The 124,573-nt window shown below is 51.9% G+C and overlaps 3 protein-coding genes across 3 annotated transcripts; 2 read left to right on the top strand and 1 right to left on the bottom strand.

Moving 5' to 3' along the window:
- Positions 1-21,934: 21,934 nt before the first annotated feature.
- Col16a1 (collagen type XVI alpha 1 chain) lies at positions 21,935-77,336 on the top strand. Its single transcript, XM_042685197.1, has 72 exons — positions 21,935-21,971; positions 23,489-23,595; positions 25,607-25,681; positions 25,786-25,903; positions 26,912-27,035; positions 27,356-27,622; positions 28,414-28,494; positions 28,629-28,754; positions 29,401-29,454; positions 30,155-30,181; positions 30,863-30,898; positions 31,917-31,943; positions 32,890-32,952; positions 33,161-33,202; positions 33,288-33,332; positions 33,432-33,467; positions 33,792-33,854; positions 34,167-34,211; positions 34,290-34,385; positions 34,535-34,573; positions 34,930-34,974; positions 35,145-35,180; positions 35,651-35,761; positions 36,197-36,232; positions 37,038-37,073; positions 37,150-37,260; positions 37,415-37,459; positions 39,957-39,992; positions 40,125-40,169; positions 40,433-40,564; positions 41,250-41,285; positions 41,492-41,599; positions 41,862-41,984; positions 42,099-42,152; positions 42,375-42,416; positions 42,931-42,966; positions 43,054-43,107; positions 43,751-43,819; positions 46,224-46,277; positions 46,368-46,394; positions 47,169-47,228; positions 47,416-47,463; positions 47,592-47,645; positions 51,280-51,333; positions 51,615-51,647; positions 54,622-54,738; positions 54,903-54,944; positions 55,040-55,126; positions 55,979-56,023; positions 57,103-57,147; positions 58,756-58,809; positions 59,191-59,244; positions 59,782-59,835; positions 61,165-61,209; positions 61,329-61,382; positions 61,616-61,651; positions 61,936-61,998; positions 63,691-63,762; positions 63,928-63,981; positions 64,777-64,821; positions 64,968-65,012; positions 65,260-65,313; positions 65,927-65,980; positions 68,563-68,613; positions 68,848-68,937; positions 70,153-70,188; positions 71,354-71,398; positions 73,703-73,891; positions 74,224-74,290; positions 75,546-75,722; positions 75,877-75,954; positions 76,953-77,336. The coding sequence occupies exons 2-72, from the start codon at positions 23,523-23,525 to the stop codon at positions 77,153-77,155; spliced, it is 4,878 nt and encodes a 1,625-aa protein (XP_042541131.1). The 5' UTR covers positions 21,935-21,971; positions 23,489-23,522; the 3' UTR covers positions 77,156-77,336.
- An 8,445-nt stretch (positions 77,337-85,781) lies between these two features.
- On the top strand, positions 85,782-102,689 carry Pef1 (penta-EF-hand domain containing 1). The gene is made up of 5 exons (XM_042683970.1): positions 85,782-85,863; positions 95,297-95,591; positions 98,984-99,139; positions 99,629-99,772; positions 101,686-102,689. Exons 1-5 carry the CDS (start codon positions 85,840-85,842, stop codon positions 101,913-101,915), a joined length of 849 nt encoding a protein of 282 aa, XP_042539904.1. The 5' UTR covers positions 85,782-85,839; the 3' UTR covers positions 101,916-102,689.
- A 2,727-nt stretch (positions 102,690-105,416) lies between these two features.
- Positions 105,417-111,562, bottom strand: Hcrtr1 (hypocretin receptor 1). Its single transcript, XM_042681512.1, has 7 exons — positions 111,283-111,562; positions 110,897-111,075; positions 109,691-109,934; positions 109,294-109,409; positions 108,047-108,273; positions 107,148-107,269; positions 105,417-105,633 (listed from the first exon to the last, which is right to left on the bottom strand). Exons 1-7 carry the CDS (start codon positions 111,479-111,481, stop codon positions 105,443-105,445), a joined length of 1,278 nt encoding a protein of 425 aa, XP_042537446.1. The 5' UTR covers positions 111,482-111,562; the 3' UTR covers positions 105,417-105,442.
- Between the last annotated feature and the right edge of the window lie 13,011 nt (positions 111,563-124,573).

The following is a 124,573-nucleotide window of genomic DNA, read 5'->3' as shown; positions in this document are numbered from 1 at the left end:
GTGTGTGTGTGTGCGCGCGCGCGCGCGCGCACGCGCGTGCAGGGAGGAAAGGATCATCATTCTTTTAGGCAGGCATCCTTATCCCCCTGCCTACCAGGCATTCCCCTCCCAGCTCCCATCACTCTTGTCTCTAGAGAGGAATAATCTTTTCTCTCTTGAATTCCAAGTAGAAAACCTCCATGGAAGGAAAGGCTCTGATTAGTCCCATGCACTGTGATTGGCAGCCCTTTCAGGAGCCTGGGAGGAAAAGGGGGAGCAGGTCTGCAAATCAGGGAGCTTGTTCCTAAAAGGCTGTGATAGATTTGCACAAACAACATTCCAGTTCCTGGTTTTGTGCCAGCAGATCCCATTCCATATCCTGGCCAGGCCTTTCTCTGTGCCACCATCTAACAGAATTCGTGCCTTTCCCTGGGCTCCTGTCTGCCCAGCCCTAGCCTCCACTGGCTAGGACTCTCTAGGGTAGAGTGTTGATTCACATTTCCCTCCCCTCTTATAGTTTCTTGCTTTATGTCCACTTGGTTGATGCTGCTCCATCAGTGGACACGGCTTCCAGTAGAGGCCCCTGACAGCTTTGAGACCTGCCACTTCTGTGTTCCAGGACTTTGCTGGGGCTGTGACCCCCACCTGCCCTCAGTCCCTGCTTTCCTCCTAGTCACTGATTGCTGTGTGTCTTTTTGAGTTTCCTTATTCTTGGCCTGATAGCCCTCCCATTTAGGCCGATTTCTAACAACCTGCTATTTTGTTCCTGAGCTCGCATCTCTTACTTCACTGATCCCTTTATTTACTCACCTCAGACCTTCAGGCACATGGCCCAAATGAGGTCTTCTGAAAACCTTATGGGGGTGCTTCTGGCCCAGGATGCCCAGGGTCCTAGAATTAGTCTAGAAGTCATAGTCATTGGCAGTGTAGCCCTTGTGTACCTTTCTATTCCTCTCTCCTCTGTGCCTGTGCCTGTACCTTTCCTTCTAACATGAGCAAACTCAGTTCCTGTGCAACTGGCAGTCCTTCATCCTTTTAGACTCAGTTCAGAAATCCCCAACTCCCCCGTGATGCTGTACCTGATCTCCCGGCCCCACAGCTGCTACTTCCTGGGGCCCTTACAGCCTAGGCACACACTGTCACTGTAGCACTGACCACAGAATGGCTACTACTGTGTATGGCCATTTGGATGGGTGTGTGCTCTCAGCCAGGCCTCAGCAAGTTGGCCTTGGGACTTCTGCAGAATGAGAGGATGGAATGCACAGAACTTGTCCTTGGTCCTCTCATCTGCAAAATGGACATGGAGACAATCCTTACCCAGCCTTCTTCACTGGATATCCTGAGCATAACTTTTTCTGAGGGGTTGGGATCAAATCCAGGGCTTGTGCATTCTAGGCAAGCCCTCCCCCAGCCAAAGCTCAGTGGTGGAGTGTTTACCTAGCGTGTGTGAGGCTTTAGATTCAATCTCCAAAATGCAGGGAGTATTTTATAGAGATGATTTTCTCCAGCAAGTTATTCCTCCTTTGGTTTCAGTGCCAACTCTGGGCCCCAACTACTCTTGACCCCAACTTGGCTGCTATCCAGGGTGCTCAACAGGATTTGTTCCCCTCCCCCAAAAGACAAAGATAAGAGGCAAGACCAAGGCCCAGTCAAGCTCAGTTGCAGCCTCTCATTGCCTTGCAGACTGATGGGGCCTGGGTAGAGGGACCATACTACCTTCAGGAGAGCAGGTACTGGGAGCATCCACAAAAGTACAATGCAGAATGATATATCTAATTTTCTAATAGCCATTTTTAAGTTTGAAATTAATTTTAGTAATTAATCCAATACATTACAAATATTATAACATATAATCAATATAAACATTACCAAAATAGCTGGCTTTTTTTTTTTTGTCGGTCATGGGGCTTGAACTCTGGGCCTGAGCGCTGTCCCTCAGCTCTTCAGCTCAAGGCTAGTGCTCTACCACTTGAGCTACAGCGCCACTTCCAGTTTTTTGGTGGTTTATTGGAGATAAGAGTTTCACAGACTTTCCTGCCCGGTCCGGCTTTGACCACAATCCTCAGATCTCAGCCTCCTGAATAGCTAGGATTACAGGTGTGAGCCACCAGTGCCCGGGTGTTGGCATTTTTTAACTCAGTTCTTGACATTGCTTATGCATGTCTCTGTCTCTGTCTCTCTCTCTCTCTCTCACACACACACACACACAAACACACAATCTCAATGCCTTCTGAGCACACCAGACAGTATAGCTCCAGGCCAAGCACTGGCAGTGCCTGGGAAAGTGCATTCATTGTCCTCTGTGAAAATGAGTAACCTGCTATGACCTACTTCACTGGGCTTCAGGGAGGGTCCTCCCAGGACCCTTAGCCCAATACCAGCTTGAAGGAAGTCCCAAGTCAGCTGGGATCTCCATGTTCCAGGGATACTGCTGGACACAGAGGCCGTGTGTGGAAGTAGACCGAGAGAACACCTGTGGGCTGGCATTGGCCTCCTGAGGGCTAGGCGAAGGATGTGTATGCCTTCCCATCTCCTCCCAGCCTATCTTCTCCCCTCCAACCTGCAACCCCTGAGAGAGGGGAAGCAGGTTAGGGCTGACATTTGAATACTCACATTAAGACTCAATTGGGTTTAATTCACGTTCATTGGTTAGCAATTAAAAGGAAATCAGGTGGCCAGGGTGGTCCGAGGGAGGCCTGGGGTAGATTGTTGCTGACTTTGGCCAGTCTGGACTCTTCCCTCTGAACTTCCTCACACCCATTCTGGCAGCTTTGAGGGGCCCGCAGTTGGGGTTTTCTAGGTCCAGTACCCTGCATATTCCTTGTCCTCACTCCAGGAAGATGGATACCCTCTCTGCCCCCTCCTCAAGGCACATGTGTATTAGATCAGGGAGACCCCTTTAGGGTTTGGGCTTTTACAACTCAGAAGATGCCAAGTAAGGGCATTGAGAATCGAGAATGATGAGATTTATCTCTTAGTAACATTTTTTTTGGTGGAAGTGAAATGGATTGGAAAGAGGCTGAACAGTGAGACTGGCTGCAGAGACCAGCAAGGTAACTGTCCATAGGAAGAAGTGGGGGAAGGAAGGCAGACTATGTAGTGGGTAGAGTCCTTAGCCCTTCAGGTGGATTGGACATAGGCAAGGAGTTGGATGACTCAAGCTTTTGTCTTAACCTGCCTGGATGGATGATCATGCCATTGGTTTAGGGGCACAGGACAAAGACCAGCTTCAGGGAAGACAATCATGAGTTTAACCGTGGACACTTTAATAAGACAGTCATGGCTATGGTGGAGATTATAGATCAAGGACAGCCATGGCATCTCAATCAATGGCTGGGCACAGGGGTACACACTTGTTATCCCAGCTGTAAGGAAAAGTGCAGTGGCTGGGCATAATGGGGCACAGGTAGAACACCCTATCCAGAAAAAAAAGGCTGGAGATGTGGCTCAAGTGGCAAAATATGGGATTCTGAATTAAATCCCTGCCCCCCCCAAAAAAAAATTGTTAAGGGGAAGGTAATCAAGTGAGATGCAGCAGTTAGACACAAGGGTGGGGCTTGGGAGGGGGCTGGCCTCTGGGAGAGAAAGTCCATACAGTGAATAGAACCATCAGCCTCTCAGGTAGATTGGGCATAGAAGATGAGCTAGGGACATGGCTGACATAGGAGGAAGCTAGATTGGAGTGGGCTGAGTGGGAGGTGAAGAAATGAAGGTAGAATAGAGTATTCTAGAAGTAAAGCTCGAAATAGGGAAGGGAAAACGCAGGACCTCTGGTAGGCCATGAAGGTGAGTTCATTGGAGATGTCCTTTTCCTTTCCCAGATCCCACATAATGACAGACCCAAAATAACTAGCCCTACCACCCTGGGAGACAGGGTCCTGAGTCCCAGTAATGGGTGCCATCACAGAGATTGATTTCGCTCATTTGCTGGGCTGCAGGCCAGCCACTGTTCCTGGAGGAGGAATGAGGGGTGTGCTGGTGGGGAGGGGAGAGGGGAGGGAGTGTTCCACAAAGCCAGGACTCGAAGACCTTCTGGGAGGAGGGAACTTGTCTCCATGAGGAGGCTTCCTGGCAGGCAATAGAGATATAAGCACAGTATCCCCGACCTGCATCCTCACCCCTGCTCCTGAGCAAGCAAGAAGAGTGGAGAGCCCTCCCCACAGTCCTCAGCTTCCCGAGGGGCCTGCTCCAGTCTGGTATGTCCCCATCTGTGGTGGCACTGCACAGCTCCAGCCATCAATCCAAGAGTCCCTAGAGTCCACCAAGAAAGTCAATATTTAATTTGGGCACCATGTTAATGCCATCGATTGCCAGCCCCCTCCCCCCACTTCCTCAGGCTCATTTGTCACTTCCCACCCAGGACATGTACTGGGAGTGGGGTGGGATGCTGGAGCCCAGAGGAGGCTGAGCTTGGCCTGGAGTTGGCTTGGGGAGACGCCTGCATGTGGGGGTGCTGCCTGAGCCATCCAGTATGCCATTGCCCCCAAGAATCACTCCCCTGCTTTGTCTAAGTTTCCTAAATCCTGTTTCTGGAGAGAGCATCTCTCCTCCCTCTTGGGGACTGCGTCTAATTTCCTTCAGGTCTATATACGGAATTGTTGTCCTTTTGAACTAGGTGGATGAGGGAAAGATGGGATGTGCGAAATACACCACCATGAGAGAAGTGAGGACAGCCCTGAGGCCAGCGCCCGTGGGCCAGGGAGGCTCAGGCTCCCTGGGTCTTTCCTCTCAGTGGCCAACAGTGATACACAGTGGTGTTCCCTTGACATGCCAGTTCTGGAGAGGGGCTTGAGGGAAGCATTGAGCATAGAGGCTTTGAGTCCAGTTGGGCAGCAAAAGGGAGACATGGGGCAGGACAAGGCCCAAGGCTGGGCTGGGTCCAGTTCCACTCTGTTCTTGTTAGGGATCAAGTGAGGGACTGGGCCCCCGTGAAGCCAGTGTCATGTGACTGAGGGGACAGTTTAACCAGGTAGAGACACCAGCAAGGCAGCAATGACACACGGCACACGCATCTAAGCAGAAGGAAATTCTGCTTTGATAACCCGCTCCAGAATTTTACTTTTAAAAAAATCCACAAAGAGGCCAAATGCTGGTGGCTCATGTCTGTAATCTTAGCCACTCAGGAGTCGAGAGATCTGAGGATGGTGATTTGAAGCCAGCTGGGGCAGGAAAGTCCACAAGACTCACATCTCCAATGAAATAGGGAGGAAAAAAAGCCAGAAGTAGGGCTGTAGCTGAAGTAGTAAAGTGCTAGCTTTGAGCAAAAAAGTCTGAGAGACAGTCCCTGATCAAGCTCCAGTACCAGTGTGAGAATATACATGCACACGTACAAACATACACACAAAAAAGAGCTCATTTTCATTTCAGCATACCTATAAGTACTATGCACCATGAAATAGTATACTTTCTATTATGAATTATGTATGGGAACTCCAGCCTCTTCCCATGTCTTCATCCAGCCCAGATGACCCTCCATCCTGAGCTGCCCTACCCTTGAGCCATTCTCTTGAATCCCGATTCAGGAGAACTTGTGGTTCAGTCAGTATTGGCTGGGAGCTGGGAGCCAGTGACTCATGCCTGTCATCCTAGCTACTCAAGAGGCTGACATCTGAGGATCACAGTTCAAAGCCAGCCTGGGCAGAAAAGTTCATGAGACTCTTATCTCCTTTAAACCACCAGAACACTGGAAGTGGTGCTGTGGCTCAAGTGGTAGAGTGCTCGCCTAGAGCTGAAGAGCTGAGGGACAGCACCCAGGCCCAGATTTCAAGCCCCACAACTACTACCACCAACAACAAAAATTAAAAAATATATATAGTCGGGTGGGACCTTGGGTGAGATGCTGGCCACTGTTCTAATTGTCCTGCATTCTCCTCACTGTTAGCTCCCAGTTCATGGCTTCCTGTCTTTTCCTCAAACATGTTGTGTTTCTCCTATTGCAGGGCTTTTGTGTTTACTATATTTCCCATTTAAAAGACTTCCCCAGCCGGGCGCTGGTGGCTCACGCCTGTAATCCTAGCTACTCAGGAGGCTGAGATCTGAGGATCGCGGTTCAAAGCCAGCCCGGGCAGGAGAGACCGTGAGACTCCTATCTCCAAAAAAAACCACCAGAAAACCGGAAGTGGCGCTGTAGCTCAAGTGGTAGAGCGCTCGCCTTGAGCTGAAGAGCTGAGGGACAGCGCCCAAGCCCAGAGTTCAAGCCCCACGACCGACCAAAAAAAAAAAAAAAAAAAAAAAAAAAAAAAAAGACTTCCCCAGCTCTTGGTTGTTGCTCCCATTTGAAAGACTTTCCCTGTTTTGCTAGCTCCTACTCTTTTTTTCTTGTCAGTCCTGGGGCTGAACTGAGCACTGTCCCTGAGCTGCTTTTTGCTCAGGGCTAGCATTCTACCACTTGAACCACAGCTCCACTTCTGGCTTTTTCTGTTTATGTGGTACTGAGGAATTGAACCCAAGGTTTCATGTATGCTAAGCAAACACTCTACCACTAAGCCATCTTCCAAGCCTGAGGCTCCTGCTGTTTTGATTACTGCTCTGCTCCATTGATGTCCTGAAAAGACTTGGCTACTTCTTGCTCTCACTTGGCTCTTTTCTTCACAGCTGGAGCTCTACCACATAAGCCATACCTCTACTTCTGGTTTTGGCTGGTTAAGTGGAAATAAGAGTCTCTCAGATTTGTCTGCCTGAGCTGGCTTTGAGCTGAGATCCTCAGATCTCAGCCTCCTAAATAGCTAGGGTTATAGGTATGAGCCACTGGTGCCCAGCTTCCGAATCACTTTAAAAAATCATATTATCTTAATAATTTCACAGTACTATTTCTCTTGGCCTGAAATTATCTCACTTCTTTCTTACTTATTGCCTATCTCTCACACTGGACTGGGAGCCCCTGATGACAGAACAGCATAGATGCCTTATTTACAGGCATAACTTTCTGTTGTCTGGCACATGATAGGAACTTAATAGATACTGCCAGATGAATGAGCGATTGAGTGAGTCAATGAATGAATGGGGAGACATTGGGAGGGAGTGTCCAGCAAGCAAATGTTGCTGAGAGTCTGGGCTTAGTGCCCTGCTGGTAGTGATCTGTGTCTGTCTATGCCTGGGGTGGGTGGGTGGGGTGGGAGTCTGCTGCTTGTGCAGGCCTGGGAAGTGGGGAGCCCCACAGGACACCAGCCTCAGGCCATGCATATTGCAGAAGGCTCATTCCTTGAATATTAACTCACTGCTGGACCAGCAGCCCTGACTGTTTCTGAATTTTTCACTGTCAAGGCCAGTGGCTGTCTGGAGAAGGGGGAGGGGAGGACAGGGCATCTGCATCAGAAGGCCACATACACACATTTCTGTGAGGGTCACATGCAGCCATGTAGGCAGACGTGTCTGAGCATGCTCTGCCTTTAGCTAGCCTGCAGGGCACACACGTGAATTGGGTTTTATATGCCATCATTTCCGAGATCCATTGAGGAAAGGAGGGGCCCTAGAGACCATTGAGTTCTGCTCCCTCCATTGTGCAGAGGGAAAACAGAGGCCCAGATGGAAGAGGATGCTCCAGGTCACCCCCATGAGTCCCTGGAGGATCAGGGTTACAGCTCAGTGAGCAGTGAGCACTTGCAGAAAATCTATGGGGTGCCTGACACTATGCTGGGAACTGGGGACTCAATTCCCCAGAGAACTCAGCACAAAGGGCCTAGGGAAGAGGGGGATGAACATGGGAATGCGCTCATGCCCATGAGGCTCCAGAGACGCAGAGGTCTCTCTTGCCTCGTGGGGAGTGTCAGAGAAGAGAGAGAGAGAGAGAGGAAATACTTGTGCTGAGCTAAGAAGACAACTGAAAGCTCCATAGGCAGAGAAAGGGGAAAGGGCACTTCAGGCAGGGGGTGCTGCATAAGCAAAGGCACAGAGGCATGAAACAACCTGGCAAGTGGGGAATTGCAAATAGGGCTGTCTGGCTGGAGGGGATCGGAATGGAGGATGGGCTATAGAGATGAGGCTGGGAAAGGTGGCTTGGGGGTGGTGATAGGGTTTGCATTTTAGTTTATTCTGATGGCTGGGAGAAGAGGACCATAGAAATCCAACTGAACTTTAGAAAGATTTCTGAAGCTACTGAGGACAACAAATATATCTTGAGCACTTAACTATGTGTCAATACCACGCTGGGTCCTGAGGATACAATTTGAATGAGGCACACGTGATCTCAGCTCTACACTGGAGGCTCACACAGACAGGTGTTGAAGATAGAAATCTTGACACACAAACCAATATCTTTTTTTTTTTTTCTTGTGCTGGTACTGGGGCATGGACTCAGGGCTTCATTGCTGTCCCCTGATTTGCTGGTTAATTTGAAGATGGTCTTTGGACTTTTCTGCCTTGTCTGGCTTCAAACAGTGATCTTCAGATTTCAGCCCACTAAATAGCCAGGATTACAGGTATAATTCACTGCTGGACCCAGCTGTGGATTTCCTTCCCTTCCTCCCTCCCTCCCTCATTCCCTCTCTCCTCTCCTTCCCTTCCCTTCCCTTTCCTTTCCCTCCCTCCCTCCCTCCCTCCCTCCCTCCCTCTCTTCCTTCCTTCCTTCCTTCCTTCCTTCCTTCCTTCCTTCCTTCCTAACTTCCTTCCTCTCCCCCTCCTCTCTTTCAATTCTGGAGCTTGAACTCAGGGCCTAGGTACCATCCTTTAGCTTTTTCATTCAAGGCTGGTGCTCCACCACTTGAGCCAAAGCTCTACTTCTGGCTTTCTGGATAAGGAACGTGTGGATTTTCCTGCCTGGGCTGGGGCTTGGAACTGCGATCCTCAGATCTCAGCTTCCTTAGTAGCTAGGATTGCAGGTGTGAGCCACTGGTGTCTGGCTAAGAAATGCCATTTCTATATTCTCTTTATACCAACACCAATCTGACTCACTCTAAGCACTTCCCTACAACTTGGCAGAGAATTCCATTTCAGTCATTATTAATCAGGCTTGGACAAGGACCTGATATTCCCACTTACACCTAAACACTAAGGCCTGTGCGACTCACCTTGGCTCCACAGAGATGCCTGCTGGCCTACCCCACTTGGTTTCTTTCTTTCTTTCTTTCTTTCTTTCTTTCTTTCTTTCTTTCTTTCTTTCTTTCTTTCTTTCTTTCTTTCTTTCTTTCTTTCTTTCTTTCTTTCTTGTCGGTCATGGGGCTTGAACTCTGGGCCTAGGCACTGTCCCTGAGCTCTTCAGCTCAAGGTAAATGCTCTACCACTTGATCCACAGCACCATTCCCACATGGTTTCTTGAGGTTCAAAGACTTGGGTGTTCCCTTGTTACTTTGGGAAACTAAAGCTAGTTCCCCAGAGCCAGGGATCCAGCAACCCCAGGTATATTACCACTTATCTTCAGCTCGTTACCTCTGGGGAAGGTGCTACCACTTCTCCCTGTGCAGCTAGCTAGTTGTCATCTCTCCTCTGTCTGTCCTCTTCTTCTCCTCCCTTGGGAGCATCAAGTGCAGTTGCTTCCAGAAGGTTAGTGTTTTCAAAAGTCCAGATGAGCCATCAGACTTCAAGCAGCTTTTGTGTTCTGCCGGGCACAGTTCCCCGAGGCTAGGAAAATCAAAGGCCTTGGCTACCAGCATGGAAGTGGGAGGGAGAAATACAAGGGAGCAAAGCAATTAATATCTCAATAAGCTGTGCTGCCTGCAGAGTGGCTGGGTAGTTAGGAACCCAGGGGGAAGGCTGCTCTGTGAGCGGCATGGATGCACTGGGGATGAGGGAATTGTAAAGGGAGTACCTAGCTCACAGCTGGGGGTTGGGAAAGGCCTCCTCAGGAAACCAGTTTCTGCCTGGCTGAGCACCCCAAGACAGGAAGGACGAGGCCAGGGAGAGTCTTCAAGTGAACTGCACTCACTGACAGAAGGCAGGAAGAGCTAGTGGTAGTTGGGCTGGTGTGTGTGGAGAGGTGAAGAGCCTCCTAAGCTCCAAATCGAGATTTCGAGTTAATCTGGACCATGAGAAGCCGTGGAAAATATTTTAATCAAGAGAGTGACAACTAGATTTCTGTTTTAGAAACACGGCTTTTTGCCAGGTGCGGTGGCGGCCTCCTGTCATCCCCGGCGTTATAGGGAAGTTCAAGTAGGAAGATCCAGGCTGACCAGAATTTAAAGTAAGTGTTTCCCTCAAGAAATTAACCAATGCAAAAAGAGGCTGGAGGTGTGGCTCAGGTGGTAGAGTGCTTGCTTAGCAAGCTTGGAGCCCTGAGTTCAATCCCCAGTATTGCCAAAAAGAAAGAAGAAAACCAAATATGACTTTCCAGAGAGGAAGACAGAAAGGAAGAGCAGTTGGCAGGGTCTTTGGGCACCAGTGGCTGGGATGGAGAGAAGGCAGGTTCCAGAGACATCCTGAGAAACTGAGACGGGACTTGGAGCTGGGGGAGGAGGACCAGCGTGAGAACAGCACGGCTCCCTTTTCCCTCTGGGCGAATCCAGACATGAGCATCCTGGGCAGAAGGATGGGCCTAGGAGCTCTAGGGACCTCCAGGGAAAGGAGGGATTCTGAGAGCCGTACTCCCCCGCTCCTCTCCCCACCATGCTCTCGCCCCGTGATTCCCAAACTTCCCGCTAGATGGTGCCGGGTGAACGGGCTCCACCTCCCCTCCTCTGCCCTTCACTCCCAGATGGGCTTTGCCTGGGACCTCTCCCAAAACGCACCCCAAGGGCATTTGTATTCAGTTCCGACTCCCCAGGACTCTGGCCTCAGCCTCTGGGGGTTCAGTGCTAAAGACCTCTGCCCAAGTGCCTTCAGGAGGCTTCCCGTGCCCACCTCTAGAGGGCTCCTCCCCAGGCTGCTAGGCTCCAGCAGCCCCGCCGCTTGAAGGCTTCCAGTAGCCGTACCAGTGTGCCGCTTCCACCCTCCACCTCCCGACCCCACGGAGAGGGAGCGGCATCCTTCCTCTTCCCCCACACCCCTGACTTTGGGACAGGATGCTGGGTCGGACAGGGCGGGGCCCAGAGGCCCAGGATGAAGTCAGGGAAGGCTCTAGGGCGTGCCTACAGCGGGCGTGGCCATGGTGACGAATGGGAGTGGTTTCGTGGGCGTGGCCACTGGGTGGGCGTGGTGTTCGTTGGGGGCGTGGCCGGAGGCCGGGTGGGAGCAGGATCCAGGAACCTTGCTTCTGGCTCTGTTCTCCCGCCCCAGGTCAGCTCAGTGTCTGCAGCCTTGCCCGCCGGTCTGGTAGGCAGACACTGAGACCATGCAAAGGCTCCTGGACCTAACAAACCAAGGTCGTTCTCCGGAGGCCTTGCCCAGCTCTCTGGAAGGAGGAAGGGGGAAAGAGGACACATCTCTGCACACGTGTTGACCCTGCCCCACCACCTCCAGCCTCTATCGTTTCCTATTTGGACAGTTGGAAGGCCTGTGGGGTTGAACCCCGAGAGGAATGAATGGATCAAGCGCTTGCCCCTCCACGGGCCTCTCCTCCCTGCTGCTCTGTGCTCAGGCCTGGAGCCCGATCTAAAAATAGGCCTTAGCGCTGGAACGTGCCCACCCAGGAGAGGGTCAAGGAGGCCTGAGTCACCATTCAGGAGGGCCTTTCCCAGCTCCCCCCACGGGACCTGAGGTTGCTGAGGCCGCCTCGATGGCCCGGCATCACTCCCAGTCTCTTGGCCGCACTCTGTGCTTGGCCATGCTGTGCCCCGGCTCCCAGGCCCAGCAAGCAGTAGCAGCCACAGCCGGGAAGGATTAGGAGTTCCTTGGCTAGATTTATTTGATTGTTTTTGTGTGTCTGGCCGGCAGCGCCCACTCTGGCTGGACAGTCATGTCTGCACCTGCCCCTTTTCACAGTCCAAGCTCACTAGGCCTCTGGGTAAGGACCCAGGCTGGGATCCGACCTGGCAAGCACCTCCAGCCTCTAGGTGAGAAAACTGAATTCCAAACAGGAAGGGGCCCATCACTGGGCAGAGTGTGCTTTGATAGCCTTGGATTCAGGTCCCAGTTCTGCCTCTCAGAGGGTCACCTGCTTAACTTCTGCTGGACACTTAAAGTTCCCATGCTGAAGATAATACCAGCTCCTGGTTCAATCACCTGTAAAATGGGATAATGATACACAGTCCTGTCCTGGTGGTTAATACAATTTAAAAAGCAGCAAAGAAGCCAGGCCCTGGTGGCTCACACTGTAATCCTACCTACTTAGGAGGCTGAGATATGAAGATCTTGGTTCAAAGCCAGCAGGGGGAAGGACAGTCCATGAGATTCTTATCTCCAATTCATCACAACTGGAAGTGGCTCTGGGGCTGAAAGTAGTAGTGCTAGCCTTGAACAAAATAGCCCAGGATCCACCTTCAAGCCATACAACAGACTAAAAATAATTTTTTTTAAAAAAAAAAAGCAGCGATGAAATATTAGACACAATGATTGGTTCAGTTCTACTGAGCAAGTTAATTACCATCTCTGGTACCCATCTTTTTCTCACCTCCCCCAGTACAGAGGAGGAGAATTAGAGAATGTAGTATGATGAGGGCCTCTCCCTGGAGAGGTTCAGGTAAGGTAGTGCAGGGTACTTGGTGGGATGTGGAACATCTGGTCAACTGAGGCATGTACTGGGCATGAAGGCTGAGGGAAGGGGTTGGCATCCTGATCCTCACATAGATCTCACTCACCTTATCTCATTGCCTGCCCCAAAGAGCTGGGCTGTGACAGGTTTAAGAGCCTCAGACTTGGCTAGTCCTTGGTGGCTCATGCCTGTAATCCTTGTTACTCTGGAGGCTGAGATCTGAAGATCATAGTTCCAGGACAGCCCAGGAAGAAAAACCTGTTGAGAGTGTTATCTTCAATTAACCACAAAAAGAGAAACTGGTTCAAGTAGTAGAAAGCTAGCCTTAAGCAAAAAGCTAAGGGAGAGCACAAGGCCCTGAGTTTAAGCCCCAGTACACACATACACACACACACACACACACACACACACACACACACACACACACTTTCTCTCTCAAAAGCACACACACACACTTTCTCTCTCTCAAAAGCACACACACACACACACACACACACACACACACGAAACAAAAGAGAGCCTCAAATTTGGACAATGGAAGGAACTCAAGAGCTGCCACAATCAGCCTTCCCTTATTGCCAAAGGGTAGGGGAGCCACCCAAAGCCAAGTGTTTTAAGTCAGGCTCCAGCCTTGAATCTCAGACCCAGGTTGCTCCAGCCTTGAATCTCAGACCCAGGTTCTACTCCTGCACCTTCTAATATCCTATCTTTTTTTGTCCCCACACAACAGTGCCAGGCCTTTTCTGGATTGTCAAAGCTGGTGCACTCCAGCTGGTTTATTTCTTATGCACTATCTTATTATTATTCAGGCATTTAAGGTATTGTATTACCTCCCTGAAATACCACTGTTTTTTTTGTTTTTTGTCAATGGCAGAACTTGAATTCAGAGCCTGGGTGCTTTCTCTGAGCTTTTACTCTCAAGGCTAGTGCCCTACCCACTTTGAGCCACAGCCCCACGTCCAGTTTTTAAGTGGTTAATTGGAGATAAGAGTCTCATGGACTTTCCTGCCTGGGCTGGTTTCTAACCACAATCCTCAGATCTCAGCCTCCCCAGTAGCTAGGATTTCAGGGGTGAGCTATCAGCAACTAGATGCCATTGATATCTGAAAGCTACATAAAGTTGGGTCTGTAAACAGTTCTAGTTACAAGAGGCTATGAGGAACAGGGCAAGAATCCTTGGTAATTACCAGCTTTCTCAATTAATTCTAGTAATTAACATCTTTGGGTGTTAACATGGGCTTGTTTTTGTCTTACACATGGTCTCATTTACTCCTCACAACAGTTCAGTGTGATTATGTGTCATTATGATCACCCCACTTGATGGCCATAGTGGAAACTACAGCTCAGAGAAGTAAAGAAATTGGCCTAAGAGAAAAAGGCCAGGAAATAGCAGAGCCATGATCAGAGCCTCTCAGATCTTTGATTTTATTTTCTGTCTTGGTGAAAAAAAGTATATTTACACCCTGAATGTTCTCCTCCCTGCCCTATTTCTGTCTTGCTGGCTAGTTTGAAAGGCGTCCCCAGCCCAACATCATTGGGTACTACTGCAACTGATGAGGCGGGGCCCAACAGCAGCCAAAATGTCTCTCCACCCAGAGATTCCAGGAGTCCAAAAAAATTTACAAGTCTAACTGTCTGAGACTCTTGCATGCAATGAAAGGATCTGGAAGTCCAGGCTACTCCCTTCCTCCCCACGCCTCCCTCACCAGAGACTGCTGGGTTTGTGTCTCAGGGATGGGATTTGTCCTTTGTTCACATGCAAGCATTGGGCTCTGGGAGAAAGGGCAGGAAAAGCAGGTCCTTCTGGGCTTTGCTGTCTAGCATGGTACCAAATGCTCAAGTGAATCAATAGCCAATAACTGATTACACTCCTCCCTCCTCCAAGCATCTGCTCACTCAGATCTACCCACTCGGAGAACAGTCCCAATTGCCTTCCCCACTCTCGAGTGGGAAGGAAAGCAGAGACAAGTCTCAAAGCTAAATGAGGAAGTACAGGAGGAGGGGGATATGGCAGGAGGGGTGCAGGGAACAGATCATGTGTGCTGTGGTGAGGTTGCACACACTTGCTGAATTCTGGAACAGCGTCATTTATGGAGTTCCAGGAAGCACGCATGCTCAGCACTTTGCATGCACCTTCCCAGTAACCCTCAAGTCCCCTTACTCCCTACCACAGCATCTTTGTGAGCTAGGATTTCCAATAGAGAAAGAAAAAAAGAAGTAATAAAGAAAAGAAGAAGAAGATGGAGAGGAAGAAGAAGAAAAAGAGGAGGAGGAGGAGGAGGAAGAAGACGGAGGAGAAGAGGAGGAGGAGGAGAAAGAAGGAGGGGAGGAGGAGGAGGATGAAGAGGAGGAGAGAGGAGGAAGCAGCAGCAGCTGCTCACTCCAGGAGGTAGGGTAATTTGTTAAAAATCCAAATCCACAGCAAGGAAAATGACAGAGGTGGGATTTGAGCCCTGTTATCTTAAGGTTTGAGCCCTCATCCTAAGACACTATGCTGAGGCCATGTTTGGGTTTTTTTAAATAGGGAAATAAGGCCCCGAGATGCTCAAAGGTAGGCCCAAGGTCACACAGCCCAAGCAAGACTGACTGGAGTTAATTAGTGGCTAGAAGGATGTTTGGGTAAAGGTACATGAAACTGTGTTACTAAGGTCTTGACAGGTGAACTCTTGTCCCGAATGCCTGAGATCCTTGGGTGTAGGACAGTCCAGCCAGAGGGTCCTCCAAGCTGCCCGCATATCACTGTCAGCCCTGGGCTGAGGGGAAGAGGACCCCATGGATGACTGGGCAGAACTGTCTCCCTCCCACTGCCCCTTGGGTGCTTTTTGTGAGCTGTCTCCATGGTACCTGCTCTGTGTGTGTCTAGGGAATCAGAGGAGGAAGTTTTAGTCTTTGTGCTTGGGGAGCATCATGGGGAGGGGGGAGCCATTACCTGGGCTGGGGGTGCTGAGGCTGGAGAGCAGGAACATTCGCTAGGTGTCAGCAACCAGGAGAGGGCCTTTCCTCTTTTATCACCATCTCTTTCAATCCTTTCAAAACTCTGAGTGATCTGGGAGCAGATGGCTCATGCCTATAATCCTAGCTACTGAGGAGGCTGCAAGCTGAAGATCAAGGTTTGAAGCCTGGGAAAGCTATGAGACTCTTATCTCCAATTAACCACCAAAAGCCAGAAGTGGAGCTGAGGCTCAAGTGGTAGAGCGTCAACCTTGAGCAAAAAGCTAAGGGACAGTGTCCAGGCGCAGCCCAGGTACCAGTACCAAAAAATAAAAACAAACAAGTGAGCAAACTACTCTGAGTGACAGATATGTTACTTACCTCTGCGTTCAGAAAAAAAGTTAAGTCACAAGAATTAGGTATAGACTAAGCAAGAACAAGTTTTGAACCCAGATTCAGGCAATCTAATATTGTGCCCACTGCTGGGTTCTAGAATTAATCACACATACTGAGCACCTGTAGAAAAAAAGTGAGCTGTACAGAATCAGAAACTTGTGGGTTGGACTGAGCCCTCCTAGGAGGGCCTGTTGTATTGCTCCACAGCACCTGGGGAACTGCAGGTGACCTGATTGGTTGAGACTGTGGGCCCTAGAGTCAGGCAGAGGATAGTTGAGATCTCTGTTCCCAGCCTGGGATATGGAAGCTAACCCTTGCATCCTCCAGAGTTAGAGGCCATGAACAGTGCCTCCAATCCTAAATTGCTTTGTGGTGGCACACTCCTGTAATCCTAGCTCGCAGGAGGCTGAGATCTGAGGATCATGGTTTAAAGCTGCCTGGGCAGGAAAATCCATGAGAGGGGCTGGGAAGGTGGCTCAGTGGTAGAGCACTTGCCTTGCATGCATGAGGCCCTGGGTTCGATTCCTCAGCACCACATAAGCAAAAAGAAAAAAGCCGGAAGTGGTGCTATGGCTCAAGTGGTAGAACTGAAGAGCTGAGGGACAGCACCCAGGCCCAGAGTTCAGGCCCCACGGGACCCCCCACCAAAAAAAAGAAATGCTCTCGTTAACTGACTTATGTAGCTGTAACCACTCTGTTCATCACCTTTAAATAAAATTTAAAATTAAAAAAAAAAGCTATAAAAAGAAAATCCATGAGACTCGGCTCCAATAAACTACTCAGAAAAATGTGAAAATAGTGCCTATGGCTCAAGTGGTAAGAGTGCTAGCCTTAATCACAAAGAGGCTCAGGGATCGTGTGCCCAGGCCCTGAGTTCAAGCCCCAGGGCCAAACAACAACAACAACAAAACCCCAAACCAGCAAAAGGATCAAGGCTGGAGGTGGGGTTCAAGTAGCATCAGCCAAGCAAGCAAGCCCAGCGAATGAGAGGCCCTGATTTCAAACACTCATACCTCCCTTACAAATACAAAGCAGAAACAGAGACCAGAGGCACAAGGAGACAGAGAGGCAGAGTTGGAGACACAGGTCCCAAAGCAGAGCGAAATGAGTTAGCAACAGAGAATGATGAGAGCATGCCAGCGAGTGAGGGCAGAATCATGGAGGCAGAAGAGCGAGAGAGAGAGCTAAAGAACCACAGAGAGATCACGCACATGCGGAAGAGAGAAGGCAGACAAGACAGAGATGAGACACTGAGGGAGGCAGAGAGAGCCTTTGCTCTCCAATCTCAGTCTCTCCACCCTGAGGCAGAAGCCTTAGGGTGTACACGCGCGTGTTTGTGTGTGAGCACGTATGTGTGCGTACATACCTTTGTGCACGCGTCCATGTTGACTCTCCTGCAGTGTAGTTATGACTAAGTGTGGGGTGGGCAGGATGCAGGTGGGGGCTTGCAGGTTACCAGTCTCAGCTGTAGGGCAGTAGGAATGGTGGTCAGGATCACACTGAAAGCCAAGTCACAAACATACGCTGGAACTGTGCAGATGTTTACACCAGGGAATGAGCAGGCCTCTTCCTCCAGGGCTGGAGGTCAGGGAAGGCACTGGGAGGGGCTGATTAGGGAGCAGAACCAGCCTAGGCAAGACGAGGGAACACACATCCTCCCAGGCAGAGGGAAGAACAGCAGCAAAAGTCCCAAGCAGAAACCCATGGAGTGGTGATTACAGGGTGGAGATTTGGGGGTTTTCGTGAGGACTAGAAAACGACTGATAGGATTTGGGAAAAGGTCTTCTGGACAGGCAGCAGGCAGGGCAGTCAGAAGCTCTCGTAACAGTCCTGTAAAAAGAAAGACTTCCACAAAAGGGCTGGTACTGGAAGTAAGGAGAAATAGATGAATGTTGCCTGTGGTTTGGGGAATAGGGAGGACAGGATTGAATGGGGGAGGTTGTGAAGAGGAAGACACCAAGCTTAGGTTTGCACTCTGAGCATCTGGATGAATTCTGGTGGTGTTTACCAGGAGGAGGAAGCCCGGGAGGAGCAGACCTGTGACAAGTCATCTATCATGTGGGATGTCTGTGCATATGTGTGTGGTTTGTGTGTGTGTGTGTGTGTATGTGTGTGTGTGTGTGTGTGTGTGTGTGTGTGCATGTGCGTGCACGCACACCTATGCAAGCCCCTTCATGTGTGCATGTGCAGCCCAGGACCCTCATGCCACCTTAAAACACCTCTGCTTGGATGTGTGGGAGCCCCTAGATCTGTCCTGGAACCAGGCTCTCCCTTGGCACTTTACCCTTGCCTGGTCCCAAGGACTGCCCCTGGCAGATGGGGGTTTCCAGCGGCCAGCTGGGGCAATGGGAGGGCCCGTGAGCATCGCCAACATCTGGGCCTATTACCCCAGGCCCAGGAGGCCTCGGTAGCCCCACCCGGCAGCGGCAGGCAGGCTCCAGGGCAGCTGGTGGAGATTAGCGGCACTGATTACCTCGTGGCGATGCCATCTGGGGTGAGGGCATGGAGCCCGGCCCCACGGGATACCCCGCTTGCTGGTGTGCGGGGCTTTCTGGGGCCCGAGTGCGTGTAAAGTGTGTCAGCCTAGCTGCATGTATGTATATTTGCATGTCTGAGTGAATCCATGTGGCTGCCTGTGTCTATGTGCACACATGTGCAAGAAATCTGCAGGCAGCTCTGCTTGCCTATTTAAATAACTATGCCTGTGGGTACATGTCTGTGTTTCTAGGTCTATGTGTGCATACATGTCTGTGTGCTCCTGCCTGTGACTGTGTATGCACATTAAAGTCCATGTGGTGCCTTATTTGTGCCTTCCTTCCTTCTTTCTTCCTTCCTTTTTTTTTGGGGGGGGGGGGTCCGGTCATGGGGCCTGAACTCTGGGCCTGGGTGCTATCCCTCAGCTCTTTAGCTCAAGGCTAGCGCTCTACCACTTGAGCCACAGCGCCACTTCCGGTTTTTTTCTTTTTGCTTATGTGGTGCTGAGGAATCGAACCCAGGGCCTCATGCATGCAAGGCAAGCAAGCGCTCTACCACTGAGCCACATTCCCAGCCTCTTTCCTTCCTTTTTCCTTCCTTCCTTCCTTCCTTCCTTTTTCTTCTTTTCTTTTTTTCCCCCCTGGTACTGAAGAGTAAACATCAGGTCTCATGGGCTAGTACTCTATCCCCAAGCTAACATCCCCAGTCCTTTTTTGATTCTGAGGCAGGGTCTTGTTAGGGTGCCCAGATTGGTCTCAAGCTTGCAGTTCTCCTCTTCAGCAGTAGCTGAGATTAAAGGCATACCCCATCACATCTGTTGCTGCGTATTCTGAGAATTACACACCTGAGTACGCCCAGAAAAAAAGTCTCCAGGGATTCCCTGGTCTCCTACATGTGTCTTTCTGTATCTGTTTGGTGCTGTGTGTGTACACAGCATGTGTGTTAATACATGTACATGGAGTGTGCACCCCCAAGTGCTATGTGAAAACACACTGGGTTAGGTGCACATATGTGTCACAGGAGGAAGGAACATGGTACATTTCTAGACTGTCTATGATGAGGGATCCAGGCCGAGGGCGTGTCCTGGGATCTCTGAGCACTCTTGGGGTGCTCTAGGAGGCCTCTGGACTCCCCCTTCTCAGGTTTCCATGTCCCTGGCTCTGGAAGCTCTGGCCCAGCCACACCTATTACTGGGGCTGGAGTGGAGGAAGAGTGGGGATAGTCAGGATGTCCAGCCTCACTGGACATGGCTCTCTGCTCCAGTGCCTGTGGGCTGAGATGCTGAGAAGCAGTTGGTACTATTTCAAGGCTTTTCATCGGCAAGATGGGGTAAGTGGAGAACGTTGCTTCATAGACTGGAGGCTCCCACCAGTAATCCCAGCTACACAGGAGGCTGAGATCTGAGGATCGAGGTTCAGAGCCAGCTCACGCAGGAAGGTCTGTGAGACTCTTGTCTTCAAGTAATCACCAAAAAGCAGAAGTAGAGCTGTAGCTCAAGTGGCAGAATGCTGGCCTTGAGCAAAAGAAGCTTAGGGACAATGCCTAGGTCCTGAGTTCAAGCTCAAGCATAGAAAAAAAAAAAAAGATGAAAGGAAGCCCTGCTCTGGTGGCTCATGCCTGTAATCCTAGCTACTGAGTGGGCTGAAATCTGAGGATTGTGGTTCCAAGCCAGCCTGGGCCAGGAAAGTCTGTGAGACTCATCTCCAATTCACCACCATTAAGTCAGAAGTAGGGCTGAGGCTGAGGTGGTAGAGGGCCGGCCTTGAGCGAAAAAACCAAAAAAAGCATAAGGCCCTGAGTTCAAGCCCCAGTATCAGACCAAAAGAAAAAACAAAGATGAAAAGAGTTAGAATATGTGGAATTCTTAGAGCCTGACCTGTGTGCGTGCCCAGTACTGGGAGCATATGCATGGGCGAGCTGTCCTCTGTCTGGCCATCCCTCCCACCAAAGCCTCCAAACCCCACCCCTTGCCTTGCTGCCTGCTGAGCTCAGCACTTTGCAGGCCCCACCGCTGCCACCACCACATCTGGGCCCAGCTCAGTGCAGGGACCACAGGGGGGGGGGGGTGCCTACACAGTGTGGTGGGGATTTCCACTGACTCAGCACCTCTGGAGTTGGAGGAGGGAAACCTCAGGGCTGTCCTTCTGCCTCGGTTAGATGGGGCCACAGCCACCCCTTCCCCCAAACCAAGGCACTCCTGTTGCTGCTTGTCTTTTAGCCCCAGACCTAATCTAACATGCATGGGCCACTGAAATCCACTTCTTCATGGTTCCCCAGCCTTTGGGCCAAGAATTGGTGGTTGACTCCAGGAAGAAACCTTTGTGGGTTGAGGATGGAGGAAGGCCCACCTGGACAACCTTCCCTGTGCCTTGATAGAACTGGAAACACTACCTGCCCCCGAGTCCTCCCAAGAACCATCTTTTCCTGCCTTTCTTTTTTTTGGTGAGGAGCATTCACTGCGGAGTCCAGAGTCCAGACTGGCCTCAAATTTGCCATCCTCCTGCCTCAGCCTCCCAAGTGTTGTAGTTACAGGTGTGTACCAACCTCAGTTTCTTTCTTTTCTCTGGGCCCTGAATATAAAGCAAAATCCCTCCCAGGAACTGGAGATGAAGTCAACTTCCATCCCCCCCATCCCACCCTGGCCCGGGCCAAGGATTCCCAATATTGATGAAAATAGCAGCACACACTTCTCCTCCGTGCGCCGGAGCATGTATAAAGCACTTTTACAGACTCGAACTCCTTTCCTTAGGCAAAGCCACGCAGGGCAGATACGACAATCATTCCATCCTGCAGATAAAAAATCGCCACAGTTAGAGCAGGAGGCAGGGTTGCAGCAGCCTTGCTCACTCCTGGAGTAAGGAGGAATGGGAGAAATCCTGGGTTCCACTTCTCTGGGATTGAGACCAGAACAGATGTGTGTGTGTGTGTGTGTGTGTGTGTGTGTGTGTGTAAGGGGGGCCTCCAATTGCCCCCCCCCCCCCCCCCCCCCAGTGCAGACAGAGACAGACGGCTGCCTGGGAATTCTAGGCCCAGAAACTGGAAAAAGCTGACCACTGAGGCTTGGGCTCCAGCCACGTCACGGGTTCCATGGATCTTAGGGTCTCCACCCCCTCCCCATCAGACTTTCTGGGGGCCTGACCAAAGAAGGAGAACCGGGGTGGTCCCAGAGGAGGCCCTCCGAACTCCAGGCCTCCCGCCTGCCCTCTGCAGGCGCCGTGGCAGGGCAGCTCGGGGCACGCCGGGCCCCGCCCGCCGCCCGCCGCCCTCTCCGGGCTCACCTGGCGCGGAGGTAGGCGGGGCCGGCCCCCGGCGCCCCGCCAGGCCGGGAGCACGGCGGGATCCGCGCGCCCCGCGGCCCGCGCCCGGCCGCCGCCGCCCCTCCGGCCGCCTCCTCCTCCTCCTCCCCGCGGCCTGGCGGGCCGGCCCAGCTGTGTTCCATTACCGCCCTGGCAGCCCCCCAGCCCCCTGGAACCGCCCCTCTCCCCCCGCACTCGGAGCGGCCGGCAGTCGCGCGCGCGGGGCGCACTCGGCCCGAGGAGCTCCGGGCGCCAGGAAGCAGGGGGAATCGCGGCTGGCAGCGGGAGACCGAGGACCCCCAGGGGGCCAGTGGTACCCAGGCCCTGCTTCCTCTGTCTGTCCGGTCTGGGGCAGCCTGGATTGCTCAGGGAGGTCAGCAGCTACCCAGCCGCCGGTAAGTGGGCACGGACTGGGCTGCCTCCTTGGTTGGGCTGAAAGGGCCCTTTCTACCCAGCTTGCTGTGTGACCTGGGCCTGTGGCATCCCTTCTCTGAGCCTCAGTCTTAGTTTTTCTGCTTCTTTTCTTTCCTCTAAATCAGGACGGGCCCTAAATTCCATCCTGGTTCTGTTCTTCTCCTGGCCCTCTAACTGTGCTTGTGTTAGGTGGGAAAACTATCTGGAAGCATCCTTACTCTCTCCATGTAACCCCTCACTCGGAGTGGGGGGTGGGGGTGGGAGGGGTGGAGTGGAGACCAGAAGTGGGGAACCGGAAGGGAACATGAGCACATGCACGTGCACGCCTCCACATGCACCCACGTAGGGCCCGTGGGCCGGCAGCCCTTCCATTGGCTGGCAGGATGGCAGCCTGGGTAGAGTCTGAGCGGTACAATGTGTGCACCCTAGGCTGGAGGATGGATAGGGTGAGGGCACAGTTCCATCCCAGGGGGAGGGAAGTTGGAGTCTTAACTCCCCAATATATTGGGGTGAAGGGGTCTTTTCTATTCTCATGTCAGAACTACGGAAGGGAAAGTAGGATTCCATTGGAATGAATGAGGTCAGACTTGCATAAGAACTTCCCAACAGGAAGGCCTCCTGGAGGTGGTCATAGGCTGCCTGGGTGTATGTGTGTATGTGTGAACTGGTGTGTCTGTGAGCATGTCAGTGTACAGGTGAGTTTGTACGCCTGTGCTGGTATGTGTGCATGTGTGTGGAACTCTCTCTGTCTCACACACACACACATGCCTGACTGTGTGCTCATGAGCTGCCTGTCCTGGGGAGAGAACAGATGATATATGGCTCTGCTGGCTGCTTGCTGAGCTTGCATTGATTTATCTGGGCCCATCCATCAGGGTTTAATAAAACTAAAAGACGAGCATCCATCAGCGGAAGAGTTTGGCAATGAGGTCGTGAGCCCCAGTGACCTGCTCTCCTGCCCACTGTCCCCACAGGGGAGGCTGCGTTGGCCCTCACACAGCCCCATGATACCTGCCAGGAGACTCAGCCCCGGCTTTATCCCCTGACCTTGCGGGTGCCTGGCAGGGCTGCCTGCCCCAAGCCAGCATACCTTGCCAGGTACCAGCCTGCTATATGCCAGCACGGTTGTTCCAAGTATTGGGATTCTTCCAAATGTTTTGATCAATAGCCTCTGCCTTCAGACCCCTCACTGTCCCAACTTCTGTAGTCTTCTAGAACCTTCTAGATCTTTTCCTCAACCCACTGGCACAGCTAGAGGCCTGTAATAGTACTCCAGCCAGCATTCTGCTCTGGCTGGTGAATGTCTGTGCCATACTGGTGGTTAAATATTTTGATTCTCACCACTGGCCAGATCCAAGCCCCAGACTTGTGTTGGGCCCCTGAAAGGGATTAAGAGCTCTTCCTACTCCAGTCCCAGTGCCCAGGCCCCCAGCTGGTGCTGTTGGCACTTATGCATGCATGGATTCAGCAGCTCACTTTCCCGGTCTCTGGTTTTCAGGTGCTGTGGCTGTGGCTGACCCCTCTGAGCCAGTATGTGGGTATCCTGGGCTCCTGGCCTGTGGCTGCTCAGTCTCTGGGCCACTTTCATCCATAGGATAAATGCAGGTAAGATGACACGGGGGTCAGGGTACCACAAGCCTGCAACTAGCCCCCTGAAGTACCGGGCATTTGCATGTATGTAATCATGCATGTGCTGATCATGTAAGCATTAGTGGGAGAGTCTAGGGGCTGGACTCAGATGGTGTGTTTGCACACAAGCAAGCAAGCTGAAAAGTTGTGTGTGTGTGTGTGTGGTTGTGTTTCTGAGCACTGCTCAGTACAAAAGCCACCTTTCAAACTTTGCTGGGGCTGGTGGGCGAGGAGGAAGAGGCTCCGTGCCCCCCTGCAGAAGGCAGCCTGAGCCCTTTGGCGCCTTCTCCTGGTGAACTCCGTCTCTAGTCTAGGCCAATGTTCCTCCTCCATACCGGCCAGGAATGAAGGGCCCGCCCCAAGGCCCAGACTCTGGATAGAGAGAGCAAAGCTTTCCAGGGCCTAAAGCCAGGGGAAGTCAACTGGGCAACCTGCCCAGCCTTGCTGGGTGCCCTCTAGGCTTAGTAGCTCTGCCGCCTAGCTAGGCAGGAGCAGAACGCCCAGCACCCAAATTCAGCCAGGCAATGGAGGCAGAAAAACAGAGGTGGTGAACAGGGCGAGAGGGTCTGTGGCAAGGGGTGGAGATGGGATGTGTGACAGCCAGCAATTTCCATCTGTACACACACACACACACACACACACACACACACACACACACACGTGTGGTTTTACGTGCGTGTATGGGGGAGTTTTGCACTCCTCTCCTTCATCAGATCCCTGGGGGGGTTGGGGCAGAGGATTTCAACATCTGTGAGGAATCTAGGCCCAGTGCCAAGGGGTGAGTCACCCATTGCTGCTGCGATGCTGAAGACAGTGATGGTCTTTCCGGCCAGACCTGGAGGAGGGAGACTCCAGGGGGGTCACCACCGTGCTCAGGGATCTTCTTCCAGCCAGGCCAGCTCTTAGGAGCCTACTTCATTGTCTTGTCTCACCTTCCCCATCTGCCTTGCTGGGAAGGCCTTTTTAGTTGTTGTTGGTGGTGGTCATAGGGTTTGACCTCAGGGCCTAGGCGCTGTCCCTGAGCTCTTTTGCTCAAGGCTTGTGCTCTATCACTTGAGCTACAGTGCCACTTCTGGTTTTCTGGTGGGTAACTGGAGATTAGAGTCTCAGGGAGTTTCCTGCTCAGGCTGGCTTCCAACTGTGATCCTCAGATATCAGCCTCCTAAATACCTAGGATTACAGGTGTGAGCCACCAGTGCCCAGCTGAGAAGGCCTTTTTTTGAGTCTACCCTCTTTCTCTCCAGTGTAATACCTCCACCAACACTAAGTCAGCTCCAGGGAGAAGGAGGAGGCCCCTGGCTGCCAACTTGTCCCTTTGGGGCTTTAGAGACCTACATTAAATGCTCTCCAGGATTCCTTACCTCTTTAATATGCCCTGTTTGGAACCCAAGGCCCTGGTTGTGCTTGTGGTCCCTGTAGCCTCTCAGTCTCTTCTTCCTGTTTCTCTAGATGGTATCCAGGGGAAAAGTTACTCTGTTAGCTGAGACTTGTGTCTGGCCTGCTTGTCTGCCTTGAATGTGGGAAGTGAAGCCCCACCCATTGCTGAGAACACATGTGCCAGCCGCACATGGCATCTCTGGTGGCATGGCTATGCACGGCTCACACATGTGCATGCACAGCTCACACATGTGCAGACGTGGACGTGCAATTACCCAGGACGTAGGAGTGTACATGAACTTGACATTTCCTCCCTGTTGCAGTGCTCCCCTGTCCCCCACCTGGGTGTATGTCAATTAGGAAGCATGTGCATATCCATGGCCTAGTATATGTGCCCTGGGGCTTCTGGGGTTTCTCTCATCCCTCCCTTGCTGGGGGTCCTTCTGGCTCCCTGTGCAGCCAGGGTCAGAAGGTGAGAGCACTCATAGCCAGCCTGGCCTAAAGGTCCACAGTGTGGACTATGAACTTGTTCCTCTCCGGGTTCCCCAGGACCCAGCTGGGTAGCTGTGTCAACTGAGCCCCTAATGCTTCTTCACTGACTGTGTTCCAGGTGAACAGTGCCCACCATCCCAGCCCGAAGGCCTCAAGCTGGAGCACAGCAGTGACCTGTCAGCCAACGTGACGGGTGAGGACCTCTCCTCACGCTGTCCCTCTGCCCTTTCCCTGGAGTGGCCCAGGTCCCTCCTTACCTGCCCAGCTCAGCCCTTCATCTAGTGTCTCCCCCAAAAGGCTTCAACCTCATCCGCCGACTCAACCTCATGAAGACATCTGCCATCAAGAAGATCCGCAACCCCAAGGGTCCCCTCATCCTGCGGCTAGGGGCAGCCTCTGTGACCCAGCCCACACGGTACGGGGACTGCCAGGAATGGGCGCTGACCTCATCCACACCTTGTCAGCTCCAGATTGGGGGGGGGGAGTATCTGTCTCTCTCCCCCTGCCTGTCTGTGTGCCCATCTTTTATTCAGCGTCTTCTCTTCTGCACCAGGTCCATAATTTACCCCTTGGAAGCCCTCACCAAAATTAATTAGTCAGTTTATTTATTTATTTATGCCTGTCCTGGGCCTTGAACTCTGGGCCTGGGCACTGTCCCTAAGCTCCTTTTACTCAGAGCTGGTGCTCTACCACTTGAGCCACAAGCACCACTTCTGGCTTCTTCTGTGATAAATTGGAGATAAGAGTCTCTTGGACTTTCTTGCCTGGGCTGGCTTTGAACCGCAATCCTCAGATCTCAGCCTCATGAGTAGCTAGGATTACAGTCGTGAGCAACCAGTTCCCGGCTCTTCACCAAAATTTAATGTAGTGCAAATAGTCATTCCAAGGATTTGTGTGTGTGTGTGTGTGTGTGTGTGTGTGTGTGTGTGTGTGTGTGTGTGTGTGTGTGTGTGTGTGTGCGCCAGTACTAGGGCTTGAATTTAGGATCTGGGTACTGTCCCTTAGCTTTTTCATTCAAGGCTGGTACTCTACCACTTGAGCCACAGCTCCATTTTGGGCTTTTTGGTGGTTCATTGGAGATGAGAGTCCTACAGACTTTTCTATATGGGCTCTCTTTGAACCACGATTCTCAGATTTCACCCTCTTGAGTAGCTAGGGTTACTAGAGTGAGCCTCCAGTGCCTGGCTCCAGAGATTCTTTGGTCTGGTCTCCCATCCCTTTAGACCCATAGGCTCCATGGTAGCAGGGATATCTGCTTTCACCTTAGCTCCTGGCACCTACAAGGCATCAGCAAACCTGTGCAGAGTGAATGTGTGCATGGGTTTCGAGGTATATGCAGTGTGCATCTTGGGTCCTGGAGACCCAGGGTAGGCAGTGTCTGCATCTCCCCTGAACCTCAGGGAAACCTCTGCTTCACCCACAGACGAGTGTTTCCTCGGGGCCTCCCAGAGGAGTTCGCCCTGGTACTCACCCTCCTGCTGAAGAAGCACACCTACCAGAACACTTGGTACTTGTTTCAAGTGACTGATGCAGCTGGGTACCCACAGGTGAGGCCCTCCCCTCTCACAGCTCTCTGGGGCATCTGGTAGGTGCTGCTGGGGTTGATGAGCCCACTTTCCATCTAAGCTTGTGATTTCTGGGCCCTTCCTGCTTCATCCGAGTAACCACCCTCTAGGTTGTCCTCTGTTCCCCACCAGTGCCCATTCCATTCTTCCCAGCCATACGGCTTCCTGACCCCAGCCAGCTTTCTTCCCTTTCTGGGCCTCAGTTTCTCCTCCTGTGAAATGAGCTTGAGGACCCTTGACTTGACCATGTGGAGACTCTGGAACTCTGAACCTCTCCTGCTGTGTTCCCCAATTCCACACAGATTTCCCTAGAAGTCAACAGCCAAGAGCGGAGTTTGGAGCTCCGGGCACAGGGCCAAGATGGCGACTTTGTGTCCTGCATCTTTCCAGTGCCCCAGCTCTTCGACCTGCGTTGGCACAAGTTGATGCTGAGCGTGGCTGGACGTGTGGCCTCCGTGCATGTGGACTGCACCTCAGCTTCCTCCCAGCCTCTGGGGCCACGGAGACCCACGCGGCCTGTGGGCCATGTGTTTCTGGGGTTGGATGCTGAGCAGGGCAAGCCCGTCTCGGTGAGTCCTCAGTAAGGCTCTGGCCTCTGCCTTTTCACCCCTTAGGAGCCTGTACCTGACCAGGTATGTTCTATGCTCAGAATCTTCCCCTTGCTTCCCACTGCCTTCCAGAAGAGCCTGAACCTGGCATTCAAAGCCCTGCATGATCTGGATCCTTGAGTCCACAGCACCACACTCCCTTTGCATCTCTTCATGCAGCACTGCTCTACTCAGTTCACCCCAGTCTTCCAGCTCACTAACGACTTCACACATCCAGGCCTTTGCCTAAGCTGTTCCCTGTACTTGAAGTGCTTTACCTTGCAAACTCATCTTTCTGTTCCTCTAGGCCTCCTCTCCTGTACACATACTCTCTTTCTTTCTTCTCTTCCTTTCTCTTCCCTTCCCTTCCCTTTTATTTTTTGTTCCAGTACTGGGGCTTGAACTTAGGACCTAGATGTGTCCCTTAGCTTTATCACTCAAGGCTGATGCTCTGCCACTTGAGGCACAGCTCCCTTCTGACTTTTTTGGTGGTTAATTGGAGCTAGGAGTCTCATGGACTTTCCTGCTCCAGCTGACTTTAAACCAGGATCTCAGCCTCCTGAGTAGCGGTGGTCATGGGAGTGAGCCACAGTACCACTTTTATTCCTCTTGTAGTGATAGCCCTATTCTTGATGGTCTCCAGGCAGGACTGGAAGCACCTTGAGGTCAAATCCTGGGGTGAAGCCATCTTTCTGTCTCACTGGAGAGCCATGGGAGGGTCATGATGCTTTGAGTGAAGTGATAAAGTGAAGTGAACTCTGTGTGCCTCTCAGTTTGACCTTCAGCAGGCGCACATCTACTGCGACCCAGAGCTGGTGCTGGAGGAGGGCTGCTGTGAGATCTCACCGGGTGGGGTGAGTGTCCATACAGCTGGTGGTGGTGGAGGGAGGGAGGGCACGGCCTAATGGCTCAGTGAGCTGGAGGTGGGGGTCTGGGAGGAGGAGTGGGTCTCTAGGACTGATCCCTGCCTTTCCCCCACACCGAACAGTGTCCCCTGGAGAGCTCCAAGGCCCGCCGGGATACCCAGAGTAATGAGCTCATTGAGATCAATCCGCAGACAGAGGGGAAGGTCTACACACGCTGCTTCTGCCTGGAGGAGCCTCAGAGCAGCAAGGTGGGTGATGGGACTGGCATGAGGGAGATGGCCCTCCCCCTGAGGGTCACAAAGGACACTGGGTGTCCTGTCTATGTGCATACTGCCCTATAGGATTCCAGGGGGCAAAGAGGCCGCCCACTTGTAGCCCGCCATTGAAGATTGTGCCTGCCTAGCTGAGGCATTTATGAGACTGAGAAGGGCAGAACCAGGAGTATTCCATCTGTCTCGGACAGGGGTGCCTGGGGTCAGGGGCTGGGTCACATGATTCCCTTCAGGCTTCTCTTCAGCCCAGCACCATGGCCAGCTGCCCTGTCCCTTCCCAGGTTCCTTGGGGGTGACAGCAGAGCCCATTTCCTCCCTTAGCCCCGCCCTCTGCCTGGGCAGTGGCCCTGCCCTCTGGGCATCACTCCCAGCCTTTGGCTGCCAGAACACAGGGCTCTATTCATTCACTGCCTGCTTTCTCTGGCATCACATGGTGGGGAAAAGAAGGGGCTCCTGTGGGGGCAGCCTCAGGGGCCTAGGCAGCCCCTTGGTTTCCTGGGAGGTGTCAGATGCCAGGCCGGGGTGGGAGGCTGGGGTCCGTGCATCCCACTCAGATATCCATTCCAGCATAGACATCAGAATGGCCTCTTCTCAGTGGTTTCTTCTTGTTCTGTCTGCCCAGGTGGATGCACAGCTAACAGGGAGAGCCAACCAGAAGGCAGAAAGGAGAGCACAGGTAGAAAAAGGAGCCTGCGATGCCCTCTGTCTGCCCTGTGTGCCCTCTGCAAAACCCCTCTGAGAAGATACTCCACTCCCACTGTCTTCCTGCCTGGATGAGCTCAGGCTGTGTGGTACCAGCTCTGAGAAGCAGACAGACGGGGGCAGGACACACATAGTACCTGGCTCTCTCTCTCCCTCTCTTTCTCTCTCTCTCTCTCCCTCTCCCTCACTCTCTCACTCTCTCCCTCCCTCCCCCCCCCCCCCCCTCTCTCTCTCTCTCTCTCTCTCTCTCTCTCTGTGATGGTACTGAGGTTTGAACTCAGGGTCTTGCGCTTACTAGATGAACACCTTACCTCTTGAGTCCTTTTTATGTTAGCTGTTAATTTAGATACACTCTCATGCTTTTTGGCCCAGAGCTGGTCTGGGTTGGGACTGCAGTCTTTCTACTTATGCCTTCTGCATAGCTAGAATTACAAACATGACCCACCATACCCAGTGTATTTATTGAGAGGAGGTCTCACTAACTTTTTTTTCCCTGAATCTTGATCCTCCCAATCTCCACCACCCTCCTAGCTGGAATTATAGGCATAAGCTACCATGCCTAGTCTATCCAGAATTCTCTATAGAGCCTGCTTATACTGGTTCTTGGGCACAGTGTGGGAGCAATGCTTGATCCCCTGAATTCCCTACCTCCTCTCATGCCCCTTTCTTTCCAGGTCCATAGAGAAACAGCTGCCGATGAGGTGAGCCTCCTGTCTGTGTTGGCCAAAGGGCTCTGGGGAGGGCATGTTAGCACAAATCCTTTTTGCTAGGCTTTTGGGGGCACAGAGACTGGACACAGGGTGATGATGACAACACAATTCCCAGCATTCCTTGATGCTGGATGCTGGGTCCTGCCTGCCTACCGCCTCTCCCTGAGTGCTGGGCTAGAAGCCGGAAGACACTCCTGCTGGGCTGGCAGTAAATGGCTATGGGTGCCCTGGTGAAAGCCACGGCCTTGACCAGGGAACCCCTACATTCTGGTCTTCAGTCTTGCCTGGTATGCTGTGTAACCCAGAGCCAATACTGTTCCTCTCTGGGTTCGAGTTTCCTCATCTGGAAATGGCTGTGGGTCTGGGTTGGTGGGAGATGAAGGGAGCTTGCTTTTTTTCCAGCTCCTAGTTCCATGCTCTTCTTAAATTGCACCTAAGACACACACCATGCTCTTTGGGCTTACGCGTGTGTGCATATGTATGTATGAATATGCACGTGCGTATGCATGTGTGAATAGATGTGTATGTGCACATGTATGTGCATGAGTATGTGCATGCATGCGTGTGTGTGTGTGTGTGTGTGTGTGTGTGTGTGTGTGTTGGGCAGGGAGAAGGTGAAGAGCTGATCTGAGAGGCTCAGAATTGACCTCTAGGCCTGTTCCTCCCTTTCAGTGTCCTCCTTGTGCTTATGGCGCCCAGAGGAGCAATGTGAGTGATGGGAGGGTTTGTAGGGTGCTGTGGGTGAGGGCTGGGAGTGGGCATTGTGGGAGTTGGCTGGGGCTTGCTGGTTGAGGACAAGGGGTCTTTATGTGTTTCTACATCTCTCCCTGCCCATCTCCCAGAGCTGAACTGGGCCCCCCCACCCCCACATCTGCCAAATCCAGACTGCATGGATGACCACATCCACCCTGCAGACTGGGTCTGGGAGGGCCTGGGCATGGGGTGGTGGCCGGCCAGCGGGGTCAGGCCCTTGGCTGCTGATCCCAGCTCTGAGCTCCCCACCGGGTCTCAGGCCTGCTCTGCTTGGAAGGTTTCACAGGTCACCTTGCAGGCCCTGGGCAGGGGTCGGGAGGGGAGGCTCAGGGTCACCAGCCAGCATGTCCCCAAACCACACATAGCTTAAGGCTTGAGAAGATGTCTCCCTTCTCTCTTAGTAGCTGCCCCTAGCAGGACACATTGCCTTCTGGGGGATTGAAAGGACAAGGGAGCGGGGCTGGGTGAGCTCAGCTGGTACCCAACTGTCCCTTGTCCTCAGGCAGCATGAGTCACTGCTTTCTTTCCCATGGCCTGACTTTCTGACAAGCCATAATGATCCTTCAAGGGCACAACTCCAGCTTGCTTCAGCTCCAAGCCCCCTGACTTTTGGGGACATCAATAAATGCCCTCATTGCTGCTTGTTCCTCTTCTGACCCATCCCCCAACAAAATCTGGGCAGGCCCATGGTCCCCAGATGTGCAGAGGTTACCATGGCAACTTGGCAGCCATGTTATCCTAGCAACTGGGGGTGGGGCTAGCCAAAGCCTGGCAGGTTAGAGGCAGCAGACTAGACCCCTCTGTAGAGGTGAGAGTCAGCATGTTGGTTGACCTGGTAGGAAGAGCCTAGGCTGGGTTCAGGCTGTTGGACCTGCCATCAAGCTGTGTGAAGCTAGACGTATTGCTCATCCTCTTTGGCCCTGTGATTTCTTCTCTTTTCCTGAAGTATATAATCTCTCCTATGTTCCCTCAGGTCACACTTGGTCCCTCTGAACCCCAGGTGAGTTTCAGAAGAGAACGAGACCCTCCTTCCTTTTGGGGTAGCCCCAGCCCATCCCATAGCATGTGGTCCTAAGCTTGTATATCATGATGCCTGAGATTTGTGGATGTGGAGTCATCAAGTGTATATTCTGGAGAAGTTCTGCAAAGGGGTCCAGAGCTCCCTTTTCGTGAAGTCCTACTGTGCACCAGGCCCTGGGCCAGGCATACATACATCACTCACCCTTCTGATCCTCCAAAATACTCATCCTGTAGAGGGAATGCTCTCATTTGGATTAAACTGAGGCCCAGTTGTGTCCATTCTGTGACTGTGTCGGAGCGATGTGAGTGTGTGTGTGGGGGCACATGTACCCCTATTGGCCCATAGAACTTGTCAGCAGTAGGCAACACCTGTGGATGCGAGCCGGGCTTGGATGGAATGTGACTCTCAGAGCTACTTCCATGGAGGGCTGACAGCATTCTAGACTCTGTCCCCAACACCTTACCTAAAGCACCTCTGGACAGGTGCTGACATGAACCCCATTTTATTGGTGAGGAAACTGAGGCTTAGAGAGGTGACATGACTTTTCCTGAGTCACCTGCTGGCAAGTACAAATCTTGGTCTCAGGAAGCTTGGCTCTCAGCCATCCTGGTTTGTGTCACTTGTGTGCCTTGGATGGGCTGAGTGTGAGCTAGTGTGCGTGTGTGTGTGGGGAAAAGGATGGCCTCTGCGTGAGGTTTGCCAAATACAGCTGGGAGGGGCGAGTGGTTGATGCATATGAAATCCATATGCTGAGTGTGTGGTGGGGGTTGGGAGGGGAGCATATGTGTGTGTGTGTGTGTGTGTGTCTGTGTGTGTGTCTGTGTCTGTGTGGTGGACAATAGGTGGAGATCTGGGGTGTGAATCACTTCCTAGAGGTTCCTCATGCCCCCTTGGGTCCCAGCTTCCATCTTGTTTTTGCCCGCAGGGAGGGAAAGGAGAGCGAGGCCTGCCTGGCCCATCAGGTCCCAAGGGAGAGAAGGGAGCGCGGGTAAGTGCCCCAGCCATGCCCACTGTAAGACCCCTCCCAGCTGGCCGTGGGGCTGGGGTGGAATGTGGACTACCTCCCATCGTTTTGGTGGGAAGTCTGGCCCCCTGAGGGTAAAGCAGAGTCCTCACAGGGGTTAGTGTGTGGAAGCTTCTGGACCTCCACACAGCAGGTCCAGCCCCCAGCCCTAACCCTTGTTCCTTACCCACAGGGCAATGACTGTGTTCGAATCTCCCAGGATGCTCCACTTCAGGTAAGACCTGCAGGAGAGGCCTGCTTCAGGGTGAAGATGGGGCCAGCCTTGGGCTCCTCTCAACATCTTTTATTTCCTTGTTCAGTGTGCAGAAGGCCCCAAAGGAGAGAAGGGAGAGGCAGGGGGCGTGGTGAGTGAGACCAGGAAAAGTGCAAGGGTGGTGCAGGGGTCTAGGCCCAGCCTCATTCTCCTTCCTCATCCCTTCTTTTGTGTTCTCTCCTCATCTCAGGGACCATCAGGACTCCCAGGCTCAACAGGCCAAAAGGTAAACAGCTGGATTTGAAGTGGGTGGTGATAGGGTCCACAGGTCCCATAGGCCTGTGAAGGGTCTATGCAAGGGAGGGGTCCGAAGCCTCCCTGGGCAATGGTGTCAGGGGGCAGAGTGGCCAAATCCTCCCCCATTCCTCCCAGATACTTGCCTTGTCCAAACACACTCACCATGTCTAGTGAGTGGCCTGGTTCAGAAGTTCTTCTTGTTGTCTGCCCTCTTGTGAAAGCTGTATCATGAGAAGCAAGGATCTGGAAGATAGCTCCCCTGTTTCTTCCAGTTGTTTCCCTCCATGAGTCACTTTGCCTCTTCCTTTCCCAGGGCCAGAAAGGCGAGAAGGGTGATGGAGGCCTCAAGGGCTTGCCGGGAAAGCCGGGCCGAGATGTAAGGTGCTGGGGACCCTTCTCCCCAGCCCCCAGCCCAGGACCTTGAATGCTGGGATTTATCCAGAGAATTTAGCTCCGTCCTCTTGCCCAGGGAGGGGAGCAACTGTGTCTTAGCACAGCCAGGGTGAGGGGAGGGGGCTGCAGAGAAAGGCTTGAACCCAGGAGTCTGGACATTTGATGGCCTTAGGGTCCTGGGATGTGGTCTGGTTTGGGACAGGGACAGTGAAGTGGGAAAAGGGGGACATAACTGTCCCAGTGGGGCAGAGGCCAGGCCTCTGGTCACCCCTATCCATTGTGCCCTTCCCCACAGGGCAGGCCTGGAGAGATCTGCGTCATTGGGCCCAAAGGGCAGAAAGTGAGTTGTGGATCTGGAGGTGGGGGTATGGTGAGGCCGGGGTGGCTGCACCGTGACATCCACTTTTGTCTGTGTCAGGGAGACCCTGGCTTTGTGGGGCCTGAAGGACTGGCAGGAGAGCCTGGGCCCCCTGGTCTCCCCGGGCCTCCCGGAATAGGATTACCTGGGACCCCAGTGAGTACCCTTGCTGTCCTTTCCTGAGACCCCCTCTCCCAGCCAGAGCTGGGGGTGGGATGAGGCCCAGCCCCAGGAGCCTGTGGAGGAGGAGGGTCAGAGCCCCTGCAAAACTTCCAGTCCTTCCATCCACCCTGTTCTGCCTGCAGGGAGAGCCAGGTGGCCCGCCAGGACCTAAGGGAGACAAGGTAAGCACAGGCTAGAGTGGGCATGTGTGGGAGCCCGCTGGTTGGAGGGATGAGGTGCAGGAGGGGAGGTGTAGCTGAGGAGGCTCAGAGATGGGGGGGGGGGTGAGGGGCTTTGGATAGCTGAACAGAAAGCCCTTGAACATGTCTGCCTGTTTGCCTGCCTATCTGTTATACAAATACAGGCTAGATGTGGAGATGGACAGGCACCAGATAGGGAAGATTTACTGAGGAAGTGGGCCAGAGGTGGGAGGTTTGGCAGAGGTGGCCCTGCTGTCCAGAGATGGGGTGAGGAAGGGCCTTGTAGGCTGAGGTCACACTGGCTGTAGTCTCCCTCATAAACCTTTCTCTGACCACAGGGCAGCTCTGGGATTCCAGGAAAGGAAGGCCCTGGCGGGAAGCCTGTGAGTAACCCGTAGGGGAAGACAGGGAGGGGGGTGTTGAGGTCACTGCCCACTATTTTGGGGTCTGCAGTCCAAGGGCTTTCAGGGGGAAAAGGGCTAGGTGTTATATCCCTCCCTTGGAACATGGGTCCTTCTGCCCTGGCACTAATGCCCTGTTTCTTCTCCAACAGGGGAAGCCAGGGGTACCAGGGACAAAGGGAGAGAAGGTGAGTCCCAGGTCTGGTTGTTCTGGGGTGGGGACAGAAGGCCCTCTGTGCAGATACAGAATAAGGTCCTGGCATTTGGGGCCTGGGCCTTCCTTGGGTGACCCTTACCCCTTCTCTAAGTCGTGTGGAATGGGGAGAGGAAGAGCCTGCTTTGGACTTAGAATCTGCTTCTGCATCACACATGGTTTGTGACTGTGGCAGCTCCGTTAGCTTCTCTCTTCTCTCAGTTTTTGTATCTGTCTGTTCCTTTCCGATGGCTGGTGGTGAAGATGCATTTTCCTGATGTCCAGGAATTGCATGGATGAGGAGACTGGCCAGGAAGCCCTAGGGACATTCCTGCTGCCCACTCCGATGGTGGGGACAGAGTGCCAGCCATACACCCAGTGTTTATAGCTCAGATGGGCAGGAGGCTCCCGGCCTTCCCAAGCTCTCAGTCCCACTTGGGGTCTCGTGGTCTCTTCTCCTGCTAGGGTGACCCCTGTGAAGTCTGTCCAACACTGCCTGAAGGGTTCCAGAACTTCGTGGGACTCCCTGGAAAGCCAGGGCCTAAGGGGGAACCGGGTGATCCTGCACCAGCCAGGGTGAGTGCACGGGGGTGGCCTCTGAGGGACACTCCTTACACACACACACACACACACACACACACACACACACACACACACACACACACACACACACACACACCTTACACATATCCTGGGGGTATGATCTTGGAGAAGAATTGGGAAGAGTACTTCTTTCTGACACTGCAGAGGGTCTAGGCAGTAAGGGATCTGAACCATAGAGAATAAGGCTATGCTAGAGTGTCATTCCAAGTCTCCATGGCAACTAGCCAGGGCTGTTTGAGAGGCTTGAGGATGCCTTTTTGGACTAACAGGTGAAACCATCCCTTATTATGAGTGAAGCTGTGCCTAGGCTTGGTGGGCTGGAAGTGAGGTGAGGGAAGGAAGTCAGGTCTGAGTTGGGGTCTTGTGCTTGATGCCCCACCCCACTCCCTCACAGATTCTCTCTTTCAGGAAGGCCTGGGAACTGTTGGACTGAAAGGTGATCGGGTACGTACTGGAACTTTCCATTGGAGTAATTTTTGGAGTAATTTAGTCTGTGTGTGTGTGTGTGTGTGTGTGTGTGTGTGTGTGTGTGTGTGTGTGTGTGTGTGTGTGTGTGTGTGTGTGTGTGTACATGCACGCATGTGTACACACACACATACACACATACCAGTAATAGAGCTTGACCTCTGGGTTTCACGCTCTTGCTTAGTGTTTTTGCTCATGGCTGGCATACTACTGCCATACCTCTACTTCAGGCTTTTTGCTAGTTAATTGGAGATAAGAGTCTTTTTTCCCTTGGAAAATCTTTAAACCTTGGTCCTCATATCTCAGCCTCCTGAGTAGCTCCTTTTTCTTTTCTTTTTTTCTTTTTTAATATGGGTTCATGCCGGGCACTGGTGGCTCACGCCTGTAATCCTAGCTACTTAGGAGACTGAGATTTGAGCATCAAGGTTCAAAGCCAGTCTGGGCAGGAAAATTCGTGAGACTCTTATCTCCAATAAACCACCAGAAAACTGAAAGTGGCGCTGTGGCTCAAGTGATAGAGAGTTAGCCTTGAGCTAAAGAGCTGAGGGACAATGCCCAGGCCCAGAATTCAAGCCCCATGATCAATAACAACTCTCTCTCTCTCTCTCTCTCTCTCTCTCTCTCTCTCTCTCTCTCTCTATCTATCTATCTTATTTGGGTTCATGAACCCTACTACTGGGGTATTGGTCTTGAAACTCCTAATATATGGTCCTAATATATGACCAGAGACTTTGGGGTACCCCAATACCTCTAGTCTTAGCCCACATACTATTTTTCCCTGCAGGGAGATCCTGGCATCCAAGGCCTCAAAGGAGAGAAGGTGAGGTCCCGCTGTGCTCAGGTCATCCCCTCTGCCTACCTGGGAGCCTTTCTGATCACCTCTCTTCCTTCCCCAGGGAGAGCCCTGCCTGTCCTGCAGCATAGCTGTAGGAGCCCAGCATCTTGGACCATCTACAGGGGCCAACGGAGATGTGGGCTCCCCTGGCTTGGGCTTACCTGGCCTTCCAGTGAGTGATCTGCTCTTGCTTCCTGGGCCTTCAGGTTCCTAGTCTCAGGGAAGGGAGCAGAGGCAGGTCCTCTGATTGGATAGTGAGACACTGGGGCCGGGGGGCTTGGAGGGATAGAAGCCATGATACTGTCTTTTTTCCCTCCCATCACTAGGGAAAAGCTGGGGTCCCGGGCCCAAGAGGGCTGAAAGGAGAGAAGGTGAGACCCAGGTTGGATGTGAAAGACACCAGGGCTTCTTGGCAAGGGAGGTGGGGGAGAGGGTGGTAGATGGGGCAGAGATCAGGCTGTAAATTCACAGAGAAATGGTTTCATCAATGTTTTGCCGACTGGAGTCAAAGAATTTATTTCCAAGAGCCTGCATATTCTCCAAGAGAATTCTTTAGCGTTGTATTTTTAATTTAATGATAATCTAAAACGATTAAGCACATTTAAGACTACCTTATAGTAAAATAATATTTAACACTTCTTTTCTGCTTATTATGTGCCAGGCATGGTTCCAAGACTTGCACATGTATTAACTTATTTTATCCTTCCCAAACCTTATGGGGTGGGTACGCCCTGTTATTCCCATTTTGAGGATGAGGAAAAGGAGGCATAGAAAGGCCAAGTGACATTGTCCAAAGCCACATGGGTGTTGGGATTTGAGCCCAGGAAGTCTGGCTCCAGAGTCTATAATCTCCACTGCTCAAGCGGGTCACTCAATTTCGGTGCCCGTGTTAACATTTGTATTTATGATTGCATTAGAGACAAATGACAGCATTGAACTTGTAATGGAGTGTTACTCAAATGAGGGGTTCTGTGCGCACAGGCGAGTGCCCCCAGTGTGAGACACACTGAGCTGCACATGTTCAGGCTCAGTTCTAACTGGCAAGCCGAACTTGGCATTTCTCAAATGAAGCTTTTGCGCCCCGACCCTGCACCTGCTTCCCTTTTTTTTTTCTTTTTTAAATCATCTCAGCAAATGGCATAAACACAGGTCCTCCAAATAAATCTGGGGTCATCTTTGACTTCTCCCCTGCCCAACCCTCTTCCCTCCCATCCATCCCAGTGGCAAGTCCTAATGATCCTGCCAATCACATCTCTCTCCGTTCCTGCTTTCTCTCCCCACCTGCATGGCCAACAGCTTAGTCTCTCACCTGGGTGGCAGCAGCCTCTTCCGGCCTGCCTGCGGCCCTTCACCAGCCCATTTATCATCCAGTAGCTAATGTGGCTTCATAAAACAGAGCTCAGATTACATTATGCCCTGCTTACAATCCTTCTGGGACTTGACTTTGTGCCACACTCCGGCTGAGCCTCACCCTGGAGGACCTTCCTTTCCAGATTCATCTGTTTCTCTCTCTCTCTCTCTCTCTCTCTCTCTGTCTCTCCTCTCCCTCTTTTTCCCTCTCTCTCCCTCCCCCTTCCTCCCCCTCCTACTTTTCTATGCTGTGGTCATCCTGGCTCTCCTTCTGCTCTGGATAGGACACAATAGTTCTCATCTCCTGGACGCTACCCAGGTGGCTGCCACTAGAAACATCTAGAACCTCTTCCCTCCCCAGTGTCCACTTAGGCCTTCACTGGCTGGCCTCGCTCTGATCATTCTCATTGTAGTCCTCACTGCTCTGGCTACCTTGTCTAAAGTGGGCTCTCTTCTTCTGTCTAGCTGCCTTCTTTCCTTCATCACTCATCACCATTTAAGGGGTCTTTTTTTTTTTTTTTTTTGCCAGTACTGTGTATCAACTTGGGGCCTGAGCACTGTGTATCAACTTGGGGCCTGAGCACTGTGTATCAACTTGGGGCCTGAGCACTGTCCCTTAGCTTTTTTTGTTCAAGACTAGCACTCTACCACTTGAACCATAGCTCCACTTCTGGCGTTTTGATGGTTAACTGGAGATAAATGTCTCATAAATTTTCCTGCCCAGGCTGGCTTCAAGCTATAATCATTAGATCTCAGCCTCCTGAGTAACTAGGGCTACAGGCACGAGCCACCTGCACCTTGCTACCATTTATAGTTATTATCTAAAAAGGTCTAGTGTGCAAGCACTATGAAGCATTTATATCTGTGCCGTTCATATCCCATCCCTAGTGCCCAGGGCATACAATGAATGACTGTTGGATGAATGAATGAATGATCTCCGTGTGCTGGGGTGGAGCAGGGATGCTATGAATTAAAGCTGAGAGTAGAAACAGTCTAACCTGAAGCTGGCCACAGAGTCCCATTGGGGACCTTGTGGAAGTCCCTCTTTCTTTCTGAGCCTCAGTTTCCCTGGCCAGGTAATAAGAGGACAGTCTAAACACACTAAAAGGGCTTTTTTTTTGGTGGTACTGGGGTTTGAACTCAGGGCCTTGTGCTAAGACTAGGAAAGCACTCTACCACATGAACCACAGCTCCAGCCCTTTTGGCTTCAGTTACTTTTCAGATAGGGTCTTGCAGGTCAAAGCTGACCTAGATTTTGATCCTCTTATGTAGCTGGGATTATAGAGACAAAGCATCATACCTAGATTATTGGTGGAAATAGGGTCTTGTTAAATTTTGTTTCCTGGTCTGACCTTATAGGAAGATCTTCCGATCTCTGCCTCTTGAGTAGCCGGGATCCCAGGCATGAACAAGTACTCCTAGCCCAAGGGGCTGCTTTTATAGTTTGGGATGTGGGCTTGCTCTGGCACCTCTGCCCCCAGCCCCACTTTGACTGTATGTTATGTGCTTGGCCCACAGGGTAATTTCGGGGAGGCAGGTCCAGCTGGCAGCCCGGTAAGCATGCTTTGGATGGCAGAAGCTTGGGAAGGTGAAGATTGCCCACTAGTGGGAAACAGATAGGCCTGGGCTGTGCCTCTGCATGGCCCAGGCTGTGCTGGACATCACATATGGCTTCTTCTCATGTAGGGGCCACCAGGGCAAGTAGGACCAGCAGGCATCAAAGGGGCAAAGGTGAGTCTGGGCATCCCCCACATACAGTGGGGGGCACACCTCTGAGTCAGACCCTCTTGGTAGGTCTTACTGCATTGTAGACTGCCTGTAGGGTGAAGTCCAACTCCCTGGCATGGCATCACAACCAGGCCCCAATCTTCACTCCTCTGTACCCCTACAGTCTCTCCTGAGAGACCCCTTGATGGGCTATGTCAGATCTAGCTGCAACCCAAGGTCTCCTTAGATCCCTTGGAGCCCCCGAACTCACTGTCCTTGCTCGGTAGGGGGAGCCTTGTGAGCCATGCTCAGCCCTGTCCAGGACTCAGGATGGAGACAGTCATGTGGTGCACTTGCCCGGGCCAGTGGGAGAGAAGGGGGAGCCTGGACCTCCAGGCTTTGGCCTGCCTGGAAAGCAGGTGAGTCCTTGGCCTCTGGAGATGGAAGGGTCCTGAGCAAAGGGCCAATTGGAGTGTGTGGAGAGGTCTATGTGTCTGACACCAGTGGGAGAGCCCTGATGCCTCCGCCCTTTCCCCGTGACGTCATGGCGGAGCAGGCAGAGGCACACTGGCTTCAGACCAGACAGACTTGGTTCTAATCCCAGCTCGGTATTTTAGTAAATTATTTTTGTGTCTTTATCTCTACGTCTTGTTCATGGGCTGTGATAAAGCTTAGTCATGATGTGTGTGCAGAGCACTGAACAGCAAACGATAGACCTCAGAAGTCTCCGGGCTGTGGGTATCACTGTTACTGCTTTAACACTGACAGACAGCACCAGCCTCAAGAGCAGTGCACTGAGCCACGGGCTGCTTCCCATATACTAGTTTATCTACTCTCACCAGAACCCTCTAGGGCATGAGCCCACCCTATTTTATCATCCCCATCTGACAGATAGAGAAACTGAGGCATTATGGCCAGATGAGATAATTTGCCAGGTCTCACCATCTGGCTCAAGTCTCTTCACTCACAAGAGGGCAAAGATTGTTATCTGTTAGTTTTCTGTAGCATCCCTGGGGGCAGGTGGGGGGTGGGGGATAACAGAGGGGTGGGTGCTCAAGGGTGTCCAGTTTGAGTGAATGGGTACTGGGAGTATGTTCTTCTCAGGGCAAGGCCGGAGAGCGTGGACTGAAGGGACAGAAGGTAAGAGAACCTCTATGGGCATGTGAGTGAGTGGGCTCCCGCTCCTCTAGAATGCCACCTGGCCTCCTCGTCCTGATTGGCTTGTACCTGTTTCCCCCTCACTCCCCCCCCCCCCCTTTCCCAGTCCTCAGCCCTTGTGAGAGCTCTAGGGATGGCCTGCCCCAAGCTGGGTCATCCGTACTCTCCTTGAACTCTACTCCTTACAGGGTGATGCCGGGAGTCCTGGAGACCCTGGAACCCCAGGCACCACGGGGCAGCCTGGGCTGTCAGGAGAGCCTGGTATTCGGGGCCCCATGGGGCCTAAAGGAGAAAAGGTCAGTCAGGAGGGAGGATGTTTATTATACAGGCAAAAAGAAAGCAGGCAGAGAGCTTCCAAGGGGAAGGATTGCAGTGACTGTCCTCCCCCCCCCCCCCCCCCCCCCGCAGCTCCTCTTTGCAGCTTGGCCTGTCAGGGGCCTGTTTTGACTCCCCAGACTAGTGGGAGGGCAGAAGAAGGAGGTGTTCTCTGTAACACCTCCTGACTTGGCTACCAGCCCTGGCTCACTGGCTCCTTGATGCATCCATTTCTGACCATAGGGTGATGGCTGCACCGCCTGTCCCAACCTGCAGGGGGCGCTGACCGACATGGCTGGACTACCTGGGAAGCCAGGCCCCAAAGGAGAGCAAGGTCCTGAAGGTGTGGGCCGGCCTGGCAAACCTGTAAGTTCCAGTTCTCTGCCCTCTGGTCCCTCCCTGCCTGGGTTTCGCCTTCTCTACCTCCTGCCCTTCCTTTCCCCCTGTACAGAGTTCATGGCTCCTTTGTGTGCTTTTTAGGGACAGCCTGGTCTCCCGGGAGTTCAAGGTCCTCCAGGGCTGAAGGGCACACAGGTGTGTGAGCAGGGCCTGGGAGCACCCATCTGTGGGTACACATCAGTGAGGGTGGGAGGCACATGGGGCTGGGGCCTGGAGTGGGGAATGGAGGCAGGTACGGAGCCGGGGAAACAGAGATGGCTGAGGCTGAGGGGGCCAAGGAGGTTGAGGAGGAGCTGGGAGCAAGGCGAAGGGCAGGTTGTGAATCTTGAGCTAGGGATTGTTCTTCTGCCTCTTCAGGGAGAGCCAGGGCCTCCAGGAAGGGGAGCGCAGGGGCCACAGGTGAGTCTTCTGCCTTACTTTTGCTTTCCTACTCACTTTCCAAACTACATGGCACCCGCCCCCCCCCCCCCCACCCCCCGCCTCCTACCATGCCCCTGCGCACAGTTCTGACAATGTGTTGTTAACTTAGCAGTCCTGGGTTTGGCTTTTTTTTGGATCCAGTCGTGGGGCCTGAACTCTGGGCCTGGGCGCTGTCCCTCAGCTCTTCAGCTCAAGGCTAGCGCTCTACCACTTGAGTCACAGCGCCACTTCCGGCTTTTTTCTTTTTGCTTATGTGGTGCTGAGGAATCGAACCCAGGGCCTCAGGCATGCAAGGCAAGCGCTCTACCTCTGAGCCACCTTCCCAGCCCCCTGGGTTTGGCTTTGATCCTCATCTCACTGACCCTCCCTCAGGATATTCTTGGGGAGCGTCCCTGAGTTTGGGCTGGCCGATGCCTCACCCCAAACCAGTGGGAGTGGGGCCAGGGGGTTGGCTGTGGCTCCTGTGCCTCACTCAGCTCTCTCTGACTCGCAGGGGGAGCCTGGAGTGCAGGGCTTGCCTGGAGTTCAGGTATGTATGTGTGACTTGGCCTTGGCAGCAGCTGGCAGGGGAAAGAGTCAGTCTAGGATACGGGATTAACTGTGCTTTCATCTGCAGGGACCTCCAGGGCCTCAGGGACCACCTGGCCGCACAGGAGAGAAGGGTGCTCAGGTGAGCCTCTGCCTCCATAGGCATCAGGCCTTCAAGGATGTTGTTTTGTTTTGGTAGCTCTGTGGTTTGAAACCAGGGCTTCATGCTTTCTAGACAAGTGCTATATCACTGAGGCATGCCTCCACCCCCCCCCCTTTTTTTTTCCTTGGTTAGTTTGAGACAGGGTCTTGCTTTTTGCCTGGGCCCCCCCCCCCAGATGATGATCCTCCTATTTTATGCTTCCCAGAGTAGCTGGGATGGCAGGCATGTGCCACCACACCCAGCTTCTTCTACACAGATGGAGTCTCATGAACTCCCCACCCTTTTAACCTCCCAAGGCTGGCCTGGAACCTCAATGTTCCTCTGTACTGGAATGACAGCGGTGTGCTACTGTACCCAGCTATTCATGGAAAAGAGATCTTGCAAACTTTTGCCCAGGCTACCCTGGCACCACAATCCTCCTGATTTCTGCCAGGTTAGCCCGGCAGGGTAGTCCCCATGCCTGGCTCCTGTAGGGCTTTTCAGTGTCCTGCAACTTACATATGAGACACAGGGCTCAGTGTTACCTGTCAGCAGCCTGTCTGAAACCCTGAGAGATGTGCGTCACTGCTGGATAGTGCTGACTTCCAAGTCTTACCCCATAACTCTGGTGCCCTTTCCCCAGGGACCTCCGGGAATGAAAGGAGCCACTGGACCCATGGGACCTACTGGTGCCAGCATCTCTGGGCCTCCGGTAAGAGTCTTGTCTGTGTTGGGGATGCTGCTAGGAAAAGAACACAGCACTGACCTTGTCTGTCCCAGCATCCTGGAGTGGAGGAGAGAAGTCTCCACCAGCCAGCCTCAAGGAAGGAAGAGGCACGGGTGGCAGGGGAGGCCCAGAGCCCTTAAATGAGAACACAGGTCAATGCCATTTTTTTTCCTTCTCTAATCCTCACCATCACTTCCAGTACTGGGCTTGAATTCAGGTCTTCGCACTCTTGCTTGGCTTTTTTTACTTATGGCTGACACTTCATCACTTGAACCATGCTTCTGCCCTCAGCTTCTTTTTTTGCTGGTTAATTGGAGATAAGAGTCTCTCAGATTTATCAGCCCTGCCTGGCTTCAAGCATTGATTTTCAAGTCTCAGCCTCCTGAGTCACCAGGATAAGAGGTGTGAGCCATGAGCAACTGGCTTCTCCTCTATTCTTTTGAAAACCTTTCTTTTTATAACTTTTCTTTTTAGTTAGCATGTAACAATACACATTTATACAGTACAGTGTGATATTTCAATGCATGTATACAATAAGTACTGATCAAATGGGGGTGATTAGCATTTCTGCTTTCTCATCTCTTCTTTGTGTTCAGAGCCTTCAGCTCTAGTCACCCACTGAGCTACAGAGAGCTAGATGGTCCTCCCACCTAAACGTGATGCAGTACGTGATTCCACTGCCCCTCTGACTCTTCTGTCCGGTAGTTAGCCCATGCCATTCTCTTTCCCTTGGAGATGGACTTTTAGCTTTTACAGAGAAAGAACACAGTCCCCATTGTTTTTATTTATTTTTATTTTTTTTGCACAGTGGCCTTGCTGAGGGACCATGCTGAACACACAGAAACCAGCTTCATCCTTACAACAACCGGGTCAGGGAACTGCTATTATTATCTTTTCACAGATGAGGAAACTAAAGGCTAGAAATTGAGGGGTGGAGCCAAAGGCTTGAAGCCTGTCTCCCATGCTCCCCACCCCTTCAAACCTGGGACCCTCTGAGCGCCTTGTTAAACCAGTGCAGCAGGCCCCAAACATCCACTAGTGACAGGAAGACGTGGCCCAAGACAATATTCCTTCAGGCCCAAGGCTGGGCTATTGAGCAAATTGCATAGATTAAGTAATAATAAGTGCATTTTCTCGTTTTAGTCATCAAAGACCTGTCTAATACCCAGCTTCTACACCACATGAACCCACTCGAATTTTACAAGATGATATAATTTTAGCCTAAATCAAAGAAATGCTACCTTTCAGCCAGCCTGTGCCATGCTGGGTCGTGGGCAAGTGTATAATTTTCCTTGCGCTTTTGGTCATGTTGAAAATAGCCCAGTAAATGTATCCTCACCTATCTTTGTGGATCCCCCTTGTGAGAAATTTTTGTCCCCATTTTGGGAACCACAGATAGGTTTCTCCTGAGAGAGGGGATACCAAAGCCCAGAGGGGGCCAGGGATTTGCCCAGGGCCCTGCTGAGTCAGTCTGCATTGTCCAACAGAGTAGGATTATCCCAGGGACAGCCAGGATAAAGGCAGAGGTGAGGGGCTGGTGCTAGAGATCACTTGGGTCCCAGATACAAAAGTGGAGGGTCTCCCAGAAAGCAGCTGTCCCCAGCCTGCTGTGTGCCAGGCTGGCATCTGTGGGTCTGAGCAGATTCACAACTTTTCTGTAGCTGTTCCACCTCCCAAGAGCGCCCCACTTTCACTAGTGTGTGACTTCAGGCAAATAACAGCATTGCAAAGGCTCCAATTCCTCGTTGGTAAAATAGGAGCTGAAATTCCTTCTTCCTGGCTGGGTGTGGGAGGTGACTTTTGTGATAGACCGAATGGGTAGCACACATCAAAGGGAAAGAAGGGAGAGCAGGGACTTTGGGCACAACAGATCTCGATAGAGCTGTGCTGTAATTGAGATTTCTTGATGTCTGGGACTGGGACTGGGACTTGGACTCAGGGCCTCATGCTTTTGCTTGGCTTGCTTGCTGGCTTGTGGCTGGCGCTCTACCTCTTGAGCCATGCCTCTAGCCTTTAGAGATGGAATCTTGAAGCCTTTTCTGCTGGGAGTGGCTTTGTATCACCATCCTCCAGGTTTTAGCCTCCTGAGTGGTTTGGATTACAGGTATAAACTACCAGTGCTGGACTTCAATCTTCAGTTTCCTCGGCTGTAAACTGAAACCCTGTCCTGCCTTGGCTGAAAGTGGGGACTCTACTCAGTTCTCTGATGGGTTCTTGGTCCAGTGTGGTGCCCAAGCAACCTGGTCTTGCTCCCCGTCCTCCTCTCAGCACCTCTCCTCTAGAGGTGGGCACCGATGGACCGAACACTGCTTCTGTTTGTCTCTGAGGCAGGCCTGACGGCTGGCTGCTGTCCAGCCTCACCCACCAACTCTGAGCTCTCTCTCATCAGGGCCAAGATGGGCCGCAAGGACAGACTGGACTTCCAGGAGCCAGAGGGACTCCAGTGAGTATGGTGCCCTGGGCGGCAGGAAGCTGGGACTGGTCCTGGATCTCCACCCCCATTGACTTACCTCCCAGTATTTCTTCTCTGCAGGGTGAAAAGGGATCTCGAGGAGAGAAGGTATGTCTCAAGGTCCTGTGGTCATACCACTACCAGGGGAACCTGTGTGTAGGAGGATGGGGAAGGGGGGTGAGTGGGGAGAAGGGAGAACATTCCATTTCCTTGCTATTTACCAGCGCCCTGATTCCAGGGGCCTCAAGACTCCCAGCTTCACTTGGCTGCTGGCTCAGGGCTCAGCCAAGATCTCAGGAGACCAGAGAACTCCAGAGGCCACCTGAGCAGGCTGGATGAGAGGACAAGGGCAGAGGGATGAGGGACTGGGACAGAGGGTGCAGAACAGGCAGGGCCCAGAGGACCAGGGGACCCACGGCCAGAACTGAACACTTACTGAGGCAGACCCAGAGCTCTGCACATGAGCCTGCGCAGTCAGTGCTCTTTGTTTTTTTTTGTTTTTGTTTTTTCAGTTTTGGGGCTTGAACTCAGGGCCTAGGCATTGTCCCTGAACTCTTTTGCTCAAGGCTAGCACTGTTACCACTTTGAGCCACAGCGCCCCTTCCAGTTTTCTGGTGGTTAAGAGATAAGAGTCTCAGGGACGTTCCTGCCTGGGCTGGCTTGGAACTACGATCCTCAGGTCTTAGCCTCCTGAGTAGCTAGGATTACAAGCGGGAACTACTATTTCTGTGGTTTCTGTCCCCATTTTAACAGTAGAGGCGGATCCGGTGTTTTAACCCTGGCCTGTACCGCTAGATCCTGTGCTACCTCATCATGATGTGGTTTCTGGGCCCTTCCCTTCCCCACCCTCGCCCTCTCTAAACGAGGCTTTTGTTTTTCCAGGGAGAGCCAGGGGAGTGCTCCTGCCCATCCCGAGGGGACCCAATCTTCTCCGGCATGCCGGTAAGTGATGCCAAGGGCTCTGCCCACTGGAGGAGAGGCATGGCCTCTGGCCTGGCCTGCTACCAGTGTGCGCTGGCCCCTGCGGGGCTTTGCGCCTCAGCCAGCCGCCTCCTCATGCAGCCCTGCGCTTGGTGTCGACGTTGCCTATAACCTCTCCCCTTCTTTTGCGACCCCCACTCCCACCCAGGGTGCTCCGGGACTTTGGATGGGCAGCTCCTCCCAGCCGGGCCCGCAGGTGTGTGTGGCTTGTCTCCTCTGGCTCTACTCTTGTCCGCAGCGCCCGCGGCTTGTCCACCCCACACCGCTGCCCTCAGCAAAGCGGCGGAGCCCTTTCCTGGCTCTGATCTCGTCTTCTCTCCCTAGGGTCCCCCGGGTGTCCCTGGACCTCCAGGACCCCCTGGAATGCCGGGGCTGCAGGTAAGTGGGGGAGAGGTGACTGCGGAATTGGGGTGACAGGGCTCAGACCATCATGGTGACTGCTCCACCCTAGACCCCATGTGCACTGCATTAACTCCTCCACTCACACCTGGGTGTCTCCCTCTCTGGCCCAGGCCAGCTGGCCCAGGCCTGCACACCCCCAGACCTTTCTGGAAGCATGCCCTGTTGTAGGCTAGCCCAGATACCCCACCAGTATGTGCCAAGCCCAGGCCCCGGGGAGAATCTGGGTCACAACCAAGTCCCTGGCACTCATAGAGAGCACCCCAAGTTTGAACAGCACTCAGCATTCGTTTGTTCATGCAACACACATCTTTGCTTGTCTATTTTCCAACACGGGTTTAGGTGGCGATTCAGCAGCAAACAAACAAACAAATCAAATCTCTGCCATCTTGATGCTTAGATTCTAGGAGGAGAGACAGGCAATAAGCATGATGAATAAAACAAAGTCTGTTAGAATGTGGCATGTGGTAAGGTGACAGCAAAGCAGGACAGAGGGATAAGAAATGGGAATGGGGCAGGAAGGGTATCTGGGAAAAGTGCTGAAAAGAATGTGATACTTGAACTCAGACTAAGCCTGAACTGAGGTAAGCCTGAGGAGGGGAGAAGGCATTCCCGGCAGGGGAAGCAGCACGCGCACGCAAAGGCCTGGAGGTGGCAGTGAGACATGCCTGGATGTACCAGATGTGTTTGAGGGATAGCAAGGCGGCCAGAGCTAGTGAGGGGCTAGTGTGAGGGACTGGGATCTCTTTAGCATTTTGCTTAGACTTGCCATTTCAAAGTCAGGAAGCCTTGAGTTGAAACCCAGCTCTGGCTGTGTGAGTCCTAGCTGTGTGATGCAGGGCAAGTTACTCAAACCCTCTGTGTCTCAGTTGGTCAACCTCATAAGGAGATAATTACAGCACCTACCTCATAGGACTTTTATGGGCATTACATTAATTAATCCACAGGATGGGGGTTGTGTGTGTGTGGCTAGCCTTTATGAGGCCCTGTTCCATCCCCATTACCACAAAAAAAAAAAAGAGAGAAAATGTTCACACAGGTGAAGTGTATTAGAACTCTTCCTGCCATGTAACAAAGTGCTCAGGCAAAATCACCCATCATTCCTGTAATGATGGCTACTGTAAGTATTTTATGTCCAGTCTCTTATTCATTTGAGCCTTACATTAGCTCCAGGAAGAAAGCAGTGTTACCACTAACTCACCACTGGGAAAGCTGAAGCTCTGAGGGTTTGAGCATTCTGTCCAAGGTCCCCCAAGCCCAGATTCCAGCCACCCTGGACTAGGGCTTCCCTGGGAAGCTCTCTCTCCCCCAGCCCCTACTCTCCCGGTTCCATACTGCTGCCTTTAGGCCAGCCCCCAGTGGTTTGCAAAGCAGGAACCAGAGCCCACGCAGCCTCACCCTTGCTTCCCAGGCAGTGCCAGGGTACAGCAATCCATCTGCAGGGAACGCACAGTGTCTCTTCGCAGTGGCTCATTAACTGTGGGTGCTGGCGTAGTGTGCACCCTGCCAGGCCGTGCTGGGCAATGGGGCAGAGAGGAGTGACTGCTGAGTCTCCTTCCCCCCCCCCCTCGCCCCCATCTGGTCTTGTTGCTGGAGACCAAGCTGAGGCACCACTAAGGCACACTCCCCACTCCCCCCGCCCCCACCAGTCAGGGTGCAAGAGGGCCACCCTGCTCTCCCATGTGCAGAAGCAGGCTCAGCAGCAGAGCCCCTTCCTGCCCCCCAGACTACATAATCCCAGTGTCTGGCTAATGCATTCGTCCTAATCCAGTTCTTAGATGAGAAAATGGAGGCAAAGTAGTGAAGAAATGTGCCCAAAGCTGTGTAGCTCATAGGGAGCCGAGCTCAGGCTGCCTTCTTCACATGGCACATTTAGTTCTGGAAGGGCAGGAAAAGCAATCAATCTCAGACTTGAGCTAATACACCAGGATTGCAGAAGGGATCACAGTGAAGGATGATGATAATAATGACAATAGTAATAAAAAAAAAAACCACACACCTGTAATCTTAGGTACTCAGGAGGCTGAAATCTGAGGATCCTGGCTCAAAACCAACCCAGACAGAAAAATCCAAGAGACTCTTCAATTATCCAGCAGAAAAAATCTGGAAGCTATGGCTCAAGTAGTAGAGTGTCAGCCTTGAACCAAAAAGCCACGCAAGCACGCTGTGCTCAAGCTCCATTACCAACACAAAAAAACCTACAATGTCCAAGGCCCTTCCCCTTGGCCAGGCACTATTCTAAGCCCTCATGGCACTGGGGGAAGGGCTACAAAGCACTGGGTAGTTGCTGACTCAGGCCTGAACCAAGCCTGGTAACAGCCCGCCTTAGATAGGCAGGACTACTGGGAGCAGGTGTGTGTGTTCCAGACTGGGAGCTAGATCTGAGCCGGCCAAAGAAGCCCTGTGCAGGGGAGGAGCAGGCTGAGCAGCAGAGCATTCACTCAACACATATTTACTGGCCACCTCCTCCTTGTCTAGCGCTAGGGATTCAGAAGGAAGCATCCTCCCTGCTGGGCGGTGGAGTGACTAATAAGCAAATGTGCCTTGAGATTCTGCCAGGGGAGCAAGAAGAGGCTGCTCTGAGCGCCCTACGGCCTCTCCACAAACCACCCCTGTCTTACAGATCAGGGAGCTGAGGGCCAGAGTTGGGTTTATTTTCCTCCACGTAAACCTGCTAAAAGTTAGGCGGGTGATCAGGATTTGTACTGGGAAGGCTGATTGGCCAGCATCGGTGCTGGAGGGTATCTTGTGCAGGATGTATGGCGTGGAAAGGGCACATAGGAGAAAGCTTGGAAGCCGTGGCCCTCAGTGCATCTCAGCCCATGCCCTAGTTGACTTGTGATCTTTGGCAAGTTACATATCGGCTTCAAGTTCTATTATTATTACTACTACTACTACTATTATTATTTAAATATTTATAGAAAGGAGTGACCCTTTACGAATTTTATTAATTTTACAAGTAAAATTCATCTTGATCGGTGTCCCCCTTTTCCTCATTCTCCCCCATCCCTCCCAACTTTGTTTTGTTTCAAAGATGGAGATACCTGTGATACTGGTTACATGAGAAAATAATTTTTTTTTTTTTGTCTGTTGTGGGGCTTGAACTCTGGGCGTGGGCGCTGTCCCTCAGCTCTTCAGCTCAAGGCGAGTGCTCTACCACTTGAGCTACAGCCCACTTCTGGTTTTCTGGTGGTTTATTGGAGATAGGAGTCTCACGGTCTCTCCTGCCCGGGCTGGCTTTGAACCGCGATCCTCAGATCTCAGCCTCCTGAGTAGCTAGGATTACAGGCGTGAGCCACCAGTGCCTGGCGAGAAAATAAATTGTTTTAAGTGACTTAGGGAAGACAATGAGAAACAGCAGTTAGAAGACCCTAACCCCTGCCACGTGGGGGATATGGTCCTTGTGGGTTGGGGGGAGGGCGTGGTTACTCTTCTGGGGCTCCTAAGCTTCCTCTCCTCCCCAAACTGTCTGGAAACTTCCAAGCTAAGAATAGATGGCAGTCATGTGCTGGCCAGGACACTGAGCTCTGCAGGGAGAGGGGAAGCGGCAGTAGGGTGGGGAGGAGAGAGGGGGACACCCCCGGGGCTCATTCCTGTCTCTTCTTGGTCACAGGGAGTGCCTGGAAACAATGGTTTGCCAGGACAGCCTGGGCTCACAGCAGAATTGGTAGGTGCCAGCCAGGACTCACTGGCCACTGCCCGCCCACCCCCACCCCCCGCCCCGCCAGTTTTCCCCTACCCTTCCCAGGCTGAGCTGGCGTGCAGCCCCTTGAGCTGTGGTGGTGGTGGGGTCCTCTTCTCTCTTCCTCCTAAGGCTGGAAGAAACCCCAGCGGCATCATGATCCTCAAGGTTGTGACTGGTCATCTGAGTCCTTTGCCTCCCCTTTCCCCCGTCCCCCCATCCCCTGCCAGAGCCCACATGTCTGTCTGTCTGCCTGTCTCTTGCAGGGCTCCTTACCTATCGAGCAGCACCTCATTAAGGTAAGAGGGTTCTGGTGGGGGGGGCAGGGAGGCACTGGGGGGGTGTCTTCTGAGGGCGGCCCTCATAGCAAGCGTTCAGCATTTCCTGGAGGACAGAGGATGAGCTTGCTGGTTCCAAGCAAGGACCTGGCCTATAGCACACCCCAGGCAACACTCGCTGAGTGAGGGTTTATGGTGGACCCACCCAGTGGATGCTGGTGCAGAGCAGCCGGCCAGGAGGCCCCATAGTACCTGGGTCAGCCAGGACAGCCAGCAGCTTCCAAAGTGAATCCAGAGGGTGAGAGTCATGCAAGGATGGATTCAGTGATGGCTGGGTGGTCCGTGCAAAAAGCAAGGCGGAGGAAGGATTTGAGAAGCAATCCTAATGCTAGCCTGTGTCAGGGCCCACGGACATGCTGAAGACCCACCAGAAGGGAACCAAGGTTCACCCCTATCCCGTCCGCAGTGACCTCTAGAGATGAGAATATGGCCAGCCATTCCCAAAGGTGGCTTCAGGTTCCTGGATTCCCCCCTGCCCTCTCCGCCCCAGCTCAGCATCCTCAGGGGACCCCTCCCACCCCTGGGCCTCCAGAGCCTCCCTGAGCTCGTCCTGAACTGGTTAGCATCCTGGACATCTCACCACCCCAGCGGGCCTCGGTCAGGCAGAGCTTGGGGCCTGCCCACCTGCGTGCATTCAGAACAACAGATGTCTCCAGAAGCAGCTGGAGGAAAGACTGGGCTCAGCTGGCAGCAGCCTCATGTTGGGTCACCGTGGGGTTCCAGGCAGTGGGACCCCTACTTCTCCCCTGATGGATTTCTGTCAAGCCTGAGTCCCCCCACATTCTGCCCAGGACAATGACTCAGTGCCTCCAAACTTGGGATCTGACCCTGCTTCTCCTAACTTGGCTTTATAAGCATGTTGCTCTTCAAAGGACCCCAAAGGGAAACTGAACACAGAGAGCAGAAGGGGTCAGATGGCGGCCCGAGGGACTGGCCACTGCCAAGTCCACAGTCCAGAGGAGGCTGCCTGCTTTTTTGCAGGTTAATTGGAGATAAGAATCTTAAGTACTTTCCTGCCTGGTCTGGCTTTAAACCGTGATCTCTAGAGCTCAGTCTCCTGTGTAACTAGGCCTACTAGTTCATCATCTCTTCCTCTTCCTCCTCCTCCTCCTCCTCCTCCTCCTCCTCCTCCTCCTCCTCCTCCTCCTCCTCCTCCTCCTCCTCCTCCTCCTCCTCCTCCTCCTCCTCCTCCTCCTCCTCCTCCTCCTCTTCTTCTTCTTCTTCTTCTTCTTCTTCTCCTTCTCCTTCTTCTTCTTCCTCTTCCTCCTCTTCCTCTTCTTCCTCCTCCTCCTCCTCCTTCTCCTCCTCCTCCTCTTCCTCTTCTTCTTCCTCTTCTTCTTCTTCTTCTTCTTCTTCTTCTTCTTCTTCTTCTTCTTCTTCTTCTTCTTCTTCTTCTTCTTCTTCTTCTTCTTCTTCTTCTTCTTCTTCTTCTTCTTCTTCTTCTTCTTCCTCTTCCTCTTCTTCCTCTTCCTCTTCTTCCTCTTCTTCCTCTTCTTCCTCTTCTTCCTCTTCTTCCTCTTCTTCTTCTTCTTCTTCTTCTTCTTCTTCTTCTTCTTCTTCTTCTTCTTCTTCTTCTTCTTCTTCTTCTTCTTCTTCTTCTTCTTCCTCTTCCTCCTCTTCCTCTTCTTCCTCCTCCTCCTTCTTTCTCTTCCTTCCTCCTCTTCTCCTTCTCCTTCTCCTTCCTCCTCCTTCTTCCTGCTTCTTCCTCCTCCTCCTTCCTCCTCCTCCTCCCTCCTCCTCCTTCTTCTTCCTCATTCCTCCTCCTCCTCCTCCTCCTCCTCCTCCTCCTCCTCCTCTTGTGTGTGTATGTGTGGTCTTAGGGCTTGAACTCAGGATCTGGCACTGTCCTTGAGCTTTATTGCTCAAGGCTAGTGCTCTACCACTTTGAGCCACAGTGCCACTTTTGGTTTTCTGGTGGTTCATTGGAGATGAGTCTCTCGAACTTTCCTGCCCAGGCTGGCTTTGAACTATGATATCCATACCTCATTCTCCTGAGTAGCGAGGATTACAGGCATGAGCCACTGAGGCCCTAGCTCATCACTTTTGCATGTCAGCCTTCTTGTCTCCACAATGCTCATAAAATCACCTGCCTTGCTGGACCCTAAGGTTTGAACGAGGTAATGCTTGGCGTGTTATCTGGCCTGGTCCCGGGCTGGGGAAATGACTGTGTTATCCTTGGGCTTTGCTGGGAGCAGAGAAGATGAGCTCCGGGCTCCTGCTTGGGGCCCAGACCCAGGGACCCAGTGCTCAGGGACACTCTAGGCTCCAGAGTCTGAGACTGGAGTCTGGTTTTTACCAATCTTTTTTTTTTTTTTTTTTTTTTTTTTATTAAAGAAGCAACTTTATTGAGAAGGTTCCTACACTGACCGACCAGGGCCGCAGCACAGGCTTGGGAGCTGATACTGCGACCCCGAGCAGCCCATGTGGTTTTTACCAATCTTGGGAGGAAAGGACCCATAGCTTCTGTCAGCCTCTCAGTCAGTGACCCAGAGAGCCCTGGGTCACTGGGGAGCAGGTGGCAGCCTGTCTGCTCTGGGAGGCAAGGGCAGGTCCATCCCCAGGGCGTCCACCACGAGTTGCTCCTCCTGCAGCTGTTTCCCTGGCTCCCTTGGGCAGAGGCCCTGGTGATGGGAGCCAGCCCTTCCAGCCTGGATCCTTAAGGCTTGTCCTCACAGCAGGCACAGGTTGTCAGAGCAGCGGGGACAGATGGCCCCTCTGCGGGCCCCTGTGCCTCCTCCCACACGCCTGTCTGGAAAGTGCTCTGGCTTGGCCCCACCAGAGCTGCTTCCTGGAGGGAACCCAAAGCCAGTGGGTCCCCTGAGGCGGGAGCAAAGCTGCTGCAGGGATGTGGCTTGAGGGTGGGCAGAGGGCTCCTGGGCAAGGTGCCCTGGCCCTGGGCTGAGAGGCTCCACCGCTCTCCCTGATTCCTCCTCAGAGCATCTGCGGGGACTGTGCCCAGGGCCAGATGGCCCAACCCGCATCTGTCCTGGTGAAAGGAGAGAAGGGAGACCAGGGTGTCCCTGGTGTGCCAGGCCTGGACAACTGCGCCCGGGTAGGGACTGAGTGGGGACAGCCCTGGTGTGTGTGTGTGTGTGTGTGTGTGTGTGTGTGTGTGTGTGTGTGTGGTGGAGACCCCATGTGTAGCGTGCATATCGGGGGAAACGCAGTGCTCACTGGCCACCTCACAGGACACAGACTTTTTTATGCTCCCCGCAGTGCTTCTTGGAGCGGGAGCGCCCAAGAGCTGAGGAAGCCAGGGTGAGTGAGCCCTCTCGCCCTTCCCTGCCCCTTCCCCTTCCTCCCTTCCCCACAGGAAGATGCCCTGGCTGCTCACTCTCCTACCTCTTCTCCAGGGAGACAATGGTGAAGGAGACCCCGGCTGTCCTGGGAGCCCCGGCCTGCCAGGCCCCCCAGGGGTGCCAGGGCAGAGAGGAGAAGAGGTAAGGAGAGGCCCTGGCTCTCCATCCTCCTGGAGGTCTTCCAGGGGTCTCCCTTCCCTGCCTGACACCCTCTGCAGTCCTGACACTCTAGGCCCTCTCTGCTTCCTGCCTGCACCCCTCTTCTCAGGGCCCATTCTGCACCCCCTCTGCATCCCATGTTACCTTAGCAAGGCCTTCCTGCACCAGGCTCTCTAAAGGCCCCTGGCCTGCATTGCACTCTTTTTTTTTTTTTTTTTTGTCTGTTGTGGGGCTTGAACTCTGGGCCTGGGCGCTGTCTCTCAGCTCTTCAGCTCAAGGCTATCACTCTACCACTTGAGCCACAGCGCCACTTCTGGTTTTCTGGTGGTTAATTGGAGATAAGAGTCTCACATACTTTCCTGCCCGGGCTGGCTTTGAACCGTGATCCTCAGATCTCAGCCACCTGAGTAGCTAGGATTACAGGTGTGAGTCACAGGTTCTCAGCTTGTGCAATGCACTCTCGACCTGCCACCCTGCTGTGTATTTATGTCATTCAGGAACATTCCACAGGTGTCCACTGTAATATTTATTTCTGTCCGCTTCATCTCTGGGATTGGGTACAGCAAGGAAGGATTTTTTTTTTTAATGTTTTGTGTATAGCAGTGTTCTCAGTCCCTGGATCAGTGCCCGGTACATAATAGCTGCTAAATAAACATTTGTTAGATGGCTGAATGAATAAATGCAAGGCCATTTTAATATCAGCTAAATGCTCCTGCTTTCCCATCAGCTGCTCCCTGCTGCCAATGGCTGTGGCAGACTGGGAGGAAGGTGCTGTGATCCGGGGCTCTGTTGGGCCTCAGCTGCTTCATCTATCTCCATGGGCTTCCTTTGCAGGGTCCACCTGGCATGAGAGGTTCCCCGGGACCCCCAGGCCCTATCGTAAGTACCTGTGGCTCTTAAAGGGGTCCCAGCACTCAGACACCATCCAGCTGCCTTGTCCCCAAAAGAAGCTGAGCAGGAATATCTGCTGTCCGCCCTCTTCCCCTCTCAAGAGAGTGTCTTTAGGGACTGTGGTCTTCCACCACCATGTGCCCTGCTCTGCCCCATTGCCTGTGGTCCTGCCCCGGGGGAGGCTCTCAGGGGCATCTCTGCCCCCGCCCCCTCCCTGATGTGTTTTATTTTACACAACGGATGCTGCCTGGTGAGGGAGGTATGTGGCGTCTGGCCATATTTCTGCCCATGGGACATGAAACCCCACAAGGATCAGGACTGGGGCAGAGCTGCGCTCTATGGCAAGTCTGCAGAGGCCAGACCTGGGACGTCCACCCTTAGTAGTAGTGATGGTAAGGCAGGAAAGAAGTGACTAGAAAGATGGGGCGAGGAGGGGCTAAGAATGTGGCTTAGTGGTAGAGTGCTTGCCTAGCATGCATGACGCGCTGGGTTTGATTCTTTAGTACTACATAAACAGAAAAAGCTGGAAGCGGTGCTGTGGCTCAAGGGGTAGAAGGCTAGCCTTGAGCAAAATATGCTCAGGGACAGTGCCCAGGCCCTGAGTTCAAGCCCCATGACTGGCAAAAAGAAAAAAGAAAGAGAGAGAGGGGGAGAGAGAGAGAGAGAGAAGAAAAGGAAAGATAGATGGGGGGAAAACAAAACAAATACAAAAACAAAAATCTTGAAGTATGCTCTTTGGAGAAAATCAGAGCCTGGGAACCACCTGCTTGCGGGTGGGTGGGGTGGAGGGAGGGTGAGCGAGCCCCGAAGGAGAGACTTCCACTCCTGGGTGGAGTCCAGTGTGTCTTTCTGCAGGTGGAGGAAGCGTGTTTTCTGGAACAAGGTGGGAGCAGGGAGGGGGGACAAGTGGTCATCTTATAGGCTACAGTGGCCAAGGAATCTCTCCTCCAGCTGCCTTGAAAATCCTTCCAAGACCTCCTCTCCTCGGCCCAGCCCCAGACCGTGCCCCAAGCCACCCCAGGGTGACTGTGCTTGTGAGATGTGACCCTGCCTGTTTCTCCCACCAGGGCCCCCCAGGTTTCCCTGGTGCTGTTGGCTCCCCCGGACTGCCTGTAAGAACCTAGTAGCGTTCCAACACCCCTGCCCACCAGCCAGGTCTCCGTGGCTTTTGCTTGTTGCCCCTTCCTGTGGTGTCGTGGCCCGCTCTTCCCTCCCCATTGTCCCCTGTAGGCAGGGTTGCTAACGACACCCCCCCCCACACACATACCAGGTCTCCACCCCTTGGCTCTCTTCCCTCACAGTCTCTGACCTCTCTCCATCCTCCCGTTTTCTTTCACCACCCCCCGATTTCCTTCTCCTTTCTCTCTCCATCCTTCCTCAGTGTGAGTCCTCTTGAGCTCTTTTACCTTCTTATTGGAAGCTGGGCCATAGGGAGCCCCTTTCTCCCTCCCTCTTCTCACTTCTGCTTCCCGCTTCCCACCACCTGCCGTGGGGGACTGAAGATTTGCTGAAAGTAGTTCTTGGGGCTCTGCCAGGCACCTGGCTCCAAGCCTGGCGAAGATGCCAAAGCTTGAGGGCTTCACACTGCAGCCTGGCACAGGTTGGCCGCCCTGCTGCCTTAAGCAAAGCTGTCCAGAGGCACCCCAGGGATTCGAAGGCAGCCCTGCCCCGCACCCTGTCCCTTAGCCTCCTCCTCTTCCTCTCCCTTCTTTGGCTCCGGTGCCAGTCCTCTCCAAGGCTGGACATGGAATGCCGGCCAGGTGGGTTTCTGGGTGTCGTAGGGCCCTGCCCCTCTGTGCCCGCTGCCTTCTGCCAGGTGTCGTTCATTGCTCTGCCTCTGTCACCGTCACAGGTGTGTTTCCAGTCATCTCCCCTCCTTCCCTTCCGGTCCCTCCTGCGTCACAGAAGCTAACCTTTTGTTTGTCAGAGTTTGTCTTCCCGGGGCCTAGCTCCTCTCCTCCCAGGCCTGGTGGCGGAGGCTTGGGAGCAGGGCCCCTCCTTGTCACGGTCCCATCTGTCCCCATGTCCTCATCTCTGACCAAGCCGTGTCTGTTTCTGCTTGCTTGGGTGAAGGGGCCATCTGTCTGTCTAGCCATCTGTCTTGTGTTGTGAAAAGGTTTGGGCGCCATTTGTCCAGGACAGGAGGGTGAGGGGCAAAATGGGATCTCTCAGAGGTGTGAGGGCTGGGGTAAGGGCCAGAGCCTGGGCTCTGGCTTCCATGGAAAGTAATGTCCCCTGCCCTGTAACGCAGTGACAGGCAGAGGCCACATCTCTGGAAGGAGATGGTTTGGGGTGGGGTGGGGCTTGGACAGGTAAGTGTTGGCTATCTGGTGACACACTTCAGTGGGGAGCACCCTCTCCTAATGTTTGTCCCTCAGAAGGAGCACACACCTGATTGTCACCCTCCTAAAGGTACATCTCAGACAGGACCCATGGGTGACAATCACTTCAAGTTCCCCCACAGAGTGGGGTAGGGGAAGGAGGGGGACACTGATGGCCGACTGCCTTGAGAGTATGTTCTAGAAAGGCACCTCTATGTGGATATGTGTCCGACAGCCCCCCCCTCTGAAGCACACCTCTAGAGTCACTTTGCTAGGGATACAGAGGGGCCACTAGTGACCCCCACCTTTGCCCAGGGTGGGAACAGAGGCCTGTGGGGCGGGGGGAGGCTGGGCGGGGCTGGCCATCCTCTATGGTGTCTCATGAGTTTTCTCTCCAAGGGCCTCCAAGGAGAGCGAGGCCTCACGGGCCTGACAGGAGACAAGGGGGAGCCGGTAAGAAGAGGTGGCCCGGGTTCTGGGAAGACAGATCGGGGGCCCGAGGAGGCCACAGGAGGGAGGCTGGGAGGTGGAACTCCTGACTGGCCCCGATACCCTTGGTATGTGTGGGTGTCCACAGATGCTAGGAGCTCAATCTCCATTTGCCCCACCTCCCTGCCCCTTGCCTGTCCCAGGTCCCTCAGCTGTTGCATTTAGGGGCTCTCCCCGCCTCTTGCCTCTCCTTCCTCTCCTCTAGTCAGCTCTGGAGCTCTGCCTAACCTGGGGCCCAGCACAGGCCACGCCCTCCCTGCTAGAGGGATAATCTGGATGTTTCCACTCTTGGGGGGGGGACAGCAATGTGGGGGCCTGACCCATCCCATCTGCCTCTCTCTACAGGGTCCTCCAGGACAGCCTGGCTACCCAGGTGCTGTGGGCCCCCCCGGGCTGCCTGTGAGTATGGAGATGTTGGCTCTGGGGGTGCCGGAGGCTCAGGCTAGTGGTCAGGACGGACCCAGGCTGGGCATCCCTCAGCAAGCCCCTCCTCTCCAGGCCTTCCAGCCCCTGCCCCTGCCCTGTCCCTCCTGCAGTTCCCCACCCTCCCTGTGGACCCCCTGGTAGGCGGGCTGGCCCCACTACTCTGCCTGAAGGCTAGACAGCACTAAGTCTCAAGAATGGAAAACTCCCCATGGGGTGGGATGAGCTGGGGAGATGGCCATCCCCAGGGGAGCCGCTGGGTGGGCGCGGCCCGGCTCTCCACTGAGGGCCACAGTGGCAGGAGGGAGGTCACAGAGGCCAGGGCTCTCCTCCCCCAGCCATCTTCCTTGGTGCCCTTAGCCTCCAAGTGCCAGTCTGGGTGCCAGCTGCAGTTCCCCACCCCTCGCATTAGCGCTGCGAAGGGCAGGCTATTGGGCTAATTCTGTGCGCTCTCTCTCTCTCTCTCTCTCTCTCTCTCCCTCCCTGCCTCCCTCCCTCCCTCTCTCTCATCAGGGCATCAAGGGAGAGCGAGGCTACACAGGGCCTGCAGGAGAGAAGGGGGAGTTGGTGAGTCTTGAGTCTTGGTGGCAATGGATGGTGAGGGGGTGGAAGGAAGGGCTTCAAACAGCAGCCGCCTCCGCCTCCACCTCCCACCACCACTGGGGACTGGAGGTTTTCCTGACAGCCAGTGAGGAGGAGCTCATGACCCCTGTCTCCCCTGCCCCTGAGACGCTCCAGCTGTGGCAGGCTGGTGACGGCAGAGGCGGAGGCTGCGCTGCCAGGATCTCAGCAGGCTTTGTGCAGACCGGCTGCCTGCTGGGGAATGGCCTGGGTGGCTGGCACGGCTCCTCCTGCCAGAGTGGCTGCCCAGAGCATCAGGCCTGGGACTCAGTCCCCAGCTCAGCCACCCTTCATGGGGCTCCCGTGCAGAGCCAGGAGCTGGGGGCTGCCATGATTCATCCAGGGTCCTACAGCCAATCAGGGAGTAAGTAGGAGAGTCTGGGCTGGAGACCAAATCTATCTGGTGACAGACCTCAGACCTCAACTCCGAGATCAGCTGAGCTGGGTCTGGAGTCTTACTCCCCCCACCCCCCTCAAAAGAAGTCACCAGGGCCTCAGCAGGGAATCTGCAAAAGCCATCACAAGGCTATTGAGTAGCAAAAATGTCCCAAGGGCCGACTAGGTGCCTGGGCCCTTCTGAGGATTCTGCAGTGAGCGAGGCAGGCCCAGATAAGAGATAAATAAACAGAGAAACAGAGACTAATGTAAGACAGAGACTAAGGACCCAGGAGCCCGGAAGGGGCTGGAGCAGTGCATAGGATGCTGTGCAGACAGAAGGTCAGGGAGGTCATCATGGAGGAGGAGGTGGCATTGGAGCTGAGATCTGAATAGAGGAGGGAATCCCACAGAGAGAGGCCATGGGTAAGGGACTACAGGAGCAGTTTGGGGCCATGTAATCATCCGCTAGGACTTGAGGAGACCTAAAGAGTGGGCAATGGAGGGAATTCCAAGTGAAAGAGCCGTGCAAAGGCTCTGGGGTGCAAACATACAGAGCAAGTTGGGGGAACATCAGTCTGCCTGGGAAGTGAGGCCAGGAAGAGTGGTTGGTGATAGATTTACAGGATGCCTCAAACCCTAACATGGGTGAAAAGCATGTGCTTCGTGTTAGTTGGCAGAGAGGAGTCATGGAAGGTTCTTGAGCAAGAGAGGGTAGCCTAATCAGAACTGTGCTTGAGGACGAAAGGCTGGCAGCTATTTATTGGCTGACTGGTCCTGTCACTCAGATAGAGAGGAGGCAGCCTGAGGGGACCAGGCGGAGGAGTCCTGCTCACCCGCAGGGCTGCCCACTGCACGTCCCCCCCCCCCCAGGGACTGACTGTGTTCCTCTAATCCCAGGGCCCACCAGGTTCCGAAGGCCTCCCTGGTCCCACAGGCCCAGCGGTGAGTGAACGGGTGGGGGGGGGAGGGGAGGGGGAGGGGAAGGAGGGTGTGAAGCGGGCCTTCTTTGGCTTGGGACAGGAATGATTGGGTTCCAACTCCATTCTTCGCTCTGGTGACAGGGTCCCCGAGGAGAGCGAGGACCCCAAGGGGCTGCCGGTGAGAAGGGCGACCAGGTCAGTAAGGCCTTCTGGTGGGCATCAGTCTTCCCACCCCACCAATCCTGAATGAGAGCCTCCCAGGTCCTGTGGAGAGCTGGACCTGCTGGCCTCTTGGGTGGAAGGTGGGGGAGGGCTTGGGTGCAGGGGCGGGGGGGGAGTTGAGGCTGCCTTAGCCTGTCACCCTTTCCACCTGGGCGGCCAGGCAGAGAGAGATGGCACAGCACGCTGTCCCTTGCTGTTTCTTTCAGGGATTCCAAGGCCAGCCAGGCTTTCCAGGCCTACCGGTGAGTGAAAACACAAAGCCAGCTCTGTGATGTGTTCTCATGGGGAGGGCCGGCCTGGAAGAGGAGGGAAGAGGCCAGAGAAGCAGTCTGGGTGGCCAGGCCTCTCTCCAGGAACTCAACCTGGCCAGTAAGGGCCTCCTGGGTGGTCCCAACAAGGCCAGGCAGACATTTGTAGAAGATAAAATTGGTTTCATGATCCACGGGGAAGCATACACAGGAAGAAGAAAGAATGGGCTCCAGCCTCATTAAAAAAAAAAATCCTGCCTGCTTCTTTGTTGATCCAGGGTCCCCCTGGGTTCCCGGGAAAAGTCGGAGCACCTGGACCTCCTGGGCCTCAAGCAGAGAAGGTGAGCAAGACCTCCAAGGCCCAGCCACAGGTTGGAGCCAGGCAGTGCCCATGCCCCTCTTCCACCCCTAGCATGGGGCCTACGGGGAATTCGCAGACCTACTTCCTTGCTTCAAAGCCAGGCCCAACAACAACTAAGTCCTTTGAGCAGTCAGGCTCAGAAAGACAGGTAGAGTATGGCCCAAAGCAGAGCCTGCTTGGCAGCCCAGCCCTGGGCCATCTTGGTCTCCTCAGCAGGGAGCCAAGGGAGGGGGGAAGTGCAATCCAGACCAGAAATGTCTCACTGGAGGGCACCCCCTGGAGGTGGCGGTGGTAGTGGGGGGCGGTAATAAAACTTTCCCTCCAGCAGCCATACTTAGATTGTCCCAGGGTCTCAGAGAGGGCAGGGATGGTATGAGACTTGGTGACAGCGAGGAGCCACAGCCTGGGGAGCCTCACATGGACAGTCTGTGAGTTTGGCCCTACCACGGTTTGGGGGCTTCTGAGCTTAGGGTAGGAGGGTGGGCCCAGGATGGGAGACCTTCAGCATGTAGGAACTGCTTTCTTCTGAAGCCACTTGTGACCCTGTCACTGTACAGGTGAAGAAAGTCCTGTCAAGCCCCCCAGCTCAAGCTGGTCATTGCAGAGAATCCCAAACTCAAGCCAGTAGTTCATCCTGAGTCCCCGTGGGACTGACATAGGCTGGATTGTGCTGACCCCTCCTGGTAGTTGATGGCATTGCAATGACCCCCAGCTCTGTCTCTCCTTTAGTGGGGACCGCTGATGCAGTTAGCCACCTCTCCCTACTGAATGCAGCAGCCACTCTTCTCCGCCTCTTGCCACCCTCTCCTTTCCCTCCTGAACCCTCCATGGCTCCCCACTAGAGCAGTGATTTAGACTGGTCATCTCCCAGGCTAATCACACAAAATTTTAAACTGTGAAACAGATATAAGTGAAGCTTCCTTGTCTAAAATAAGGATAGGGGCCTGGAGTCTTACTCCCTGGGTCCCCACTTCATTCCCCTCAGCTTCCTGGCTCCCCACGAGTCCCCCAACACCCTGAGAAGTCTCCTTTGATAAAGTGTAGTGCAGTCCATCAAGTTTATCCTACCTCCTGCCCCGCCCGTCACTGGGGCCCTGATAGCCTGGCCCAGCAGTCATATGCCTGCTTCCAGATCTTTATTTTTCTGGGAGGTTCTCTCCAGCAGGCCTCTTTCTCCTCCTTCTGTCCAGCATCTGCTACCAGGCCCCTGACCATCGTGAGCTCCCTCGTCTCCCACAGACCCTTTCCCCATACACAACATGTGGACCATTGTATTTACCATGGATCCTGCGGGCCTGTGGCCTGAAGGGGCAGGGAAATCCCAGGGGACAGGGGCCACCCCACTTTCTTTACCTCGCGGCATCAAAGCCAGTACACATTGCATACTGTTATGTGATGTTCACTGAATACATGCCCCCTCACCCCTCACCTGGGTCAACCCAAGAAAATGATGGACTAAAGAGGCTCTGCCCCTCCTCCCCGAGCAGCGAGGAAAGGGGGACCTTCGCAGGCAAGCGCAGACCCTCGAGGGGAGATCACTCTATATGTGTCACTTAGGCCAGCTCAGGTACTAGCTAGAAGCCAGGTGTCCTGACTTCTAGGCGATCCCTAGGCCCTTTGACTCAGGGCAAGACGAGGCCCTGCTGACTTTGCCGGGTTTTGCTGGTTTCAGGGAAGCGAGGGGATTCGAGGCCCATCCGGCTTGCCTGGCTCCCCTGGGCCACCAGGACCTCCTGGCATTCAGGTGAGCATGGGTCCTCAGCCCGGCAGGCAGGGTTTGTGTGCATGTGTGCACATGTGTGGCAGGACTGGGAGTTGGGTGGGGGATGGGGAGAGCTAAAGGCCTGGCTCAGCCCTCCCATGTTCTAGGCCCTGGCACAATGGGCAGAAACGTGTCTCCTGTCTACAGGGCCCCGCTGGGCTGGATGGACTGGATGGGAAGGACGGCAAACCTGGCCTGAGGGTAAGATGGGAGGCCAGGGCGGACAGGCATCCCTTTCCCTCCTTCCTTTTCCTGTAGGAAGTTCCAGGCTCTCTCAGTCATCCTTGTGAACTTAGCCAGGTTAGATGGACTAGCATCTGTAAAGGCAGGACAGTGATAAGAATTCATGTACAGTCTAAGACTTTGATGACTGGAAACATTCAGCTGGGTTTTAGGAAGAATCAGCTACAGACACAGAAAGGCCTTGAGCGAGGCCTGGCTTCTTAGCTGAGTTATGCCAGTACTAGGGCTTGAACTCAGGGCCTGGGCACTGTCCCTTAGCTTTTTTCACTCAAGACTAGGGCTCTACCACTTGAACCACAGTTCTACTTCTAGCTTTTGGGTGGCTCATGGAAGATAATTGTCTCATAGACTTTCCTGTCCAGGCTGTCTTTGAACTGAGATCCTCAGATGTCAGCCTCCTGAGCAGCTAGGATTACAGGCGTGAGCCACCAGCACCTGGCTCCTTGGTTGAGTCTTGCTGGGAAATCTGAAAGGAATGGGATCATAGCAAAGGTCAGGACATCAAAAAAAGTCAGCTTGTTCTGGTACCGAAGGAAGGAGAGCCAAGGCTCAGAGAGCGCCTGGGCCACACAGCACCCCTGGCAGGTCAGAGGCTCAGAGGGGCTTTGAATTCTTTCCCTCTGCCTCCCACAGCAGCAACTTCACCATGAGGGGTGGCCCCAGGGTAGGGGGGCAGTTGGTAAAGGGGAAGCAGTGAGTGATTGGATGTAGTCTGGGAAAAAAATTGCCTCAATACCTGGCCTGTTTTCCTAGGGGGACCCCGGTCCTGCTGGCCCCCCTGGACTCATGGGACCCCCGGTAAGTTGAGTTGGGAGCTCTAAGCCCTCTCCCAGCACTGTCTGGAAAACTAGAAGGCAGCACATGTCCTCCAGATCTCCCTTCCCCCCTCACCTCACCTCAAGAGGGAGGTGGGGGACACGACATCTCCTTGTCTTTCCTTCAAGGGCTTCAAGGGGAAGACAGGACACCCCGGCCTCCCTGGACCCAAGGTAGGGGGACTTCCACAGGATGGATTTTCCTTGATGCCCTGTAGACATGGTGGCACAGCCTGGGTGGAGGTTCTGCATGATCCTGGCTGAGATGTCATCGGCTTCCTGAGGCCACCAGGATCTGGAAGTGTGGCGTAGAACTCATCCACTAGCATGAGGGTGTCTCTAACCAATGCCAGGGAGGGGGCAGGTCCCCTCTGATGTGGGCTGGGGGGTCACCAAGCTCTGACCACCCCTCTCTCTTTAGGGTGACTGTGGCAAACCAGGTCCTCCTGGCAGCAGTGGCCGGCCAGGCGCAGAGGTAAGAGCCAAGATCTCTGCACACTGACTTAGATCGCTCTGGGCTCTGTTGAATCTAGTGTAGCCATTTCCTTCCTCTTTGTGGCAGAGTGGCTGCTTTCCCTCTCCCTAGCCTTCTGAGAAGTTTCACCCCACTTTCCACAACGTGAACCTTCTCCCTCTTAAGAGTTGTAACTGGGGCTGGCAATGTGGCCTAGTGGTAGAGTGCTTATTTAACATGCATGAAGCCCTGGGTTCGATTCCTCAGTACCACATAAACAGAAAAACCTGGAAGTGGTGCTGTGGCTCAAGTGGTAGAGTGTTAGCCTTGAGCAAAAGAAGCTCAGGGACAGCACTGAGGCCTTGAGTTCAAGCCCCAGGACTGGCAAAAAAAAAAAAAAAAAAAAAGTTGAAACTGACCCTTTCCCTTTCCCTAGGGGGCTACTGTGTCACTGTCTTCAAACACACAACCTAGCATTCTCAGGCTCCAGGAAGCTTGAGTCTGAAGGCTAGCACCCAGCCCCACTCTTCCGGCCATTGGTGTCTCTCCCAATTCCACACAGCCCTCTCCTCCTTTGCAGCTGTGTGTCATTCACAAGTCTGTTTCTGTGTCCCCTCTTCCTTTTCTTCTGTAGGGTGAGCCTGGCGCCATGGGACCCCAGGGACGACCTGGCCCTCCTGGCCATGTTGTAAGTGAAATTGTTTTTTTTATCTCTGTCTCTGAGCAAGTTAGGATTCAGGGGTGATTGGGCAAGCTGGTGGGCCCAGCCACAGGCTCGGTGTTAACCATGCTGAGATAAAAAGGGTCTCCCAGCTCATCTGACTGACCACTTTACTATTTTCTGGGCACATTCAAGGTCCCTTATCAGATGACGGTCTTTCAGTTACTCAACAAATAATTGAGCACCTGCTCAATGACCGTTCCAAGCTTTGGAGCAACAGCAGTGAGTGAGACGGAAAGGCCCAGGATCTCATGGCATTTCCCAGCAATCACAACAAACACATGAACTGGAGAGCATCGGGCAGTGACATGGTGTCACTGGGAGGGTCAGGGAGGGAGCTGGAGAAGAAGCCCTTGCTGGACAAGTGAGGCCTGGATCAGAGCAGTCTGGGGGGACAGTGGGAGATGCTAAAATGATCAGTAGAGCCACAGAGCCAAAGGCACAGAGCAGGAGGCCCAAGAACATCATTGTGGCTGGCGAGTTTGAGGAAGGGTCCAGTAGGACCCTGAAAGCTGAGCTTCGAAGACAGGAGAAGGCTCACAGACAGGGTTGGAGCCTGGGGTAGGTACACTCAGAGAGAAGTGGGTGGATGGAGAAGGGATGGAGGGCTGAGGGCTGGATCTGGGTTGTGTTTAAAGGTGAAGGACTTGCTGGGACCTGAATTGGGACAGGGACGGGGCAGAGGGTAGAAAGAGGAGCTGAGGGTGGCTCCTGTGTTTGGCCTGGCAGCTGGGTAAGTAGGTGGTGTGTTTATTGAGTTAGGGTGACCTGGAGAGGACTCTTTATTAAGCAACAACCAATTTCCCATCTGTGGCACACAAGACTGCCAATTGGTTCCTTTGATCAGTGTGACGGCTCCAAGCTGATGGGCTCCAGGAAACCAAACACACTGCCATTCCATTGCAGCCTGGCTGGCTCTGATTTCTAGAAGGACTTGGGAAAAATTAAAAATAATCCATAATGCCAGGCGATGAATCCTAGCTACTCAGGAGGCTGAGATCTGAGGATTGTGGTTCAAAGCAAGACTGGGCAGAATAAGTCCATGAGACTCATCTCCAATTAGCCATCAAAAAGCTGGAAATGGAGTTGTGGATCAAGAAGTAGAACAACACTGGCCTTGTGCAAAAAAGCTAAGAGTGCAAGGCCCTGAGTTCAAGCCCCAGTATTGACACAAAAAGAAAACAAACAACAACAACAACAACAACAAAAACCAATTTATGACTCCCAAAAAGGAAGACTCCTAGAGGGGAATGGAAAGTAGAGAGCATGCTGGTTCTTTTCTTTTTATTATTATTGTTGTTATTGTAGAGTTGGTATACAGAGGGGTTACAGTTACATGAATCAGGTAATGAGTACAACTCCTGTTGAACCATGTCTCCCCTTCGGTCACTGTCTTCTGGCTTTTCCCTCTCATTCCCACCCACAAATGTACAGTTTATTTTCCACATAGTGTCTAGAGAGTACCACTGAGGCCAAAGGAGGATATGCATAGGAGTGGCTGACAGAGGCTCAGCAGCTATGTGCATATGTTCATATAAAAAATATTTTATGAAATGGTTCTTTCTCTTACTCCTGTCTGTCCAGTCCAGGACTTCTACTGTGTGATAGTCGATCACAAGGATCTTAGATGAGGAGAACACAGGCCATGGCTTCTAGAACTTTCCTGCTGGGACTAGTGAAAGAAGGTGCTCTGACAGGGAACTGAGTGTCCTGGGGTTCAAGAGAAGGTGCCATTTTGACTAGGGAGAAGACATTTGAGCTGTGCAAGGATATTGGCCATCAGTAATGGGGTGCAGGAGGGAGTACTCCTGGAGGTTACCAGGGTACCAGCAGAGTGGGGAGAGGGCCCTGGTGCTCAGCTACAGAGCTTTTCCTTGTGGATATTGGGGGTCAGTGCTGAGCCCCTGCTAGGTGGACCTTCAGCTCCTGGCCTTCCCTCCCCCCTGGGCTGCTGACAGGGTAGCAGGAGTCTCAGAAGATGCCTAGGGATGCGGCTGCTACTTAGTTGCCTTACCTTTGCTCTCTGTACTGAAGAGCTGTGGCTCCCAGAAAATCCTCTCCCACACCAGGTACCGGTGGCTCACTCCTGTAATCCTAGCTACTCAGGAGTCTGAGATCTGAGGATCGAGATTCAAAACCAGCATAGACAGGAAAGTCTGTGAGACTCTTATCTCCAATTAACCACCAGAAAACTGGAAGTGGTGCTGTTGCTCAAGTGGTAGAGTGCTCACCTTGATCTGAAGAGCTGAGGGACAGTGCCCAGGCCCAGAGTTCAAGCCCCACAACTGACAAATAAACAAACATCCTCTCCCAGTCCCAAGCATGCCATTCAGTAAGCACTGGGCAGGATGGCAGGAAACTCAGGTCTGTGCTCTGGGCCCAAACCCATTAGAAGTTCAAATATAGGAGCTGAGGGGAAGGAAAGGTTTCTGGAAGAAAATAAAAACTAGTATCAAAGGGAGAAAACAGGGTTGGTCCTTCTGCCAGCCTTGCACCCCATGGGGTACTTACCGTTCACTTCCTCTTCCCCTGACTCCCCCTCTCTTTAGGGGCCTGCAGGGCCTCCTGGTCAGCCAGGCCCAGCTGGGATCTCTGCTTTGGTGAGTGACACTCTCCCCTTGTTCCTCCCCTTGCTGTCCTCCCGCTGTAGGACAGAGGACAACTTGTCACCAGCCTCTCAGCTGCCCTTAAAGACCACCCCCCACACACACACCTTTCTAGGATGTGGCAAAGGGCTCTGGCGATGGCTGGGGTCACACAATGGGCTGTCTGCCTCGGGTTCTGCAGTCTATTCTTCCTTCATGCCTTCAGCGTCTGTCTTTCCTATTCTCTAGGGACTGAAAGGAGACCGGGGAGCCCCTGGAGAAAGGGGCCTGGCAGGTCTCCCAGGCCAGCCTGGTACACCTGGACACCCTGGTCCCCCGGTAAGCCCCTCCATCTTACAGCACAGTCCAGCGGGAGGGTTTGCACTGTGCAGCAGGGGCTGGAGTGCGGCAGGTTAGCAACATAGAGCTTGGGCCTGGATATGGATCCCTACATACTGAGCAGCAGGCACTGTGCCTCTGGTGACCACCGCCATTCTGATGCAGGGCCCCCACAAGGTGTTAGGCAGAGGAGAGCCCGTCCCTCTTTTGCCCCTGCCTGATGGGAACTTGTCAGTTACTACAAAAAAAAAGAGTCTTTGAAAATGTCAGGAATGAGAAATGCCATGCCATTACTGTAATTCTCTCAGCTCCTCAGAAACCATGACTTGGTCTTAGCTTGTGTTTAGCACTAAGTGATGCTATGTTGGTCGCTTACTGTTGGCCGAATGGAGAGCTAAATGCCTGGCCTGCATTTTGTTTTAATATGGACTGCGGCCCCATCTGATTGTCCCTCCTTTACAGATGAGGAAACCGGGGCTCAGCAAGGCTAAGCAGGTTGTTCAGAATCACACAGCTAGCTAGTAAGGAGGAGTGTTGTGACTCCATCTCCAGCCAAGAACTTGAATCGTTTAGCCTGTCTGCAAAACTATTGTCTTCAAAATGTCCAGAGAGGGCCGGGTGGCTTGGCTTACGCCTGTAATCCTAGCTACACAGGAGCCTGAGATCTGAGGATTGTGGCTCAATGCAGGAAAACATCTGTGAGATTCTTATCTCCATTTAACCACCAGAAAGCTGGAGTGGAGCCATAGCTCAAGTGGTAGAGCACTAACCTTAAGTGAACAAGTAAAGGACAATACCCAGGCCCTGATTTCAAGGCCCAGTTCTGTTGACCCAAAAGCCTCCTGAGAAAGCTGAGGAGCCAGCTCGTCTAGCCCCAAGGATGCTTTCTACCAAGCAGCCTCTCTTCCAGGGAGGAGCAGAAATAGCCCTGAGGCTGGTAGCTTGAAATAGGGTGTATGATTCCAATTGGGTGGGAATGGTCAGTGGGCCCATTTGCCAGATCCACACACTCTGACTCCTGCAAAGAGACACAAACTATTTCTCCCCTGCAGAGCTCAGATGGCAGCAGCCAGGAGCTGTCAGCATGGGATCTGGGACCAGGCTAGAGAGTTAGTGGGGAAAGGCTGCAGGTTCAGGTTCTCATGGAATAGGGCCCGGTGGGCCTGACCTGTGAGGTCAGTTTGGGCAACAGCTCATCACATCTCTTTTCCTCAGGGGGAACCTGGTACAGACGGTGCAGCTGGCAAAGAGGTACCACTGGGCTGGAACCCTTTTCCTTTGGGGAGACTCTACCTTCCTCCTCTGCTTGCCTTGTGTCCCCTAACCCCCTCCCTTCCCCACTCCCTCCTGCTTTCATTCAGTTACAAGCATTCCTGTGTGCACAGACCAACTCTAGACTGAATCTGTATCCTCCTGTCCTACGTCTGTGGGCTCAATCAATCTTGGTTTGAAAATATTTAGAAAAAAAAATTACATCAGTATTGAACATACACAGACCTTTTTTTCTGGTCATTAGCTCCTAAACAATACAGTATTGCCACTACTTATATAGCAATCATACTTTATTGGATATTATATATGGCCTAGAGATGATTTTCAGTTATACAGGGAAATGTGTGTAGATGATAGGCAAATACTGTGTCATCTTAGAAAAAGGGACTTGAGTAGCTACAGGTTTGGGTCTTCATGGGGTCTTGAGATCAAGGCCTGCGGATGACTGTGCACTGGGGTCTGGTCACTCTTGTTGCTTCAAGGATAGGAACTGGAAACTAGGGGGCAAGCATGGCAATGTGCCTTGTCCTCCCCTTTTTATTTGGTTTGTTTTTATTCTGTAACTGGTCTGAAACTGAGTAATGATAATGCTCCAAATGTGTATTTCCTCAGCGCCATCTCTTACCTGGCCCTCCACCGCTCCAGATTGGCTCTCTCATTTGTCCCCCCTCACATACCTTTTTCTTTTTCCTCCTCCTCCTCCTCCTCCTCCTATGCCTCCTACTGTTCCTCTTCCTCCTCCTCCTCTTCCTCCTCTTCCTCTCCTCCTCTTCCTGCTGCTGCTCCTGCTGCTGCTGCTCCTCCTCATCGTCCTCCTCCTCCTCCTCCTGCTCTTCCTCCTCTTCTTCCTCCTCTTTCTCCTCCTCCTCCTGCTGCTGCTGCTTCTCCTCTTCCTCTTCCTCCTCCTCCTTCTCCTCCTTCTTCTCATCTGTGATGAGAATCCTAGACAACAGGACTAAGCAAAGCCATCTCCTGGGGACAGTATCCTCCCTTCCACCTGCCAGGGAGGCTCCTTTCCTTTCTCACACACTGCCTAGCAGGACACAGCCTGGGGTCTGAGTACTGGGAAGGGTGGTTTTTTCTGCCTCTTGGGAAGCTTGGAGGTGTAGCCCACACTTGACCTCTGATTTTCGCTTTCTTCTAGGGTCCCCCTGGAAAGCAAGGACTCTATGGACCTCCTGGTCCAAAGGTGAGTTGGGTGCTGGCTGGTTTTAGGAGACCATACTCATGAGGTGGTTAAACCCAGCTCCAACCTATTGCTTTAGCCTCACAGGAGACTCAGGAAGCCCAGTGAGCAGGGAGAAAGAGGCCATGGAGCAGGGCACTAGTGGTTCACTCCTGTAGTTCTAGCTGCTCAGGAGGCTGAGATCTGAGGATCACAGTTCAAAGCCTGACTGAGCAGAAAAGTCTATGAGACTCATCTTTCCAGTTAACCAGCAAAATGCTAGAAGTTGGAGGTGTGACTCAAGTGGTAGAGCACAAGCCTTGAGCAAAAAAAAAAAAAAACAAGAGAGAGGGGCTGGGAAGGTGGCTCAGTGGTAGAGCGCTTGCCTTGCCTGCCTGAGGCTCTGGGTTCGATTCCTCAGCACCACATAAGCAAAAAAAGAAAAAAGCAGGAAGTGGCGCTGTGGCTCAAGTAGTAGAGCACTAGCCTTGAGCTGAAGAGCTGAGGGACAACGCCCAGGCCCAGAGTTCAGGCCCCATGACCAGAGACCCCCCCCCCCAAAAAAAAAAAAAAAAAACCAAGTGAGAATGTGAGGTCCTGAGTTCAAGTCCTAGTACCAACACATACACACACATACACACACACACACACACCACACACAAGGGACCATGGAACCAGAGTTTTAGACCCCCAGGCCCAAACTCCAGGAATTCCATATCTGGCTCCTGGCTCATTTTTGCCAAAGATATATGGTTCTGGGCACTGAATGGAGATTACATGGTGTGGACACAGCACAGGAAGACAGCACTTCAGCCCATCTTCAGCAGTCTTGAGGATGTAGACTCTATGCTATGCTTAATAAGCTTCTTTTCTGCCAAGAGCCATTTGGATATTATAACATCATTCCTGGACTGTACAAAATTAACAATACAGACAGACTGGCCTCAAGAAGCTGTGGAGAAGTATAAATGCCTGGCCTATCATGTATCAAATTATTTCTCAGGCCTTATATGGCTCAAGGGTCAGATGCTCCCACCTCTGGCTTAAATAGACCAGGAACTGGGGGCAGGAGGCGAAAGGTATTCATGGTTGTAGAGTACCAGCCATAGGTTGGGCCTGGTTGACCATTATATGAGTCCTTATTTTAGCAAGGGTTCTGAATTGTTATGGTCAGGATATGGTCAGGCTAAACAGCCATCTTGCTTGGTGGGTGGCCTGTCCTGAGGACACTCTATTGTCTCTTAAAAGTAGTTTGGGCCTCCATAAAGATATTGTTTCTGGGGCTGGGAAGGTGGCTCAGTGGTAGAGTGCTTGCCTTGCACGCATGAGGTTCTGGGTTCAATTCCTCAGCATCACATAAGCAGAAAAAGCTGGAAGTGGTACTGTGGCTCAAGTGGTAGAGCACTAACCTTGAGCTGAAGAGCTGAGAGACAGTGCCCAGGCCCAGAGTTCAGGCCCCACAACCAACAACAAAAAAAAAGGGTATTTTTTTCCTCCATAAAGGTATTATGGATTAGTGATAAGTCCTGCTGAGATTCCAACATGATTGCAGAGTGCTTAGAGCAGTCACACACAACATAGATACACCAAGCTCCCCTCCCTCCTTTGTGTTTAGTTCATTAACAGGCCCGTGTAAGTAGTCAGTGCTTTTCAGCAAAAGCAACTTTAAAGCTGTTCCAGGCAGGACTTGGAGGAGTAACCTCTCTCCCAGTACTCACTGGACCATTTCTGATTCTTGGCTATGATTCCCTGTGATTGGAGGAACAAAGTCTGTTTTCATTCCCCAACTATCACTAGCTCTTGTTGGCTCTGGCTTGGCCTGGGTTAAGCAGATTCATAATCAATGGCACCTGGCGCAGTCCAGTCACACCAATGCTGGATTTCACAGAAGACTGGGGTCTAGGGAGGGTACTCAGTCCCACCAGGCATAAGGATAAGAGGTAGCTTTTCAACACACTGTGGAGAAGGGTTGGGGCATTTCAAGCTGCAAGGACTCAGGATGGCAGACTCAGAATGATAACTGGCAGTGCTGGCTGGAGGCACAATACCAGGATCCCAACAAAGGGCCTTGCTTATCTGGCCAAGGAATTGAACCTTCATACTGAGGGGGGGTGGGAGCTTTATCAGCAGGGAACAGTGCCATAAAACTACCTTCTAGAAGGACTGTGAGATGGAGAATGGGGGCGACCTGTGGTGCTGTGGCCCCAATCCAGAAATGGATACTGGAGACTCTCTGGAAGATGGAGAAGGGATGGATTGCTAAAACAATGTGACACAGACTTGACCACACTTGGTAATGCTGGGACATGTGACCTGCCATCTCTGTAGGGTGATCCAGGACCTGCAGGACAGAAGGGCCAGGCTGGAGAGAAAGGGAGATCAGGCATGCCTGGCGGCCCCGGCAAAAGTGGTTCCATGGGTCCAGTTGGGCCACCAGGTCCTGCAGGAGAGAGAGGCCACCCTGGGTCTCCAGGGCCTGCAGGGAGCCCTGGATTGCCTGGTATGCCCGGCTCCATGGTAAGTAGAGACAGGCCACCAGGGGCACTCCCCCCCCCCCCCCCCCCCCCCCCCGCCAGAGCAGGCACGTGGCTTGTGTCATTTCAGAGGCTCCCGTTGACACTCTGCAGGAAAGGCTCTCAGCTGGGGGCAGGGGTGGGACAGGCTGCTTACAGACTGCTCTCACCAGCCTTCCGAGCCTCAGCACACAATGGTTTATACCCCTGGCAGGGTGGGTAGGACTCAAGACAAAGATGTGTGGGAGGCACCTGGAACATATCCAGTCTGTTCCCAGGGGAAAGCACCAACCTTTGATGGTGTAACTTAGGCAAGGTTTTCTCCTTTTTCCTCAGGGAGACATGGTGAATTATGATGAAATCAAGAGATACATCAGACAAGAGATCATTAAAATGTTTGATGGTAATTGGTAGCCAGCTGGGGGCAGTGGGCACCACTTGGCCTTTCCAGTCATTTCTCCACCCACCCTGGCCTCCCTTTCTTTTCTTCTTTCTTTCTTTCTTTGGTCCGCTGTGGGGCTTGAACTCTGGGCCTGGGCGCTATCCCTCAGCTCTTCAGCTCAAGGCTAGCACTCTACCACTTGAGTCACAGCACCACTTCTGGCTTTCTCTATTTATGTGGTGCTGAGGAATCGAACCCAGGGCCTCATGCATGCAAGGCTAGCACTCTACCACTGAGCCACCTTCCCAGCCCCTGGTTTCCCTTTCTTAACTCCTCAGTGGCCATCCCTCTGCCCCTTGCTCTCCACACTTATGGACAGATGAGAAACAGGCTCTATGTTCAGCTAAATGGGGACCTCCCTCATTACCTGCTCTGCTCAATGATAAAATGACTTCCTCCTGCCCTTCCCAAGTCCCCACTTGAACAAAGGAAAATTGATTTCAAATAAGTAAGCTCCCAAGTGGAAGGGGTGTCACCAATGTAAGGCAGCTGTTGGGGTTTGGTTTAACCTTTTTACTCCCTATTCATTTGTTCATCCAACATTGTTGTGCTGAGGGCTGGGGGAAACACAGACCCTGTCCTGGAGGGGCTGGGCGTCCTGATTGGGAAGGACACATGTCTGAACTTCCTTCTGAAGCCAGTGGTGAACCAATGAAGGAGGTTAGGTATGAGAGATGCTACAATTAGATGTGTGCTTCCGAAAGGTGGGATGGAAAGCAATGTGGAAGTTGGGTGCTGGTGGTCTATATCTATAATCCTAGCTATAGGAGGCTGAGATCTGGGGATCATGATTCAAAGCCAACCCAAGCGGGAAGGTCCATGAGACTCTTACCTCCAATTAACCACACACACACACACACACACACACACACACACACACACACACACACACACACACACATACACACACACACACACACACAGAGAAGTAGAACTGTGGCTCAAGTGATAGAATGCCAGTCTTAAGAGGAAAAACTTGGAGACTGTACCCAGACCCTGAGTTCAAGCCTTAGTACCAATGTTGACAAAAATAAAAAGTAAAATTAAAAAGCAATGTGGAGGCACAGGATACTGCTTAACTAAGTGACCAACCTCCATGTTCCTTGCCCTCATGTCCCTTGGAAAGAAGATTGTTCCATGTTGGTAGCATGCCTGCAGCACCTAACAGCCATTCTGAGGTGTCTGGTCTCCCTGTGACACATCTTTGTCTTTACAGAGAGGATGGCTTACTACACCTCCAGGATGCAGTTCCCCATGGAGGTGGCAGCAGCGCCTGGCCGGCCAGGGCCTCCAGGCAAGGATGGTGCTCCAGGTCGGCCAGGTGCTCCAGGCTCGCCCGGGCTCCCTGGTCAGATCGGCAGAGAAGGACGTCAAGGCTTGCCAGGAATGAGAGGTAGCTCTGTCCTCTAGGTTCCAAGGTGGGGTTTGCCTGAGCATTGCATGCAGCCTTTTGTGAGTATGGCTTTTGTGGGTGTGTTTCAAGCAATCTGACTGGCTATGTCATTTTCCTGCTCAGGGATAAGACCTCTTATTTTCTTTTGTCCCAGGGTTGCCTGGTACCAAAGGTGAAAAGGGAGACACTGGTGTTGGCATTGCAGGAGAAAATGGTCTCCCTGGCCCCCCAGGTAGGAAAACTCAGTGCTTGACATGAATCTGGAGCAGCAGAGATTCCCTTTATGTTCCTCCAACAACATAGCTATGTGGACTCCAAATAACTAGAGGCCAATCAACCACCATTTGCAGTAATGCTGCCATGTTGGGATGGTCTGCTAGAGCTGTGGAGCAGGGCCGGGGGAGGGGTGGGTAGAAGGACCAGGGTTTGCTCTTAGTCCTAAACTGTGCTAGCATGATGTAGTGGGAGAGAGCCATACATGATGGGGGCCAAGAACCCCAAGTGGGACGCTTGGCATCCCACTGGTGGTATAATCTTGAAGAGGTCACTTTAGCCCTTAGGGGTAACGTGTCTGTGTGCGCGCGCGCGCACGTGCGTGCGTGCGTGCGTGCGTGCGTGCGTGCGTGTGTGTGTGTGTGTGTGTGTGTACACTAGGGCTTGAACTCAGGGCCTGGGTGCTGTTCTTAAGCTCAAGGCTGGTATTCTATCACTTGAGCCATGGCTCTACTTCCAGCATTTTGGTAGATAAGAGTCTCATGAACTTTTGTGCATGATCCTCGGATCTAGGATTATAGGTGTGAGCTTCCAGTGCCCAGCTCAGGGGTCAATCTTTAAGGTGTATATATGTGTATGTGGCTGCGGAGCCTGAAAGACAATGGCTAAAGTCTGATGACCTGTCTCTGAGGACCATGTTCACTACTGTCCTGGTATACAACCGCTGAGCCTGCACCCTTACCTACAAAATTAGACAATAGTTCTTTCCTCAGGAAATTGTGCTGTGGCTTCCAGAACTAATACATGAAAGCACTCAGCCCATGCCTGGCACGTAGAAGCTGTCAATGAGACTGTCCTTGTTGGGTCAATGTAAGCGTCAGATAGGAGCTCATGAAGATGTGTTGCAGCCTGAGAAATAGGCATCAAACGGATCCATTACTTACCGTGACCACTGTTTCATCTTTTCTCGTTAATTCTGGGTCTCCTGATTTGCCTTCTGTAACTCTTTCCTTCCAGGTCCCCAAGGGCCCCCGGGATATGGCAAGATGGGTGCAACAGGGCCAATGGGTCAGCAAGGCATTCCTGGCATCCCCGGGCCCCCAGGGCCCACAGGCCAGCCAGGCAAGGCTGGCCACTGCAACCCCTCAGACTGCTTTGGAGCCATGCCTATGGAGCAGCAGTATCCACCCATGAAAAACATGAAGGGGCCTTTTGGCTGAAACTGCCACCTGCCGTGAGACGAAGAACTCCATTGGGAATAAATGGCCTCGGCTTACGGGACTCCGGGATGGGTTGTGAATGTTTGTGCTGTTGATATTGTCATTGTTGTTCTTTGCTGTTAATATTTTTTTAAACAATAAAGAAACAAAACTGTCTACAATCCCACATCAGTGGGGTTCTTTGGTGCTGAAGCCAAATCTCTCTGTCATCTTCCTTTTCCCATTTGGTCCCAGAATCACAAAAGAGCATGCCCCTCATCTCATTGTCAGATGTCAGCCAGAGGAGTTAAGGGGGGGTTGTGAAATAGGGTGTCCCCTGCCCAGCTCCCTCTCCAGATGTTCTGATTCTGCCTTTGGGCCCTTGTTCTGTCAAGTTAGGGAAGGAGCAAACTCAGCCTCACCTCTAAGGGGAGTCAAAGCAGGCCTGGAGACCCTACTTATAGCTCATAAAGGCCCCCACCATTTGTTTCCCTAAGGAAGCCAGTGCTGGGTACCCCACCACCCTTCGCCCAGCCTCTTTGCTTCCTGTTCCCCAAATCTGATCCATCTTACACCTTGGGAGATGCCACTTGATCCTGAGGTGTGTTCACCTACTTAAAAGCCCCTCTGAACACACAAGCATTTCTCAATGCACCAGTAAACCTGCAATTACAAAAACCTGACAAACAGGAGGAAAGATAGGCTCTAGCCGCTGCTCAGGGAACCTGGGAATGCTTCTCCGGGAAATGAGATGGAGCCTCCCACCTGTCCTGATGCATGACACCATCAGCCATGCTCCAGCAGTGACTTTCTCGACCACAAATGGCATCTCTTGTTATTCAAACGTGTGGTCCTTTTCCTGTCTGTCTTAGCCTCAGCCTTCAGAAATAGCCCTGTTGGATCTGTAAGATGGGGTCCCAGGCAGCAATGATCTAAGCCTGTGGTCCTCAAAGCCCACTGCAGGTTTGGTGATTCACCTTCTGTCATCTGTATGTAAAAAGGACAAGAAGGGGAAGAAAAAGGGAATTGAACATTATAGGAACATTCTATTGCAAGTTTCTGCCTCTACATTTCAGATCACTACTCCTGATGGGCTGGCGACCCTGTTAGAAAGCAACAGGGCACTTCCAGGAAGGAGACTTCCACAGAAAGGATTTTTTTTCCACTGGCTCCGGCCTTCTGGAAGGTTTATTCAAGTTGGATAAACTTCAAAGGGATCACAGAGAAAGCTCAGAAATATACTCCAAGTCTAGATGTTTATCTGAACTGCCAGAAGCCTCCAAGCCGGCTGTCAAATCTCCCCAGATCTGGTGTTTCTAGCACCTTTCTGAATATTCCCTTCAGTAGTTGGGCATAAGCCTATGCTTGGTTTAGAACCTTTGCCCTATTTTTTTTCTTGCCAGGGGCAGAGGTATGCCAGTGGACAGACAATGACATGCAGCTGGCTCCAGAGCATGTGTGAGTGCCTCCCATGCTGTTTTTAGATACAGAGGAGTCAATTCTTGTTTCATCTCTCCCCAGCAATTCTTAACCCTGCTTCTAACAGAAAACATTAAAAAGCAAATACATCATCTTAGTATTTGAAGTAGCAGCCAGGTTTTTGGGCAGTGGATAAGGACAGATGTTAAAACACTCCCACTGGAAGGCCAGTTTCCACTCTCAGCCAGGCTGTGAGGCGGACGGATGATAGACTCCGTGATTAGGAGCCTGTTGGCGTGAGTAGGAAGAAAAGTGAAGGCCAGCTGTTGAATGGAGCAGGGTTGGCTCAGAAGGCCAGAAGGGAAAATTGCCCTGAGCCAATATCAAACTCATCCTCTTTTCCAGGGTCCCCAGGGAACGAATCCTTACAGAGTAAATAATGTTTCCTTCACTTTTCTTCCAGAGTCCAATTCATGGTACTCTTTGGGGATTGTACGACAGACTAGGTTTAAAGCTTTCATCATTGGAGTGCTTGTTTCCCTGGAGTTTGAAATTGTGCTGTATTTTCTTGGACCATGAAGAACCAGATGGGAAGCTGAATTTTATAGTCTCTTCTCCTTCTATGGTCAGAAAAAAAAAATCTGTGGGTCTTGCACATCAGTTCAGGAACTGGGTAAGCTGGAAAGAAAAAGAAGAAAGAAGGAGGGGCACTTGCCTTCGCTTTTCTTAGGCAGCCTTTCCCATTCCTACCCCATTATTCTTCTGTCTTCATTTTTTTAGTCGATTTCAGGCTCTTAAGGCAACGCAGGCAGCATTCAGATTGACAAAAATCTAACTTGATGAGTCTATTTCCTCTTCCTACTTTGTGCTGAGAGCTGTACTAGGCTCTGGGGAGTCCTGAGGCAAACTAGACAGATATGTCTGGGGGTGGGAGGGAGCAGACAGTTAAGAAAGCAGTATAAAATGGGATGCTGGGACAGTACAAGGCACCAGAGACTGCATTGTTGCGGGGTCCTGATGTGTTTAGACAGATCGATCCAGGCAGAGGGGACAGCCTGTGCTGAGGTCCAGAGATGACTGGTCACAGCAGGCATTGGGATGGGACATGGGCTACTGTAGTTGGATTGCTGAGCATAGCACTAATGGGTTTTACACAGAGTTTTGTCTAGTGGGGAGTTTGCTGATGGTAATGAGGAGAATGGACAGAAGGGTGCTTAATTTGAGACTCCTTCTGGCCTGAAAGAATGGAAAAAACTGCTAGGAGCTGGTGGCTTTCGCCTGTAATCCTAGCTACTTAGGAGGCTGAGATCTAAGGATCCCAATTTGAAGCCAGCCCAGGCAGAAAAGTCAATAAGACTCTTACCTCCAAATAATGAGCAAAAAAAGCCAGAAGTGGATCTGTGGCTCAAGTGGTAGTGCCAGCCTTGAGTGAAAAGCTAGGGCTAGTTCCTAGACCCTGAGATCAAGCCCCAGTACTGGCATTAAAAAAATGGAGAAAAGGCTGTTGTATATTCTGTGAAGAACCCCATCCAAATTTTATGTTTTCTGGAATTTAAATCTTGTTTTTGTCCTTGTTTCCTTGGTTTCCTTGGTCACCACAAGTCAACAGATGCCAACTAGATTTTCTTCACCTGTGGCCTATTAACCCCTTACAAACCTTAACAAAAATGTCCTGGGTTGTTTATAGGAATGGAACGTATCAATGTACTCTTGTAATTTCCTAATGGAAAGGTAGTTGGCCCAATTGCCACGTCTGCTGTTCTCATTTCTTTGGTTGGTTCTGTGAAAAGCTGCAAATCACCCTCCAATCTACAAACACCAACTGGAATCTCAATTTTAGAACTAGATCTAGTTGGAATCAAAGAGAATTAATTCCATAATAATTAGGTGGATGTTGGCATTCCTTCTCAGAAAGTCATACAGGAGCTTGGCACCCAGCTAGGGGGCCTGAGGGAGACTGTGTCTCTAGGGGAGGTACTACTTTTCATTGTCTGGCCCTTCCATTATCAACTTCAGCCTCACATCTGATGATGGGTTGACAATGGAGCTTCTATGAACTCCGAAAAGAAAATACTCTATGCTCTCCAAAGGGCTGGAGTCCAAGTTTCCCCCTTTTGGCTAAAACTGAAACAATCATAGGAACATCCCTATGTTCCTCTGTCTGCCTCAGGTAGTTGAGGTTTTGTGAAGTGAGTTGATTGTTTTTTTAGTTTTTGGAAGATCCAGATCTATGTCTCTTTTAGCTTCCTCCAAAATAAACACACCTGGACCTCCAAGATACAGCCTGGATGTTGGCTTTGGTTGATGTCTGACTGCTCTCCCTTGCCTCCCATCCCCAACCCCCAGCACCCCATAGTGAAGATATTCAACTGCAAGTTCTCCTTAGCCTTTTTCTGGGGTAGAGGTGAGCCAGGGAAAGAATTCTCATAAGCAATGAGTTCTCAACACCTAGAACAACAGCCTGGTGAGTGGAGAGAATGTAATAGACTAACGTGTTTGTGGAATGAGTGTGCCATCATAGAACTTGTTTGTAGCCAGCTGTTGCCATTCTCTCTGGGTAAACATCCCCTTGACCTTTACCCCATACTTCAGAATTTCTTCCCTTCTAAGATTTTGCAACTGAATTTCAGCAATATTTCTTGGGTTGTAGGGTTATAAAGGTGAGAAGCTACCGTAACAGGGGCTTAGAGGTGGACCTGCAGATGACACATGGGTAAGTCAAAGCAAGATAAAGCCTTGACGTTTCTGCCTTCATTTCATATCTATCTCCTTTTATTACCTCAATTCCTGCTCTACTCTGCACGTAGGCTTGTACACGTAGGCATGTTAATCATTTATGGAATGCTTATCTGAAACTGGTAATCTTTCACTTTCTAGGCTGAAGGCACCAAGATAAAGAGTAAGATATTTTCGAGATTTATAGGGATATCATTAATAAACTGACAACTATCAGCTTTTTTTTTTTTTGGTCAGTCCTGGGGCCTGAACTCTGGGCCTGGGCACTGTCCCTCAGCTCTTCAGCTCAAGGCTAGCGCTCTACCACTTGGCCCATAGCTCCACTTCCAGCTTTTTCTACTTATGTGGTGTTGAGGAATCAAACCCAAGGCCTCATGCATGCAAGGCAAGCACTCTACCACTGAGCCACCTTCCCAGCCCCAGCTTTTTTTTATTTTTAAGTTGATCCTGGATCTTGAACTCAGGACCTGGGCACTCACTGTCCTTGAGCTCTTTTGCTCAAGGTTAGTGCTCTACCACTTTGAGCCACAGATCCACTTCCAGTTTTTGAGTGGTTAATTGGAGATTGGAGTCACACAGGGAATTTTCTGCCGGGGTTATCTTCAAACTTCAATCCTCAAATCTCAGCCTCCTGAGTAGCTAGGGTTATAGCTGTGTGCCACCAATGCCTAGCTTCAGCTTTTTTTTTTTTTTTTTGAGATAGGGTCTTACTATGTATTTCAGGCTGACCTCAAACCATCAATCTTCCTGCCTCAGCCTCTGGACTGCTGGGGATTACAGGCTGTGACATTATGCCCAGAACAACTTCCAGCTTTTAGTCTTCTGTTCTAGACCACCAGAGCAGTACCTCAAGTGTCATATCACTGCCTTAAACCTGAAGAAGGGCCCAGCTGTTGACCTAACAAACTCCATCTTGCTTTGTGACTTGTTTCTATGAGTCCTGCACTCCTTCAGGCACCTTAGGTTCCAAGAACAACAGGCCAGATTGATAAACATTTGAAACAAGCCAAAACTATCCTCAAGCAGGTGATTTTATCCTGAGATAAAAATCAGCCACAGACCACAATTTGACCAAGACTGTTGATGAAGGATAATTCTTGCCATTTGTTCTTCTCTTTTTTTTTTTTGTCGGTCCTGGGGCTTGAACTCTGGGCCTGGGTGCTGTCCCTCAGCTCTTCAGCTCAAGGCAAGCACTCTACCACTTGAGCTACAGCGCCACTTCCAGTTTTCTGGTGGTTTATTGGAGATAGGAGTCTCACGGTCTCTCCTGCCCGGGCTAGCTTTGAACCATGATCCTCAGATCTCAGCCTCCTGAGTAGCTAGGATTACAGGCGTGAGCCACCAGCGCCCGGCCATTTGTTCTTCTCTTATATAACACCCCCCACCTGCAAAACAAACAAACAAACAAAAAAAAACAAACCTATTGTTAGCTCCTCAAAAGCAAAAAGCAACACTCAGGACAGTAGCCCCCTTCCAGAGTGGTCATATTGAATAGGTTCCCTTATTCACGATCACTTTTTTTTTCTGTTTGGTCTTTTGTAGTGAGTAACTAGACTTAGTTTGTAGAGATTCCCCAGAACCATGCCTCTGGCTGAGGACTCTTGTGACATTGTAACCTAGTATTAAGTAATGAGTAGTTAAATAGTACGAAATTGGGTTCATATCTTCTCTCCATTTTTTTTTTTTTTTTGTCAGTCGTGAGGCCTGAACTCTGGGCCTGGGCACTGTCCCTCAGCTCTTCAGCTCAAGGCTAGCGCTCTACCACTTGAGCCACAGCACCACTTGCAGCTTTTTCTTTTTGCTTATGTGGAGCTGAGGAATCGAACCCAGGGCCTCAGGTATGCAAGGCAAGCGCTCTACCACTGAGCCACCTTCCCAGCCCATTGAGTACATTTCTTATCAAGCATTGTTGCCTCCTTTGTTCCCTTTCCCATCCCTTCCCATCACCCTCCTCCCCTGACCTCCCCTCCTTTTTTTTGAGACAAGAATTTCATAATGTAGTGAGGAGGAGTGAGGGAGGTGGGAGAGGGAGGGAATAGCGGGAGAACAACAAGGGAGGGTAACAATGCTCAACAAGAAATGTACTCATTGCCTGACTCATGTAACTGTAACCACTCTGTACAGCATCTTTACAAAATAAAATTAAAAATAAAAGAATTTCATAATGTAGCTGAAGCTGTCTTTGAACTAGAAATCCTACTTCAGCCTTCCAAGTGCTGAGATTACAGATATGTGCTACCACGCCCAGCTCGCCATTTATCTTTTCAATATTAAGGAAGTCATTTAGCTTTGTTCAGCCCAGTTCATTATAAATGGGTAATATTATTTATCTCAAGACTGTGGTGAAAATTAAATGGCATGTAGTACTTAATGCATGCATAATTATGGTAATAATAACCACTAACATTTATTGGATTATTAATGCCAGTCTCTATTCTAGATGCTGGAGATAGGGGGGTAAATAAGAAAAGGACAACCTTACCACATGTATAAACCTTAAAGAGGACAATTCAAGTAGTGACAGGCAATTAGGAAAAAATAAGATACAGTGGTATAATATATGGCTGAAGGAGGCAGTGTACTTTAGATGTGAATCAAGAAATCCCCTGCTAGGTGCTGGTGGCTCACATGTAATCCTAGCTACTTGGGAGGCTGAGATCTGAGAATCATGGTTCAAAGCCAGCACAGGCAGGCATGTCTGTGAGACTCTTACCTTCAATTAACCATCTGGAAACTGAAGTGGAGCTGTGGCTCAAAGTGGTAGAGCGCTTACCATAAGCAAAAAAGCTCAGGGAAAGAGCCCAGCTCTGAGTTCAAGGTCCATGATCAGCAAAGAAATACTCCACTAATACTCAACTAAGACCTGGATGCAAGGAAAACCAACCCATGGAAAGTGGGGAAAGAATTTTCTAGGCAGAGGGAGTCTAAACACTTGAAAAGGCAGGAATTAGCTCAGTTACTTTTTTTTTTTTTTTGGTCTGTCATGGGTCTTAATTCTGGGCCTCGGCACTGTCCCGGAGCTCTTCAGATCAAGGCTAGCTTTCTACCACTTGAGCCACAGTGCCACTCCGGTTTTCTGGTGGTTTATTGGAGATAAGAGTCTCACGGACTTTCCTGGTTTTTGAACCACGGTCCTCAGATCTCAGCCTCCTGAGTAGTCAGGATTACAGGTGTGAGCCACTAGCACCCAACTTTTTTGTTGTTGTTGTTACATTCTAATGTTGAGTTGGACCTAAGGGGTGGTGACCAAGTCAGTAAAGGCAGAAATAAGATAGTAATGGCAGAAAGTAGGACTGGTGATTCAAGCAAGGTTCAGATCATGGACAGCCTTGAAGGTCATGAGTTTGGATTTTATTATGAGTGATGGAAAAGAACCTTTACCAAAATAAAATATTTCATGTAGTCCAACAAATAAAATGTCAAACAGGGGGAAAAAGTGATGGGAAACCCTTGGAGGAGTTTAAGCCAAGAAACGACATCATCTGATGTCACATTTTAAGAATCTGAACTCTTCTGGATGCCGGTAGCTCATGCCTGTAATCCTAGCTACTCAGGAGACTAAGATCTGAGGATCAAGATTCAAAGCCAGCTCAGGCAGTAAAGTCTTAGCTCCAATTAACCACCAGAAAACTGGAAGTGGTGCTGTGGCTCAAGTGGTAGAGCGGCTCTCCTTCAGCTGAAGGGCTCAGGGGCAGCGCCCAGTCCCAGACCAACAGAATTAAATCAGAACTCTGGCTGCCCTACGGAGAATGCCTGCTTAGAACTCGGCAAATTAATCAAATAAGCATGCAAAAAAAAAAGTATAGGAACCCAAAGAAGTATGTGATCTTTATTTTATTCCGTGACTGGGGTTTGACCTTCTAAGGAGACATCAATCTAGACTTCCTTGCTGAAGCATCCGCTGACCCCAGTTCTAGGCTGCATTTTGTTGTGAACCAGGACAGGCAAGTCATTGACTTTCAGGCCCTGTTTCCCCATTATGAAGAAAGAGGCACGAGATAATCTAATTTTCTTCGTGCGTCTCCGGGTCTTGACACGGGAGGAAGCCTTCCGCCTTCACCATCACCCTTCCCAGGAGGTCTTGCTTAGTTCTCGTAAGTCTCAGCAACGGCGGGGGCGGGAACCCGGCGTGACGACAGCGATTGCACCACTGGCAAGCGTCCCAATTGCCAGGTTAGAACATGGCCGACGCAGCAACACCTGGCCCGGGCTTCTCACTAAGGATCCTGGCCTGATCGATCCCGGGGCCATCTTCTAGGTCCGGGAAGGGAGAAACAAGCGCTCTAGTAAGACCACCAGCAGTTCCGGAGACCCCATCTGGCCCCTAGCTCCTCTAGTCTGTGCTTAAGGCACACGCCCACCTCCCTGGGCGTCACTTCCGTTATCTGACCTCACAGAGGATTGACATTCTGAACGTCCAATCAAAAGCAAGTTGCGCACCCCACCCTTCCTACCCTTCCCCTCCCCCCGCCCCATCCCCCTGCGCCGCGAGAGGAGGCTTTGAGAGCAGGAAGCCCCGCCTTCCACCAGCGTGTGACGTCAGAGTCGCCATGGCCAGCTATCCTTACGGACAGGTGAGTGAGTGTGGAGCCCGCGAATCCAGGTAGAGGCTAGAACAAGTCCAGACTCGCCCCCTCTCCACCTCTGGCGTCGCCCTCCTTTCTTCCTACTTTCTCCTTGGTCTTTCACGGCGACATTCCATCAGCGAGGCCTCGCGCCGGAGGGGGGAGGAGGGAATGTCAGTTGCTCCCGGCGTACGTCACTCAAGACCACGCGTCGGAGAGGTGGTGTAGCGCCCCTTGTGACGTTGTTACGCACGCGAGGATTTGGGGACGCTGGGCCCTGCGCAGCCAGGCCGGGCCGCTGGGTACTCTGGTGTCCTGAGGCCCTGGGAATGCCCCTGGCGGAGTCGCCAGCGTTCCCTGGGCGTTTAGACCTTTGCTTCCATCAGTTTCATTTAGGGCGTGGGATAAAAACAGGTTCCCCCACTCATCCCACACCCTCTGCGGCAGAGTGCGCTGGAGAATCTGGTTGTTGGCAGTGCCACAAGGGTGCCAACTGTCCCAACATCACTGCATGTGCAGGAAAAGTGAAACCCACAGAAAAAGGGGAACGTACCCCAGGTCACTAGGTAGTCAGGCAGCAGAGCCAAGATTAGAGCCCAGGTAACTGCTGCTTGCCGGACTGTTCAACCAGCCAGCAACATCATGCCAATGAGCTTCTGGCTCATTCTTTGTAGAATTCTGACTCAATTTGGAGTCAGCAGTAGGGCCACGTCTTGGCCCCAGTACTTAAGTAGTTAATAGTTTTGAGCCCTTGAGTAAGATACTTTGCCTTTGAGTCAGTTTCCTCTGCTGAAATAGGACCAGATTAAGAAGGATCTACCTTCTAGAGCTATTATGAAGAATAAGTAGGTGATGTTTGCAAAGCATTTGGTACATAGTAAGATAATGTGTTGCCTTTCAACATTTTGGTTTTTACTAAACTGCTAGTGGTTTTACTAGATTTCTCATTTTATAGAGGAGGAAACCATCCTAAAGGCTGCCCAAATCACACAGTAATTTAGGAAATCAAACTCCTGCAGGAAAATAAAGTTGGCAAACAAAGGATATTGTATACAAGAAGATAAATATATTAAGGTCCTTGCATGAAGTGTAACCTTGTACAGTTTATGTACCAGTTGGTCCTCAAATCATGAAGGCACTATAGGGTATGTTGAAATTACCAACCCCAGTGTACAGCCAAGTAACAAGCCCAGAGAGATGAAGTGTCTTAAAGGATTCACCTAGGGAGGGTGTGGATGGGGGGTGGGAGCAGGGAGGAAGAGCGTTGAGTCCATGGCTGTAGCTCTGAACTCCTTCCACTGCAAACCTAAGAGCTAGAGTGAACTGGGGACTGAGGATAGGAGGAAGGATACCAGCAATGTTACCCAAACTTCATTCCATTTTCTAAGTCCTGCTAATGGGTATTGCTAAGAAGAGAATTCTATGGTCAAATAAGTTTAGTGAATACTCTTTTCAGTACATCTGGATAACTTCATCTTAAGGAATTCTTTTTTTCTTTTTCTTTTCTTTCTTTTTTTTTTTTTTTTTGGATCCAGTCGTGGGGCCTGAACTCTGGGCCTGGGCGCTGTCCCTCAGCTCTTCAGCTCAAGGCTAGCGCTCTACCACTTGAGCCACAGCGCCACTTCCGTCTTTTTTCTTTTTGCTTATGTGGTGCTGAAGAATCAAACCCAGGACCTCAGGCATGCAAGGCAAGCGCTCTACCACTGAGCCACCTTCCCAGCCCCATCTTAAGGAATTCTTAACTTGCCAATGTCTATTGTAAATCTTCCAGAAAAGAATAGACTATATAGTATTCTTACAACTTATGTAACCATGGAATTCCACTGAAGAACAGGAATTCTTCCTGAAGAACACAGTTTGGGAAACATTGCCATAGTGCACTATGTCTTAGTGGTCTGCATCAGAATTACCTGAGTGCATTTTTGAGTCACATATAAGACCTACTGTGTGCCCTGGAATCTCTATCTTTTTTGTTGTTGGTGGTTGTGGGCTTGAACTCTGGGCCTAGTTGCTGTCCCTGATCTCTTCAGCTCAAGACAAGTGCTCTACCACTTGAACAACAGCACCACTTCTGGTTTTTCTGGTGGTTAATTGGAGATGAGTCTCACGGACTTTCCCTGCCGGGACTGGCTTTGAATCTTGATCCTCAGATCTTAGCCTCTTGAGTATCTAGGATTACAGGCATGAGCCACCGGCACCTGGCTAGGAATCTCCCACTTAATAAGTTTTGGGGATGATTTTATGTATCCTAGAAGCAGTGAGAAGTTAGAACTGTACTAGAATCCTAATGCTACTGTTTAGTTATTATTCTTCACAACTAAAGCAGTGGTGGAGAAACTTTTTTTCTTCCAAAGGCCATGTGGATATTTATGACATCATTCGCAGGCCATACAAAATTGTCAAAAATATAGCCAAATGGCCACAACAGATGATAGAAGCATACATATCTGTCCCAAAAGATTTTGCCACATTTACCCTCATCACGCCATGCTACCTAGCTTTCTGCTTGGAATGAGATATTCAAAAGGTTCACGGAAAGGAAAGTGTCAGGAATAGAAGAAACGGTACCTTCCCCCTCTCGCCCCACCCCACACCTTACTGTTGTCAGCTTCCTCATTCCAGCCATGCTAGCAAGGGAAACTGGTTGTTTTAAATTGTCCAGTGGCTTTGTCAGTGCTGCCTCCCCTCCACCTACTACATAGCCCTGGGGGTGGGTTCCAGCCTGTTGCAAAGTCACAATTCCTGTAAATTTCCACATCTCCAGCCCAAGTATTCAAGCGTAGTTTGGATGTTTGGTCCCTTGGTGTCTTCAGAGCTTGATCTCTGAGGCCAGAGAGACTTGACTTTAAAATCTTTGGTCTGCTATTTGCTTACAGAAGTTTGTTGCAAGGGTCTGAAGCTCAGTTTCCCCTTCTTTTATTTTTTATTTTTATTTTTTGCTCATGGGGCTTGAACTCTGGCCCTGGGTACCTCAGCTCTTCAGTTCAAGGCAAGAACTCTACCACTTGAGCCACAGTACCACTTCCGGTTTTTCTGGCGGTTAATTGGAAATGAGTTTCACAGCCTTTCCTGCCCGGGCTGGCTTTGGGCCTTGATCCTCAGATCTCAGCCTCCTGAGTGGCTAGACTACAGGCATGAGCCACCAGCGCCTGGCTTTCCCCTTTTAGATTGAGACCATAATAGTGCCTACATAGTACCTTGTTGTAAAGATTAAATGAGGTAAGCCAGGTGCTGGTGGCTCATGCCTGTAATCCTAGATACTCTGGAGGCTGAGATCTAAGGGTCTCAGTTCTAAGTCAGCCTGGGGAAGCAAAGTCCATGAGACTCTTACCTCCAATTAACACCAAAAAGCCAGAAGTGGAGCTGTGGCTCAAGTGGTAGAGCCAAAACCTTGAGCAAAAAACTAAGGGACAGTGCCCAGGCCTTGAGTTCAAGCCCCAGAACCATCTCTCTCTCTCTCTCTCTCTCTCTCTCTCTCTCTCTCTCTCTCTCACACACACACACACACACACACACACACACACACACACACACGATTAAATGAGATAATCCACGTCAAGTGCTTGACATTATGTGTGGTGGTGTGAAGTAAATTCTGCACATGGGAGGAATGCAGGTATGTAGGTTGTAGGCTCAATGTATTGGTACTAAGGGAATAATTGTAAGGCCCTAAGACACACAGCAGAAGCACACCTTGTCTACCAGAGGCCACAGACTGAATCACCAGAAGGAGTTAGCTGGGTGAAGAAAGAAATTGTATTCCGATAGATGAAATAAATTCACAAATATTCTAATAGATGAAATAAATTCACAAAGATCAAGCCAGTAAGACAGCCCAGTATTTTGGAGGAATTTTAAGATCAGTCTGCTGTAATGATAAAGGGGAAGGGCAAGATATAAGACCAGAAATGGAAGCAAGGGCCAGATCCCAAAGGGTCTTGTATGTGATTTCCTAATAAGAGTACCTAGAAAGCTGGTGAAGGGTCTTGTATCATTTACCCTTTTGGAGTCCTTGCTGTAGGGGACTGTGAGAATGTATTGAAGCAGGAGAGACTGAGGCAGGAGGCCAGTTTCAAAGCTATTGAAGGTTGGATTGAGAACCATTCAGGAGGTATAGTTGAGAAAAGTTGGTGCTTAATTGAGGTGGCAGAGGGAGGAAAGATAGGTGTCCCAGAGGGCACTAAGACTTTGGATTTGCACGACTGGGTGGCAAGAGGCACCAGGAGATGGGAACAAAAGAAGGCACAGGCTTAGAGGTCAGGAGACAGTTGGCTATGTGTTTCTGCAGCTCAGGGGAGATAAATCTGGAGACAGAGATTTTGGAGTGTCAGCATAGGAGTGGTAATTGAAGGCTTGGGACAGTTCTTGGCTCATTGTTCATTGGTTGCATGTTACTTTCCTTTAAATATTTTAGGAGGCTATGTTGGCCTTCTGTCCTTGTGATTATTTAATGGTTCAGCTTTAACCCCTTAGCTTGGGCTTCCTTCTCTGAGCAGGCAGTTGAGGGTAACTCTAGGACTCAGACTTGTCTGCAATGCACCCTCCTCCTTCCTCATCTGTGCTCAGCATGGGTCAGCCTTTGATACCTCTGAGCTTTTCGAGGGTCTGTAGATGAAGAATGAGGCTGTGGAGCTGAAAGGAAGTACAGAACTTTCTGAATTGGGAGGGGATAGGCTCTCCATCAATTGCAGAGTGCAGACAGTGGGGCTGCAGAGACTCCAGTATGGATAGCGAGGTTGGGTGGAAGGATCTTTGGGGTCTCTTCCAATATGTGGAAAACATAAGATTCTGCTGAGGTGCCCTGATTTCTGGGCCTGCAGGTGCTGAAAGATCACCTACTCCAACTTTACTCCTTTTCCCTTATCCCCCTGTGGAAAACCATGTTTCCATTTTCTTTTCTTTTTCCATCTTCCTTCCTTCCTTCCTTCCTTCCTTCCTTCCTTCCTTCCTTCCTTCCTTCCTTCCTTCCTTCCTTCCCTCCCTCCTTCCCTCCCTCCCTCCCTCTCTCCTTCCCTTCCTTCCTCCCTCCCTCCCTCCTTCCCTTCCTTCCTTCTTTCTTTCTTTCTTTCTGTCTTTCTGTCTTCCTTTTGCAGTTCTATGGATTGAACCCAAGGCCTGGAGCTTACCAGGTTCTCTGCCTCTGGAGCCACATCCCAAGTCCTTTTGGTTTTAGCTTATTTCTCATAGGGTCTCAAGCTTTGGCCTGTCCTTGAGCCATGATCCTCCTACTTCTAACTTCTGAGTGGTTGGGATTACAGGCTTGCATCACCAAACCGGGTACAGAAAGCCATTATATTCATTAGAGGTATTTAGCCCAGTTTGTGGCACATGCACATAGTAGGCACTTAAGCATGCAGATATGCAGTCCCAGTTTGCCCATTCAAGCTGTACACTCTCAGGTACATGGTTAAACTCTGCACCTTCCCTTTGTCATCTCTAAAATGGAGATGATATTTTTTTTTTTAATTTTTCAATTTTTTGTCGGTCATGGGGCCTGAACTCTGGGCCTGGGCACTGTCCCTCAGCTCTTCAGCTCAAGGCTAGCGCTCTACCACTTGAGCCACAGCGCCACTTCCGGCTTTTTCTGCTTATGTGGTGGGGCCTCATGCATGCAGGGCCTCAGGTGGCTCTATCACTGAGCCACCTTCTCAGCCCATGGAGATGATATTCTTTATTTCTTAGAGTGGAAGATTGGTGAAAAATGGTTGAGCTGGAAGCAATAACATCAAATATCTCTTCAGGCAGCTAAAGACTTAGAGGTAGTTTTTCTTGCTTTAGAAACTGTGGTTACTGAACTTCCTGTCTTTTGGTTTCCTCCATCTCAGTCTTGTGTTTGTTGATATGAAGTGCTCTTGGAAAAACTCTGGAAAGGGTTCGCAGCATGGCGTAGTATGGAAGCATGTGGAGACAGGGACTCTGCTTTACTAGCAGCTCAGTGATGCCCCGGCCTAGAGTCCGCCTCACTTGCTGTACGTCCCTCATCTTGTGCAAGCTAGAAACCTGAGTCATTTGCTCCCCCTCCACTTCTCTCCTAATCGAATTAGTTGTCAAGTCATGTCTAGTCTGTCTCTGAAATAGCTTCAGAATCCCTCCTGTTCTCCCCATCCTGGGCTGTGTTGTCTAGTTCATGTTCCGCCTGCCTAGCGCCTGGGCTGCTGCCTCCCCCACCAGCTCATCCTCCACACCACCACTGGAATTCCCTAAGCCATATTGAGTCCTGGGGAAAATGATGAATGAGACTCAGTGACCTTATTGTTGGGTGGAGGAGACACTGAGCAGAGGAAAATACCCACTTGGCAACTGAAAGGCAGAGTGCTTGGTCATGAGGCTATGAAAAACTCATTTTTCTGGGTTCACACTGTATTCCTGCCATGGTTCCAAGGATCAACTCCAGTGTCACTTTTGCCTCTCCTGGGATTCCTTCCTAGACTTACTTCATATACTTTTTATAGGTTATTTGTTTATTTGTACAGCAAATAGAACCCATTTCTTTGCTATGCTTCCTTGGCAGAATGTAAGTAAATCATGATAGTTTTCTGCAGGCACTGGATCACATTGTATCATAGTTATCTGAGGACCTTCCAGGGTAGGATTCCATTTGGTTTTGTGCCCTTAAGTCTGTGTTGCTCTATAAATGCCTGCTGGATGAAGTCATTTAACAGCTCTGTACCTCAGTTTCTTCATCCGAGAAACAGACTTACTAACCTCTTCCCTTTTCCTATTAAGGGAGTGTTAGTGAGATTCTTCAGGGAGTGTTTGTATTTATAAACTACATGTGAGATTTATCATGGGGCAAAAAGGCAAGGGTATTGATGCTGCCAGACTGCCCCTGCTCCAAGGCCCCTGCACTAGGATAACTGGGAGGGCGAGAAGACCTAGTGCTTTGTTGTCTTGGCTGTGGTTCCCAGGTGGGAGGGCTATGCTCAGGTGCCCTGGCCAGGTAAAGCTTTATCATTGCTCGCACAGCTTTAGCATGGAGCAGATATTTCATGGCTTGCTGTCCAGCCTGTACTTTGGAGGGGCCCAAACTCCTCAGAGTCCCTGCCTACCTCCCTCTTCCATGGTACCTGCAATCCTGTTCTTTGGTGCTTAGGGAAGGACCTACAGCAGGAGGCATTGGGAATCATTGGGTGTAGGCTAGTTTGGGGAGCAGCCTGGCCCTGCTTCTGCCTTTACTCACAAAATGGCTTGGGAAAATCCCTTCCCCTCTCCCAGACTTAGTTTCTCCATCTGCAAAATGGGAGGCCTAGGTTATATGACTGGCCTTCATTCAGGCTGGGCAACCTCCTATCACATCTCTCCAACTCCCTTGGGAATCTCGATGATTCTTCTAGCTCAAGATCACTTTCTTGGGGAAACCCTTCTCGGTTTTTCCCTTTCCTTGGCCATCCTGGGGTAAGTGGCTTGTGTGTCCTGATCCGCACCTGTTTCTTGTGCTGTCCTTTAGGTGTGGGTGTGACAGAGTGCCCTGTGCCTTTGTGCTGAGCTGCTCCAGAATGTCTCACAGGGTTTATAGGCCCAGGACTCTGCTGACAGTAATGGTTCATATAATAAAAGCAATGCAGCAGTGCTTGTGTGATCATTCACTTCGTGGTGGGCATTGTTGTGAGAGCTGTTTCTCTTCTGCTGGTGTTTCCCAAGCTCTCTTTGAATTCTTTCGAGTTTTTCCAAGTCTTATCAGAATTCAGCAAGGCTGGGCCCCCCCCCCCCCCCCCCCCCCGCATGGTCAGGGCTCTGAAGCAACTTCCTTTATCAGTTGTATTTTTCTTATTTTTACCAAAGTATTCTTCAGATAAAAATGAGAATAACAAAGTTTGCCCACATTTATTTCATAATCTAATGAGGAAAGGATTACTCTGTTTTATTTATAAAGAAGCAGCCTGGGCAGGGGTGGGGGGTGGGGTGGGAGGGGTGGGAGATGGGAAGGGGAAATGAAGGGGAGGAGGCAACAATGCTTGATAAGAAATGTACTCATTACCTTGCGCATGTAATTGCAACCCTTCTGTACCGTATTTTCACAATTAAAAAAAAAAAAAAAAAAAAGCAGGCTCAAGCCTGTAATCCTAGCTACTCAGGAGGCTGAGATCTAAGGATTGTGGTTTGAAGCCAGCCTGAGCAGAAAAGTCCATGAGACTCTTATCTCCAATAAACTACTCAACAAAAGCTGGAAGGGGCTCAGTGGCCCAAGTGATAGAGTGCTAGCCTTAAGCACAAAGAGGCTCCTGCGTTCAAGCCACCGGACAGGCCAAAAAAAATAAATAAATAAAAAGAGAAGGAGGACAGGAGGCCCAGAGATAAGTCACTGGCCCAGTCATGAAGCCAGCTGGAGAGAACACTTTTTAATCAAGATCTGTGGTGACTTAGGGGCTGGTGAAAGTCTTGCCACTAGCTGTTGGCACTTATGGGGAGAAAGACTCCCGTGATGCTAAGTGGGGAGGTGGCAGGGCCAGCCTTCTGAACTTCAAGACGCCTCCTTCCTTGGGAAGTATGGCCTTAGCCTTGAGGGTAGCTCTCTCAGAAGTTGTCAAACATCATCGCAAGAAAGCCTGGACTCTCAGTGCTGAGCCACTGGGGCATCTACAAGCTGACCTACAGCATGTATAGAACCTACACTATCCTCAGAGCTGCCCAGCTGCTCTCTGTGCCCTTGAGCTCTGCAGATGAGCTGAGCTTGGGCTCTGCCAGGCCTGTACTGTCTGTTTAGGGACATACAGTAGAACACCACTGATCCTCAGGAGTCCCTAGCTACAGGTGTGCAGAGATGGAGAAGAGAGGGAATGTCCCCATGTATGCTGAAATCTACCATTTCCCTCTGGGAAACCTGGATTCTAGACCTGCCCATCCCTGACAGTCTCTGTGACTAGTCTGGACTTGAGTTTCCTCCCCTGTGTCAGAGCACTTCCTTTCGTGCCCTTGGCAGCCTGAGGTAACCAGCATTATTGTTCCCATTTTGCAGCCCAAGACTCTGAGGCTTAGTGAGTAACAATCCAGTCAGTAAGTGGCAGAGCCTGAACTGAACTGGTTTTTTGCCATTAAATCTACTGCCTGGGGACTCGGGTCTCCCTGCTTGCTGCAGAGTCAGCACACATGGAGGGGTCCATGCTGTGAACTCATTGCCATCACTGTTTGAGGTCAGGCCTGGTGCTGAGAATCCTGCAGGTGGAGATGGGTGCCTCCAGGCGAGCATTTGGAATGCCATCTGGTTCCACACACATCAGTTGACACTGAACGCTGGATGTAAAGTAGCAGAGCTGACTTGATAAGCCCTCGTGGAGGCCTTTGACTCCGAGCTGTGCTGGTGGGACCTTCCTGGGAATCTTGGCTTACTCTTCAGACCCATGGTGTCAAGCAGCCTTGCCTGCTGAGAAAATGGCAGTGGCAAGGTGCTGTGCTGTGCTAGGTTCTGTCCTCTTCATCCTAACTGGTATCTTTCTTCCTGCAGGGCTGCCCTGGAGCTCCAGGACAGGCGCCCGGAGCCCCTCCGGGTAGCTACTACCCTGGACCTCCCCACGGCGGAGGGCAGTATGGCAGTGGGCTCCCCCCTGGTAGTGGTTATGGAGGTCCTGCCCCTGGAGGGCCTTATGGGCCACCAGCTGGTGGGGGGCCCTATGGACACCCCAATGCTGGGGGTCTTCCCTCTGGAACTCCAGGAGGACCATATGGCGGTGCAGCCCCAGGGGGCCCCTATGGGGCTCCAAGTTCCTATGGTCCCCAGCAGCCTGGGCCTTATGGACAAGGTAAGTAGGATCTTGGGCCCTAGGTACCTCTGACCTGGTTCTGAATTGTTCACAGTCTGTCCTTGTCCTTCCTGTGGGTATTCAGGGCACCCCCTCAGCCTGTGCTAGCTAACTTTGCTGTTGTAACACCTCCCCACCTCCTAGCTTCTGGCAGGCATTTCTGTTCATTGCTTTACTCTGCTTAGGTGTCAGCAGCCACAGGTTGGTAGCAGTGTCTGCTCCATGTCTGTCTTCATTCTGAGATCTAGGCTGAAGGAACATCTCATGTTTGAATTACATTGTCCTTGTGGCACAGAAAAGAGCAATGCCTCCAACCTACCTCTAAGATCTTGGACTCTGGGGGGCTGGGAAGGTGACTCAGTGGTAGAGCGCTTGCCTTGCATGCATGAGGCCCTGGGTTCGATTCCTCAGCACCACATAAGCAAAAAGAAAAAAGCCGGAAGTGGCGCTGTGGCTCAAGTGGTAGAGCGCTAGCCTTGAGCTGAAGAGCTGAGGGACAGTGCCCAGGCCCAGAGTTCAGGCCCCACAAGCAGACCCAAAAAAAAATAAAAAAATAAATAAAAATAATAAAATCTTGGACTCGGAAGTGCCATTTGTCTTTTTACTCACATTCTTTTTTATTTTTATTTATTTATTTTTGCCAGTCCTGGGGCTTGAACTCAGGGCCTGGGCACTGTCCCTGAGCTTCTTTTTGCTCAAGGCTAGCACTCTACCACTTTAGCCACAGCACCACATCTGGCTTTTTCTGTTTATGTGGTACTGAGGAATGGAACCCAGGGCTTCATCAATGCTAGGCAAGCACTGTACCACTAAGCCACATTCCCAGCCCCACACATTCGTTGTTTTTTTTTCTTTAGGTCAGTCATGGGGCCTGAACTCTGGGCCTAGGCACTGTCCCTCAGCTCTTCAGCTCAAGGCTCTTACCACTTGAGCCACAGCGCCACTTCTGGCTTTTTCTGCTTATGTGGTACTGAGGAATCAAACCCAGGGCCTCTTACATGCAAAGAAAGCACTCTACCACTGAGCCACCTTCCCAGCCCCCTCACATTCTTTTGATCAAAGCAAATCCCCTTCACCAAACTTGATGTTAATAGGATGGGAATGAGTAAGGAACTCTAAGTGGCCAGACAGTGTACAGTGCTTGGATAATGTAGTCTGTGAGGACAGACCCCATTCTTGTATGAGAGAGACTGACTTCCATTTATAGAAAGGCAAAATGGTATAGGTATGAAACATTGATTTCTTTCTTTCTTTCTTTCTTTTTTTTTTTTTCTGGTCCTGGGGCTTGAACTCTGGGCATGGGTCCTATCCTTGAACTCCTTTTGCTCAAGGCTAATGCTGTACCACTTAAGCCACAGTACCACTTCCAACTTTTTCTGTGATTAATTGGAGATAAGAGTCACTGCCTGAGCTGGCTTCCAACTGTGATCCTCAGATCTCAGCCTCCTGAGCTACTGGCACACAGCAAGGTTGACTTTTGAGATCAGGCCACTTACTACCTGACCAAGCCTCTTCTTTAAGCCTCAGTGTCACCATCTGTAAAATGGGACAGTGGCATTACCTCACAGGGCTGTTGATAAGGATCAAATGAAAGGGTACAGATAAGAACTGGGCATAGCATCTGAGCTTAATAAATAATATTCTGGGAGGATTTGTCCTAGGGCGTTCTCAGCAGAGAAGTATTTATTATTTAATATGATAGCTATGAAGGATGCTGAGGCAGGCGGGAGGATGAGATGGAAGAGAGGAAAAGCAGAACAACTCAAGGATTCCTTTTAGGACAGAGGCAGGGCAAGGACCTGAAGATTCAATAGCAGCAGAGAACCTTGGTGGGGGCTTCAGCGTCAGTGAGTATTTCTGGGCAGTCTCAAATAGAAAGTCAGGGAAAGTAGATGCCAGTGTGAGGCCCCCCTCCTTCCCCCTTCTCCCCCGCAACAAAAAAACAACAAAAAAGAAAACACCTCATTTCAAGCAGCTCTTTCCCAGGAGATTCAGCCACCAGCAAAGAATCCCATTTTGGTGCATGTGAAAGGCCTCCTAGGAGTACCTTGCTGACAGTATGTACCCAGGCAGGTGGCCCTGGGGAAATGCTCAAACCTTGGGGGTTCTGAGCACTGCCAGCCAGGTGACATTTATCTCCTCAGAGCCCAGAGCATCTGGCCATTTGCTTTCAACTCAGCAGCTCTCTAGTGGGTTTCCATATCCCTTAAAATCTTGTCTAGAAGCCCACAGGAGGTCACTGACTCTGAGGCTTATCCCTCCAGGGCCTGAGGTTAGCTATAATCTCTGGGGCTGGAGGGGAGAGGAAGAGATAGAGGAGAAGAGGAGGGGCCTGCCTTGTGTGCCCAGCTGCTCTCTACTCCTCTCACTTGGCCACCTTTGCATGTAGTATGCTACGCGCAGTACCTACACTGGGGTCCCAGGGAGGCCCCACAGCCAGGGTTTGAGAACCACCTTTCTGGAAGATACATTTGGCCATCAGAGATACCCTCTGCTGGCAGAAAGCTCTTAAAGGGCCTTTCTAGCTTCCCTACCTGCTGTCACCCCTTCTACGCCACTCACCTAAAACCCCTCAGTGTGCCCTGAACACACCCTGCACCTGTGCCACTGTATGCTTCTTGCTCCCTTGCAGACCCAGTTGAAGTGTTTCTTCCACTCTGAAGATACCTGCAACTACATTCTTTGCAGCCTTTGCTAGGAACCGTATTTTTCTGTTCTCTCGTGCAAGCATCACACTATCCTGGGAAGTGGGTACCTCTTAGAAAACATTACACATTTTATATAAAGTCACTCATACTACTAAGGGTCAGACACAGGATTTAAATCCAGGTCTGCTTTTGGTTCCAAAGCTGTAGCTCCTCTGCATAAAGCACACAGCGCATGTTTGCTGCAGTAGAAGCACCGGGTCTGGGACTTCTGTTTTTGAGGTAGATGAGATGCACCTGGATTTCTCATCTAAGCAGGTCATGCTACATCCGCAGTCAGGTTGTCCTCCTTTTCTGATTGTTGTGTGATGGAGAAAGTTAACTCCGTGGCTCCTAAGAGACATCTTTGCTTTTCCACTTTGATTTACCACCCCATCTGTCAGGCCACCTTTTCCAAAGAATTCTTGTTGTGCTGAACAGGGATAGGAAATACAGAGTCAAATAGATAAGTGACTAGGACATTATCCAGAAAAGCCAGCAGGACTCATGGAAAGTAGCTGCAAACCTGCGAATCTTCCAGCCGCCACTTAGACCAGAGTGAGATGGAGGATGGAGGAGGTGGATCTGTGGGGCTATGTGGATAGGGCCACCTACAGCGAGGGAGCCACCAGAGCTGCCTCTCCTTGGCTTTTCTGTGAATTGGCCTTGAGTCCTGGGCCTGACTTTGGCTCATGTTCCTTCCTGCAGGTGGTATCCCTCCCAACGTGGATCCTGAGGCCTACTCCTGGTTCCAGTCTGTGGATGCCGATCACAGTGGCTACATCTCCATCAAGGAGCTGAAGCAGGCCCTGGTCAACTCCAACTGGTCCTCATTCAATGATGAGACCTGCCTCATGATGATTAGTGAGTCCCAGCCCTGCCCCATAGGTTGGGCTAGGGAAGAGCCATCAGATAGTTGACAGTAGGTAGCCAGGTGGCCAGTCTGAGAAGAATTCCTTGGGCCAGCGAGTATTTCCAGGAGGAGGCTGAGTTCCAACCTAGGGGAGAGATCTCCCCTAGACTGGATCTTTCTCAAGTTCTAGACAGTTGGGTTACAGGCTAGCTCAGTTTCCCATTCTGCAGATAGGGACTCCCTCCCATGGAAGGAAACAGCAGGGAGGGGTCAATGTGGATTCAAACCTGTAGAAAAGATACAGTTCTGGATAGGGTAGGCCTGAGGAGGCCTAGGAGGGCAGGTATTGGGCTTGAGTCCGGTGTCTCAGGTGCAGGTGTCTGGGACTCAGGCTTGTGGTTCTGTGGAGTCTACTGCCCCTGCCTGGGGGGGGGGGGGGGGGGGAAGGGAGGGGAGAGGAGGCCTCAGTACTGAAGTCATCCTTCCCTCCTCCCACTCAGACATGTTTGACAAGACGAAGTCTGGACGCATTGATGTCTATGGTTTCTCCGCGCTGTGGAAGTTCATCCAGCAGTGGAAGAACCTCTTCCAGCAGTATGACCGGGACCATTCTGGCTCTATCAGCTACACAGAGCTACAGCAAGGTGAGGGCTGCAATGGACAGGACATGGCTAGCTTCTCCTCTCCTAAGATAGAAGACAGTCTCACTGCCAAATGTCCATGTGTCACAAGTGCTGTCCTTGTGAAGACTCACTCGTAACGTCCCTGTGTGAGCAGGCAGGGCCGCTGAACAAAATCCAGGGCAAGGATCAGGGCTGGCCTCCCTAGTGACAGGACTTCTCAGCTGCGAGGAGCATCCCCAGCTGGTGGGAAGCATTAGGGATGGAAACGCAGCACCCCAGTGCACTGGGGAGATGTGCCTGTGTGTGGCTCTTTCCTCGATTTCCACCAGGTAGGATGGGAAGGACCCTGCCCAGGGTCTTGGAATGGTAACTTAGCCACCTCTGCTGGAAGGCAGTGTCTTCTCAACTCCGATTGTAGTTAGGTAACATGACCTGAGGCCCAGCTCCCGCTTTCTATCCTGTCTGACTCTATCATGCCAGAGCCTGGGACCTGGGCTTGGACTGGTAGGTAACAGGACAGTGACTAAAGAGATTGAGAACCAGTGGGAGTTTTCTGAACCTCAAAGGAAAGGTCACCAAGAATGCCTAATCCTTTGCCCTAGCCATGGATTTCAGTCAAGACTAGGGAGGCCTGTGGGTGGGAGTGAACCCACCACATCTGTGCCTGGTGGGAGGGAAGAGGAGGACAGTAGTGATCACTATCTTTCTGACCTCTGTAATAGGTATTGGTGAGGTAGTATAGCATTGAGCTGGGCTCCCGTGGCTATGCCTTTAATCCTAGCTACTCTGAAGGCTGAGATATGAAGATCCTGCTTGGGCAGAAAAGTCTGTAACTCCTATCTCCAATTAGCCAGCAAAAAGCTGGAAGTGGAGCTGTGGCTTAAGTGGTGGAACGGCAGCTTTGAACACAAAAGCTTAGGGACAGCACCCAGACCCTGAGTTTGAGTATCAGGTCTAGGACAAAACAACAACAGGAAAAAAAAAAAAAACCTCAATGAATTCTTGCTGTGTCCCAGGCAGTGTAATAAGCATTTTAGTAGGTTTACATGATCCAGTTTTCTCACATACTAGATCCTGTTTATTATTTCTTATTATTTGGTGAAGAATGTCTTACGGTCTCCATTTTACAGATGAGAAAGCAGACTTAGTATATGTATTGCCGACATGCCCACAGAGCAAATGGAGATTTGCTGAGATTTTAGCCTTTAGATAAATTATGTAGAGAAGAAGACAGGAAGCAAGAATCATCTCATTTGGGGGTGGGGAGGTGGGCTGTAGGCCTAGGACTGTAGGGTCTGTAGGCTCATGTGGAGAGAAGATGATTTTATTAAAAGAAATACTTGGTGAGCCTGGCATTGTGACACATATCTGTAGTTGCAGCACTCAGGCTGAGGCAGGAAGATCCCCAGTTCAAGGCCAGCTCAGGCTAAATAGGGAGACCCTGCCTCAAAAACAAAACAACAAACACAGTCCCAGATACTGTGGTAAGTATGTGGGCGATCATCTTTAATCCTTACTAGATGTACAAGGTGCATTTCATCCCTATTTTAGCAGTAGTGAGATGGAAGGATAGTCAGACTACACAGCTTGCCAGACTATTGTGGGTCAGACTATGGCCCATGTGCTGCGCTGCTGCCCCCGGGGTCTGCTGTAGGCACAGTGAGGTGGGAACTTGGGCTTCCTTCTATGCCTTACATGGATCAGAGATGATCACAGATGGACTGCTATTCTGTCTGGGACCCCGTGAACCCTAACTAACTGAACAGTGGAGACTTGGGAATGGAGGGAGGGTCTACCAGCTCAGGGGAGCATCTACACAGAGCACCTGTTGTGCTTTTGTGCTGATCCGAGTCCCCTGGTCTGCTGTGCTTTTGAGGATGGATCAAGGAGGTGCTCACAGCAGGTTTGTGTGTGTGTGCTCTGTGCCTTACCAGCTCTGTCCCAGATGGGCTACAACCTAAGCCCCCAGTTCACCCAGCTCCTGGTTTCCCGCTACTGCCCGCGTTCTGCAAATCCTGCCATGCAGCTCGACCGCTTCATCCAGGTGTGCACCCAGCTTCAGGTGCTGACTGAGGCCTTCCAGGAGAAGGACACAGCTGTCCAGGGCAACATTCGGCTCAGCTTTGAGGACTTCGTCACCATGACAGCGTCTCGGATGCTCTGACCCTGTCTGAGTGGAGCACGCCAAGGGCCTTCTCTGTTCCTTACAGTGGGAGAAGCGTGTGGGCCTCTTTTCCTGTTCCTCCTAGAAAGATCCTTCCTTGCTTGATGCAGCACTGTTCCTAGAGAGGGTTAGGAGTCCTGCATCAGCCCATAAATAGTGACGTCCTGGCCTGTGGCCACACAGATAGGAGTCTGACCTAGGGAAGGACCAGAAGCTGAATGTCCTGAGCACTGAACAGCACAGCCTGGCATCAGAGGCAGGAGCTGACAGTCAGCGGTGGAGGTGGTATGTGTGTCAGCCACACACTGGCCTCCAGCTCTCCCCTCTATACCCTGACACCAGTGGTAAGCGTTCATTAGCCTCCTACAGTAATACCTGTCTTCCTCACCCAGGTGATCATGTCAGATGACCCCAATTTCTCTAAAGTGGAATCCCATGGAACATGAGAGAGATTTGCCTCTGGGACCAGTGGCTTGGATTCACTCAGACCCAATGTCCCATGTGTTAACCTCTACTTGCCTGGGCTCTCCCTGCCCAGGGAGCACAGACATTCTGCCATCTGGGCATCTTTGACCAGGCTGCTGCCCTCCAAAGCTTGGACTCTCGCCTGCCTGCCATGTTCCGCTTGGCTGTAGTCCCCAGGGCACAGTTGTGACTTCCCACTGCCAATGCTTTTTTTTTTTTTTTTTTTTTTAAGAATTTGTTCTTTTTGTTTGGGGCCAAAAGTCCAGTGAAACAATAAGCTTCAATAAAAGGTGAAACTTGTGAGTCCCATGTTTTCTGCCATGTCTAGTTCCATACCTGTCCATGCAGCCACCTGTTCGTTCTTTCGTTCTGTTTATAGGTATGCAGGAAAGCAGCTTGGTGGCAGCCAGGATGGAGCTCTTCTTATGCAAGTAAGGCTGAGGTCTTGCTGGGTTCACTTCTATGGCTAGAGTCAGCTCAACATGACTGACTTTGTCTCATAGCAGTATTAGGTTGGCATTTCTGGAAGCAGCCACCCCAAACTTTTCAAAGCATGGCCTGTTAATTATCTCAGGTCTGAGTTTCATCTTCTAGACAAACTCCATTTACAAAGTAGTATCTTCCCCCAGTTTTACTAAGCACTGCCAGCCATCTGTATCTCCAGTTGGATCCCGAGATCCACATGATACCCAGTCTACACTGGGTATCTGTAACACAGTGACAGAATTTCAATCAAAAGCTGAAGACACTTGACATCCTAGTTTCCAAAGAGCCTTATCAGCAGTAATGGTGTGATTATCCTTTGGCTTTGGGAGGTGAAGGTAAGAGCTTGGAGATAGAGAGGCCTTCAGAAGAGTGTTCCCTGCCCCAGGAGGGCAACATGGGGGTATGGGCTTAGGGATGGAGAGCGGCTGTGACAGTTTTGCAGGTCAGTAAGTCCCTGCAAGCAGGCCAGGCTCAGCCGCTTCAGCTCCTCTGTGCTGCTGTGGCTCTGAAATTCCAGAATAAGATGGAATCCAGATCCCATTGGCCAGCCCTATTCAGAACTAAAGTCCCCTCCAAGGACTCCTGAGAAGTCTGGCCTCTGCTTACCAGCCTCCAGTGACAAAATCTCTAGACCTTCCAGGTAGCTTATTTTTTCACTAGTAGAAACATGTTCCTGGAGTGGACTCTAAATCCTGCCATCTTGCAAGTGCCAGCCATTGGTCTTGGTATTCTTTTGGCAGACTACCCAGGGCATACATCCTCCTTCCTGAATGTCAATCCTCTGGATAGCGGAGCTTGCCACCACATTGCTATGTTTCCTCCCAAGCCAGGTAGCCCCAAGCTTTTGAGGTACTCCTTGCGTATGTCTCCTTGGTGTGCTGGTCACCTCCAGTTCATCAGAGGCCCTCAAGGCAAAGCTGCTGCCCACTGTGGTTCTGGGTCCCACAGCAATGGAGGGGGGGAGAGGGGAGAGCAGCCTCTAGCAGAAGCTCGGGAGGTCACCTTGTCCCCTGAAAGCCTTTTTTTTTTCATGAAAGCCATTTTGATTTTATTTTTTATATGACAATGGGAATAGAACCCAGGGTCTCACACATGCTTGAGTCACTGCCACTGGACTGTACCCCCAGCTTCCAAACCCTTCTTGGGTAGACACTTGCAGGCATGGTTGGCTCCAGTCCTCGTGCCTCATTGTCCACACTGCCCCTCCAGACCTGCCTATGACCTTCAGGAACAGCTTTAGATTCCAAGGCCAGTGGAGGTAGAGTGGGTGGGCACCTCATTCCTCCTGGCAACAGTTTTGTGGGCCACTGGGGTAGAGCTGGGTTGGAAAGTCTGGAGAGTGGGTAACATAGCTGCACACACATTCCACAAGGGAAGGGCCTAGGAAGAGCCAGGCTGGCCCCAGGGCTCTGACCCCAGCTTTGTGACAGGTGAGCTCAGGGAAGCCCAGGGCTCCGTTAATCAATGTAAGCATACCTGGCATGGCTGTGCTGGCCTTGGCCACATGTCTCCCGCTCCTCTGGTGGAGCAGCACTCCAGACTGCTCCATCCTGTTCTGGCAGTGAGGATCAGAGCCTCTGGCAGCCCCCATAATCAGCTAGGAGCCAGCCCTAGCACATCCAGCCAAGTGTGTGGCTTCCTCTTTATGCTGTGAGTTCATAGAAAATAAATGAAGGCCTGATTTCCAAGAAGGTGAGGGAAACAGTAAATCAGGCTGTTAACCTGCTGTCTGCCCACCCTACCCCTTACCTTCCCGAGGCCCTGGGGCCAGGGAATAGACAGTGTGGCAAGAATGGAGGTTCCTGGCATCAGAGCCTTGGCAGCACCGAGGAGGCAGTGCTGCCTGCATCCTGAATCCATCTAGGGTCTGGTGGGGGCAAGGAGGGCTGCAGGCAAGAGCATCCAGTGCCTTCTTCAGCCTTCCTCTGCTAACCTGAGGCGTACAGATTCTATGTAATGACAAGGAAAGGGAGCATTCTGTGCCAGGCTTTTAATTACAATTGCTTCAGGCTGCTGGCGTCCATGCTGAACGGCTGCTCGGAGAGTTTTATCACACCACAGAGTCAACAAGGTCCAGCCTGCGGTGTGTGTGCTCGGCACCCAGCAAGGCTGTACTGTGCTTAGGGCTCACTGGACAAGGACTAGACTTAGTTTGCACAGGCATCATCAGAACAGCTCCAGCTGTTGTGGGGGGGGGGCGGTCCTTGGGCCAAATAGAAACACCTATGGGGGCCTTTGGAGCTGACTCTAAGGAAGTCCTATGACTCGGTAGGAGAGGAGTCTGTAGGAGGAAGGCCAAGCATTAGAAGGATGATGATGGTGGGTGCTATTGTGGAGGAAAGCCACGCAAGAGAAAAACATCAATAACTGTGTCCACAGCATGAGTCCATGGAGAGCTTTCTCCTTCCCTGAGCATGCGTAAGCCTCATGTCAACCTTGCTTAAGGAGACATGAGCTCAGAGAGGGAAGAACTTGCTCCGAGTCACCTGGGCAGAAAGCCAAGCCTGGAGCCCCAGCCTGTCCCTGCATCCACCGTTGTATCAATGAGAAGCTTCGCAGCTCCCTGCCCACCCACCTCAGGGCAGCACTGTGGTGACACTGGTGAGCACCACATGCTCAGACACTTTGGAGACCGAGCACCGGCTCTGCAAGGACAAGGACTTGTGGCTGGCAGAGGAGCCGGGGCGGGGAGCCTTCAGAGAGCTGCAGGGACCCGGGCCAGGCAGGCAGCAGGAGAAGGCGGCCTTAAACTGCTCCCGGAATTTGCCTTGGTTGGGAGACAAAAGACACAGCCATAAGGAGACAAATGCAGCTGGAAAGGAGCTTGAGCCCAAGAGCTACCCACACAGCTCCAGCTGTGCGTGAGTGGGGAGGGAAGTGGGGAGGGAAGGGGAGAGCTGGAAAAAAGGACAGAGCCCCTGAGCGGATTCCCAAAGTAAAATGCAATTGTTCTGATTCCTTGACGGCACTCTGGCTCAGGGCCTGGCTGAGGATGTGGCAGCGTCTGGCTCAGGAGCCTCAGGTCACCTCTGCCCTTTGTGTGCAGGGGAGGAGAGAGCTCAGGGATCACTCTGTTGCTAGGCTCTGCCCAACTCTGCCCTGTGAGGATAAAGTAACAGCAGGGGCTCTTGCAGGTGGTAGTCACGCTGTGCCAGGCACTGTGCTATGATTTGGCCATCTGACCAGAACTGGACTTGGTTCTTATTCCAAAGCCCATCTCTGAAAGAGAAGGGTAGTGGGACAGGACAGATCCCACTCTACCTTGTCTAGCCCATATAGAGTAAGGGGACAAGGATTTCTCCTTGAGCATGTGTCATCAGCCTGCCAGCCTCCGTGGTGCCTGGCACAGGGCTGAGCACAAAGTAGGTACTCAGTAAATGCAAACTAGACAAAGGCACATGCATCAGGAAGTCTGCCTGCCCTTGCCACCCAAGCAAAACTTATCTCCTCTCTACTCTGAGCTGGGAATCAGCAGCAGCCTTTGTCGGGTAATTCTTGAGTTGCTATGTGACTATACTATTGAGCTGTGCTCCCTCAGAGCTGTTAACCCTTTCTGAAAGACAATTTGTATCCAACCTTGAGCAGTCACTTGGACAGGCTCCTGACAGGCTCAGGCCCCCACTGGAAGTCTGTGAGTCACTTCCACTAAAACAAGTTTGAAGGCCAGGCCATGACCCTCCTTGAGACAGGAAGGTGGTGAGCAGAGTGGGAACTATAGGAGAGCAGAGACAAGTGACCCACAGTGGGGTGGGCATCTGGGCATCCATATGGGAGGCTAAGAAGGCTGTGGCCAGAGGCAGTAGGGCTAGGTGTCACCTGCCATTATATCCAGCTGGGCAGGGGAGTATCCTTCCTCAAGCCTGGGCTATCCTGCTGGTGAGCTGCCCCTCTCCCCTGAGGCAGGGAATCCCATCCTCCTCCCACAGGACGGGCTCCCTCTGGAAAGATGGACTACTCTGCCTCTATTGACCAAAGAAGAGGCTGGCGGGAGATCCTGTGGTGCATGTCCAAGCAGGGCTGGTAGAAGCAACTGAGGCGAGTCCTGCCCTCTGCACTGGCCTGCAGCATCTGCTCACCTCCACCTGGCTGCTGGCCACTGCCTCCCACTCAGGCCAGGGCTCTTGGGGACTGAGTCTCCCTTGTGAGTGGGTGTTCCCAGAGCAGGTCCACAATGCTCAGGAGAGAACAGCTACCTTTTCCCCGCCTCATCCCAAGATGGAGACTCCTGCTTTGGGGACTGCTGCCCTCACCCCCCAGCCACCACCTGCCCAGCCTGCTCACCACTGAGGAAGTTGTAGATGATGGGGTTGGCGGCGCTGTTGGCATATACCAGCCAGTGGGAGAAGGTGAAGCAGGCATAGACGGCTTCCCGGTCGCGGGCTTGGTGGAACATCCCGAACACCCTAATGCAGGAGTAGGTGAGTGTCATGTCTTAGGGCATCTGTGCCTGTTCACTATGGCCTCTGGGTCTTGACCATAGTTTGGGGTTCTCAGGCACAGAGAGCATGACCAGAGGGGGCCTAGGAACAGATAACCAGCTATCTGATCCTCCCCTTCCCCAGTTCATCTTCCTACCCATCCTCATAGCAAAATGATAGCAATGAATACCATCTGTTTTTCCATGTTCTTTCATGGACCCTTCTTGGCTCCTCATCCACTGTGTCCCTCTGCTTAAAGTGCTGTCTCTCCAGATCCCTGCAGGTTCCCTCCCTTCCTCCTAGTCTCTGCTCAACTCAGAGAGTGGCCTCCTGCCTCAGCCTTCCAGTGCTGGGATTACAGGCATCTATAATGTCCAGCTTCTCAGAGAGACTTAGAAAATACATCTAAAACAACAAAATCAAACCCACCCATCCCTGACAATGGTCACTATCATCTTTCCCTAGTACCGTGATTGCCACCAAGCATTGATTTTTTTTTTTTTTTTTGATGTATCTTCCTTCTTCCTCATTGGAGGGGAGGCGCTATGAAGGCAGGGACTTTGTCTTGTGTACTGTTTACCCTGAACTTGACCTAGTGGATGGCAGAACGAGTTTTCACAGTCATCAGGACTGCCGTGCCCATGGAATGATGGAGGAGATAGACTCACAGAGGAGAAACAACCTGCCCCAAGGTCACACCCTGGGACAGCTCCTTCCCCCGGCCCCGCCTCTCCTCCCCCTCCCGCACCCCCATTCCCATACCTCTTGAGGACATTAAGGACACTGATGGGCAGGTAGCAGAGAGCAAAGACCAGCAGCACCACCATGAGCATCTTGGCTGTCTTCCTCCGAACTCTCATCTGCTTCACTTCAGCCAGGAAGGCGCGGGCCCGGGGCTGAGACTCTATGCTTAGGCCTTGCTCCTGGGCCTCCAGTTGGTCTGAGGGCCGCTTCCAGTTCCTCACCAGGGCGGAGGTGGTGCCAGGGATCTGTCCAGCACACACAGATGGCAATGTGGGTCTCACTCCATGAGAGAGGCCTTATCTTTTGCTGAGTTCACCCCAGGCTGGAGCCTAGGGCAGGGTGGAGGTAGACGAGGGAACAAACCCCAAGAGGAGGGAACCTGACATTCAGGAGAAAGATGAAGCTTTGGCCTCAGTGTGAGCATGTCTTTTCTCTTTCCTCATGAAAGCACCTACAACATGCTTCCAGAAAGGTATTTTTAGTCTTCAGCTATAGAGGAGATGCCTGAGACTCAGAGATGTAAGGGACCCTTGACAAGGCCCTGAGCCCCAACCTCTTTAGCTCTCCAGTTCCAATAAGCATGGGTTGAGGTGTGCTGCCCCTGGCCCAGGTCAGACTATGGGGAGGTCTGGAGGTGGGGGGAGCAGGAGGGTAGCACTGAAGAGTCTATGCCTCAGAGCCTGGCTCACCACCAGGGTTGCAGCTTTCTGGGCTCTCGCAATAGGCTCTCATATTTAGCCCTCAGCTAGCCTGGACCGTGATGTGATCCTCCTATTTACGTGTATAGCTGGAATGACATCTGTGAGCCACCACACCCAGCTTTGATTGATTGAAATGGCGTCTAGACAACTTTTTGCCTAGGCTGTCCTCAAACTGTGATCCTTTTGGTCTCTGCCTCTGGAGTAAGATAGGATTACGGTGTTGAGCCTCTGTGGCTGGCACGTAGATAGGTGTGTTCATCTCTGATTTTCTACTCACTAGCTGAGGCTCTGGGGCAGCATTATGTTCTCTGAGTCTCAGAGTTTTCTCACACATTAAGTGGTGAAGAGGCTGAGGGTTGGACAAAACAAGAAGTGGTTGCTGCTGTCACTAGAAGGGTATCAGTCATCCTTGTATGAGGGTAGACTCTAGCACTTGGGCCTCAAGTTCCCCACACCCCTGGGCCTTGCCACTCTGGTTCCAGCCATCAGGGTGTGTTCTGAAGGCAGGGGACCTTCTACCCCCTTAGACTGGAGCCCCTTCCTGCTCAGTGGCATGGGCCTTACCTGGCGCCCCCAGAGCTTGCGGAAGATCTGGAAATAGGCCATAGCCATGAAGCCAAGCGGGGCCAGGTAGGTGACGATGAAGAAGCAACTGTGGTAGATCTTGGGGTACAGGTCATCTGTGTGGGGGGCGGTTGAGAGATGCAAGGGTCAGGTCTAGCCTGAGAACCCCAGTCAGCTCTGATTAGCAATGCCACCCTGTCCCCACTAGGGCCCAATCAGGGCTGGGAATAGCTGGGCCCCATGCAGGCACCATGGCAGGAACAGAACCTGGGGTTGCCTTATCTGGCAGTGTCTGCTTGGGATAGACTCCTCGCAGATGCCCACACATCTGGAGATTGCCCCTAACAGATGCCTGCCTGCCTTTGTGTGTATATGCCCCAGAGATGCCCACCATTACCTGCCCAGCGTTCATCACAGACAGAGAAGAGCCGGGTGCGGTTGGCTAGCTCCGGCAGCACACTGCTGCACTCCATGACAGCAGCCTGGGGCACCATGACAGCCAGAGACACCGCCCAGATGCCCAGGATGGAACCACGGGCACGCCGGGCCGTGCTCTTGAACAACAGCGGATGGCAGATGGCATACCAGCGGTCAAGGGCGATGAAGCTGAGAGTCAGCACTGCCACAGACACGGACACGGCCTGTCCCACAGAGACACAACATCAGACACGTGAATGGTGAGCAAGGCTGGAGAAGTCATAACCCAGAGATGCCAGAAAACTGGCTATGGTGCAAATCCTGACTGCACCACTTACTGCTGTAGGACTTTGCACAAGGCACTCACCCTCTCTGAGCCTTACCTGTACAATGGGAACCTAACATCTACCTGGAAGAACTCTGGTGAAAATAAAAGAAATCATGTATGGAAAATGTCCAGTTAGAGACCTGGCACACAGAACTGCTAAATGCCAGGCATTTCTCTCCGTATCCTCACACCAACCCCATGAAGTGGGTGCTATGTTACAGATGGGGAAATTGAGGCCCACAATCACCTTATCGGTCTGTCTGTATGCTGAAGATTATCTGAGTCAGTCAAAACCTTAGAAAACTAGGAAAGACATTTCCCTCACTCTGAAATGTCATCCTTGCACCAGGCTGTGAGGAAAGTCCTTCCTGGTAGAGACAGGGATGAGTCTGGACCAGTAGCTTGGGTCAGCATTGGCTCCAAGGGTGCCCCTGCCCTCTGAGAGGCAGGGAGAAGTTCAAGGTTGTGCCAGCTCTGGTCAGCCATTCTTCTACCCCCACTAACCCCATTTGGGCATCTTGGTGCTCACCCTGAGGAAGGGAGGCCTTGGGCCAGCTAGAAGGATGGGAGGAGGCAGCTCCCACTAGGCCCCCTGAAGTCTCCCCGCTTAAGATGAGCAAGCAGGCTCAGCAAGTGTCTGAGTCCGTGTCACCGCATCACGTGTGCCGCCCTCCCCCCCCCCCCCCCGCCCGCTCGGTGCTGTGACCGTGTGTGCACACGTGAGTGCTCATCGATGTGCCAGTAGGAAAGAACCCTGTGTAAGTGTGTGGGGCTGTTTGAAAAGCAAGCCCAAGTGTGGCTGAGCCCTCCCAAAGGGCTGACTTTTGGATACATGCAGCGGGCGGCAGGAGAGCTCACCTGTAGGTAGGGGATGACCTTGCACAGCGCATGGCCAAAGAGCCACGACTCAGTGATGTCCACTAGCAGGCTGGCCGGCAGGCAGATGGCTGTCACCAGCACATCAGCCAGGGACAGGTTGACGATAAAGTAGTTGGTGACCGTTCTCATGTGGTGGTTCCGCCACACAGCCAGGCAGACTGCAGGGGCAGGTGAAATGAGGTCAGGAACAGAGCCATGCCCATCCAACTCTGCTCATCCACAGCCTGGCCCCCCTCTGCCTTCCTATCTCCTCCATCCCCAGCATCCTCCTCCTCTGTGCAGCAGGCAGTGGGGCAAGCAGGCGGTGGGGCTGGCTGGCAGGCCCAGGTCCCTCCCTCCCCCAGGGGCAGGGGTACAGCTCCTACCCAGAGTGTTGCCCACCAGGGCTACCAGGAACACTGCCACGTAGGCTGCGATGAGGACCCATTCGTACTGCTTAGGGTACAGATAATCATGCCACAGGTAGCGCAGAAACTCATCTTCATAGTCTGGAGGCATGTAGGAGGGTTCCCCCATGCCAGTGGGGACCCCTGTCTGGGCTCCTGGGGTGGCTGAGGGCTCCATAAGCTTGGGAGCCACTGCATCAGAGGAGCATCCGGGATCTGCAGAAGCCCACCCTTGGCCCACTTCCCTGGGAGGCCTGGGCTTTGCACCCTGGTTTGGGGGATGCAGAAGAAGGAAGGAAAAGGAAGGAAGGAAGGAAGGAAAAGGAAGGAAGGAAGGGAGGGAGGGAGGGAGGGAGGGAGGGAGAGAGGGAGGGAGGGAGGAAGGGAGGAAGGAAGGAAGGGAGGGAGGGAGGGAGGGAGGGAGGGGAGGGGAGGGGAAGAAGAGAGGAGGGAAGAGTGGAAGAAGGGAAGGAGGGAGGGAGGGAAGGAGGAAACATTAGGGATTATGTTACATGTTCCCTCTTCATTTTCACCCCAGAAGTGGTGGAGGAGGGCATCTCAATTCCACACAATTGCTCTTGGGTAACTGCCCGCCCTCTTCAGCCTCAGTTTCCCCATCAGGTACCTACCTCTCAGGACCGGAGGAGTGTTGAGCTCTAAAGTCAAGTGCTTCCCCCCAGTTCTCCCAGCACCCGGCGCTGGAAGCTAGGCGTTCCTGGGTACTGTTAGTAGGGAGCCCTGCTTCGCAGATGAGGAGATGGAAACTCAGAGAGGTTGAGCTGCTTGCTCAAGGTCACAAAGCCAAGCCAGGCTGGGGTGACGCCACCAGACACCACAAATTTAACAGAGGAAGTCGTCCCGAGGGCAAACATTCTCCGCTGATTCAGCCCACTGGCTTTGATTTTTGGTTGTACCAAAAGGGTCGAGGGAATGGATGTGGCTTAGGCCCCGCCCACCAGACCTGCCAGTCCCTTCCCTCTGGGGCACGGACGCGCGCGCGCGCTCACCAGAGTCAGCCACACTAGGGAGGATGCAAGGAGGAACTGGCCATCTCTTTGGGAGAGAAGGGGACCCTACCGCAAGCCCCTCGGGCCCGCGTGAGGACCCCGAGTCCCCGGGACACGATGCTCCAGGCGGCCGCCAGGGGTCGCTGGCGGGCGCGCAGGCGGCCCTCCATTCATAAATTCGGCCTCGCTCCGGCCCCTCCCTCCTCCCACCCCCGGCGGCGCGGGGACCCCCGGGACCCGGCAGGCTGACGGTTCCCGGAGGCCCAGGAGGAAGGGGAGGGCGCCCCGAGCCCCACGGGGCGTGGGCCGGCCGGGTCCCCGCGCGGGACCTCCCGGGGCCGCGGGGGGCGCATCGAGGGCGCTAGGGGTCCGCATTCGCCGGCCGGGTGAGCGCAGCCGGCGGTGGCCCGGCCTCCCCACGTCTCGGGGTTGCCCCCCGAGGCTGGGCCCCCAGTTCCTTCGGGACCCCGCATTCCCGGCCCGGGGGTCCCCCACGCCCCGCACCTGTTGGCTCCGGGCCCCGCGCGTTTCCGCTGCTGGTCCCCGCACCGTGCGCCCCGGACGGGGCCTTCCTGCGGCGAAGACGGAGCCCGGCCCCGGCCCCGCCGGGATCCCCGTCCCGCCGAGGCGCCGCGGGGCGGGCGGTGGCGGCGCGGGCTCCGCCGGGCTGCGGCCGCGGGGCGGGGGGCACGGGTCTCCGCTCCGAGTCCCCCGCCGCAGGCCGCAGGGCGGGGGCGACGCTCCTTCCTCCTCCGCCGCCACGGCGCGCCCCGTCCCGCCTCCATGCACGCGCCCCTCGGTCCATTCATGCCGTCCGCGTCCATTCAGCATTTACGCCCCGGGCCGCCCTGCGTCGGGGCGCCGCGGGTGCGTGGCGACTCGCCCCGGGCCGCGGCGGGGGCCGCGGGGCCGAGGCACAGCGCCGCCCCTCGCTGGTGAGGTTGGGGGCGCAGGTGGGGCGCGGGGGTCAGAGGGCGCCGCCTCCAGCCAGGCGCGGGCGGCCGCGGAGCCCAGGCGCCCCGCATTCCAGAGCAACATCTGGAACAGCATCTCCTGGCCCTGCCGGCCCCAAATCTCTCTCCCCTCCCCCTTTTCCTCCCCTCTTTCTCTCCCCTCTCCCCCTCTCTCTTTCTCCCTCTTGCCTTTTGTTTCTCCCCACTTTTCCCCACCCAAGTCAGGGAGCAGAGTAGAGGGAGAGAGGGAGGGTCTCATTCATTCAACAAATGTTTACTCAGCACTGTGCCAAGCAAAAAGCCTATAATGACACAGCTGCAATTGCTGTGGGGAGCTCCACGCGTGATCTCGCGTCAGTGTCACACGGGCCTGGTGAGGCTGTGCTACTCTCCCCATTTTACAGATGAGGACACTGGCCACACATGCTTCAGTGACTTGTCCAAGGTCAGAGACTTGTCCACAGCAGAGACAGAGCTGGAGTTCCAGCCCTTGCTCCCCTCAGATCTACCGGCTTCCTCCACCAAAGTGGGGCTGAGGGCTTTCAGAGACAGATACACAGCCAGACAACTTGCTTATGGTAGAGTTAGGAAGGGGTTCAGAGAGGCTCTGGGGTCCAGCAGGGCAGATGAGCTGGGCCAAGGCTCCTAGAGCAAGATCTGAAGAATGGGAAGGTGGCCCTGGGGGAGGGGGAGAGCTTGGGGAGGGATGGTTATTGGAGGAAGGAAGTTTTCAAGACAGAGGAGCAGCAGGCACCAAAGACTGTAGACTCCGTCTCCTGGGAACCATGGGTAGATGAAGGACACCCTTGGGCCTTGCCATTCCCTGCTGCAGGACAGGACTTCCTAGCACTTGAGATCATCCTCCTCTCTCATCCTCTGAGCCTCACACTCCTCTCCCGAGAGGTGGCTCCTGAGCTCCACCCCCATCTCTTCTGGGCATCGAAAAGCTCTTTCTTTCCCCAGGCACTGGAGACGCTCTGGCACAGCATGTACAAAGGGAGGTGGTCAGTCCAGTGACCTTTACTTCTGCAGAGCACTGAAAGGGAGGGCTGAGGCGGAACCTGAGCTTTGTCCTTGGGCAGCTAGGGCATCGCCACAGAGGGTGACAGTCACCCACTGTCCTCCCTGCTCCAGGTGCTGGCAGAAGCAGGGAGAACCCACGAAGGGCTCAAGGAAAGAGGGGTGGGGGCTAGAATGTGTGTGCATGGGTGTGTGTGTTGGTATTTGAGTGTCTGTATTCAAGCAAGAGCTGTGGAATCTGGAGTGTGTGTGTGTGTGTATGTGTATGTATGTCCGTGTGTGTGTGTCCCTGTGCATGGAGCTGGCCTGGGTGGGAGGTGTCTGCGTCTGTGCCTGGGTTGATTAACATTGTCAGGATCTATCTGTAGGAGGGTGAGGGGCTGTCTGTCTTCGTGGGTCTCAGTGTGCAACCACAGCTTGGCCTGGCCTTGGCCCTCCAGTGTGTTTTCCTGCGAGTGTAGGGGTGGGAGTGTGGGCACGCCCTGTGTCGTGGCTCTGTGAGTGTGCAAATATGGAACTTGGTATCTCTTGTCTCACAGCAGTGACTTGTCCCTCCACACCCCCCACCTAGAGCCCTGACCATTTGCCATGAAGAGTTGGGGAAGGAGCGCAGCCCCTGGGAGACAGATCATGCAGGAACACAGCGGCTGTGAGGCACGGATCCGAGTGCCTGTGTAGGCAGTGGATACTGGCTGAGCCCTGCACAGCTCAGAACCCAGTCCAGAGCTCGAGTTCAAGACTACTCAGCCCCACTGGGTTGTATAAGCAAGGTGCTGCCCAAGTTCCCCCCAGATCATTGTAGAAGGAGGTGCTGTGTTACTGTGGGGTGGGAATCATGCCTGAGATTCGCCTCGCACCACTTAAAACACCCAGAGTTACGGAGCCAATCCAACTCCAATTGTCAACCTTTCCTCCTTTATCCCTGAATACTCCAAAGAGGGCTGGACAAGGGGTCACAAGAGATTCCTTACGGCAGTGGGCCTCTCTTCCTCCCCATCAGAGGCTGGCTAGTGAAAGGCTGTGGCCTCAGTTCCCTCTGAGGCCAACTGTTGGGCCTAGGAGCATGAGGGAGGGCCCCCTGAGTGTCTTCTCAGAGGAAATCTTGGGGGTCTCAGGGGCAGAGATGCTCTGGAAATCCCACAAGGAGCTGCAGATGGGTCCTTGGGCAGAGCAGCCCCAGCCTCTGGGAGCTCCCAGAAAAACGCCCGCATCCAGGAGAGACTTGGGACCCGGGGCCTTCCATCTCCAGGCTGGGCGCTCCATGCCTCCTCTGCTGGGAGAGGGCCAGCCTGAGGCTTTGGCATTGCTCAGGCTGTCAGTCAACCAGCGCCCACATGACCTCTTTCTTGGAACCAGCTGGCCCCAGCCTTGTTGATCTAATCCTGAGCCTCAAAGCCACAGGTCCCTGTCACATTCATCTCCAAGTGTCAGCCTGGGCCCTGGCCCCAGGTGCTGCCTCCTCCTCTCTCCAATCTGGACGTGACTTACAGTAACCTCTGTCTGGCTGGGACTAGAGCAATTGAGAGGCAATTGGGTTTGGAACTTGCTGATTCTGCTGCAGGCCTAGGATGTGGGCTGAGGGAAGACTGTGGGCAGCGGCCCCCAGCTTTACAGAGCAGAGGTCCCAGAATGGGGGGAGGGGCAGCAGGGCTAAGCTGTGGCCCAGAAGGCATTCCAATGGATAGGTCTGGGGAAGCCAGGGATGAAGCCCTGTGTTTGGGGTTTCTAAGGGCCAGTGACACTGTCCTCTAGGAGGTCCGACCAAGTATGCATGCCCCAGACACACCCAGGACCTCATGTCCTCGGGTCCAAGCTGGGTCCCTGCCTCTACTTCCCTTTTAATAAGTCCCTCCTTCAGGTGTGGGGGACTGGAAGGGACCAGCATCTGCTGGGAGTGTGGAGACTAAACCAAGAGAGCATCTGCAAGCAGGGGCTAGAGCTGGAGACGGGGCTGAAGGGAGCAGCACCCTGTCCGGGCTGCCCCACACACTCCAGGGGGCCAGGCAGGCAACAGAGGGGGTGCTGTGCTGCTTCGGAGGCTGGGAGACCCTCCTGTAGACAAATAGGGAGATGGTAGGAAATGCATGGGGAGGGAGCCTGTGAAGTTAGGGTCCTGGTGGAATGGGTTTGGAACCAAGAAGGTTGAGAGTACACGGGAGCCCAGGAAGGGACCACCAGCGCCAGAGCCTCTGATCAGGTCTAATGAGGGATGGGGTGGGGGAAGAGGGCCCAGGCTTTGAGGCCAGAAAGACTTGGATTAGCTAGCTGCCAGCTCTGCCTCTTCCTGCCATCTGCTCCCAGATCAGTCAATCGCCTCTCTGATAGGCTACATAATGATCTCCTCTGGTAGAGCTCAGAGGCAGAGCCTGGAGGCTCAAGAGAGGAGGCAGAGGCTGAGGCTAGATTGAGCTAGAAAGGGCCACATGCTCAGCAATATGGTTGGCCTAAAATGCTGGAAAACCCAGGGGCAGATCCTTTCCCCAGCCCCCAGAAGGAACTTGATTTTAGCCCCAAAAGTCTTGTTTTGGACATCTGATCTCAATAGAATAAGAGAATATACTTGCATTGTTTTTGGCTATGCTGGGGTATTGCACTTGCTAGGCATGTGCTCTACTACTTGAGCAATGATCCCAGACCTTTTTTTTTGTTGTTGTTCTTGGTAGCGGTGCTTGAACTGAGGGCCTGGGCGCTGTCCCTGAGCTTTATCGCTAAAGGCAAGTGCTCTACCACTAAGCCGTTTTCCCAGCTCTCCAGATCTTTGTTAGTTCATTTTCAGATACAGTCTTGTGGTTTTGTCCCAGGCCTGCCTTGGGCCCTAGTCACCTTACCTCTGCCTCCTGAGTAGCTGAAATGATAAGTGTGAACAGTTGTGCCCAGCTTGATTTTATATTGTGGTGGTAGTGTGTGTGTGTGTGTGTGTGTGTGTGTGTGTGTGTGTGTGTGTGTGTGTGTGTGGAGTTTTTTTTTTCATGGTATGGGTTTTGTACTCAGGACCTTCCTAGAGTACTGGCTAGGCAGGTACTCTACTACTTGAGACACACCCCCAACCCTTTTTTGCTTTAGTTATTTTTCAAATAGGGTCTCCTGCTTTTTGTTCTGTTTAGCCTGAGCTTGCCTCAGCCCCCCATCCTTCCATCTAAATGTCCCAAACAGTTTGGAATGTAGCCGTGAATTACCTTGTTTGCTGAGATGGAGGTCTCACAATAACTTTTTGCCTGGGCTGGTCTTGAACTGAGAGCCTCCCAGTTTCAGCCTCCTGAGTACCTAGGATTTCAGACCTGTACCAACATGGCTAACCTTGAGTGAGCCACACTGGAAGGAGATGGCAAAGGCAGAAGGGGCAGCATTCCAGGCCTAGGGGAGAGGGTACACCCAGGCAAGGGTGGGGGGAGAGGGTACACACAGGCAAGGGTGGGTGTGGTACAAAGCCTTTTGCGGAGGCGGGGGGGGGGGAGGGGGGGGAGGAGGGATGTGTGTGTGAAAGGAGCTGATTTGGCTGGAGGGAGCTCTCATGAAGAACATCATTGAGAAACCGAAAGATGGGTGAAGGGTTGGCCTGCCTGTCCGCTGAAGTGCTTGGACTCAATCCATCCCAAAAGCAACGAGTCCCCAGGGGACTGTGCAAAGGCGTGGTACACACAGACTGGCAGTCTGGCCCTATAACTTAAAGAACTTTGAAACTAAGAAAGAATTTACTTTCCTTAAAAGTCATCTATTCATAGGCTGGGAATGTGGCTTAGCAGTAGAGTGCTTGCCTTGCATGCATGAAGCCCTGGGTTCAATTCCTCAGTACCACATAAACAGAAAAAGCTGGAAGTGGCACTGTGGCTCAAGTGGTAGAGTGCTAGCCTTGAGCAAAAGAAGCTTAGGAACAGTGCCCAGGCCCTGAGTTCAAGCCCCAGGACTGGCAAAAAAAAAAAGTCATCTATTCAGTATGGCAAATTACACAGGATTCTAGCTACTCACATACAGTGAGACCAAAAGAGGGTAGTCTTAGGAGAGAATCACAAAGGCACAATGCCCAAGCACCTCTACATATGTGTATAAAATAACATACATGCTGAAATGAACTCCAAAGGACTTTCTCTCAATTTGTTTTTTCTTTTCTGATGACTCTGTATTCATTACCTTATATGTGGTATATTCACGTGCACATCTGTGGGAGGGTGGGGACAGGGCACAGAATCAGGAAAAAAGGTGAGAAAACGCAGCTGTGAAGCAGCTGAACTACGCAACTTGTGGATGGAGATGGGGGAAGGGAACGGGAGAGAACGGGGGAACAGATGACCCTGTATGAAAGGAAATGTACTTATTACCTGAGGCATGTAAATGCAATCCCACTGTATATCGACTCTATGATAACAACAAAGTAATTTTTTAGAAAGTCATCTACTCAGGAGAAAATGAAGCAAGGCCATTTTTAATTTTGTAGTGTTGCCATGGACTCTTGAATTAGAATGTACTTACTGCAGTAGATGACCTAGTCAAGCGGAAATGATCATTCCTTTTTCACTGCAGGCCATCCAGGGCTGGTAGGGTGGCTCCGGATTTATCAGGAAGCCAGAGTTCTGCCAGGGTAGATGACTGTCACTGTAATGCACACAGATGGCGACATCTTGCTGCCTGGGTTTAAATCATGAATCTGCCATTTACCTGCTGTGTGACTCTGAATCTACTACTTAACTTCTCTGTGTTTGCATTTCATCATCTCTCAATGACACAGTACCAATGTAAGTGACATAGTACCAATCTGTTGGTAGGGAAAATAAGTTCTCCCAAAAATGCAAAAAAAAAAAAAAAAAAACCTAACCCTAAACAAACAAATAGGACTCTGAAGAAATTATTAAGAATGTTGTGATGAACTGGGCATTGGTGGCTCACAGCTGTAATCCTAGCTACTCAGGAGGCTGAGATCTGAGGATCATGATTCAAAGCCAGCTGGGTAGGAAAGTCCAGGAGACTCTTATCTCCAATAAACCACCAGAAAACCGGAAGTGGCATTGTGACTCAAGTGGTAGAGTGCCAGCTTTGAGCTGAGGGACAGTGCCTAAGACCAGAGTTCAAGCCCTATGACTGACAAAAAAGTACAAAAGAATACTGTGATGGGGTATTATCCTGGATTACCAAGTGGGTGTACTCATGTAATTGTGACAGCCTTAATGCGGGAGAAGGTCAGAGTAGCAGTAGATGTTCTGCTGGAAGCCCAGAATAATGACAGGAGGAAGGGTCATGAACCAAGGAATGCAGGTGGCCGCTGGAAGCAGACACAAGCAAGGAAGTGGGTTTTCCTTGCACCTGCAGAAGGAAGATTCCACTAAGCCTCTGGAGCTTTACTTACAGCAGCCAGAGAGAATGAATATATCTCCTTGGGTTAAGTGAGCATTTATGAAAAGTATCTGACACATGAGTGGCTTCAGATGCTTAGCTATTATTATTTACACCAAGACTCTAGCCTTTGTGTATCAGGCATGAATATGCTGACCTGGTCACATGTGGCTGCAAGGGAGGCTGGAAATAGAATTTTCCTCAGGAGAACCATGTAAGGGGTTTTTGTTTGTTTGTTTATTTGTTTGTTTTTGCCAGTCCTAGGCATTGCTGAGCTAGCACTCTACCCCTTGAACCACAGTGCCACTTCTGGCCTTTTCTGTGTATGTGGTACTGAGGACTTGACCCCAGGGCTTCATGCATGCTAGGCAAGCACTCTACCACTAAGCCACCTTCCCAGCCTGTCATGTTCTATGAGTAAGGGCAGAATTATCTGGCATAGTTCTTACTGTGAAAGACAAGAAGTTTGTCAGTGGTAATGCTTGTCCTTGAGTTTGCTTCAATACACATTTTTCCATCTCTTCTTTCTGGTGCCATTCATTTTATATAATATTTTTTGACTCTCCTCTGTGTCAGATGAGACATCCATTATTACTCTTATCATCTTCCCACCTGCCTTCCCCAGCTCCTCTTGTTAAACTACTACATTTTCATCTGGTTCCACATCCATACTTAAAATAATCTGGCCAGGTATGGTAGAACACTCTTGCAATCCCAACTCCTCAGGCAACACAAGACAGGAGAATAATATTTCAAGGCTAGTTCTAGTTCCAGGCAAAAACTTGAGACCCTATCTGAAAAATAGCTAAAGCAGAAGTAGCAGGGTGTGTGGCTCACAGAGCAGAGGCCCTGAGTTCAAATCTCAGTTATACCCCCTAAAAAATATTCTAATTTTGTCTGTTGTCCATCTCTGAATTTCTAATAATGTTCTAATTTTGTCTGCCCCTGAAAGTCAATAAAGTCTTTTCTAAAGTATTGTGATTATGTAAACATATTCTGTGCAGAGTCACACAGCATCCTGGGACCCACAGAGAAGGTGCCATCATCATCCTAAGGCTTGAATGCTGCTTCAAGGGAAATGTCCTGGCTTCACGTTCAAGTGTCTTCTTCCACACCCCCTCCCATTCTTGAAGTCATGCTATACTTCATTTCATATTTGGTCATGACTTTCTTTTTAGGATTTTTAAAATTGTTATTATAAAGGTGATTACAGATACACAGGTGATACACATAAGTCAGGTAATGAGTACATTTTGGGGGGGATAATGTTACCCCTTCTCTCGCTTTCTTCCAGTTTTTCCCTCCCATCCCCACCCACAAGTTGTATGGTTCATTTTCTACCAAGTGTCTGGTGAGTACCACTGCTGCATTTGTTCACCCTTTGTTCTTCCATTTCTATGCCCACCCACCTTACCCTTCCAAAGACAGATCGATGCGCAAACAGCAAAAGGAAAAGAAAACAAAACCAACAACAAAAATAAAAACCTCATTTCCACTTCCTGGCGGTCACAATGTTCTTACACAACTTTTTTTTGTTCTCTTGTAGTTTCTAATTGCTTTTCTCTTTGCCTCTTTAGAGAAGAAACATATGACTTTTAAATCAAGTCATTAAAATCTTCCAGCATCTTAATGACATTATTTGTTGAATGAAGCCATTTTCTTCTTTAAAACCCTCTGACATCCTGTTCTAATTTTGACTGCTGGCCCTCTGGCCCTCTGGTATTTGTAGTGATTGTCCTCTGGGTTCATTCCACTGCTTTGGGATTCTGTGAAGTCTCTGTCTGGGATTGTGTCCCTACTTTGCAGGAGCACATCTTCAAAGAACATTGTCAAGAGATGTGCAGGGAAGGAAAGCTTTGGGGATCTTTTGGTTGTCCTTACATGGCCTAAGTGGGGAAGACCAGACATCAGACTGCGGTTTAGGGTCCTAGCTTGCAGACAGGCAAAGCACCCCAGGTTCCCAACAACCTCTGGGAGGAGGAGGAAGATTTGTTCTAGACCCCACCTCTCCCACAAGCTTCTCTCCCCTCTCTCCAGCTTCAGGAGAAAGATCCTGCAACATCTTTTTTTTTTTTTTTTTGCCAGTCGTGGGGCCTGAACTCTGGCCTAGGCACTGTCCCTCAACTCTTCAGCTCAAGGCTAGTGCTCTAGCTCTAGAGCCACAGTGCCATTTCCAGCTTTTTCTGCTTATGTGGTGCTGAGTAATTGAACCCAGGACCTCTAGCATGCAAGGCAAGCACTCTACCACTGAGCCATCTTCCCAGCCCCTCCTGCAACATCTTTAGAAAACAGTTCTCTGTCATTTTGAAATTTGTCCCTATCTCTGTGTGTTGCATCATGTATGACTTGTGTATATGCATGTGTGCATGGTGTGTGTGTGATGTGTGTATGCAAGGGCTATGTATGTGTGTGCATATGTGCATGGGATGTATGTGCATGGCATGTGTGCATGCTCTGTGTGCAGAGGGGATGTGTGGTGTGTGTGTATGAGAGAGAGCGCAGGATGGGTGTGTATAGGGAGTATATAAATGTATGTGAGGTGGGGAGGGTCTGGGTCTGGGTCTGGGTCTGGGTCTGTGGTGGTAATTGGTGGCTGACTCCAGCCTGTACTAAATAGGCTTTCACTTATTTTCTACAGTTGCATTTTCTTCCTATCACATTTCACGTCCCACTACTTTATTATGATTCCTCATAGTAAAATTTCCTTAAATGGACTCTCCCGGTCCTCTACCGTAATCTGTGAATTTGCAAGTTGGATGTGGCAGTTCTATCTTTAATTATTTGTAATTACACAGCCCTATTTTTCGAATCCACGTGCAACTACTCCTCCGTGCTTGTTCAGCTATTCCTAACCACCACTCACAGCGGGGGGTGTGCACACCAGCCTTTGGGGGAGCATTTCTCTAATCGTTTACCCTGTCATTGCCTCTAATCAGTCCTGGACGCCTTCTCTCACTGATTTGTGCCTCCCAGAGGATCTACTTTCACTCATTCTCCTCCTCGCCCAGATCCTGGCATAAATAAGAGTCAGGCGGAAGGCAGAACCCCCGTCATTACTGCTTCTATGCAGCTGTGAGAGCTGGTGTCACTTCTGGAATCGCCGCCGCAGCCATTGCTGCCTGAGCCCCATCGCACAGGCCTCAGCCTCAGCCCCAGCCTTCTCCTCCCCTCTGGTGTCCTCCCACGTTTGGCCACAGCAGTGGAGGTGTCCAAAGAGTTACAGGAGCCTCCTGGGAAAGAAAATCCTCCCACGGACCAAGCAGGAGGGACACTGAGGCCCCAGCCTGGTGGCAAAGTCTCTGTCATCTCAAAGAAAGGATTTGGGGGAATTGCATGTAGCTATGACAACCGAATACCATGGACTCAGATACATATTCAGGGAGCAGAAGAAGTCCATATCTTACATAAATTGCCTCAAATGACAGGAAAAGGGGAAGGCGTGCTGCATTGTAGAGAGCTCATACAACCTCGGTATAGATCTAGATGAGCACAGTGTGGGAGTTCACAGGTCATAGGTCAATTTCAATGGCGGCTGCAGATGCAGATATTTTATATATTTATTTAGTTTTTGATTGTGGAGCTTGAACTCTGGGCTTGGGCGCTGTGCCTCAACTCTTCAGCTCAAGGCTGGCACTCTACCACTTGAGCCACAGTGCTACTTCCAGCTTTTCTTTTCTGTCTATGTGGTATTGAGGATTCGAACCCAGGACCTCATGCATGCGAGGCAAGCGGTCTACCACTGAGCCACCTTCCCAGCTCAGATGTAGATTTTTTTTTTTTGGTCCAGTTGTGAGGCCTGAACTCTGGGCCTGGGCGCTGTCCCTCAGCTCTTCAGCTCAAGGCGTAGCGCTCTACTACTTGAGCCACAGTGCCACTTCTGGTTTTTTTCTTTTTTGCTTATGTGGTGCTGAGGAATCGAACCCAGGGCCTCATGCATGCAAGGCAAGCACTCTACCACTGAGCCACCTTCCCAGCCCTTGATGCAGATATTTTAAACATGACATTATCAAACTAAATAATGTGATATCTAATGCACAACGACTAAGTTGAGTTTCATCCAGGAATATAGAACTAGTTCAACATTACGAAATTGTCATTTTAAGCCAAGTGCTGGTGGTTCATGCCTATAATCCTAGCTACTCGCAAAGCTGAGATCTGAGGATTGAGGTTCAAAGCCAGCCCAGGCAGGAAAACCCATGAGACTCTCATCTCCAATTAATTACCAAAAAGCCAGAAGTGGAGCTGTGGCTTAAGTAGTAGAGTGTCAGCCTTGAGTGAAAAAGCTAAAGGACAATGCCCAAGGCCCTGAGTTCAAGTCCCAGTGCTGGCACACACACACAAAAGATAATAAGAAAAGAAAAGGAAGAAAGGAAGGAAAGAAGGTAGACTCGCAGGCAAGCAGCCCCGTTCAGAAATGAATACGAAGTTTTCCTTTGCTTTTTTCCCTGGTCATTTCTGGCTGGGTGTAGATTTTTTTTATTGGAGTTTTTTCTTTCCTTTTCTTTCACTAATCATTCTTAAAATGTTAAGCTGTATTCTGCAGTTAACAATGCCTGGAGTTAATCAATGTCCTATAGAACAATCATAGAATGTCTGTGCCAGATCATAGTTTCCTAGTTCTCATTTACATTGTTTTCAGGCTTTTTAGTCTTAGGATTTTTTTTCTTCCTTTTAAGGATCTCATGACGTAGCCTCTGCTGGACTGGAACTCTAGATGCTTTTGCATCAGACTATCAAGTGCTGGGAAATTGGGTGTTTTTGTGTTTTGCTTTCTTGTGTTGTTGTTTTGTTTTATTTGCTAGTACTAAGATTAAAACTCAGAGCCTCAAGCTTTCTTGTCTGTCACTCTATCCCTTGAGCCATACCTCCAGCCCAGCTTTTCTCTATTTTGGAAATGGAGTCTAATGGACTTCAAACTGTCTGCCCTGACTTCAAACTGTGATCCTCCAGGTCTCAGCCTCCACA

The sequence above is a fragment of the Dipodomys spectabilis genome, unplaced genomic scaffold (genome assembly GCF_019054845.1).
Source record: "Dipodomys spectabilis isolate Male_0828 unplaced genomic scaffold, ASM1905484v1 ptg000002l, whole genome shotgun sequence".
NCBI lineage: Eukaryota > Metazoa > Chordata > Mammalia > Rodentia > Heteromyidae > Dipodomys > Dipodomys spectabilis.
The sequence above is the reverse complement of the archived record's forward strand: the minus strand, read 5'-3'. Positions and strand labels throughout refer to the sequence as shown.

Coding starts and splice junctions, on each gene's coding strand:
- Col16a1 (XM_042685197.1), top strand. CDS start 23,523: ATGTGGGTATCCTGGGCTCCTGGCCTGTGGCTGCTCAGTCTCTGGGCC. Junction 68,938..70,152: donor CTGGACACCCTGGTCCCCCG/GTAAGCCCCTCC, acceptor TCTTTTCCTCAG/GGGGAACCTGGTACAGACGG. Junction 71,399..73,702: donor ATGGACCTCCTGGTCCAAAG/GTGAGTTGGGTG, acceptor CCATCTCTGTAG/GGTGATCCAGGACCTGCAGG.
- Pef1 (XM_042683970.1), top strand. CDS start 85,840: ATGGCCAGCTATCCTTACGGACAG. Junction 99,140..99,628: donor GACCTGCCTCATGATGATTA/GTGAGTCCCAGC, acceptor CCTCCCACTCAG/ACATGTTTGACAAGACGAAG. Junction 99,773..101,685: donor CTACACAGAGCTACAGCAAG/GTGAGGGCTGCA, acceptor GTGCCTTACCAG/CTCTGTCCCAGATGGGCTAC.
- Hcrtr1 (XM_042681512.1), bottom strand. CDS start 111,481: ATGGAGCCCTCAGCCACCCCAGGAGCCCAGACAGGGGTCCCCACTGGC. Junction 111,076..111,282: donor CCTGGTGGGCAACACTCTGG/GTAGGAGCTGTA, acceptor CTGCCCCTGCAG/TCTGCCTGGCTGTGTGGCGG. Junction 108,274..109,293: donor GCAAGCTCTGGGGGCGCCAG/GTAAGGCCCATG, acceptor TGTGCTGGACAG/ATCCCTGGCACCACCTCCGC.